The 144179-nt window shown below is 40.2% G+C and overlaps 1 protein-coding gene across 11 annotated transcripts; it reads left to right on the top strand.

Moving 5' to 3' along the window:
- The first annotated feature begins 47416 nt into the window (after nt 1-47416).
- Nucleotides 47417-143493, top strand: DAG1 (dystroglycan 1). Of its 11 annotated transcripts, none has more exons than XM_083356134.1 (4): nt 47804-48233; nt 51249-51416; nt 104036-104431; nt 138708-143493. In XM_083356134.1, exons 3-4 carry the CDS (start codon nt 104153-104155, stop codon nt 141087-141089), a joined length of 2661 nt encoding a protein of 886 aa, XP_083212260.1. In that variant the 5' UTR covers nt 47804-48233; nt 51249-51416; nt 104036-104152; the 3' UTR covers nt 141090-143493. The 11 variants fall into 11 exon arrangements, with proteins under 11 accessions (XP_083212258.1, XP_083212259.1, XP_083212260.1 ...); XM_083356135.1 differs by lacking the exon at nt 47804-48233 and adding an exon at nt 50817-50982; XM_083356132.1 differs by lacking the exons at nt 47804-48233; nt 51249-51416 and adding an exon at nt 47417-47591.
- The last annotated feature ends 686 nt before the right edge of the window (nt 143494-144179 follow it).

Below are 144179 nucleotides of genomic sequence, written 5' to 3'. Positions count from 1 at the left end.
ATTATTACAAAGTCAGCTTAATTGCCCCCAACAATCTGGGTCCTCATTTTACCTACCTCGGAAGGATGGAAGGCTGAGTCAACCTTGAGCCTGGTGGGATGCGAACCTGCACTAATTGCAGGCAGCTGGTGTTACTTAAGGAGGCATTAGCCCACTGCTCCACCAAGGAGCACTCTAGAATTCTACCCTGGGAAACATCCTTGACAGCATAGGAAGAAGCAGGAAGATTTGCTTTATTGTGGAACATGAGATAGCAACGTATGACAATTCTGGGCTAACAATTAGGTAAGCCAGCATCAAGTGAACAAGGGGGATAGTTGGGTTTGTCAGCAAGTTCTGATATCCACCGAAGCTGCAAAAGGAGAAGTGCCAAATGAATCAGGGCACAAATTATATTTTAAAAATGGGGAGAAGTGGAGGTTTGTATGCTAATGTTTGAAGCATCAGTATTGGGGCAAGTGATTTTGGAAGAAACACATAATGGCAATATCAAATGCCTATTCCGATTTACAGTTTATTGAATGCAATAACTCTAGTTTTAAAATCAATGAAAGGGTAAAGTACTCCAAAGGGTGAGGAAAATATTGTTGGGGTAGTCAACTTATTTCCCCCCCCCTGCTTTTTCATCTTTTTATGTTATTTTTGGACCCAAGAGCTGCAGAATATATATCAGGAACCTAACAACATAATTTGTTTTTATCTTTGTAAACCACCCAGAGTCACTGAGAGTGAGTTGGGCAGCCATATAATTTTTCTTAAATTAATAAATAAATGCGAAAGAGGGTGCAGAAATTGTCAACTATTTACTTTTGCTTTCTTGCTATTGCTTTAATGTGGGCTAGACCTTCCTACGTTCAAAAGGAAAATCCCATAGAGCAGACATGTCAAACACAAGGCCCGGGGGCCAGATCCGGCCCGCGAAGTGGTTTCATCTGGCCTGCGAAGCCATCCTGGAAACAGTGAGGGAACGGCCCCCACTGCCTTGGCCCTGGCCCAGAGATTCTCCTCCTGCCAGAGACCCTCAGATCTGTCCCACTCCTGCCCGGGCCCCCATAGGCCCCCTTGATGCGAACGATGTAGAGCTGGCCACGCCCACCCAGTAGGCCATACGCACTCTAGCCACGCCCACCCTGCCCCCCCCGGCCCCCTGAGGGCAACCGCAATGCTAATGCGGCCCTCAATGAAATTGAGTTTGACACCCCTGCCATAGAGGGTTGTAAAGAAAGCTAAGACCTGATTCAGACAGACAGGCAAGTACCAGCCAATCTACCAGATACTGTGGTAGTAGATAAAGGCCAGAAGACAGTGGTGGTGATAGATGTAGCTGTGCCAAGTCACAGGAAGGTGGATGAAAAGCTGGAAAACTCCCAGGGCCTGAAGAAGGAACTGGAGGGGATATGGAAAGTAAAGGCCAAGGGGGTCCCAATGGTGGCAGGAGCCCTGGGGGCTGTGACTCTTAAGCTGGAAGAGAGGCTCCAGAAGATCCCAGGAACAACATCACAGTTCTCTCTGTCCAAAACAGCACAATGCTAGGAACAGCTAAGATACTGTGCAGAGCCCCCAAATTCCCAGGCCTCTGGTAGAGGACCTGAGATTGCTCTGATGTTGCTCTTATGAAATAGAGTCATCAGGGAGGCAGCCAAATTTCAAAGAGAGAGATGCTGGTAATGGTAGTGTGGGAAGAATCCATAGAAAGAAATATTTTGGGAAATATTAAAAAGGCAGAATATATTTCACCAAAGGATTTTAAAGGCAGAAACCAACCCACCCACCCCTCCACAAGTCTCAAACAGAAACCAGGTCTGCAGAAATGCAAATGTGATCATCTTGTCAGAAAGATTGAAGTCAGGAAGCTGGGACTAAGAAAGAAAGATCCCTAGAATCAACAATCCCTGACACCAAAAAAATCCAACAGTCATCAGCCCCAGCCCCAGAGAAGCAGGATATGAACTTTGGGACATCATAGGATTAACCCACCACCGTCAGAATATCAGAAAGGCACACTCAGACTCAGGTCAAAGTTCGTGCCACAGGGACAACTCCAAACAAAAGCCCAAGAAGGTATAAAAACCCACTCCCTACTACATGTGGTTAGTTGTTTTTTCCAGAGCCATCTTTCTGCCTGGCTCTCCTCTTCGATAAACTACAACCTTCTTTCTAAAGCACTCGTCTTGTCATTTATTCCTGGCTTGGACTGGACCCTGATGAAGATTTTTCTTTCAACAGTATTCCCCATCATATACATTCTGATTATACGGACGAGATATTTCTGGATATAATTAATAGTGTTACAGAAGAGGTAATTGGGCTGCCAACAGTAACAGCAAGTAAAGTCATATTCAAATGAATTGCATCTCCTGGTGATTTACATGGACACATCCATGCAGTTTTGTTGGCATGATATGGTTGCCCACTGTTGTCACATATATATTTTTTAAAAAAAAAACTTTCCAGTCTGGCCTACAGGTTTCAAGATTCCAGATTGTCTCCCCTTTCTAGATCAGCCAAAATTAAGTCCTGGCACCCAGGTGATAAACAACTGCAACACACATTGTGCATGGGTGTTTCCTAAGAATCCACTATCTTAAATACAGTAGTGGTTTTCTACAGAGTTGTTTAAAAGATAATCACATCTCTATAAAACAGCATCACAAGGCAAGCAATATTTTAGTAAATGCAAATTTGTAGACAAAGGAATGATACAGAATTTAGCAAAACAGTTACATAACTGGCAGACAGTTGTATATCTCTATGTAAAAGCTTGTATTCTGCAACAGTAAATAAACAGTGGAGGAGCCATTTTTCCTGTTTCCAATCTTTCTTATGAGTGCACTTTGACATTTTGTTGTTTGCACTGCCCTCTTATGGATTTAACTGAAATAGCTGCATTGGAAAAATAAAGATCTTGTGAGCGATAAACTGTGAATAAACCTTTATCCACTAAGTCTGCTTGCTGCAATGTAAAGATGGCCCACTTACCTTGGGGTCTATCCTCACAATGAAGGCTCCATCTCATAGGCAACACATTGCGGTGGCAGGCTGAAGCTGGTCCATGGAGTTCCAGCATGAAAGTACAGGTAGTCCTTGACTTATGAACACAATCGAGACCAAAATTTATGTTGCTAAGCAAGACAGTTGTTAAGTGAGTTTTGTCCCATTTTACGACCTTTCTTGCCACTGTTTTTAAATGAGTCATTGCATTTGGTATGTTAGTCACGGGAAGCCGGATTCACAGTTGTTAAGTGAATCTGGCTTCCCCATTGACTTTGCTTGTCAGAAGGTTGCCAAAGGGGATTATGTGACCCCGGGACACTGCAATGGTCATAAATATGAGCCAGTTGCCAAGCATCTGAATTTTGTTCATGTGACCATGGGAATGCTGCAATGGTCGTAAGTGTGAAAAACTGGTTATAAATAAGTCACTTTTTTCATCGCCGTTGTAACTTTGAATGGTCCCTGTAAGTCAAGGACTGCCTGAGAAAAACACAAGGAAGCATTCCTGGCATCCCTCCTCCCCCTGCCTTTCGGCCCTCTCACCCCACCTGTGCAGCACTTCATGCATTGCCACACAGTCCTTGATTTACTACAACAACCATTCATTTAGTGACCAATTGAAGTTACAACAGTACTGGGGGAAAAATGTGACTGACAACCAGGGCTCGCACTTAGAATTGTTGCGGCATCCCCGTTGGTCATGTGATCAAAACTCAGGCACCTGGCAACTGACATATCTTTACAATGGTTGCAGCATCTTGGGGTCCTGTAATCACCATTAGGAACCCTCCCAAGCAGCGCCCGACAATAAAAGCCTATGAGGAAGGGGAGCCAGATTCCGCTTATCAACTACATGCTTCGCTTAACAGCTGCAATAATTTACTTAACAACTGTGGCAAAAAAAAGTTGTAATATTCATTGTGATTAATTTAGCAATTAGAAACAGCACCACAACACCTATATACCTCTTCATAATGCTTTACAGCCCTCTCTAAGCTGTTTACAGAGTCATCATATTGCCCCAAACAATCTGAGTCCTCAGTTTTACCGACCTCAGAAGGATGGAAGGCTGAGTCAACCTTGAGCCGGTGAGAATTGAACTGATGACAGTCGGCAGAATTAGCCTGCAATTATACTGCATTCTAACCACTGTGCCACCACAGCTCTGCCTTGGTGGCACAAGGCAATTTAACTACCTTGCTTAGCAACAGAAATTCTGGTCACAATTGCAGTCATAGGTCAGGGAGGTACCTGTACTTCGTTAACATCATGTACACTTGCACCATCAATCTTTTTCAATATTTTCACTGCACATATGAATTTCTTTTCATAATTTTCCCCCTAGAACTAATATCTAGGCATTCTTTCATCTGCACTGTTTGATACGATGGAGTTTTTGTTAATTTTAATTGTTTCATTTTCTTCTGCCTTATCTCCCTTTTTTCCAAGGTCTGTTTTTTTAGACCAGGGCTTTGCAACCTTTTCACCCATTGTACCATTTTTAGGATATGGCAACATCTGAGTACCACCAGTCACCTGGCAAGATGTCAAAAACTTGACCAAAAAAAAGGAAAAAAGTGATTAGTACAGGTGGTCCTTGACTTACAACAGTTGGCTTAGTGACTGAAGTTACAATGGCACTGAAAAAAGTGCCCCCCAAGCCACAGCCGAGCAAGACACCTGCCTGCCCACGCATCAGCGCTCTTCCTCCTGTCTGAGGTTTTCATTGTTGTGAGCAATTCTGTTGAGGATTGGCAGCGGGGGTGGGGTGGGGGGGTGTTTGGTTTTTATCCCCCCCCCGGTCTGCTGGGTGGTTGCAGCAGGTTTTGGTCACTTCACATGACCCTGGGACACTGTGACCGTAATAAATATGAATCAGTTGCCAAGCATCTGAATATAAATCAAAAAACCCTTGAGATGCTGCAACATTCCAGCTGATTGGCGCTTCTTCTGGGCTCAGCAGAAGCGCCAGGATCAGCACTGAGCTCCAGCTGGAGCCTGGCACTGATCCTGGCACTTCCGCTGAGGCCTGACAGCCCTGCAGCTCTCGCTCAGGCTTGTGTGGTGCTGCCACTGGTTCAGCTGATGCCTCTCCCCCGCTACCACTTTTCTAGGATGGTGGCGTACCACCTGCCAGATGCCAATGTACCACTGGTTGAAAAGCCCTGTTTTAGACGCTACCAGATATTTGTATGTGCAAATTCAGGATCAAAAGCCAGTTTGGTTTAGTGATTAAAGGGATTAAGTTAGAAACAGGGGGAGTGTGAGTTCTAGTCACACATTAGACACTAAGACAGCTAGGTGGCACTATCTGAGCTACAGGAAGAAGACAATGGCAAACCACTTCCAAAAATCTTGCTAATAAAGTTGCATGAACTTGTCCAAACAGTCACCCTGGGTCAAGATTGATTCAAAAGCAAGTCTCCCTGGACAAAAGAAAAAAGAAAAAAGAATCAGATACTTACAATCACTAATGCCATGAGCACGAGCTTATAAGAACTGAAAGAAGCAGTTACCATTAGTCCTGGCAAAATGATGGGTTTTGGGTCACAAAGAGTTAGAAGCAACTGAACAATTGAAGAGCAAGAATACGTCCACCCAACGAACTGGTGGTCAGCTGCAGGTCTGTGCTAAAAGGGAATTACCTTCCTCATCCGTCCAGTTATCTAGAGGCCAACTCCAACTCTGGAGTTGGAAATATTCAAGTAGAAGAGGAACAGCTGCTTGTCAGGAGAGTTGAAATTTGGATGTGATCTCTGAGCAGGAGGGCGGGTCTCAAGAGTCCCTGCTGGTTTTATAATTCTGTAATTGTCTTTTATCCTTTGCTTCAGTCATCCGCAGACTGTTGTGATTCAGGGTCAGCCTGTGGGTTCGGCAGTTGGGTCGGATGACTCAGAGGAGGAGGGGGGTGTTGAAGACCTTGCTGAGGGGGTTGAAGATCTTGCTGATGAGAGCCCTCAGCCAGGCCCCTCCCACTTGGTCACCACGGAGACCCAGCTGTGTGAGCCTGACAGCGTGGATGAAGATGACCCACAGCTGGCCCTGTTCAAGGACGCCCAACGCAGGAGGCAGTCAATTAGGAGTAAACAGAGGAAGGCAATGGGGCTTCTCGGAAGGAGGCAGAGAGAAGCCACGCCCTGAACTCTATATAAGGGGAATGTGTGGGGAGGGCTGGTTTGCTGAAGGCAACCACTTGGATAGTTGTGTTTCTTAAAGCTCCTGTTTCTTGGTTCGTGTCTTGTTTGTTTTTGTAGTAATAAATTTGGCAGGCATAATTCCAGCCTCTTGCCTTATTGTAAAAGGGGTTGTCCCTGCCTTTTCTGCAGGGCCGGTAGCAGGCTGGTACAGAACACAGACCTGGTCTTACCTGCCGCTTTCTATCCGATTCTAATATATCCAGAGTGTTGCACCACCTGGAATAACCCCTTCCCCAACTATATTGGAGCAGTGTTCATTTAAATGTAGTTTAATTTGCTATTTTATTTAGATGTAGTTGTTTTCTTTTTCTTGCTTTGGTCACCTTTTTTGCTTTTCTGCCTTTCCTTTCCTTGAGATCATGGATCATTTGACTACTTAATCTTTCAAGACATTTTAGAAGGGTTTTTTTTTTCTTTTTGAATGTTCATTTAAAATGCTAACAATATAAATCAAAGAAGCTGCTCACTGGCTATAATTCCTAAGTCTAGAGTGATGCATTAAATAACAAGGATGTAATTCTCACATGAGAATTTCTCAGAGATACCTTGGTAGAGGCAGTGGGTTCATCTGCAATATCCTTTGCTCTAGAAGTCTCCAGGTAGTCCTTGAATTACAGCAGTTCACTTAGTGACTGCTCAAAGTTACCACGGCAGTGGGGGAAAAAATGACTATGACCATTTTTCACACTTATGACAGCATGCCCACGGTCACGTGATTTACATTCGGATGCTTGACAACTGACTTATGTTTCTGACGGTTGCAGTGTCCCGGGGTCATGTGATCCCCTTTTGTGACCTTCTGACAAGCAAAGTCAACGGAGAGGTCAGATTCACTTAACAACCATGTTACTAAATTAACAACTGCAGTGATTCACTTAACAAATGTGGCAAAAAAAGTCATAAAATGGGGCAAAACTCACTTAAGTTTTTCACTTAGCAACATAAATTTTGGGCTCAATTGTGGTCGTAAATTCTGGACTACCTGTACTAGGAATCAATAACATTGCCCAATAAGATTTGTGCATTACCCTAAGTGACCACAGGATGTCGCAAAGGGCCATCTTAGAACTCCCATTTGCCTGAGGAAAATGTTTCTGAATAGGAAAATGCTGTACTGTATGTTTACAATTGAGCTTCAAACTCTCCCCCCTCCCACTTCTTATTTCAAACAAATATATATTTTTAGTGCAACTGAATCTATTTAAGTAGCCATATTATGTAACACACACTCTCTTTTTCTCTCTCTCTTCAAGTTATTTATGAAATCCCATTACTTTTGCTTTAAAATGTATTTTAATCCCCACCTTTTCTATTCTCGCAAATCCCTTTCCAGTGCTAGGGATAGTTTACTGAGCCAAAGATCATAATCTTCATAAGAAATTAATGTAGAGTTGTAAAAGTGTATTTCCAGATACATTTTTCTTTCAGATTTTGTGGCTACTGAGCTTTCAATCTGCCACAAGAGACCTTTCAACGACTAAAACATAGAAGGAGTAGATATTGTATTGAATCATATATCATATCATATCATATCATATCAATTTCTCTTTCATCTTTCTTCAACCAGTAAAGTGAGTCATGTTGCAGAAAAGAAAATAGGCTACCGATGACTGATTAGAAAAGTGATCTTAGCTAGATAGTTCAAGTATGATATCAGCCCAGCATGCAGCCACTGTGAACAAATACTCTGCTAAGGATATTTATGAAAGGGATACAGGTGGTTTTTTTTTCTTCCATTAAATCTTGTTCAATTCTTGGAAACCACCTGGACAAGTCCCTGTAGTTTTCTTGGCAAGGTTTTCCAGAAGTGGTTTGCCATTGCCTCCTTCCTGGGGCTGAGAGAGAGTGACTGGCCCAAGGTCACCCAGCTGGCTTTGTACCTAACATGGAACTAGAACTCACAGTCTCCCAGTTTCTGGCCTGATGCCTTAACCATTACACCAAACCAACTCTCACGGTATTATTAAAATACTAATAAAGTCACCCTCCTTGTCAGTAAATAATATTGCATGAAAAGGTACAACCAAATGAATGGAAAATAACAGCTCTTTTGCAGCCGAACTGACCGAATTCAGATTTTGGAGGTAATTGTGGGGAGGGTGGGGGAGGCTCATAATGGAGTGGTGGGATATGTGAATAACTGGTTTTCTGTGTGGATGCCACTTCCAGAAATCCATTCTGGACTTGGGCAACAAAAAATTAGCTACCGGTTCTGCCAAAGTGGTGCGAACTGGCTGAATCCCACCACTGAGTCATACAGCATTATGAATGAGGTGGGCTGAAATGTTTCCTGGCTCTGCACCAAATGGCCTGGTGAGAGATTCAGACCAGATTAAAGAGGCACCTCTTGCACAGGACCAAAATTAGAGCCCTATTCTTGAGTTGGGACCAGTGGTGGGATTCAGCCAGTTCGCACCACTTTAGCAGAACCAGTAGCTAATTTTTTGGTTGCCCAGGCCCAGAACGGACTCCCGGAAGCGGCATCCACACAGAGAACCGGTTGTTCACCTATTTGAATCCCACCACTGGTCAGGACTGTGTGTGATGCTCATCAGTTCAAATGCTTTTCCAAAGTGTTGGCAGATAGAAAAAGGAAAAAGAGGTAAATGGCTGTGAACCACGATGGGTCTAAAACATTCCCATTTCCGGAAGCAGTTTCTGGGATGCAACATCAGGAACATGCTGCTCTTGCCTTGCATGCAGGTTAGCCCCAGTGATAAACAGAAAGTTGCCCTGCTAGGCTTCTTGGCAGGCCTGGGAAGGCATTCCTTATGGCCCAACTTGGTTGCACTTTGGAAGATGTGACCTGGCTAGGCTGGGGAGGTTTCCATGGTAAGTGCTGTTTAAAAGAACCCAGCCTTTGCAGATGAGGAGAGCTGCTGACTCTTCACTCTTCTCTAGCTCCTACAGCTGCCCAGTGTTTTGCAGTCTGGGAAAGTAACAGTCAAGCATCTATGCCATGACCTGGGACAAGCAAGGCCTGGCTTAGGAGGGCAGAAGGGAAAATTAGGATTGCCAGACCACATTGGCAATGTGGTATATAACTTATCTTTGATGAGCTGATAGCTAGCTAGCAACAAAATAGACTTTGAACTGTGGCATTTTGGAGAGCAAACCTTTCTAGACTATACCCCAATTCCGTTTTTAGTATTTATACTGAACAATAAGGATAGAACAGTACTATACTGTTCTGTCTTTACAAACTGGGTGGCTTTTTTCAAGGGAATAAACCACACCACTGTTTTGTTTTCACATAAAGACAGAGAAGAAATATTCTTTTGCACTAAACATATTTGTGTTTTTGCCATTAGGGTAAACTATTCTACCTACTCTGAGTTGAAAAACAGTTTATATTTGCACGATACAAGCAATTAAAAGCCTAGTAGCCATTCTTGCACAATGTTTAAAACCTGCTTAATTTTAAACTTGGTCTCTCTGTCTCCCTCCCTCCCTCTCCCTCTCTCTTTGTGTGTGTGTGTGTGTGTGTGTGTGTGTTGTGTGTGTGCATGACCAAGAGGGAGAGAGGAAAGAGAGATGTAAACCCAGTCCTTTGTTTGCTTGCATTATAGTGTGGTGTATTGTGAATACTCAGAAAATGGGTTAAACTCAATAACCAGGTTATGCAAATGCAGTCTAAAAATAAACTTGAAGAGGAAGTTACTTCTGTGTTGTTGTTTTTTTAAAAAAAATTAGGCAGGCTGATGGGAAGGCTGTGTTTGGATTAAAAAATCTGCAAGTGGTATTTTAATTATATTGCAAGAATAGTAAGTTTTGTATTAAATTTTATGAACTTATTGCATAAAACTAATTCTATTACCGATTTTTGTGAAGATTAGTGAAATGGAAGGACAATATTATGTGGAACATTATTTACACACATTGACTTTTCTTCAAAGCCTTTGTATACCACAAAAAATTGAGTGAGAAAAAATAGAAATCACAAACAAGGTAAATAATGAGGAGGGGGCTATATTGTTTGTCAGTCCTGATGCACAGGCATTGCCCAATAAATACTTAAGATATACCTGCATGTTCTGTCATGATAATATCTGCAGTAACGTACCAATGGAAACATTGCTGGGAGAAGAATCACAATTTTCCAAATGGAAACAATTCTGACAAAACAATTGCTTTTTAGGACACTGTAGCCCAGAATGGCCTTAATGTGATGGAGAAAATAGAGGTTGATCCTAGAGAAGTAGAGCAAAGAGAATGTTAAAACCTTCCTTTAATAACCTCCTTTAGCAAGATTCCTAACCCTGCCCTCCATTTTATTTTGTTTAGGAAAGAGAGGCAGCTTTGTGAAATCCTGTTTTGGTCATAGTTCCATCCTCAGCAGGTGAGATAAGGAGATAAACCCATGGCTGGAGCCAACACTGGCCTTATCTCCCTTCTGCCTGAGGATACAGATGGTGGACAGGTTTTGTAGCTATCATTCTGAAGCACAAATACTTGTACCCACAAGTTCATGTTGTTGAATGTGTAACAAGCGCATGCTTTCATGCAGAGAGTCATTTGAGGTATACAACATATTCACTTTAACAAGTATAAACCTTTTACTGCGAAGAAGAACATTTGTAAGAAACTGTGAAGCCTGTATCTCTATATTGAGCCCTGGCTACTTCCCAAAAAAGCAAGAAACCATTTAGCAAAACTTTCAGAGTAGAGATAGACATTGTATCTGGGGAAAGTAATGGATGGGATGAGGGCCAACAAGTTAAAGCTCTCTCTTGATCAATTGGGAGGAACAACGGAGGGCATTCATCTGCTCAAAGTAATTGATGTTCATCCTGCTCTAGGTGGGCCTACAGTCCCTAAATAAGGGCTGAAAAAAAACACCCTCCGGTAATCTTCATCTGCCTTCCAGCCTGGTTCTTTTCTTTAACCTGTTCTGGAATTTGTAATAACAGCCTCCTTTGCAAGCAGCCCAGATGAATTGCCAATAAGCATGGTTCAGTCTTTGTGCCTTTTCAACAACTAGATGGCCAATATCTGACAGAATCACCTTTGCAAATAGGTGAGACTGTGTGTTTCGGCTGTCCATACATTCTTCTGTGGGGAAAAGCATTGGGCAGGTGAACCTGCTCTAACATCCAATGGGACACCAAAGAGCATGGGCTTGAGCTCGTATGCTGCTATTCATGCAGGAAAAGGCAGGAAGCTAAGGCTTCTATTGCTGTGCATGGTCATGCAGAGCCAGCTGGCTCCCTGCTTCATCCTGGTGGAGAAATGTAGAGTATTAGGGATGGGTCTTTAATGAAGGGGCAGAGACTTGCCCACCTGACCCCCTTAAGCTCTACCTCTGGATCATCCAACTTGCCCAAGTGGGGAGAAGATGAATCCAGTGTCTAGATTAGACATGGTTATCTGTCCTGCTCTAAATAAAGTATGTCCGTGTGCTCTTGTATCTAGCTAATTTCCAGATTGACGGTGGATTTAAGTATTAGCTTAACTGAAATTGACTTTTTTTTCTTTTATTGTAGATCTCCCTGCTAGTTTCTGTTGAAGTTTATAGTAGCCTATTCAATAATGAAAGCTGACAGAGCATTGGTTTTCAAATCCCCCCCTTCTCTGTCTCAGGTACACACACACAAACACACACACACACACACACACACCTTTTTAGCTGAGTGGTGTGCATCTGTATTATAGAGCAAAAGCTATATCTTCATGTTCCATTAAAATACACTTGAGACCAATGGACTGGAAATTTGAAGCTGAATCTGGAGCCCGGAAGTCTGCAAAATGTAATTCAGATTTTCAAATGTATATAATCAGATATGATACTTATTTGAATGCACACTTGTGAACGTTTGTATACACTTTACTTTTGTTGTGTAAGACCCAGCATTAAAATTTGCTGTCCTCACAAACTGCTTCAGATGACCAAAATGTGATGGGCTTTGATATGGTTGGTTTTTACAGTAGTTGAGGAAAAATAAATTATTTTGCTCTTACCTACATAACTGCAACTTTGTTGGTGCCATATGTCAAAAAAAATTTTTTTTAGAAAGAAAGACATCACCACGTCCCCTTCTGAGCAGGTCTTATTTAGCATGTAGTTTCTGGTACGAGGTCTCCGGCTAAGTCTAAAGAAGCAGGGTTGAAACTTTAGAATATAATTCAAACCTCTAACCTCAATAAAGACCACAACTATTGATAGGCATCTGATTTCTCAGCAAGAAACTTGGGCTTGTTATGTTTCAGAATTCTGCCTTCAGAAAAAGAAAAGCTTATACGTGTGTGTGTGTGTGTGTGAGAGAGAGAGAGAGAGGGGGCAATTGTATGTATGCAACTCTTGGTAAGACACCAGCTCAGATCTGAATTCCTGAATTTGCTCACAGAACACTTCAGCGGTTCTTTGTTCTTACAGCTTTCTCCTCTTCAAGCTATTGGATTCAATACAGGAAGTCCTTGACTTACAACAGTTCAAGGTTACAATAGTATTGAAAAAGGGACTTATGATCATTTTTCACACTTATGACCATTGTAGCATCCCCATGGTCACCTGGTCAAACTTCAGGCGCTTGGCAAATGGTTCATATTTATGACGGCTGCCGTGTCCCAGATCACCTTTTGTGACCTTCTGACCAGCAAAGTCAATGAAGAAGCCTGATTCAGTTAACAGCCATGTTACAAATTTAACAACTGCAGTGGTTCACTAAAACAACTGCAGCAAGGAAGGTTGCAAAATGGGGCAAAATCCACTTAACAAATGTCTTGCTTAGCAACAGAAATTTTGAGCTCAGTTGTGGTCGTAAGTCGAGGACTATCTGTAGCAGCTTTCTCTGTGCAATATTGACCAGGAAAATTACACAGGAGAACCCTGTCAACATGCTGTGCTATTTGCATCATCACCATCTGGCAGCTGTAATTAAATTACAAACAAATCAATGTTCTTATCACAGATCTCCCACTTCCCATATAACTCAAGCCTCAGCCTCACAATCATCTTCTGATGTGCATTAAGTTGAGATTGTGACTTAGCAAGGCCCGCAGTTTGCTTCACAGCTTGAGCTAGTTTAAATATCTCATGTCACTGAAAGTTGAAATCAGAGATACATTACTTTAGATTTGGCCTTGTTTCAGTTCTTAAGTATTAGCCCTTGACTGAAATGGGCGGCCATAGAAATTGAAGAAATAAATTGTAAAATGAAACATAAAATAATAAATGAATTAGCGCCCTCATAAATGAAGGTTTAATTTTCCAATTTACGTGCTAGTAAGAGTCAGAAGAACTGACTCTTCCTCACTCTGGTAAGAAGCCCATCGTGACCTGTGACCAGAATCGGTGAGCCTGATTGTAATGCGGGTGATGGTGGGGTGAAGCTTTTTCGTCTTTTCTCCATTGATTACCCCCCCTTTCATTTCTCTCTGAAGAAATGATCATAAATACTGTAGAAGAAAAGCTTGTCAGTTCAAACCCCAGTGAAACTTCCCCGTGAACCCGTGGATGCTTCAGGAATGGCCTGCTTCATTTTGTGGAACTTCATGGGATGATCAGAGGCCACCTCCTGTTTCTATTATTTACATATTCATTTTTTCGTAAATACAAAAGAACAACCTTCTTTGGTATCGCTAAGAGCCATCAACTAATATTTCTCAGCAGTGGAGATCAGGAAAGGTAATGGTAAAAGGAAATTGAAATGCCCAGAGATTCACAGTCAAGGACAAGAGGAAGGAAATGATTGAACCATTTCATGCCATACCTACTCACAGTGAACAAAACGATGCTTTATGCAGGAGGAAATTAAAATAAAATATAAAAGGCACCCCCAAACCTCATGAGGACAGTGCTACTGAAAAATATAAAAATTATTAGAGGACTAAAATGTTCAGCATGCCGAACAAGGTGTGTGGTGAGAACAGTACAAAAAACAAGAGCAAAATCATCATTTTCCTGGAATTCCAGGCATTTAAAACTGAGGCGTCTGGAAACAGAGGCGGTGCTTTAATAAACTGCAAATAGGGACTGTTTCTGCTACCTTCCAAGCCATTGCCTGGTCCTAATATGAGTAATATGCAAACATGCTCTACCTGGCATTTAGGTCCTTGGGCTTAGGAAGGGAAAGTGGACTTCGTTCAACATTTGCTTGGGTTTAGTGTTAATTCTGCACAAGATGGAAAGGCAGACCCTTAGGCCAGAGAAAAGGTGCTGTAAAACGTGACTCAGTTGTAAGGATTGCTGGGCTGGAATAATACATTCCTGCATTGCTGGGGTTAAAAGACTGAACTATTTGGCCTGGAAGCAAGACTGAGCTGCAGGCAGGTGAGAGGGGATCTGGCCATTAGTTCTCAGCAGGTCCAGGCAAGGTTGGAGAATGTAGTTGCTTATCTTCCCTCACCCATAAACATTCCTGCTGAGCCATTCAGCTGTTCCTTAGATAAAGTCATGCCATTTGAATTCCAGCTGGAATGGACAGGAATAAGAAACTCAGGTGCCTTGCAGGGACTATGAAAAAACAGGGACAAAACTCAGTTGAGGCCATTCTTAAAATCAACAGCTTGACTGACGAAGAACATGCATGATCCTTACGCTCAGGATCCAAAGAAGTGACTGGGCTGTAAATGCCACATAGGCCTTTGTGTGCTAAGACGGTTAAGGTCAAGATGGGTTGTAGCCCTTTGAACAAATACTGTCTCCACTGATGCCCAATGGAGTGGCTAGTCTGTTGCTTCACCCACTACAGGTGACCAAATAGGAATTTCTGCCAGGATGGTGGGTCGTAATTCTTTCTTTTCTTTCTCTTCCCCTTAGGGCAGGGGCCTGCACCCTTGACAACTTTAAAGGCTTGTGGACTTCAGCTCCCAGAATTCCACAAGTTTTAAAGTTGTCAAGGTTGCAGACCCCTGGCTTAGGATGCAGTGGGTGAATAACTATTGCAACAAACAAGCAATCTTTAAACAAGCAAAATCTAAACATGAACAATGAACCACCAAAGAAAGTAACCAAAAGAGAAAGGGGGGGGGGAATAATCACAACAAAAGGCATGCTTTGTTGTGGTTTAGTCATCTAGACTTGCTGACTGTTCATGTCCAGTTGAACTGTTTTTTTTTTGCCAGAACTGCATGGCAGTAATTACTTCTTTTAAAACTGATGTTTGTATCATCAGTGATATATTGGTCATCTTCTGACAACCATTCTTTTTATTTAGTCTTTGATTTTGGGTCTTCCCCAAAGACTGGCTTTCATATTATGTGTCCAAAATATTTAGCTTCACTGTTACTGCTTCCACTGAACTCTCTGATTTTTCTTAATATACTTTGAATGATTTGTTCCTGTTGCGGTCTAAGGTTTTCTCAACAATTTCCTGCGACACCTCAGTTCAAAGGCATCTATTACCCTGTATTCTGCAGAGTTTCCAGAAAAGGAAACACATTTACACTATATGAAGCTTATGTCGGTGACTTCTAACTAGATCACGGTGGAGAGTCATGATGTAAAGGGACTTAGAGGTATCACCAAAGAAAGGAGAAATGTGCAAAGTCAAAAGAATAAAATCCTCCCAGATGCTGCTAAATTATTGGTTCATTCCATGCAACCTAGCGACAAGCACAATAATGAATGCAGGACTACTTCTTCAGATTTTTGGTTTTCTACTGCATTACAATTTGACATTTGTGGTGAATGTCACTTTCAGTCTACTGTTATATTGTTAGCTTGCATTCTTATATTTGGTTATATTTCTTGGCTGGGTTTAGAGAAGACTTCTTCCCCAGCAGCAAGATCTGCTTCAGCCCCAGTTACTAATGCCTGGTTGCTTGGATTTATTACTATTTTTTGTGCTTGAGGGGCAAAATATGAGAGGAGCAGGAAGAAATTAAAATGTACACTGAATAAATCACATCCCTCTCCTTGTTCTACACACTGACAGCTACGTTTGCTATCCATGTTGTCTCTACCATGGAATTTAGCTTGTTCAAGAAAGAAGGGAATGAAGCAAAGAGGAAATTATAAGTTCTTTATCTTGTTCTGAGAAGATGAAACCAAAGTCATGGAGGGATCATCTCTTACGGATTTGTTAGTTACAGTAATTCCCAGAGCGATCTGAGCAGAAATAGATAAGCACATTGCTTATTTGCTTTTAAGACAAAATTCAGAATGATTTTTAATGAAGTGCATTGCATGACACATTCAGCTATGTGACTCATGAATCCATAGTGCCATTTTACCACCAGCACACCAATCATGTAAAGACCAAACAGCTACAAACTGGGGATGCCAAACAGTTACTGACATTAAACCAGATGCCCTACTGAAAAATCAATGTAGTCATTTATGAGGATGGTGGTCATTTCAGAGCCATAGAAAAGCCTGGTTAAAAAGCCAGGTGGGGAGAGCTTGTTACTTGGAGTTTCATAACAGACTGTGCTCTGTGAACAAAGGCACTAGGTTTTTTTTTTGAACTGTCCTGTTCTTCCAAATGACCACAAATCACTCCTATTTCAGTAAACATATTGTATTTTCTTTGACCAAATAAGTGAATTTAGCCATCTCAACAAGTTCCATAATCTTCACTGACCATTCCTCCATTGTGGATAGGGCCAAATCTTTATCTATGCATACAATTATTTTGCTGCAGTTATCATGTAGAAAAACAAGATTGAATGACTTTTTTCCCCCAAAGTTTTGTCCCTCAATCCCAAAAGAAAATTTTCTGGTATTTAATCTTTGAGATCCCCTGAATCAGTGTATGCATCAGGAGCCAACATTTACTTGCTTTTTTTTTATTGAAAAGTTTTATCATACATTTTATCTTTAACAAACCCCCCTACCCCTCCCCTATCCCTCCCTCCTTACCCCTCCCCCCCTCCCCCCCCACTTCCCAGAGCTAAGTACAAGGTATAAAAAACAAAAAAAAAAGAATCATAAACAACCATATGCTAACAACCGTAAACTCTAAAATCTATCACTCTCTAGCTCATATAGGATAACTACAAACACTATTAATATAAAATATATAAAAATATATATTAAAAAAGGGAAAAAAGAAAGGAAGACTTATTCAAATGCTACATGAAACTTCTTAGTCCCGTATTTGTTCTGGATATACTCAATCCATTTTCTCCACTCCATAATATAGCGTTCTTGCGAATGATCTTTCAAATAGGCCGATATCTTTGCCATCTCTGCCAGGTCAGAAACCTTTAAAGTCCATTCTTCTATAGTCGGCAGTTCCTCCTTCTTCCAATACTGACCTATTAAGAGTCTTGCTGCCGTAATTAAATTCAACATCAACTTAGTGTCCACAACTGTAGCATCTGTAATTATTCCCAACAAAAAAAGTTGCGGAGAAAACATTATCCTCTGTTTAAAAATCTTCTGCATGTTCCACCAGACTTTTATCCAAAAAGCCTTAACCTTTTTACAAGTCCACCATATGTGAAAATATGTTGCGTCTTCGTCACCGCACCTCCAACATTTAGGCTGATAATTCGGATACATACTTGCAAGCTTTTTAGGATCTAAATGCCATCTATAAAACATTTTGTAAAAATTCTCTCTTAGATTTTGAGCTTGTGTGAATTTTACGTTCCTCACCCAAATCCTTTCCCACGTATCCATTGTAATAACTTCTTGGATATTTTGGGCCCATTTAATCATACAATCTTTAACAAGCTCTGTTTCTGAGTCAATTTCTATCAATGCAAGATATATCCGTTTGATATGTGCTGGACCCTGATTTCTAATTTGCTTTATCAAATTTTCATCAGTCATTGTAAAACCAATTTTCTGGTCTTCTTTCCACCTGGCCCGTAACTGAATATATTGAAACCAAGTTTGAACAACCTTCTCTTCTCGCAAGAGGCTATATGATTTCAAACACCAGACATTTCTTTCCAAGCTCAGAATCTCCTTGTACGTAGTCACATCATGTTTGAAACCAGCATGTATATTTTCTATTGCGTGTTTTGGAATTGCCCACAGTGGTATCTTGCAATCTAGCTTATGTCTATACTTCTTCCAAACTCTCAACAATGCCTGTCTTAGAATATGCACTCTAAACACATTGTCTACCTTCTTGTCATACAACAAATATGCATGCCAGCCAAACAACAAATCGTGGCCCTCAAGATTTAATAACCTCTCTTGTGTCAAATTAATCCAATCACTTATTCCTACTAATACAGCAGCTTCATAATATAGTTTAAGATTGGGCATTTTAAGACCACCTCTCTCACGAGTATCCTGCATAATCTTAAGTTTAACTCGTGGCCTTTTCCCTGCCCAAACAAATTTATTGATACCTCGCTGCCATTCCTCCAAATTAGAATCTTTCTTAAGAATCGGTATCATTTGAAATAAAAATAAAAATTTAGGCAGGACATTCATTTTCACTGCTGCGATCCGTCCCAACAAAGACAATTGCAATTTTTCCCAACTCTCCAATTCTTTTTGAATTTTCCCCCATAGTTTTTCATAATTATTTTTATATAACTTTGTATTAGAGGGCGACAAAAGCACCCCCAAATATTTAACCCTTTTAACAATCTCAAATCCAGTTAATCCTTCTAAGAGAGCCTTTTGCGAAACTGTCATATTTTTGGCCATAATTTTGGTTTTCTGTATATTAACTTTAAATCCAGAAACCTTCCCGTATTGTGTTATTATCTCCATCAGGTCCACAACAGAGTTCTCTGGCTGGGTCACTGTAACAACCAGATCATCTGCGAATGCTCTCAATCTATAATCCTGATCTCTAATTTGTATACCCTTAATTTTTTCCGAATTCCGTATTTTAACCAATAATATCTCTAATGTTAACACAAATAACAAGGGCGATAACGGACACCCTTGCCTTGTGCCCTTCTCAATATTACATGCTTCTGTCAGGCTATTATTAACTATAATTCGGGCAGTTTGTTTTTGATATAATGCCCTAATCGGTTGTAAAAAATTTTCCCCAAAATCCATTTTGTCTAAAACTTTCATCAAAAATTGCCAGTTCAATTGATCAAAAGCTTTTTCAGCATCTAGAAAGATTAGCGCCGCAGGGATCTGGTTGTTCCTTTCCAAAAACTCTAACACATCAACTATATGCCTCACATTATTTTTCATTTGCCTACCACTAATAAACCCCGTTTGGTCCCCATGAATCACCTGTTGCAGAACCCTCATCAGTCTATTAGCCAACACCTTAGCAAATATCTTGTAATCTGTATTTAAAAGCGATATCGGTCTATAATTTTTAACTTGAGTAGCATCTTGGTCTTCCTTCGGAATCAAGGAAATAAAAGCTGTTCTCCAAGACGGTGGCACCTTTCCCCCCCTCTGGATTGTCTGGAACAGTTCCTTTAACGGTTTTATCATCTCTGATTGTAAATTTTTGTAATAAGCCGCAGACAAACCATCTGTACCTGGTGCTTTATCCACCTTCAATTCCTTAATTGCTGTAAAAATTTCTTCTTCTGTAATTAATTGATTAATCCCCTCTTTTTGTACTTGCGTAAGAACCGGGATGCTAGCATTCTCCAAATATATATCAATGTCTTTTTCATTAATCTTCTCCTTAGCATATAATTTAGAATAAAAATCCACAAAAGCATCCTTGATAAGGTCCTGTTGAAACACAACCCTTCCTTTATGCTCAATTTTGTCTATATTAGAAGCCCTTTGCTTTTTCCTCAATCTATAAGCTAACCATCTACCTGGTTTGTTAGCGTTGCAAAAGGTATTATGCCTGGCAAACTGCAAATTGGTTGCCACTTGGTCAGCCATTAATTTATCAAATTGTCCTCTTAACAGTTTAATAGCCTCCTTAGTCTTCACATCCTCTGAATTCAAAATCAAAGCCTTTTCTTTTTCCTTTATTTCATTCTCCAGTTCTTTCCTCCTAGCTTCCACAGCACGTCTATGTTTATTATTCATATATATCAACACTCCTCTCATATAGGCCTTACTAGCATCCCAAACCATGTCCATAGAGGTGCCCTTATTCATATTAATTTCAAAAAAATCCTTCATCCGCTGTTTGCATTCTTCCACATTTCTCTGATTTCTAAACAAATTGTCATTTACGCGCCACGAGCGCCTATCTCTATTCTCCTTATCAATCTCTAACCAAACTGGGCTATGATCAGAAATAGTTCTTGCACAAATCTTCACCTTCTTAGTCCTTAAAAAAAAATCATTAGTCAACAAAATAAAATCGATCCTGGAAAAAGATTGATGTCTGTCAGAAAAAAAAGTATAATCCTTTTCCTGCAAATGTCTCTCGCGCCAAATATCTCGCAGTTCCAAGTCATCCTTCATTTCAAAAAAGGATTTAGGCAGTCTAGCATGACTTGGGACGCGCTTAAAAGCTCCAGCCTTGTCCATCTGTACATCCAAAACACCATTCCAATCCCCCATAAAAATAAAAGATTTATAATCCAACTGGGTAAGCTTTGTATGAAGTAAACTAAAAAAGTCAGCTTGTTGTTGATTAGGAGCATATAATCCAACTAAAAGCGTCTTTTTACCTTCTAGCAGCAACTCTATCATAACATATCTTCCATGCTTATCTGCTTCAATTAAGTCTGCTGTTAAAGCACTTTTAACATAAACAACCACTCCATTTTTCTTATTCATTGCAGAAGCAACAAATTGCGTACCCAACCTTGAGTTCGATAAATACTTTTGGTCCACAACCCTAATATGCGTTTCTTGCAAACATATAACATCTATCTTGAATTGTTTTAAATATTGAAAAACTTTCTTCCTCTTCTGTGGTGAATTTAGTCCATTAACGTTCCAAGTTAAAAATTTAGTTGCCATGCATATCATCCCAAAGCTCTTGGAGCACTGCTTTGATAGGACTATCTTTTTTAGGCCGTGCCCCTCCCACTGCTTGGCTGTAAGTACATTTTGGAAGTTCCATAGACTTCTGCTGATCTTGTTCTTTTATTTTTTTTGATCGTTTTAAAGCAGCATGCGTCACCCTCTGCTCTCTAGGATCATCCAAAGAGGTTGTAGCTTGGTCTCCTCCAGCACCGTTCTCCTCTGTCTGTCCATCTTCAGCCTCTTGATGTTCTCCTTCTCCAGATCCCTTTGCAGCTTCCAGAAGTGATAATGGGGTTGCTTTTAAAACATTATTGTAAAAATCACGCGCCTGCATCACAGTAACCAGACGGTACCTTTCACCTTCATGCATCACCATCAACCCAACTGGAATCTCCCATCTGAACCTTATATCTCGTTGCTTGAGCTCTTGCACAAGAAATGTAAAATCCTTCCTTCTCCTTAAAATCTTTGGAGGAATTTCTTTTAGAACCAAAACTTCTTGATCAGCAATCACAACTTTAGTATCATAGGCAGCTTGAATAACTTCATCTCTAATTTCCCTCTTTGCAAAATAAACCACCACATCTCTAGGCAGCTTTCTCTGTCTAGCAATCCATGAATTCACACGAAACACTTTATCCATGCCTCCCTTTATTTCAGATGCTGGCTGATTCAATACTACTTCCAGAGCCTCAGAAATAAGCTGCTTTAGATCTTCCTTAATATTCTCTTTTAAGCCTCTGATTCTAACAGCAAACTGCATCTGGTAATATTGAGCAAGACTCAGTTCTCTGTCCATTTTGTCTCTTAAATCTTCATTCTCCAATACTTTTGCTTCTAATATGGCATTCTTTTGAGTCAAATCTTCCACTTTTTCATCCAGATCTTCCACACATTCAGCCACTTTATGCACTGAAGACAAAATGTCTACCTTCATCACACTGAACTTCTGTTCCATCCTCTCTTCCATTCTCTCCTCCAATTTCTCCAATTTCTCCTCCATCTTTGCAAATTTATCACCCATTGATTCCAGAATTACCTGGGCATGTTTTTCAAGAGCATCTTGTAAATCCTTCGGTGTCAATACATCAGGAGGATGCAACGCCTGCAATGATGATTGTTGCACCGGAGAAGTTCCAGCACTCCGAAGAGTTTTTGGGGGAGGTTTAGCCGCCATCTTTACTTTCACTTACTACGCAGTTTCACTTTAAATTTATAAAGTCCATTAAGCTAGAAAGCAGCAATAAAAGTCCTCTTCACCTTTCCCTCCTGTACCGCTCTGCCTGCTCCTTTTATTCCATGGTCTTTCCTTCTGGCAGGGGTGGTCGCAAACGCCTGGCTCCGCTCCAGAAATCACGGAGCAGAGACGCTGAACAGCTGGGAGCAACCCAGGCTACGTGGGAGTTCAATCCTTCAGCCGCCCAAGCTATAAGCTCAGGCGGCCCCGGAGAACTCAACCCCTACCTGAGGCCTCACCCCCTCCTCTTCTCCCGAGGAGGGGGCTTCAAATCCACCCGAACAGCTGATCGGCGCTGTTTCGGGTGAAAATTACTCAGCTGAGCCGCGGGCAGCCCGAAAAGGCTGTCTCCGGCGCCGCGCAGCCACCGGAAGTCCATTTACTTGCTTTTTTACATATCCACCAAATGTGATAAAATGTCTCTTCCTGTTGTTTACATCTCCAGCACATCACTTCTATTTTCAGTACCATATATTAGAAAGCTATATGTTCCACATTAATGTGGAGTCCCTCAACTATTTTAAAAGAAAAAACAGATAAAGCTATGTGTCATCCACACATCAATGACAACTTAATCCATCATCTCCAGATTATGTCCCATAGTGGTTTCATAATTGCAACGATAAAGAAGCAGGAACATTTTTAAAAGATTGTTCATGTATTTTATGTTCAGTCAGCATCAAGATATAAACTGTGGACCAAATGCTTTAATCAGTAATAAATACAACAGATCTCAGACTGCACGAAGCATTTTCAACAAAGAAGCTATGGCTGACATTTTGCAAGTCCCAATAGCTCTGAAAGTATAGTGAGACAGATTGGAGTTTATTGGCAGAAGTGGTTTCATATAGATGCTAAATAGGATAGGAAAGGAAAGGAATCCCATGACTTAGTTGACCCAGAGCAGCTTCATAAAATTTCAGTATCATCCTCTGGAAGCAACCAATCATGTCGTTGCAGAATCTACTATAATGGATAATGCTCTCAACCTCTAGAGCAGGGGTCGGCAACCTCGGCTCTTTTATGACTCGTGGACTTCAACTCCCAGAATTGCTGGCTCAGGAATTCTGGCTCAGGAATTCTGGGAGCTGGCTCAGGAATTCTGGGAGTTGAAGTCCACGAGTCATAAAAGAGCCGAGGTTGCCGACCCCTGCTCTAGACAGTTGATCATGTATTGAAAACTGCTGAGGGCTATGAGAAATACAATGAGCTGTACTCTCCCATCTTTCTCTTAACAGAATCCCACAAGATTGCCAGATCAGTTTCCAGCACTTGTCAACTAGCTTGTTAAAAGATTCAACTGGAACTGGTGATAAAGTGAGCAAAACCCTCTCCATTCCTCACCTGACTTGAAGATTTCACCAAAAATAATGTTTGTTGTATGTTTGTGAGCAGATTATGTGGGACCTCCCGTTTCTTCTTATCCCAGGCAAGAAGTCTGGATGATGATGATGATGATGATGATGATGATATGGGAATAAAATATGGGGGGGGATTTCCTTCCCAAATGGGATGGCTCAGTCCCAGGAGGAGAATAGTTGTGCTTGCAGATGTTCTCTGATCTCACTCATATAAAGAATTTTTGCTGGTAGAACTTTTTATTTGTTACAGGCCTCTGACTTGATGACTCTGAAACCTCCTGCCAATCACAGTGGACAATCCTGGTCTAGATGGACCGATGGGCCAAAGTGCACTACGACTTCATATGTTCATATGCAGCTATCTGCAGCTTAAGATAAGAGAAGCCTATGGTCACCAAGAGAAAAAGAGAGAACACAAATTGACAGGAACCCATAATGGAGTGAGATATGAGTTTGTTTTTTCATCCCTTCAAGCTTGCCTTGTCACACATTTCTCTGCTAAAGGAAGGGCTACCAAGCAGACCTTGTCAACATGTTGAGCAAAAATTGCAAGGTAGATTCTTATACTTTCAATCTCCACTAGATCCGGGAAACTCATACTATAAATATGCATCTGTTGCAAAAACAGAGGCCAGCCAGTGGGTTTCACCTCGGTGACTGGATACAGCAGGTATTCTGTTTGAAACTCTGTTTGAATCATTAGGCTCTTGAGTGTCACACAATTGTTCCATTACTAGAGAGTTTTTATTAACCTTCTGTCCTTTTTTGTAAGGCAGGATGTGGGTGGGTAGTGAGCCAGGCCCGGAGATGTCTCTTAATGACTCAGAACAATGACCTACTGAGTATAAACTGGTTGGGCCAGTCCGTGGCAGGGCTGCTGTAGGAGAGTTCAAAGACCCAATTACATGTTGAAAGGAAATGCAGCCTAGCTACAAAACTGCAGCTCAGCGCCTTCCAGCAATATCAGCGACTTTTAAAAAGCAGGTTAGTTTAACTGTTGGATTCCGCAGACATCAGCCTCCTTAAACAGGGATTTAGGGAGAAAGATTTTGCTTTCAAATGGACAAATTCTCTACATTCTGAAAAGACAATGGCCCTTCTTGAAAGTTGAGAAATGCCGCTCTTGGGAGGCCTTGGGGAGCAGGCATTACTCAGTCATATGGATATGGCAATAGTTGTAGAGATAGAGAGAAAAATTAAGCAGCACACAAACTGTATTTCAGAAACAGAATAACAGAATAACAGATTTGGAAGGGACCTTTGAGATCTTCTAGCCCAACCCCTTGCACAGGCAGAAGACCCTATACCATTTCAGACAAACGGCTCTCCAGTCTCTTCTTAAAGACTTCCAGTGTTGGAGTATTCACAGCTTCTGGAGGCAGGTTGTTTCACTGATTAATTGTTCTCACTATCAGGAAATTTCTCCTTAGTTCCAGGTTGCTTCTCTCCTTGACTAGTTTCCATCCCTTGCTTCTTATCTATCTTTAGGTGCTTTGGAGAATAGGTTGACTCCCTCTTCTTTGCGGCAGCCCCTGAGATATTGGAACAGCCCTCTGCTCTGTCTGTCCAGAACATTCTGCAGACATTGAGAAATGTATCATGCTACCTGGGCATATGTAAAGTGCAAACTTTTGAAGTAAAGTGTGATTCCAAGGGTCGACTAATAAAACCAAATTAAAAAATTGTTTAACAGTCTGGACCAGACATGTCAAACACAAGGCCCGGGGGCCAGATCCGGCCCGCGAAGTGGTTTCATGTGGCCCACGAAGCCATCCTGGAAACAGTGAGGGAACAGCCCCCACTGCCTTGGCCCTGGCCCAGAGACCCTCCTTCTGCCAGAGACCCTCAGATCTGTCCCACTCCTGCCCAGACCCCCATAGGCACCCTCGATGTGAATGATGTAGAGCTGACCACACCCACCCAGTAGGCCATATACACTCTAGCCACACCCACCCAGTAGGCCACGCCCACCCTGGCCATACCCACCTGGCCCCCTGAGGGCAACCGCAATGCTGATGCGGCCCTCAACAGTGGCGTAGCGTGGGTTGTCAGCACCCGGGGCAAGCACCCGGCCGCTGCACTGTCCCTCCCCCAGATAGTCCCTCTCTCTCTCTCCGCACCGCACCGCACGCCTGGCACACCCCCCCACAGTGGGCGGCGACCCGGCGGCTCGGCTCGGATTCGCACAGCCAGCACTGCAGTGAGAGTGAGTGAGCCAGGCACGGGCAGAGAGCTGCGAGTGCGCCCCCCCAGATGTTGCACCCGGTGCGGCCGGCCCCCCCTGCACCCCCCACGCTACGCCACTGGCCCTCAATGAAATTGAGGTTGACACCCCTGGTCTGGACTATCACCCTGAACATATGCAAAAGAAACTGTTGTTAATGTGACACCTATTGAACTAATATGCAGAATATGCAGCAGTAGAATTTTCCTTAAATATACATCTGGAACACTGAACCATCTTGCAGTGAGATATAGAAACAATGCTTGTCCTAAAAAAAAAAACCTGGCCCAGCATATCCAAATTCTTTTCTCTGCCATCAATCTTGACCTCTGGCTTTTACAAGCTAGTTGAAACACAAACACATAGACACACACTAACCCTTGACTCTTCCAACAGTCTCCAACCTCCACTCTCCACCTGTCAGGCACTTCACATCTGCCAAACATTCGGCCTAATCCATTTTTTTCATGCATTCCTCTCTTTCTTCTGCCTCTTAAAAAGTTAAATACAGTAGAGTGTTACAAACTATGACTAAAGACTGCAACCCGCTGATAACAGCCTTCTGCCCAAAGGGATATAAGGAAACACTGGAAATATCCAAGTCTGAAATGGGTAGCTTTAGGGCTTTTAGCCACTGAAATCTATATTTCCGAAGCTCTTGAATTCCATTCTGTCAGTATATTTAAACTCCCCCCTTTTGATTGTTGGGATGGACAAGGGACAAAGGTGAAGGCTCTCACCTACCGTATATCTCTCTATAGTGAGAATTTAGAGATTTTAAGGATAGACACAGTAATAACAGAACAGTTTTCTTAACTGTTGTTAAACAAAAGATTCTTTTAAAGTATACAATTGTAGCAGCTGCTACAATGATGTAATAACATACTGTAGGAAAAAAACAGATATCAGCATTCGATATATTTATTGGTACATTTCATTTCATTAGAACTCCTTGACAGCTGAAATGTCTATTTTATCCTCAGGCACCTGTCTGTGGGGAAAGGGAGAGTCAAAAAAAAAATCAAGATGGCACCATGAAGTTGAAGCCCTGCACACTTTTTATTGCATTGCATGTGCGATCTAGGTAAAAATGGTCAGGCTTCTCATGACCACAGCCAATATCTTGATTATAGAATATAAGCTGGCAGCAAACTCCACTCTTTGCTAGCACTGATGATGTTACCTAGTTTGGGTAATGAAAGCTCTGCAAGAAAACAAGCAAGCTCAGAGAGCGCCAAAGACCCCTCATTTCAACCTACGGCTACAAATATTCTCCTTTATTGGTACCATCTTGATTCTTTTTAATCTCTTCAGCAAACACCCTTGATATCCATTAAATTAAATGCTATATGCAAATGAGGAAATTGCAGATGCTGTACTTCAGACATTGTGCTTCTTAGGCTCAGCATCCTGCACCAGCAAATCCAATCCCCAAAATAAGGACATATCCCATATCAAAACTGCTCACACAAACCCAAATACAGTGAGTCCTACTGCATACTCTTCAGCACACTTCAGACAAAATCACCTAGGCTTCTGGCAAGGCATATTATTCATCATGCACAGATTGCTACTAATGACTTGCTGGCAAAAAGAGATAGGGCCAGTTCAACTATTTGCATCATAATTAGTCTACCAATGTTTCCTGAAAAAAACTCTGATCCATTTTATTCTACCCTCAACAAATCACGAGTCCTCACAGCAAAAGAAAGTTGATGAAGGCAGCAGCAGTTTTTGTTCGGCAGCAAGTACTCTGTAGCCAGCTTAGCTCTGTTTTCATGTAGGAAAGCGTCTCCTCCCTGTGTAATAGCAGCTTGACACATCTGCCAATGCGCGCTAAGGCCACCTAATTATGTATCAATGAAATTATATGTTTACTTTGCACTAGCTTGTCACTGCCAGCTCTCAATTATTGTACAGTCCCAGTCTTTCCTGCACTACTATGAGGCTATGCTTAGAACGGAAGCCTGCTGAATCTGTCACATGCAGTCATTACCTTTCATTTAGCCTCTGATCCCTGTGTGTAGATGGAAAATTTTCACTTCAATCCTTGCTCAATCATAACATTAAATTTTACATTAAACAGCATCACTGTCTCGGCCACTTATCTATAGTATTAGGACGTACTGTGGAAGGTTCTTGTATAAATTAGAAGAGAAAAATTAGAGGGATTAAACATGTGGATGCCCAGGAAGGTCATTATACGAATGTTAATGTTCAACTGGCATTGAGAAGACTCATGTCTAGTCCACCTTCAACCTTACCTTAGAAGCTCATTGCATAATTTGGGGCCAAACACTCACTCTCAGTCCAACCTACCTAACAAGATTTTTGCTTTGAGGGAAAATAGGAGGAGGAAGCACTGCTTTCAATAGGATTTCCAATAGGAGAGCCAGTTTGGCCTAGTGGCGAAGGCTCCAGGCTAGGGAGGAGGAGACCGTGAGTTCAAGTCCTGCCTGAGCCATGAAAAGCCATTGGGCCAGTCCCACTCTCTCTCAGCCCAACCCATGTCACAGGGTTGATCTTGTGGGGAAAATAGGAGGAGGAAAACATGTGGGAAGATGTTTGTCACCTTGAGTTATTTATAGAAATAATAAAAGTAAGATATAAACAAATAAATAATTTTTAAAAAATCATGCCAGAAAAGCATAGAATGGGGGGAAAGAAAGGAAATCTCAGCCCAGTGTTCTCAAACTGGATCGCCCCATGTCCCCAGTGTCCAGAGGACATCAGATGGAAAGCCTATATTGGCTCAATAAAGCTTTCCCTTCCTTGCAGTTGCTATTATACGTAAATTAGAAACAGAAGCAAATAACTTCTTCTAATTTTGTTACTATGAATGCAATTGGAAAAATAATTGGAATTTATATCTATGTAGGCATTATTAAAACATAAAGGTATTGTGAACCTCCCTATGACATTCCCCTCCCAAAATAAGATAAATAATTTAAACGAAGATCTGCTGCCAGAATGGGATCTCTAGTTGTTGTTGTTTTTCATTTGGAGTTGAGGAAGAGGTTGTCCCATCCTATAGATATTTGTGGATGTGTTTGAATCCACAAATCTCAATGATTATGCTCATCCACTGCTCAGAATTATGCAACTGAACTTTACTAAGGTATGCTATGCCTCAAACTGAACTGTAGTTTGTCTGTGCTCACTGAGGAGTAAGAGAAACGCAACTCCTTTGACAGCAGGAGAAGCTACCTCTTCATCTGTCACTGAGTTATCATGGCAGGACAAGTGTTGCTTCTCTTCCACATTCTTGGAGAGTAGTGACTGAGGAAAGTCAGCCTATCAATGTCTCTTTGCTCTCTCATCACAGTAAGGCCTGTGGCTTCTTGTCTTTTAAGGGACTACTCTGCTCCAACAGAACTGTGAGTTGCAAAGTGACCATGGATTGGTCAAGAAAGAAAGGAGAGCTACACTTAATGAGTGTCAAGCTTGGTAACAGAAAGTTCAGAAACTCTTGTCTTCTCTCTATCTAAGCTACACATTTTTACCTAGACATGATTATGGGGCTTGTCAGGTCAGGGAGAGATAACAATAAAAGCAGGAAATGTGCAAACAGATGCAGATGCATGTACAAACAGACACAAACACTTTATTTATTTATTTATTTATTTATTTATTTATTTATTTATTTATTTATTTATTTATTTATTTATTTATTTTTGGGACTTATATGCCGCCCTATCTCCTGAAGGACTCAGGGCGGCTAACAACAATAAAAGCAACAATACAAAAGTTAAAAGAAATTAAATAAACAGCCCCAAAATAAATTAACTAAACAATTAAAAATTAAAACATTTTAAAAACCCGTCATCAGTCCAGGTCAGCCTGATGAAAAAGGAAAGTTTTGAGGTCGCGGCGAAAGGATCGGAGATCTGGGGCCATCCGGAGCTCAAGGGGGAGTTGGTTCCACAGGGCTGGCGCTCCCACAGAGAAGGCCCTCCCCCTGGGGGTCGCCAGCCGACATTGTCTAGCCGACGGCACCCTGAGGAGGCCCTCTCTGTGTGAGCGCACTGGGCGATGGGAAGTCGTCCCCGGCAGCAGGCGGTCCTGCAAATATCCCGGGCCTAGGCCATGTAGAGCTTTAAAGGTAAGTACCAGCACCTTAAATCTCACCCGGAAGACAACCGGTAACCAATGCAGCTCACGCAGGAGGGGTGTAATATGGGAGTATCGGGATGCTCCCATCACTAGCATTCTGCACCAGCTGGAGCCTCTGGGTGGTCTTCAAGGGCAGCCCCATGTAGAGAGCATTGCAGTAATCTATCCGGGAGGTAACAAGTGCATGAGTGACCGTACGTAGGGCATCTCGGTCCAGATAGGGGCGCAACTGGCGCACCAGGCGAACCTGGGCAAATGCCCCCCTGGCCATGTCTCCAATATGATCTTCAAAACTGAGTCGTGAGTCCAGGAGGACACCTAAATTGCATGCCCTATCAACGGGAGGTAACACCTCTCCTCCCATAACCAAAGATGGAACCTCTTGGACAAGTTAAGATGCCGGTACGTAAAGCCACTCAGTCTTGGCCGGGTTGAGCTGGAGCCTGTTCTTCCCCATCCAAATCCATACCGCTTCCAGGCAACGGGACATCACATCAAGGTCATCGCTGGGTTGGTTCGGGGTGGAGATAAAAAGCTGGGTATCATCAGCATATTGATGATACCTCACCCCGAAACCACGGATGTTCTCACCCAGCGGCTTCATATAGATGTTGAACAGGAGGGGCGAGAGTACCGACCCCTGAGGCACCCCACAACTAAGGGGCCTAGGGGTTGACCTCTGCCCTCCTGCCAACACCGTCTGCGAACGGCCCAAGAGGTAGGAGGAGGACCACCGTAAAACAGTGCCTCCCACTCCCAACCCCTCAAGACGTCGCGGCAAGATACCATGGTTGATGGTATCAAAAGCCGCTGAGAGGTCTAAAAGGACCAGGACAGAGGAATAACCCCTGTCTCGGGCCCGCCAGAGATCATCCACCAGCGCGACCAATGCCGTCTCCATGCTGTACCTGGGCCTGAAACCCGATTGGTATGGATCCAGATACTCAGTTTCCTCCAGGACCAAAGGGAGCTGCCGTGCCACCACATGCACACACACACTCACTCACAAACAAACAAACAGATCAATAGCTGCAAATAAACAGCAGCTAGGACACAGTTGGATGGCTTAGGGCCCCTGTCTCTTGCTAAACTGCATCTCCAGCACATTCAGTCAGCACAAACAATTCTGAGGGATATTGGGAATTGTAGTTCATCAACTTTTCTTATCCCTGAGCAAGAGAAACTGACAATAACTGTCAATAATGGCAAAGAGTCTGGTGGTGCCTCAGAGAGGGACATTCTTAATCTTTCAGGATTGCCAAGCATTCAACCAACTTCAAATACTTTTTTTTTGTTTCAAAGCTGATACTTAGAAGAAAGTTCCATTCCGGTCATTACACAAAATTTGACTTCACTGAATTTCATTTGTACAGTGGTAATACAATACTCTGGGTAAATGCACATACAATTAATTAAGCCATCCATGAAATAGAATTATTTTTAAAAAATGTCAATTGATGAGGCTTTTTGTTTTCAAGCCCTCTTTCCAGTTATGAGAAAGCTGACATTTAATACAGGAAAATCAAGACTTTGGGCTCTATGTTGAAGAATGGTGAAAGCTGAATAAGCTTTGCCATTCAAGATTTTTCCCCTTCCGTAAGAAAAGCTTTTTTATTTGGATATCAATAACAATAATACAGTTGGAAGGGACCTTTGAAGTCTTCTAGTCCAGGGCTTTTCAACCTTTTCACCCACTGTACCACTTTTAGGATATGGCAACATACAAGTACCACCAGTCGCCTAGCAAGGTGTCAAAAACGTGATGACCCCCCCCCAAAAAAAGGAAAAAAGTGATGAAGTCCAGGTAGTCCTCGACTTACAACAGTTCGCTTAGTGACTGTTCAAAGTTACAATGGCACTGAAAAAAGTGCCCCCCAAGCCACAGCCGAGCAAGACACCTGCCTGCCCACCCGGCGGCGCTCTTCCTCCTGTCCGAGGTTTTCATTGTTGTGAGCATTTCTGCTGAGGATTGGCAGCGGGGGGTGGGGTCGGGGTGGGAGTGTTTGGTTTTTATTCCCCCCATCTGCTGGGTGGTTGCAGCAGGTTTTGGTCACTTCACATGACCCTGGAACACTGTGACTGTCATAAATATGAATTGCCAAGCATCTGAATGTAAATCACAAGACCCTGGAGATGCTGCAACATTCCAGCTGATCGGTGCTTCTTCTGGGCTCAGAAGTGCCAGGATCAGTCCTGAGCTCCAGCTGGAGCCTGGCACTGAACCTGGTGCTTCCACTAAGCTCTGACAGCCCCAAAGAAGCGCTGATCCTGGTGCCTCCGCTGAGTGCTGACAGCCCTGCAGCTCCAGCCATCTCTCGCTCAGGCTGGTGCGGTGCTGCCACTGGTTCAGTTCATTCCTCTCCCCTGCTACCACTTTTCTAGGATGGTCGCATACCACCTGCCAGGTGCCAATGTACCACAGGTGGTACCCGTACCACTGGTTGAAAAGCCCTGTTCTACTACAACTCTCTGCTCAGGCAGGAAACTACCATTTCAGACAAATGGTTGTCCAGTCTCTTCTTAAAAACTTCCAGTGTTGGAGCATTCATAACTTCTGGAAGCAGGTTGTTCCACTGATCAATTGTTCTAATAGTCAGGAAATTTCTCCTAGGTTGCTTCTCTGCTTGATTAGTTTCCATCTGTTGCTTCTTGTTCTTCATGTGCTTTGGAGAACAGCTTGATTCCCTCTTCTTTGTGGCAACCCCTGAGATAATGGAGCACTTCTGGATTTCGTGCTTTTGATAAAAGAATGAAACTTGAACTCTGGTTTTGCCGATTAGATAGATTTGCTGTTATAGAAATGTGTAAAAGTAAAAAGTTGAGGTTGTAATGTTACCTTATATTGTGCTAAAAGAGTTGGAAGTCAATGCCTTTTTCCTTCTTCCCTTGTACTTAATTTTTTCTTTCCCTCTTTCTTTTCTCTTCCCTTAATTTCCTAGTTTTATTTTTATCTTTTTATACTTTGATAAAACAATAAAAGTTACATAAGAAAAGCGTCTTTTCCTAAGGGCCCTTCCAAATCTATTGGACTATATCTGCACTGAATAATGGAAATGATCATTCAACATATACGGAAAGCATCAGGTTGAGAAATGCTGAACCAAGAGTCCCTAGACAGGAATCTAGAGTCCTCCCAATGAGTAAGGTAGTCAGGCTAAAGCAAGTCTGGTTTCCCTCACTTTTCACATGGTTGAATTCTACTGGCCAAAAAGGAAGGCCTTCATAGATTGATTAAATCCAGAACCAAATATTTGCTACTAGCCCCGCTACTAAGCTGAACAAGAGTTTTACTCAAGAAATCAGACCAACAGGCAATTGCCTAGAGAGTATCTCTCTTTAAAGAGACTTTACAATCACCACTCCTGCGTGACTCAGGACAAAAAAACAACAACCCCTCAGGGCCTCTCCTTTCAAAGAGCAGCTGCAGGGGACAGGGCACTTTTGGAGCTAAGCACTGGTGTTTCCCCCATGGGCACCTTCCCTATCCACAGCGCCCAGCCTCTTCTGCTCTCTTGCCACTGCTGGCAGCCCTGCACATTGCTGTGCTTGGGTCTGGCACGTCTCTCTCACACACAGTGAAAGAGAGCTGTAAGATGAGCTTAGTCCAATTCCAGAGATTGGGAGTTTGGTGCCACTGAGTCAGAGGAGAGGCGTGCGGGAGCTGGGTGGAAGGGAGAGAGAGGCTAAAAATATCACAGAAGAGCAACACACAAGGAGATCGGCTGGCTGGGTGGAAAACACAGCCAGGCAAGGGCAGGTAAAGACACCCAGAAGAGACTTTGCCTCTGTTTAATTCCTGCTAAAGCTGAATATCCAACCAAATGTAAACCCTGATCTGCTGGGACTACCACTCCCAAGGGTCAGGGTGGCCAGTAGCAACAAGCTATGAATTTAGACTAGCTTTTTTACTAGGCAGCAACCCTATCATTCAGTACACATATCAGGAAACACACTGATGTGCCTATTAATTACTGCCCAAACCACACAGTTTCGCACTTGATATCAAGGCATTTGTTACAACATTCTGTTTCAGAACATCCGAACAATGAAAAGTTGTTGTTTTTTAAATAAAGTCTGTATCTAAGAGTTTTGTAGAAGGGAGATTGGGAGTGGAATAGGGGAGTGACTGTACTCAGGACTGCAGCCAGAGGAACAATGATCCGGCATCAGAGACTGCTAAACTTGTTCCTGGAGATTAGGACCAAATTGATCACTCAGTAGAGCAAAGTTCAGTTGGAGAAGTTGGGAGATTCTTTACTTGCAGCAGGAAAAGTCAAGGGGTGCAGAAATCCTGGGAATACAGTCTTTCCCTCTATAAAAATGCCTCATCCTCTTTTCAGATTGAGCACTGAACGCTTGATCTGGAACCTTCTTCAAAGCACCATCTCTCTCTCTCTCTCTCCCTTGCCTTTTTCTTGCTCTCTCAATGGCTCTTTTTGGCTTGTACATTTAGCTCTGGTTGTCTTCAGTTCCCACTCAGGAAGACCACACAGGGAAGGATTCCTGCATCTTTTGGTAATGGGGCAGAGAGTTACACCTGCTGAAGGGCTTGACTTCTGCACAACTGTTAAAACGTCCGCCACACGTCCCACAGCTGCACACCAGCCCAAACTGAGGATTCTACCCCAAGGCCGGTAATGCAGAAGAAATCAATGTTACCTTTGCTCCTGGGGCTTGACAGAAGCTTATTGATAACTTTTTCCCACTCTCCAGGAAGGATGTGTTTGCTCAGCTGCTGGCAGAGGAAAAGACACTGTTTTTGTGGAGAGAGAATGTTGCAGTGTGGGAACAGGTGGCGGTGAGATACAGGGGTGGTTCACGGGGTGACAGCACTGCAGGTCAGGAGGGAATCCTCTTAAACCCAGAAAGAGAGATTGCCTGCTCCCCCCTCCAGAATGACAGGAGCAATTCAAACAATCCTGCAGAGAGTGCGTTTCCCATTGCTGCTGTATTTCATGCTTTGGAAAAACATGTAGACTTTGAAATTCTGACACGATTGTTAAAGGCAGGGAACAACATTTATATTTCGCAAGGGAGATTCTTGGAGGTCAATTTCTTTCTCTTGCAACGCTTTCAACAATGGCTGTTATGACAGCCTTCTTCCTATTTGTGTTGAAGTGAGAAGCGCTGGCAAGGGCTGCTTAGCTGGCAACTCCCCTAGGCAGTCTGTATTCCTCTGAAAAGATCAAGTGATGGTTTCTCTTATTCACGGAAATATTTACCGGGTCCTCTCATTCCTACTGCAATGGGATTAGATTGACCATAGTGACTTTAACACCAGAGTCAGCATTGGAAAAGGGCAGCAGGGAAGGATCCGGCATTCCTTAGACTGTGGGTCTGTGGCAGTAGCAACTGGGCCTGCGCCTGCATGCCTAACCAGACAATGGCAGCATTGAGATGGGGATATTTCAAGAATCTGCTTGAGATCCTCATGCTGCACCCACGGAGATAAACCCTCTCTGAACAGCTCATGGGCTTTATGGCCATCTACCCACTTCCTTTGGGCAACACCCATTCAGTCAGCTTCCTTGCTGTATGTCTCCCCAACTTTTGTGATTTGAGGTCTTCTAGGTCTTTCCTTTTATTTTCTTTTTAGTGATGACATGGCCCTTTCCCTAACTTGTCCTCTAGATATATTGAACTGTCACTCCCAGAATCTAGCAGAAGACACGCTGGTTGTTAACTTAGCAAGTTGGCCAACAATTTGGAGGAGACAATATGGGGAAGGCTGGCTAAAGACTTTTCAGCCTGCATTAAATAAGTTGACAAAGATATGCAACAATGAAAAGGAACTTGGGTCAGTCAGAGTGTAAACTTGGATGTGCCTGTGCCACACCTGTTTTTCCTTCTATCCAAGTGTACATATGCCTTGTCAGGATGTCTCAGCTTGCCTCCGTTGGTTCCATGACTCTCTGTCTCTCTTTCCTGAATGTATGAACACAAAGACCAAAGGAAAGAAAAAAATTAGGAATTCAGCATTACCATCGGGCTTTTAACAGTTGGCACCTATAGGAAGCAAGATCCTGGAAAGAATGAGTTTGGACCAGGAATGTGAAACATGGACATGGAAAGGCTCAACCCAATGAAAGAAGGGACATACAGTACTTTAGACTGGTTGTTATTTCAATCCAGAGTCAGTACAATGCTCATCAAATACTTCAAAGCACTGAGACAAAGCAGAGCTGTTGAAATCTTGCCCAATTTCTACTCCCATTTCTTCAGACCGTTTTTGTTTTTGTTTTCACATTCTTTATAATCTCACAACTGTCATTCTCCCTTTATGCTTTTTAATTGCCACTTGCTACTTATGTTCCTTTCTTCTTCTGGTGGCCATTTTCTTTATTTCCTGAGCCCCATAGGTTGCTGTCTCCAGCCTCTCCTCCTGTCTGGGGCTGGCTCCCAATTGGAGAGGGCTCTCCGCAAAGTGGCTTAGGATGGCCTCCTCCTCTGAACAGGGAAGTGATCACATAGGAGAACCTGATGAGGGTCCATGGGAGAGTAAGAGGGGAGGGAAATGTCCACTTCCTCACAGCTTATGTTTTAAAAAACAGTAAAGCTTTTGCCTTTTGATCAGGGTTTGAGGATTAATAGCGTTTACCCCCTGAAAGAGTTTGAGAATCCCGGTTTAAAGAATGCTGTCGAACCATTGCATTAGAAGATACACCTAGTAGTGGAATACGCCAGTCTGTTACCTCCAGAAGTCTCATGGCATCTTCAAAGCCGTAGATGGCCAACTTGCTCTGTACCAGAGCGGCGCACGTAAATCTGACTGCTTGATTAACATTGTATCACTAATGGTTACATTCCAGAAGTAATTTGAGAAAAGGCTGACATGAAAGCAACCGACCCCAGAGAGTAAACAGCTAGCAATCAGAATCTCAGCAACGTGTTTGAAGATAAAGACTTCAAATAAAATGAAAGTAGGGAGAGTACTCATGTCCTTGGTCTTTTCAGAATGACCACCTGCTGCAATAGTTTCACTGTTTTGAAATACATCTTGTAAGAAAGTCAGTATCAATTTGCACTGCCCAAGCATTAAGGCATTGCTTGTTTTTTTTTTACTTTCCACTGTGGAAAGACAGTGGTTCCTTGGACATCTATCCTTTCTTCTGTAAGTAGATACAGTCATATTGTCTATGTGGTGTGGTATCATGGAGAGAGGAGAAAAGAAAAGAAAAAGGTTTGTGTTCTAAAATAGGATTTGCTCAAAATTTGCTCAAACACCCCTCCCCCCTTCACTTGCTAAATGCTTGTTGTCAGAAACCTATACATACTAACGTCTGGAATCTGAGCACTGGTAAACATGCTCAGCATGCACAGATGCCATGTGTATAGCTTAAGGCAGGGGTGTCAAACTGAATTTCATTGAGGGCCACATCAGCATTACAGTTGCCCCCAGGGGGCTGGGTGGGCGTGGCCTACTGGGTGGGCGTGGCTAGAGTGCGTATGGCCTACTGGGTGGGCGTGGCCAGCTCTACATCGTTCGCATCAAGGGTGCCTATGGGGGCCTGGGCAGGAGTGGGAGAGATCTGAGGGTCTCTGGCAGAAGGAGGGTCTCTGGGCCAGGGCCAAGGCAGTTGGGGCTGTTCCCTCACTGTTTCCAGGGTGGTTTCGTGGGCCACATGAAACCACTTCACGGGCCGGATCTGGCCCCTGGGCCTTGTGTTTGACATGTCTAGCTTAAGGTTTCATGTATGCATCAGAATATTAATAATCAACATGCCCCTTCCCACAGAAGGAGAGGGCAAGTGTATCACAGGCATAATTAACATCCCAATGGCTTGTTCTAAACACTTATGGATGGGATTGAGGACAAGTGAAATGAACTGAGATGATTGTGGCTTAATCTTAAAACTCTTGGGGAAAAAAACAATAATCAAGCACTATGCAGCTCGATGCCCACTAGCTCCCATGGGCCTAACCAACAAAATTTGTATATTATATTTGGAGGGAACCAATGCAGCTATATCTGTTTATCTGCCTGCCTCACATTTCTAGGTCATCAATGATTCTGGTCGGCTTCAACATGCAAAAACAATAAATAATCGAAGTAAAAAACCCAAACACAGTGTGGAGGGGGAAACCACCAACTCCATTAACTCCCCGGCCCAACCCCAAAGATAAAAAGAAACAAAAGGCTCACCTGGGGAAATAGCCAAGTTTTTAACACACTGTTAAAGGCCTCTATGATGGGGTCATGTGAATCTCCAAGAGAATCCTGTTCCAGAGGGCAGATATAATAAAGAGGGCTCAGCTCCCGGGTCTTAGTAGAGGACACTGCTTAACTGATGGGCAGCCGACTCTGCCAGATCTTCCAGGTGGACAGAAACCATGGGAAGCAGACAGTCGCTGAAATAGTCAGGCCTTATACTCTATCCCCTTCATGGATTACTGCCTTGTCGTGGCGAAGGGGCTTGCGTAATTCAATGAAGCTATGAGCTATGCCGTGCAGGGCCACCCAAGACGGACAGGTCATAGCAGAGAGTTCTGACAAAACGTGATCCACTGGGGAAGGAAATGGCAACCCACTCCAGTATCTTTGCCATGAAAACCCTATGGACAGTACCAAAAGGCAAAACGATATGACGCTGGAAGATGAGCCCCTCAGGTCGGAAGGCGTCCAATATGCTACTGGGGAAGAGCAGAGGGCTAGTACTAGTAGCGCCAGAAAGAATGAAGCGACTGGGCCAAAGCCGAAAGGACGCTCAGCTGTGGATGTGTCTGGTGGTGAAAGGAAAGTCCGATGCTGTAAAGATTTTTTCTCCATAGGAACCTGGAATGTAAGATCCATGAATCAAGGCAAGCTGGACGTGGTCAAACAAGAGATGTCAAGACTGAACATCGACATCTTAGGTATCAGCGAACTAAAATGGACAGGAATGGGTGAATTTAATTCAGATGACCATCAGGTATACTACTGCGGGCAAGAATCCCTCAGAAGAAATGGAGTAGCCTTCATAGTCAATAAAAGAGTAGGAAAATCAATACTGGGATACAATCCTCAAAATGACAGAATGATCTCAGTTCGAATCCAAGGGAAACCATTCAATATCACAGTAGTCCAAGTCTATGCCCCAACCACCGGTGCTGAAGAGGATGAAATTGACCGGTTCTATGAAGCCCTACAGCACCTTATAGAACTAACACCAAAAAATGATGTCCTTATCATCATGGGGGATTGGAATGCTAAAGTAGGAAGCCAAAAGATAACCGGAATAACAGGCAAGTTTGGCCTTGGAGTACAAAATGAAGCAGGGCACAGGCTGATAGAATTTTGTCAAGAGAATACAATGGTCATAGCAAACACTCTTTTCCAACAACCCAAGAGACGGCTCTACACATGGACATCACCAGACGGTCAACACAGAAATCAGATTGACTATATGCTCTGCAGCCAAAGATGGAGAAGCTCTATACAGTCGGTAAAAACAAGACCAGGAGCTGACTGTGGCTCAGACCATGAGCTTCTCCTTGCAAAGTTTAGGCTTAAACTGAAGAAAGTAGGGAAAAGCACTAGGCCACTCAGGTATGAATTAAATCATATCCCTGTTGAATATACAGTAGAGGTGACAAATAGATTTAAGGAATTAGATCTGATAGACAGAGTGCCTGAAGAACTATGGACAGAGGTTCGCGACATTGTACAACAGGTAGCAACCAAAACCATCCCAAAGAAAAAGAAATGCAAGAAAGCAAAATGGCTGTCTGAGGAAGCTTTGCAAATAGCTGAGGAAAGGAGGAAAGCGAAAGGCAAGGGAGAAAAACATAGATATGCCCAATTGAATGCAGAATTCCAGAGAATAGCTAGAAGAGATAAGAATGCCTTCTTAAATGAACAGTGCAAAGAAATAGAAGAAAACAATAGAATAGGGAGGACCAGAGATCTTTTCAAGAAAATTGGAGAGATGAAGGGAACATTCCATGCAAAAATGGGCATGATAAAGGACCAAAATGGCAGGGACCTAACAGAGGCAGAAGAGATTAAGAAGAGGTGGCAAAATTACACAGAAGAACTATACAAGAATGAGCTTAACGTCCCTGATAACCACGATGAGGTGGTCACTGACCTCGAGCCAGACATCCTAGAATGTGAAGTGAAGTGGGCCTTAGAAAAGCTGAGCAACAACAAAGCTAGTGGATGTGACAGTATTCCAGCTGAGCTATTCAAAATCTTAAAAGACAGTGCAGTAAAAGTGCTACACTCAATTTTCCAGCAAATTTGGAAAACTCAACAGTGGCCACAGGATTGGAAAAGATCAGTTTACATTCCAATTCCAAAGAAAGGCAGTGCCAAAGAATGTTCAAACTATCACACCATTGCACTCATTTCACATGCTAGTAAAGTTATGCTTAAAATCCTACAAGCTAGACTCCAGCAGTATGTGGATCGAGAACTACCAGAAGTACAGGCAGGATTTCGAAGAGGCAGAGGAACTAGAGATCAAATTGCCAACATACGCTGGATCATGGAGAAAGCTAGGGAGTTCCAGAAAAACATCTACTTCTGCTTCATTGACTATGCTAAAGCCTTTGATTGTGTGGATCATAACAAACTCTGGCAAGTCCTTAAAGAGATGGGAGTACCAGACCATCTTATTTGTCTCTTGAGAAACCTATATGCGGGTCAAGAAGCAACAGTGAGAACTGGACACGGAACCACTGATTGGTTCAAAATTGGGAAAGGAGTCCGGCAAGGCTGTATACTGTTGCCCTGCCTATTTAACTTATAGGCAGAGCACATCATGAGAAAGGCAGGGCTAGATGAATCAAAAGTTGGAATTAAGATTGCTGGAAGAAATATCAACAACCTAAGATACGCAGATGATACCACTCTAATGGCAGATAGTGAAGAAGAACTAAAGAGCCTCTTGTTGCGGGTGAAGAAGGAGAGTGCAAAAGTTGGGTTGAAACTTAACATTAAGAAAACCAAGATCATGGCATCTGGCCCTCTCAATTCCTGGCAAATAGATGGGGAAGAAATGGAGGTAGTGACAGATTTTGTTTTCCTGGGCTCCAAGATCACTGCAGATGGGGACTGTAGCCAAGAAATTAAAAGACGCTTGCTCCTGGGAAGGAAAGCCATGGCAAATCTAGACAGCACACTAAAAAGCAGAGACATCACCCTGTCGACAAAAGTGCGTATAGTCAAGGCTATGGTCTTCCCAGTTGCAATGTATGGCAGTGAAAGTTGGACCATAAGAAAGGCTGAGCGCCAAAGAATTGAGGCCTTTGAACTGTGGTGCTGGAGAAGACTCCTGCGAGTCCCTTGGACTGCAAGGCGATCAAACCAGTCAGTCCTAGAGGAGATCAATCCTGACTGCTCTTTAGAAGGCCAGATCTTGAAGCTAAAACTCAAATACTTTGGCCACCTAATGAGAAAGAAGGACTCACTGGAGAAGAGCCTAATGCTGGGAAAGATCGAGGGCAATAGAAGAAGGGGACGACAGAGAATGAGGTGGCTGGATGGAGTCACTGAAGCAGTAGGCGTGAGCTTAAATGGTCTCCAGAAGATGGTGGAAGACAGGAAGGCCTGGAGGAACGTTGTCCATAGGGTCGCAATGAGTCGGACACGACTTCGCAGCTAACAACAACAACAACAACAATACTCTATATGGGATCTTAAAAATAACAGCCGGCTCCTTGAATTGCATCCAGCAGCCAACAGGAAACCTGCACGGTTCGTGAAGCATGGGTGTTACATGGCTGTGGCCTGTCCTGCAGATCACTGTTTGTATCGTCCTGTTTTATATCAGCTGTTGGAGAAGAGTCATCGCAGCTGGTTCCATAATCCTTTCTCTACTTGATAGATAAATGTACAGCTATCTTTGTTTCAAGCATATCTCCCTGCACCTTTTACAGTACCGTGACCTTCCAACATTTGCAAGAGACAATATTTTCTCTCTTTGGCATGTGGTGAAAAACTTTTTCTGCTAATCCCTGCATACTGCTACAAAAGGACAAGCTAGATGTTTTCCCTGCCCTCCTATATGACAGCAGCCATAGAGAAAGTTGACTTCTGGGGATTCTGTGTATTTATTGTTAAACTGGTCCCCAGACTTCCCAGTCATCCAGGCAGCTTTCAGCACCCTGCCTGAAATGGAGCTGACTGCGATGAACTCAGTAAACCAGCAATATATTATTACTACTGCTCATACATAACAGTTCATTATATTCATGCTCTGTCCTTTGCTCATCTGTTCAAAATAGCACCAAGCTTCGTTTAAAAAACCACCCACCTGTTTCTTTGGGCATTTTCAAATTTGACTTTGAGCAATTCTGGCAAAAGCAGAAAAAAGTCAGTTACGATAAGTGGATCAAAATAACAGAAACGCAGTACTGAAGTGGTAGAACGATCACATACCAATTGATAGGATAACTTTCTATTCTTTTTCTGAGGACAGTTAATGAGGTTATGCAAGAAGACAATGAACTGTTGCAGAAACCTCTTAAACAATAGTAATAATAAACTTGAAGCAGGGAGATCCCTTGATTTAAGAAACTAATGGGTGAGCGCATGAATCTCTTTCACTATAATACTGGTCACTGGGGTAGGACTACCAGATCAGAACTGGACGATCATTAGATGGCATCAAAGAAATATCGAATCATTTTCTGCATCTATTTATTGACACCTAATAACATCAGGATTACAGCCTGGAGCTGGTAGCGTTGTGCAGGAATAAGAAACTTGGGAGCCCATTTCTTATCAGCTCCAGGCAACATGACTAATGATCAGTCATGATGAGAACTGGAGTCTAACGAGAGTTGGAAGATGGAGCTTTAATGTGCACTGTGTCAGTTTATTGATAATTTCACAAGATATACAAATCATATTATTTTATAGATATCAATTGTTTATTTTTAAAATATCTGGTTTGTCTTTTTATTTTTACTGGGAATAATCTAGTTAGGTAGAAAATTGTGGAACAGTTGTACAAATGCCTATATATGTTTTATAGAACTTAATGGGTTTTTTTAGGTTTCTGAAAGGGTTCCTTCACCATCATAGGGACACTTATAATTCCTCCTGTCTACCTTCCCCTGCTTGGATATCAAAGGTTTTATGAGTATTTCCACAAATATTCCTACATACTTTTTATACTTTTAGAAATAGCTAAAATTCCAGACTTTCAATGCACCAAATTATCTCTCTGAGAATTCTGTACTTTACCTTTTTTTAGCCTTTCCCTTTATATGTAAAGCCCTGGGCGGTTTTCCAGCAAATGAATGTTCTGAAGCAAAAAAAATGAGGATCCTGCTCTATTGTATTCCTATGAATACAACTCTAATTCTAAAGAGGTGAAACACCTGGGCAAAGTAATTTAAAACTTACTTTTAAGAGACAATCCTTTTATTCATTAACATGCTACAACCGACCAGTTATTAGAGACTTCGTAGTAAACGAAACATTATCACATTGTTAGGAAACAGAAGAATGATTATTATGAACAAGAAAGCTTTTTTTCATCTTTCCAAAATTTAGCAATATTTATAACTTAACAGCTTACATAAGGCTCACTGATCAATGAGTAATTTTGTGCTTTTGGAATTCTGATATAAAAAAGAGAGGTACATACACAAATACCGTAAATCACCTTCATGTACACTTGTACTGGAGATTCTCAGTCATCCAAGTTATGGTTGTCCCAAAGGTGCTTTTTCAAGAGACAACTGGACTTTCTTGCTTTTCTTTGAAGACATTTTGCTTCTCATCCAAGAAGCTTCTTCAGCTCTGACTGGATGGTGGGGAATGGAAGGATTTATATTCCTTGCAGACAGCTGGTCATTTGCATTCTTTTAGACAATTGTGGAGGCCATTTGGAGGTTTATCTGTGTCCTCAGGGTTACCTGCAGCCAGGAAAACGTCCTGCAGCCAAGAAGTCTCCACACTCAGGTGACCCTAAGGACACAGATAAACCTCCAAATGGCTCAATGACTCTCTAAAAGAATGCAAATGACCAGCTGTCTGCAAGGAATATAAATCCTTCCATTCCACACCATCCAGTCATTGCTGAAGAAGCTTCTTGGATGAGAAGCAAAATGTCTTCAAAGAAAAAGAAGAAAGTCCAATTGCCTCCTGAAAAAGCACCTTTGGGACTTGTACATTCAGATGAAATGAACATATATGGCTGAAAGAAAAGTAACCTTCTATTTATGTGGACAATATATCCTAGTTTTCTTTGTTATTCTTTTAAAGGTAGGCTTTATGAAGGCTTGGTTCAGTTTTTTGTATCTTATTGGTTTTTTTATTATTATTGTATTGTAAGTTAATAGACTGGAGATTGTAGATAGATTGTAGATAGATTGTAGTAAGCACCCACTTGTTGTCTACAACATGTAGACAACAAGTGGGTGCTGCCTTATAATTATAAGCAGAATGTAGAAAATATCATGTAAAAGAAGTTTTGCATCTGTGTCCTAGTCTATTGATTGATTGACTGATTTTATCTATTGAATTTATATTTGCCCATATGATCCTGGGCAGCATACAGCAAAAACTATAAAAATAAAAATGTCAAAAGCAATCAAATTAAGAAGTTAAAAAAGCATAATACACAAGATATTAGATCAGCAAGGGAGCCACCTCAATATTTCACTGGTCCCCTGAGATTCTCAGGCCAGATGACATAGCCAGGTCTTGAAGAACTTCCATCAAGTAAGCAGGGATGGGGACGGCCTCACTTTGGGGGCAGGAGGGGGAACAATGTTCCATAAGCAAACACTCATCAAGGATACTTCATTGACAGATGGGATGTCTCTCTTGCTGGATCTGATGAGATGGGCAGATGTAATCCAGAAGAGGTGATCCCACAAATAACCCAGCCCCATGCCACGAAGTGTTTTGAAGGTCAAAACCAGCACCTTGAAGTGGACCTGGAAACAGACTGGCAACCAGTGCAGCTTACAGAGCAGAGAAGTAACATGAGGTGTTCCAGAAGTACACATAACTGCTTGTGCCACTGCATTTTATACCAGCTGAAGCTGCCAGATACTCTTCAAGGGCAGCCCCATATATAGTGCATTACAGTAATCCAATTAGGAGGTGACTTAGGTAATGAGTGTTCGTGAGCAGAACCGCCTGGTCCAGGAACAGGTACAACTGGTGCACAAAATGAAGCTATGAAAAGGCCCTGTTAGCCACAATTCTTTGACTAGGAGTCACGAATCCAGGAGGAGCCCTGGGCTGCGCACTGGGTCTCTCTGGGGCTGTACAATCCACCCAGCAGCAAAGATGCCATAGTCCCGGAACTGGCAGGACCCAAAACCCAGAGCCACTCAGTCTTGTCAAGGTTCAACTGAAGCCTGATGTTCTTCAGATCCTCCCAGCCTCCAGACACCTCCAGACTCTTTGAAAATAAGTGCCACGAAATTGAACAGTGCTCCTTTCCAGGTAAATTTGTATGGTATGCTACAAAGTTCATCTAAAGTGATTCTCAAAATTATTTCTCAGATTCTATATTGATAGCATCTTCGTAGGTCATATTGTGTATTTTGTATCTGTTACTTGATTATTGCAAGATAATGTGTTTATGACATTGCATTGCAGAACCTAAAAGAATTATGGCCACAATTCATTTCTATCCATCTGTGCCCTCTTAAAAATCATATTTATTTAGTAATAAGGTCCACAAATCCATCTTGAACTGGCATTATGTTGCCCAGAGACATAATGCTCTGTAAACAATCAGCCACATTTGTACACGAGGAAAGACATGTTGTGCAATGCCTGTAAGAAATTTGGGATTTAAAGATGTCCCAAATATGATTGTGTCCTCTTTTTGCTTAAGGTCATAACACTTGTAAATAGTCAGTGTGTTCCCTCTCCTCAGTTGAATGAACACGCTGCTAGATGATATATTCTACTCCAAATTTATTTTCCTTTTAGGAAGTGAACACAGAAATATTAAAGCCACCTCTTCCTTACATAAACAATCCCGTCTCATCCCTGTTGCTAAGATTGCAAACCAATCTATAGACAAAAATGGCCAGATTAAAAGCAAGACTAATATGATAGCTCCATATGGAACGGCTTATGAACATTGTTGGGAAGGTTCAGCTGTTGCAAAACGTACAGGCCTGTCATATAAGAAATGTGTCACTATAAGCAATTAATGCCAGTGTTTTGACATCTGCCTCTGCTCTTCTGGATCCGATTCAGTGGGGTAGCTGCAATCCAGGAAAACCTACCTTAGTCCCAGCACAAAAGCAAGAGCAGTTCCTCAGCTACTGTATAGCAATCTGCAGGGCACATGTAGGAAGAGGAATTCAGCTGCATAAGCTGCTGATCTATAGAACCCTTCACTCTGGATTATTTTTATTTTTATTTATTTTAATTCCATTTATATCCCGCCCTTCTCCGAAGACTCAGGGCGGCTTACAAGCTTAGCAGTAGCCTTCATTCTATGTATATGCCTGCTTATTAGGGCTTTCACACACACCCCATCGGCATTATTACAAAGTCAGCTTAATTGCCCCCAACAATCTGGGTCCTCATTTTACCTACCTCGGAAGGATGGAAGGCTGAGTCAACCTTGAGCCTGGTGGGATGCGAACCTGCACTAATTGCAGGCAGCTGGTGTTACTTAAGGAGGCATTAGCCCACTGCTCCACCAAGGAATCAAACTGAACTGTCTTCTTGCTCTTTTTTCACCCTGAGATTTGCGCTCCACAGGCTCACCAACTTGGTGCTCTCCAGTAGGTTGGGCCAAGCTCCAAAAATCCAGCCAGAAGCTACACTCCAATCCAACACGTGCACTCAAACGGTCGAGCTCAATGAAGTTGAGGATCCTTAAAACGATCTTGGTGGAACTTAATATTTTTTCCGGAAATAATAACGCGTAGCATTTATTGACCCCCTTCTCTATAGCAGTTTCACCGCGCCTTGCAGTTTATCCGTGGGGATATAGAATATCTTCCTCCCTGAGCAACCGCGCCGGTTGCCTTACAAAACCAGGATATTTAATTAAGGGTTTCCGAAAAGATTTCAGCCTTGGCCTCGCTTCTATAATGTGTAGCCTATGAGCCTGGGCCGCAGGGAAGCACTTCCATCCCCCTCCTGGGTTTGGACCCTGGGAAGAAAGGAGAAGCCCGGGCGGACTTTTCAGGTGGGGCGATGCAAAGTGCCGGATTTCTTTCACCTCCCGCAAGAATGTTAAGGAATCCCCCCCCCCCCCAGTCCCACTCCTTTTGCCCAATAAGAAATAAAAGGAGGGGCGGCATTTCGATCCTGGGATGGAGGGAGGGAGGGGGCACAATAAGCAGATCCCAGAAGGTGTAGCCCAGGGGTCGGCAACCTCGGCTCTTTTATGACTCGTGGACTTCAACTCCCAGAATTCCTGAGCCAGCATAGCTGGCTCAGGAATTCTGGGAGTTGAAGTCCACGAGTCATAAAAGAGCCGAGGTTGCCGACCCCTGGCACTGTAGCCCGAGGAACGCGCCCGAGAAGAAGAGGCGCGGCTTTGCCTTGGAGAGGAGGCGTGTCCTTGCGGTCGGCTAAGGGGGAGTCCTTGCGCGTGAGGCGGAGTCCGACGAGTTGGGTTAGGTTGGGCCGGGCTGCCGCTCGGCCAAACAAGCAGACGCTGCCGAACGGCGATGCGCGCGTTTGCAGAGCGAGAGCTCGGGCTCGGGCAGGCTCCGTGATTGGCTGCGGCGCGCTCGTGCCGGCGGTTGCTAGGCTCCTTCTGCGCCGCCCCTCCCCCAGGTACGTGTCGCGCGCCGTCGCGCTTGCTCTGTCGCCTTGCTCTCTCGGGTCGCTGTGCCGGTGGCGGGTCCCGGGGAGGGAGCGGCCTCCTCGCGGGCCGTACTTCGGAAAGGGCCGGCGGCGGCGGCGGCGGCGGGGCGGGGGGGGAGGGAGAAAGGAGCGCGCGAGCCCCGTGGTAAGTGAGCCCGAGGCGCCGGAGAAGCTTCGTAACGGGGGACGTTTTGGGGGTGCCGGGACTCCGGGAAGTCCTGAGGCCTCCCGGCGGCCCGGATTAAGTTGCAGCGCTTGGCGCTTTTGGGGCGTGCTCTGGCGCCTCCTTTCTCTCCCAGACGCGTCCATGAGGGGCTTCCCTCTGGTGCTCTTCCTGGGTCTCTCACCTTGGGCCTGGGCCGCTGCCCTCCTTTTACCGAAGGGGCGTGTGGCCGTGAGGTAGCCCGGGGAGCGGGGAGCCTGGAATGCAACCCAGACCGAGCTCAGCAGGTGCAAGGTGGCTTTTTGGGCGCTGGGGTGTGCGCGCTGAGGGCGCCTCGGAGCAGGTTGGTGAGACTCGGTTGTCGTTGACCGGGGAAAAACGGCGGAAAAGAAGAACTGAACGTGAAACTAGGCTAGGAAACCGAGCGGTCTTGTCCTTTACAGCCCAAGGTAGCCGTTGTTTCTTTGCCGTTTTTAGCGAGCCTTGCAGGCCTTTCGCGGAAACGCTGCGGTTGTTTCTCTTGGGGAGGAATAAGATGCTTTCTATATATGGCACTACTGAACACGCAAGGTTCTTTCGCTCTTGGCCAAAAGTTCCCGAGGTATCCAAGCTCTCTGCCAGGCTGAGAATTTTAACTGGGGTTTTATTTTCAGGGATAATTTAATCTTTCAATTCTCTTTTAACTTTGTATTTTATATTGATAGGATTTTAAAATGCCCTGTAAACCGCCCTGAGTCCTTCGGGAAAGGGCGGTATATAAATCTAATAAAATCCAAAATCCAAGTTAGAGACTCAAAAAGGGGTTGGAAAAACGTTCAAAGGTTCCACTGTATACGACGTGCCGAATAGAATAGAATAGTACAGTATAACAAACATTCATTCACAATTTCCAGAATTCACATCTACTGTTATTTGGTTTAAATAAAAGTATTCAGCGTTATGTCTCTGTGGGCCTTCCAACGATCTTGTAAGATAGGAAACTTCAGAAATATAATCCTTTGCTGTCAGTAAAGTATGTACTGGTTGGCTTGCAGCTGTGTAGCTAATTTTTACAGTTGGAAGTACTAGGGGCTTTTTAAGTGCTAGGCGGGAGAGATACTGTTTTCCTGTTGGCACATGCTTATATATTAAAGTCATCTTCATGTTTCTGGCCCGGAGAGTTAGGCCTGCAGGAATCATTGACAAGTTAAATGTAAGTTTGTTTAAAAAGATCGATGTATTCACCAGAGGTTCTATTGATCTGTAAAGTAATGTCTTGGAATCATTATTCTTGTAGGTAATGCTGTCATGATACCAGTAAGTGCTGGTATCCACCATATGGAGAATGAACTTTGCATTTCAAAAGCTGAATTTAGTTCCAGCATTCAGCTAAATTTATAAATCATCTGTCTATTTAGAAGCGATACATAAGGGCATGTTCAAATAGTGACTTTCTTAGCTGATGTTGTAGTGGACATTTTCCCTATATTGCACTGTTTCCACAATTATTTGTTCTGGACATATGAATGTGTACAGCACTTATTTACACTGATTGTAGGAATTAGACACTATTGCTTTTAGATAGTTGATCTTTTTAAAGAGTTCCAAAATAGTTGACCCTTAAGTATATATTGTGGACTTGGTTTCTGGGGAAATAACTCCTAGTATAAATGTTATTATATTTGAAATATTGCATACAGTGTTCAAAGTTATGTTTCCTGGAAATATTACTGAAAAGCCTTGTTTATCATGCATGTAGCATAAATACAGCAGAAGAAATACAATTCTTTAAATATATGTGTTGATAATTTGAACTTCGTTAACGTGAAGGCCAGGGCAACAGAGATCTACTAGAGAAAATTTTACAGTACATTCTAAGCTGTGCCAGTATCTTAATAAAGCTATGGAGAACTTCAAACCATGATTGCAGCAAAAGTTTAAAAATCAAATACAAAGTTTTTAATTTCTAACATGAATGCAGAGTTAATTAAGAGAAGGGATAACTACAGTTTGCTTTTTTCCATGGAAAGGCAGCTGCTTTTTTTGAAAATCTGGAATGACTTCAGGGTTTATTTTTTATTGTTGTGCTGGAGTTCTAAAACTAGACCTTGATCTTTGGAGAGAGTAAGCAGAATGATTTTCTCTGTTGTGTTCTTTTTCTCCATTAATATTTCACAGAGAAAAGTTACTATGTAAACAGCTTCCACCTCAGTTCATACATCATTTGCTGATTTTTAGATTGAAAATATTACAGTACATGAATTCCTAAGATGTTTTCTATCTTGAAATTATGTGAGGCCTTTATAAATTATGGGCTAATTTTTATGTTACTTTTCAAACAATTATTATGTTCTGAACTTATGTCAATTTAAGAGAGAGCCTGGCTCTGGTAGCAATTTGCAAACTAAAAAGATATTCCAAGAAGGCAAGCGAAAAGAACATTTCAGGAGGCATATGCTAAATTTAGAGTTAATAATAAACTAAAGCAGTTATTTATTTTCGGTAGAGTCAGTCTCTCTTTGCTGTTATTTTTGCTTAAATATTTGAAGGATAGATGAGACCAAAATGTTTTTTCAACTTTTCATTTCTAGTATAATTATTCATAGAAGGGGAATGTTTTGTCCCTATCAGAGAATGGTGTACTAATTTTATTCCAGCTGTTCTTTCTTTCTCTGTGATATGAGGTTGTATTGTTTTCCCCTTGTGAAGGTGTTCTTCTTGTGATGCAGGGTTATAATTTCTAGGTCTCTCTTGGGCTCCTAGATATGAAATCAGAATATGCTGGCATTCAGCTGTCTAGCTTAAGGCACTTAATAACTTTTTGTGTGATTAATATTAATTACAATTTTCTTGGGACATCAGTGGAGCTATTGGTTAAGTGGCAAGTCAAAGGTGGTAAAATTATGCAATATTTATATTGACCTGCTTTGATAAGAAAGTTGTATAGCTTTTACTGCCTAAAAGATTAGTGGGTTTATTATACAATATACTAACCTTTTGTATTAAGTGAATAAAAAATGTTTTATGGTCAACTTTTCGTTCAGCATAAGGGCTTCCCTTACTTGTGCTGAGAGTCCTAATAATTTAGGGGGGGGGAAAATCATCTATAGAAAGATACTTCCTTAGTTTTGGGACAGGGAAAGTTCTTCAATGTACAAAAAGATTCATTTTCTGAGTACCAATGCAAGATGTTTTATGGATCGCCATTTTTACTAAGAGGTAACTATTTTAAATGTGTTCCTAAGCCACATTCTTTTCTCAAATGCACAGAGAATGAGGAAAAGTTCCTTTTAATAAAGATGTATGGTGGTATGTTGGCTGTAACCTGCATACCAATTATGTTTGTTTATTAATTCCCAAATGGTGTATCAGTTGTGCTGGATACTTGCTATGCTAAATTAGTTAAATAAAGAGTACTGTGCATACTTAGTATGCACACAAACTATAGGCTGATGCTGCATATGCTCTTATCTCTCTCCAATCAGACTTCGCTGGAGGTATGCAGTTCTGTGTAGTCTCTGCATTCATTATAATTTCAGCATGCAGTCACTTCCAATTCTTGACATGCAGCAGGATTCTTGCCTTCAAAGGAAGCTGCCCATTGTATTCAGCCAGATGGCATGCCATGAACACTGATGTATGCAAAAATGGAGGTATTCCTTTGAATGAGCATATTTCTATGCACTCCAAAATAAATCCTTTTAAGTCTAATGTTTAGAATAACTCTAGTAAGCAAATGTACATTTTTCAGACATTTGGGAAGCATTGCACCAATTTAATTGAGTTGATAATGATTAATGTAATGCTATTACATTAATGTAATGTAATACATAATGTAATGGGACCCGGTGGCTCAGTGGGTTAGGACGCTGAGCTTGTCGATCAGAAGGTCGGCAGTTTGGCGGGTTGAATCCCGAGTGCCGCGTAACAGAGTGAGCGCCTGTTACTCGTCCCAGCTTCTGCCAACCTAGCAGTTCGAAAGCACGTAAAAATGCAAGTAGAAAAATAGGGACCACTGCGGTGGGAAGGTAACAGTGTTCCGTGCGCCTTTGGCGTCTAGTGATGCCGGCCACATGACCACGGAGACGTCCTCGGACAAGCGCTGGCTCTTCGGCTTTGAAACGGAGATGAGCACCGGCCCCTAGAGTCGGAAACGACTAGCACGCATGTGCGGGGGAACCTTTACCTTTACCTTTAATGTAATGCTTGTTTGTATATGATTTGGGCTTCTTAGTTACCTTATTTGAAATAATTCAAAATAACATGGCTCTTAGAATCAGTCCAGAGCATTGAAGAGTAACAGCATACAGGTACATTTCTGTTGTCATAATTTGGGTAAAGACAAAAGAGTTCCATACACATTTTGCTTCTATTTTAGCTACCTTGTATTTGATTATAATTCTTCCTTGGCTAAAGTATGATGCATATAAAATCAAAAATGCATTCGTAGTGTAAATATTTTGGCCTGTTTCAGTAAATACTTTAAATGGGAGAGAAGCTGTAGTTTTTTATTGTGAATTTGATAAATTGTTGAGTTCCATTGTTAAACATCAACACATGTGAAGTGCTTTTTTTGTTTCTCTTGGAAGAGACTGGTATATTTCATATATCATTCCTTTTTTTAACTTCCCATACATAATTACTTGGTTCTGTACAAGATTTAACTAGCAAATTGCTACCATAAGACTTAACTCATAATAGAAGCCCTTCCAAAATAATATGCAAAGGCAATAATCATTGATTGCAAGTATATGCAAAGGCAATAATCATTGATTGTAAGTAGCTTTAGAAATCACCACAAAAATATGATAGGATTATTGCAGAACTGTTATTGTAAGAATAGTCTTAGAACATATAGAGCTTTTATATACTTGATATAGCAGTGATAAAATGGACTGCTTACCGTAGTTGTTGCAAAATATTTATATAGTTATCTTGGGATGTATCATCAACATTCTTAATTACTAAAAGAAGAAAGAAAAAAGGTGCAGAGTATAGGTTTTCATAACTACTATTTCTTTGTGAATTGAATTTTAAATTCTAATCATGAGAGACATTAAATACATCATGACATTTCACTAGCCACAGCAAGTGAATATGTGTCAGCACATATTCATTGTCTTACATGGCATTGCCAGAAAGTCATTGTACCAATACATAAATTATGTAGTTTTTAACGACATCAGGTGCTGGTGACAAAGGATGAATACATCATTTTTGGATTTTCTGTTAATTTCTTCAAGATTCTTAAATAAATTGCCACCTGTTTGTGATTTTTTTCTACTGTTATCATATAATCTTTGTGGTTAATATAAAGAAAATCAGTTTAAATTTAAAGCCTTTATGGAATGAGGAGACAATGTTTCATGTAGAAGACAGTGAAAAAATAGAGTATTGAATGTATTATCAATATATTAAAAATTAGGCAGCAAAATCTCCTGGGATCTGTAGTGGGAATTAGAAATATTTATGTCAATCTAATGCTCTTTAGAAGGCTAGATCCTGAAGTTGAAACTCAAATACTTTGGCCACCTAATGAGAAGGAAGAACTCGCTGGAGAAGAACCTAATGCTGAGAAAGATTGAGGGCAAGAGAAGAATGAGGTGGCTGGATGGAATCACTGAAGCAGTAGGTGTGAGCTTAAATGGACTCCAGAAGATGGTAGAGGACAGGAAAGCCTGGAGGAACGTTGTCCATAGGGTCGTGATGGGTTGGACACAACTTCGCAACTAACAACAATGTATAGAACTGGTTATTATTATTAGTAAACTAACATTTTTCAACTGTAGAACAGTGGCTACCTAATATAATTAACAATTTTAGTGATGATAACACTGAACTCTATGAAAATTTCATCTTCACCAGTGATCAAATTCTTTTTTTCTCAGACAAAATAATTGGAACAAAACAATATATTTTTAAGGATAGGCATTTTAACTCAGTATTGCAAACATGGAGAGATCCAACATGATTAATAAGGGGCCATTTTGGTTACCAGTGTGTAGATCTACAAAGCAAGTAGTCAATGGACTTCCTGAAGACATTTAGCTTCCTACTATAGGAATATTGTTGAATTAAATGGATCCCTGGATAGATCCAGCATTACTTTTCTGTTTTAATTTGTAAACGTCTTTTTACAGAAAATTGTATCTACAGTGTCAAAATAATATAATTTCAAGTTCAAAAGATCTCAGTTTTTACCTAGTTCAATACTTGTCAGTGCAGAGTTGTGGTGTTACAATTCCCTTATTTATTTTTTATGTTGTTTAATAGAATTAAATCAGCCATTCCTACTAAAATTTCATTTGCAGTTATTGAATCAATTTTGCCTTTTGTTTTAAAAATGAATTAATAAATTCTGGATCAGTGGTGGTAACTTATTCTTTACAATTCTTTAACGTCTTCAAAAGTAAATATGAAATTAAATAAACTGTCAATTACATAAACTTCCTTAAGAATGAATATACTTTATGGAGAAAATATAAAACTTCCTCTCTAAAAGTAGATTACTACTATCCTTGATAGCTCCCACACAGATATTATCAGTTTGACAAAGAATAAATAATTTATTCTAGAAGGAATAGATGGCTGGCTTTACATTTATTAGGTTGGGGATTGGAAAAGAGGAAAGTCTCTAGCCACTGTGTATTGTGCAGTGGAGTGAAAAGGTGTAATTAATCAGTCAGAATTTTGTGTAAGCAATTACAGAGATTACTTGTAACTTTTCATTACTGTTCAGTAATGGAATGTCATAACAAAAGTATGTGAAACCAGTAATGTTAATTATAGGTGGAGCTGATAAGATGTGCTTAACTCAGAAGTAAGGTTGACTAACTTGTAGATTTGAATTGTTCACAATAAACCTTGTTCACATTAAATTAACTTCTGGTTTGTTCAAATTTTGTACATCAAGAGATTAAAGAAAACTGTATAAAAGCCCCAAGCTGCTGTCAACAAACTCACTTTCAAAGCTGTTACATTTTCCTAGCAAAATTTGTTGCTTAGTTTGTAGTCAAGTGGGTTGGAACTATTAAGTCATGAAGAACTTAATATATGATACCTAATAAAGTCCTGAAAAATATTTTTAACTTATGGATATTTACCATAAATAGCTGGTTAATACAATTATGATATTTTGTTCTCAGGTTAATATTATGCATGCACACAAATTTGAATGTGTAATTTTTATTATGTCATATAGTAAAACATTTAATTTATTCTTATTGCAACACTTTGAGTGTTTTAAGTTCTAGTGTCATAGAACAGGCATTCTTATAAGCTGCCTAGAGTCACCTTGTAGGGAACATGGGTAACATAAAAATTTAATAAATAAAAATAAATAAATTCTGAAATTTATTTTGGTCATTTAAATCAAGAGAAACATTGAGTACTAATTTTTAATTAGGGGCTGAAGTGATATTATAAAGTAAAAAAAAAGTCAAGAAATGTAATTAAGCAGCTCAGCAGTACTCCGGTGTTTGACTTGAGAATTGTCCTAAATTGAAAATCCATGAAAAATTGGCTTTTTAATTCAGCATTGGGGAAATTGAAATGAACGATGATTTTCATGAGGCCGAGAATATGAATAATGGTTAATTCTGGGGAATGGGGAAAAAGAATTAGAGAGAAGTTCAGTCTGATTACGATCAAGTATCTGAGATTTGTTTCCTGCTTGACGGCCATTGAATTCCAGATTTTCCAGCCTGTTAATTAGCAGAGAATGAGAAAATGAGAGGATGTGAATGTAGATTGTGGTGTTTAAAGCAAAGCTGTAGTCCCTGATAATTTTGTTAGCCAAGTGCTATCCCTTTTCTTATGAAATTTAATTTGTGCCTTGCTTTCCTTTGCTTATGTCACCTTGGCTAAGTATCTCTAAACATCCTACTCTATAAATAGAAAACAATTACAATTAAAGAGCTCCCTATCCTGTTCCTGTAGTTTGGTAATTTTGGAAATATAAATAAATAAAAATCCATGCTACGTGGATTCCTTGTAATCTTAATTGTGTTTTCACAACACTTGTCTGAGACAGTTGAAGAACTATTAGCTGCATTAGCACAATATGTTAAACTTGGCTAACTTTTCACTTTAGGAGAGGGAGGGGGTTGGCTTGTGAATGTAACCCATTTGGTTTGTTATTTCTCAGTTGGATTTTTTGAGAACCCAGAAAACAGATTAATGGAGTAACCAAGTTAGGTATGTTGTGCAAACATACTACATGTCCTGTGTTACTTAGTGGAATCAATTATGATATTCTTTTGCTTTAATGTTGTGTTAATTCAGTAAGTTTTCTTTGCATTCCCAATCTGTGTGCTACTGCTTAATTTAGAGTGCACTGCAGACATTTATACTAGTCCAGCCATGCTGATTTGCTCACTTTTAATATTACCACAGTAGTATCCTAAATATAGGTTAGCATGCCAGTTTGGAACATCCTGTTAAGAAGTTAAAATATCTCGAATGCTAATAGGTTTTTGGAGAGTTACAAGTCCTTACTCTATAGACTTCAGTGGATGTATTTTAGTATGTAAATATAACAACATATAACAACATATTAGAATTGAAGGGGGAGCAGCTGTACTGTCGCCAGTAATAAGGATCTGTCTAGCTATGCTGAAGCTTTAAGTTTGTTGTTTAAAGACATACTTGTATTGAGTTTATAAGTTTATAAATATGCGTAAGTTACAGTTCTAGTCTGATGGTAGAAATGTCTCTTGGGCCATTTTCATATTTTATGAGCATATAATTTCCATTTATAATATATAGTTGAAGCTAATAGTAAGGGAGTGTGTGTTGCAGTGAAAACAAAGAATCTTGTGGACAAACATTATTCAAATTGTTATGGTATATCTTTTATCAGAAACATGGAGTATTAATTTGAATGTTAAGAATAGTTTCTTCTACCAAGTATTAAATCCTTATGCTGAGAAAGGATGAAACTGGTAAATTGGGACAGTACAGTAGTTGAACATATTTGTTCTTGGCATGAAATATTTTAACTACTAAAACATAGCTTAGATTGTGTCAAGCAAAGTTATTCTTTCTCCTGAGAATTTTTACTGTGATTTCAGTATGCAATCAAATTAAAAGATTTGTTTAGAAGTTTGGGTGGAAAATAGACATCCTAAAATTGATCAGAATTAATTAAATTAATTTCTAGAGTTCTGATATGGACAACTGATTTCCCTCTTCCCTATTTAAAATTTTCTTTCTTGGTAATTCAAGTCAGTGCTTTATATATCTAGTATTCTCTGTGGAGAGTTTAAAAGTTTTCTTCTGTCGAGCAGGACGCGGGCGGTCTTGTCGATATCACCTGGGAGGAGTTTGATTCTGTGACTCCGGAGGAAGTGGACAGGATCATGGGGAGGCTGAGCACCACCACATGTTTATTGGACCCGTGCCCTTCCTGGCTGGTCTATGCAGCCCGGGAGAGGACACGCAGCTGGTTCCAGGCAGTTATATCGGCTTCTTTAAACGAGGGTAGCTTCCCTGCCGTCTTGAAAGAGGCGGTGGTGAGGCCTCTCCTCAAGAAGCCTGCCTTGGACCCAGCTGTATTGAACAACTTTCGTCCTGTCTCCAACCTTCGCTTTCTTGCGAAGGTTGTTGAGAGTGTGGTGGCACATCAGCTCCCTCTGGTCCTGGATGAAGCGGATTATCTAGACCCGTACCAATCGGGTTTCAGGCCCGGGCACAGCACGGAGACGGCATTGGTCGCGCTGGTGAATGATCTCTGGAGTTCTCGGGACAGGGGACATTCCTCTGTTCTAGTCCTATTAGACCTCTCAGCGGCTTTCGATACCATCGACCATGGTATCTTGCTGCGGCGTCTCAGGGGATTGGGAGTGGGAGGCACGGTCTTACAGTGGTTCTCCTCCTATCTCCAGGGACGTTCGCAGTCGGTGTTGGCAGGAGGGCAGAGGTCGACTGCGAGGTCTCTCGTTTGTGGAGTTCCTCAGGGGTCGGTCCTCTCGCCTCTCCTGTTCAACATCTATATGAAACCGCTGGGTGAGATCATTCGTGGTTTTGGAGTTGGGTATCATCAGTATGCTGATGATACCTAGCTTTTCCTTTCGACCCCAAACCACCCCAGTGATGCCCTCAACGTGATGTCCCGTTGCCTGGAGGCGGTTCGGGTCTGGATGGGGAGGAACAGACTTCAACTCAACCCCGACAAGACTGAGTGGCTTTGCATACCTTGATCCCGGGCTTATTCGGACATTCCACGTCTTGCTATGGGGGGTGAACTATTACCCCCCGTAGATAGGGCTCGCAACTTGGGAGTCCTCCTAGATTCACGGCTCACCTTGGAAGACCACATAGGAGCTGTGACTAGGGGGGCTTTCGCCCAGGTTCGCCTGGTGCGCCAGTTGCGGCCCTATCTAAGCCGGGATGATCTATGCACGGTCACTCACGCGCTCATGACCTCTCGACTAGACTACTGCAACGCTCTCTACATGGGGCTGCCCTTGAGGACCACCCGGAAGCTCCAACTGGTACAGAATGCAGCCGCGAGAGTTGTGTTGGGAGTCTCCCGATACTCCCACGTTACACCTTTGCTCCGTGAGCTGCATTGGTTGCCAGTTGCCTTCCGGGTGAGATTCAAGGTACTAGTAATGGTGTTCAAAGCCCTACATGGCAGGGGGCCGGAGTACCTTAGGGAACACCTGCTGCTGGCATCGACTTCCCTCCGCCCTGTGCGTTCCCACAGAGAGGGCCTCCTCAGGGTGCCACTGGTCAGAGAATGTCGACTGGTGGCCCCCAGGGGGAGATCCTTCTCTGTGGGCGCCCCGGAACTATGGAATCAGCTACCGGTTGAGCTCCAGACGGCGCCCGATCTTCGCTCCTTTCGCCGCGAGCTAAAAACATACTTTTTTGAACAAGCTGGCCTGGCCTGATGAGGGGATTGGGGGGGTGGTTTGTTATTGTTATTTTATTGGGTTTTTAAGATGTATTTTAGTATATGGGCATTTATTTAATCTTGTTTTAACTTTTGTAATCCTGTATTTTTATTCTTGCCCTGTACACCGCCCTGAGTCCTTCGGGAGAAGGGCGGTATAGAAATATTATTAAATATATCTAGTATTCTCTGTGGAGAGTTTAAAAGTTTTCTTCCTTTTTTAAAATGAAGCTATGGTGAAATGTATTGCTTCCTAGTAGTTATCTTGGGATTGGATGCTATTTGACACATTACAGGGGGATTTGTAGGATTAAAAAAGCCCCCCCCCCCCGCAAATCCAGGGAAAGAACCCTCATATCAAATCTCATGCCAATGTCTGTCCAATATTTACTTGAAAATCTTTACTACCCGCGTTTCCCTGAAAATAGGATTGGGTCTTTTTTTTTTTTTTTTGGCCTCCAAAAGAGGCACCAGGTCTTATTTTCGGGGGGTGTCTTTTATACTGACGTCCAGCACTGACAGCCTCGCCCAGCAGGTCCACTTCTTCTGGGGCTGAAGGAGCAGCTTCATTCTGCAACTGCATTCCGGCCTGCATTTCGCAGTCAGGCCACTGCAGCCAATTCAGTCCATAGCTCGGTTCTCGGCTGCAGAGGCCTTCCGCAAAGGCCTGTGACTGAGAAATGGAGGCCTGGCTGCAGAAGATGCCACAGAAAAAGTGGGCTGGCGAGGCCTGGCTGCAAGGTAAGTAGGTGGAGGGCACGTGGGGCAGATCCCCCCACCCCCACCCTAGCTTGATTTTGGTGTGTGCTTCGCCCCCAAACTAGGGCTTATTTTTGGGGTAGGGCTTATATTAGGTCCAGCCCCCAAAACCAAGCTGGGGCTTATTTTCAGGGTAGGTCTTTCGGAGAAACAGGGTAATAGAGCACTCAGGACACTACAAGGTAGGATGTTCCATTGCTCAATAGTTCTCACAGTTAAGAAATTTCTCCTTATTTTAAGCTTGGATCTCCCTCTGTAAATCTTTTCATCCATTAGTTTTCATCTACCCTTGGGTGCTGTGGAGAATAATCCACACTCTCTTCCCTGTGACAGCCCTTCAAGTATTGGAAGATTGCTATCATGTAGCTTTAGGCTAAAAACATTACTTCAATAGCTCTTCATATGATTTAGTCTCCAAGCCTCTCGGTATCTTTGTAAGTCTTTCCTGCATTCTTTCCAGTTCCTAGGCATCCTTCCTGTATTTTTTTTTAATCCCATTTATATCCCACCCTTCTCCGAAGACTCAGGGCGGCTTACAATCTAAAGCACAAATCAATGTGCTTAGCAATAGCCTTCATTCTATGTATATGCCTGCTTATTAGGGCTTTCGCCCCCCCCCCCAAGCGGTATTATTACAAAGTCAGCTTCAACAATCTGGGTCCTCATTTTACCTACCTTGGAAGGATGGAAGGCTGAGTCAACCTTGAGCCTGGTGGGATGCGAACCTGCACTAATTGCAGGCAGCTGGTGTTACTTAAGGAGGCATTAGCCCACTGCTCCACCAAGGCTATTGCACAATGTTTATGAAAATATTGAAGAGGACAGGACTGAGCCTACTCAGGTATCCTATTACGTCTCTCCATGTAGACCTAGATCTATTAAGAACCACATGTACTGAGTATGGTGATTCAGTTAATTGTGAATGCATCGGACAGTGGTACCTCCATCCTACATTGTTCTGCTTTATCAAGAAGGAAACTCTGGTCACCTTTATTAACAGCTTTATTAACTCTAAACATACCCCTTATACAGGTTTCCTTTGGTCTACTAATTAGTCACTTTATAAAAAAGAAGTAATGATTTGTATGGGACAATATATTTTTAACGAACTCATGTCCAACTGAAATACTGTGCATTTGATCAGTGACCAGCAAAATTTGGAAATATACAACACAATAGTAAAATCAAATGAGTGAGCTAAAGTACTAGCATAACAATAACAAAGCAAAAGACATAGCATGTAACTACTATACTGGTGTGTTAATTACCTGTGCAAGTGTAAGTCTAAAATATTACAATCTATGAGATAAAAATACATATCACTTAAGATCGCTAATACATAATGTAAATTGTGTAATGTATAAAAAATGTAACATATAGTAAAAAGTGATGAATAAAAACTGGTTATTTCTGTAAACAAATTATGCCTTATTTTCGTCACGGCAATCAGAATTTGGCTATTGCAGAAGTGATAAATATTATAGTTGGAGGTTCTGAAGTAAAAGATTTTTTTTACAGCTTTTTAAAATTTAGTTTGTATATCCACAATTACTATTCTCTTAAAGACGTTTTTGGTTAGGCCAAATATTTTTGAGCTTTGATAGAGATGTGCTATAGGTTTTAATTCTGACATAGATTCCATCAGGTAATAAAGCAACTCTGATGCCTTTAAGGTCACCAAATTGCCTAGTCCAGATTATTTCATTAGAACTTGCTTAAACTGAAGATACCAACATGTGACAAATTGGGAAGACCAGAGTGAACTTGAAGATGGGCAAAATCCCATTTAAAGGCATGATTCCAACTTCTGCCTGAGCTCTCCAATAGTAGATTCCCCCCAAAAATATTAGATATTTATGAGTCTCAATAACAACAACAACAACAATAATAAAGTTGGAAGGGAGGTTAGACTAGACTAGACATCTAGTCTAACCTCCTGCTCAGGCAGGAAACTGTACCATTCCAGACAAATGGCTGTCCAGTCTCTTCTTAAAAACATCCAGCGTTGGAGCATTCACAAATTCTGGAGGCAGGTGGTTCCACTGGCTAATTGTTCTAACTGTCAGGAAGTTTCTCCTTAGTTCTAGGTTGCTTCTCTCCTTGATTAGTTTCCATCCGTTGCCTCAGGCGCTTTGGAGAATAGCTTGACTCCTTCTTTGTGGCAGCCCCTGAGATATTGGAACACTGCTATCATGTCACCCCTCGCCCTTTTCTTCATTGAACTACACATACCCAATTCCAGCAACCGTTCCTTATATGTTTTAGCCTCCAGTCCCCTAATCATCTTTGTTGCTCTTCTCTGTACTCTTTCTAGAGTCTCAACATCTTTTTTACATTGTGGTGACCAAAACGGGATGCAGTATTCCAAATGTGGCCTTACCAAGGCATTGTAAAGTATCAATATTTCACGTGATCTTAATTCTATCCCTCTGTTAATGCAGCCTAGCACTGTGTTGGCTTTTTTGGCAGCTGCAGCACACTGCTGGCTCATATTGTCCACTAGGACTCCAAGATCCCTTTCACAGTCACTACTATTGAGTAAGGTACCACCTATACTATACCTGTGCATTTGGTTTTTCCTGCCTAAATGTAGAACCTTACTTTTTTCACCATTGAATTTCATTTTGTTAGATAGCGCCCAGTGTTCCGGTCTGTCCAGATCCTCATTATTAGTTTACATTCCAATATGGCCCAAGTTAATTCACTCCTTGTACTCTTGGAAATAAAAGGCCTTTTCTGCTATGTGTTGTTCTGAGTATTTGCCATGACTGCAAAGGAAATAGGTAAATTTGCAACTTAGCCTTGAGATCAGATTCATAAGTTTCTTTAGCACCCACATTTCTATATCTTTGCTTCAAGCATAGTATAGTTGAACCATGAAAGTTATCTTTTCATGTAATTGAATAGAGTTTTTTTTAGATATACTAATCTGATTATACTAATTAATATACTAATTAATCTGATAAAACACTTTGATCTTTCTGCATCAACAAAAAGATGCAGTACTGAAAAAGAAAAGTAAATGGAGAAATTGTCTCTGATACTAATATTCAACTTCATAAAATTATTTGGATCAGACAATTCTAGCTTAGGTTTTTTTTGAAACAATTTTTATGTGCAGAACTATTGAAAAGTGTTCTCTCCACTTGCATTCTGAAGTAAGAGTCTTCAGAAAGGCAAAACGGATTGTTGTGGATTGAAGTATCCAAGACAGTGATTGGGCTAGTTGTTGCAGACTGGATAAAAACGTAACTTGGCACAACAATATGGTTTGTGCAAAAAGTGAAAAACCTTTAGGTACAGAATTCAAACACTTTTTCTATAGAATACTAGCTTTTTTTTAGATTTTTCTTTCTTGCACAGCTTTATCAGATCCAATGCTTAGTAGTGGTTTTTATTCAAGATATATGAATAAGGATTAAAATATGGGGTGAAATATAGCACTTGATTTTAAAGAATTCATTAACATTCCAAACTATTTCAAAACCTTTGTCCCCAGGACAAAAGATGATAATATAGGACTGCGCATTTCTGACAGTTAAAACCCCACTTCTTATATGATTACATTTTTTGACAGATATCCTCAACTTAGAGATTGTAGATTTGATTTTAATCTAAATATTTCACTAAAATATCTATTTTAGTGAAATATTTAGATTAAAATCAAATCTACAATCTGTTGCCTAAGACAATTGAGACACTGTTACCTTAGACAATTAACATTCTTGCCACTGTCTCTTTTGGTGTTTGTTGAAATACTTCCTTCAGAACATGAGTAACAAAGTGTCTCATTAAACAGCTTGCTTTTATTTGTTTTAGGAACATTTGACCAATGTCCAAATACTTTATTTACCATCTCTGCTGCTTAGTTATGTGGATTCAGTAGCAAAATTTACTATATTTTTTTCCTTTTTAACTCATGCAAAACTTCATATCCAAGATACATGACCATATCACAAGAACATTGTTTATTGTTTACAAAGCATATGACTCTACTAATTTCTGTCTTGAGTTGATAAATAGAATGCCAGTGTGGAAAAACAGTGGCTTCACTAATAGATCAAATAAATAACTTTTGGATGTTTGAAAGAGCTATGGTGGTACAGGGGGTAGAATGCAGTATTGCAGGCTAACTCTGTTCACTGCCAGGAGTTCGATCCTCACCGGCTCAAGGTTGACTCAGCCTCATCCTTCTGAGGTCAATAAAATGAAGATCCAGATTGTTGGGGCAACATGCTGACTGTAAACTGCTTAGGGCTGAAAAGCACTATGAAGCAGTATAGAAGTCTAAGTGCTATTACTATCGAAGCACCTAACCTTGATAAAGAATAGTCTTTTGCATTCTGTGCTGAATATGGATGTTACTTGATTAGAAGAAATAACTTTAATGGAACTTTAAGCAAAACCTAAAACTGGCTTTTCAACATTCAACATTTTTTTAAATTCTTTATGTTTCTTCACAGAAATAGTTAGGTGTTGTTTTCTTTATAGTTAGATGTTGTTTTTGTTTTGTACTTGGAATATCTAGGTTCAAATGTAAGTTCAAACTACAAACAACACTGCAGATGAGGTACAAGCTCTTAGGCTATTTTTTTCTTGGTTTATATCTTTATATCAGTATAGCACTCAGGTAAATCAGCAGGCAAAAAGAAAAGGAAAAAAAAACAGCTAAAATTCATTTAAAACAACTGTTAAAACCACCCAGTTTAATGTCACCCTGGTTTTAAGAAAGATACAGCATGAAACGAGTGGGTATTACCAATCTTTAACAAAGTGCATTCCTTAGCTTGAAAGGAACGCAAGATTGAGCTGAACATTTTTCAGGCATCAGAATTTTCCACTCTAGGCAAATTTGGCAGTTTCAAAGTTATATGCAATTTTCTTTTCTGACAGTTGCTCTAAATGAGAATCTAAAGCTACAGTACAACTGCATATTATAGGTATGCTTAATGACTGCCATGTTTAGCCACCATTCAAAGTTGACAATGCTGAAAAGATAAAGTAATTTTACAATCAGTCCTTACATAACTATTGCACTGCCCCGAAGTCATGTGGTCACTATTTGCATGCTTCACAGAGTTAATGCATAAGCCAGCATAAAATTGTGAGTCTCACTTAATGACTGCATCACCTAGTGGTGGAGTTGCTAGTCCAAGTTGTGCTTGCTAAATGTGGACTATCTGTATTTTTTAGCCAGTTGCTTGACATTTTTTCCATCAACATTTCAATAAATATTTTTCTTCTCCCATCTTAAGTATTTTGTTCCTTTGACAGTACAATTCCCCCCAAAAATCCACATTTCCAAGTGCAAGTTATTTTTTACATCTTAATTCTATTATCAGTGGCTTATGAATTATGTGGAGGATAAAGTGGAATAATCCAGAATATGTTATTTGGAAGCTGTTAGGTAAAAGAGTTTTGTGTAACTTACAAATTCGTATCAGAAGTATTTGTCCTCTTGTAGATTTTCTGAATTTTTGCATATTTTATAACTCTGTAGACTATCAGAGCAACATGTGGATCCTAATGATATAAGGGAGTGTGAATAAAAACCCTTAAAAATGCTTGCTTGTACCAATGTGAAGAATTAATTACTCCTTTTTGTTCTGTCACATTTACTGGCAGTAAATGTAAACCACACCTCTTGTAATTAATGATCACCCTTTTACAACTTCAAGTGGGAATTTTGGGCTATTCATTCTACTTGCAACATCTAACATGGATTGTTCATTTAAGATCCTGTCATATTTCAGTGGATGTTTAGAGCTGGATTTTAACCTTGAAAACATTGAATTTGCTCTTTATCTTGTAATTTGCTATTCAGATTTGCTTATATGTGGAATTACTGTGCTCTGAATGTTGGACAAATGGCATAATATATTCCTATAGAACTAAACAAAATTCATAATTTCTTCAGTGAAGGTAGGTTGTCTAGGTCTTGCAGCAAAATAATATCCAAATTGGAATACTGCTATCTTTATGGTTGATGGGCAGCATGAGACTTTTTTCATGAAATTCAGTGTTTCTGCCACATGATAGCCATGTAGTCTGATAAAATAAACTTTTGGCTCTTCTGTCTAGAGGACATTCCACCAGAAATTTGCAGGATACTTCAGTTCTTTTTTGGCAAAGTTGAGATGAACATTAAAGCTTTTCTTGGTCAACAGTGGCTTTCACCTTGATCTTTCCTTGAAAAATAAGTAGTTTGGAGTAATCATAAAACTTTTATTGTGCCGATGGTCCTCAACTTATGATCACAATTGAGCCCAAAATTTTTGTTGATAAGTGGAACAGTTGTTAAGTTAATTTTGACCCATTTTATGACCTTTCTTGCTGTAGTTGTTAAGTGAATCACTGCAGTTGTTAAAGTTAGTAACATGGTTGTTAAGTGAATCTGGTATTTACATTGACTTTGCTTGTCAGAAGATAGCAAAAGGTGATCACATGACCCTGGGACACTGCAACTGTCATAAACATGAGTCAGTTTCCAAGCATCTGAATTCTTTGTCATAAGTGTGAAAAATGGTAATCAGTCACTTTTTCAGTGTTGTAACTTTGAATGGTCACTAAATGAACTTTTCTAAGTTGAAGACTGTCTGCCTTTTGAATTAGTGGAGTGATTCTTGGAGTCTGAGCCCAACATTTTAAGGCATACGAATGCATATTAGAAACTTTTCAGTGTTTCATATCTTATTAGACCATACAGAAAGTCCTCAATACTTGTCAGGGATCATTATAAAATCTTTATTTGGAGGAACAAGTTGTAACTGAGGTGATGGAAAATGATGATGAGGCTAAGGACCAAAGTTTATACAATTAGGCTTCTCTCTTATAGCTTTGAAGCAATGTAAAATACACTTGCAAAGTACATTCACAGTCAAACAATTGTTCCATTTACAAGCCCTCTCCCCCCATCACCCACTCACTGAAAAGGAATTAGCTTTATTACCATGACTGGAAAGTTACTGTATTTGTTAGACTGAAACTTTTTGGAGACTCACTATGAGTTTGTAGACATTTTTGCAAAAGTTATTCGTGTCAGGTACTTCTCTTGCTCAGGGAATTACTGAATCCACTGGCTGTTCGATTAACATTTTTGAATAATTTTTTAGTTGAGGGGGGAAATGAAAAAAAAAGTTGTTCTGTTCTCTTGAGAAAGACTAGTAGTGTAAACTGTATGGAGGGCTTGTTTGATGTTTCCTGGCACTTTGATACCTTCTCGGTAATATAGTGCAATCTATAAAATTTATATGTTTTTGAATGTATTTTATCTTAAAGCAGGGTTCGTAGCATAGCCCTGTATCTAACATAAATAGGCATTAAGAGACAAATTCTCCAGAATTTGGTTGTTATGCATCATTATTCAGCCCTTTGGCAATTAATGACCAATTTCCTCATGTTCCAAGAGGAAATTTTACTTAGGGTTACTTCTGTATAAACATCCTATAAGATTAATCAGGCTCTTGGCTCTAGAGCCCTTTTGCCAACTTTTTATTGACTTGGACAAGATGTTTTTAGACTTTTTAATCCTGCCTTTGCTATTTTTATAAATAACTGAAGCAGGCATAGATAAACTCTTTCCTTCTCTTGTTGTCCCCATAACAACAAATCTGTGAGGAGCATCGGGCTGAGAGTGATTGAACCAAAGTGATTCAGTGTTCACAGCCTCCCTGTTTTCAGTCTTGTGCCTTAACCATTACATCAGTGTTTCCTTGCAGACATACATTTAAACGGCATCTTAACACTTGTAAATAGTCTAAAATGCTTTTAGAGTGTTGCAGCTCCAGAGGGTCCTGGATGAAACAGATTATCTGGATTCCTATTACAATGGATACTTGGGAAAAGATCTGGGTGAGAAATGTAAAATTTACACAGGCCCAAAATTTAAGAGAGAACTTTTATAAAATGTTTTATAGGTGGCACTTAGATCCTAAAAAATTAGCAAGTATGTATCCGAACTGCCAGCCCAAATGTTGGAGGTGTGGTTGTGAGGATGCAACGTATTTTCATATATGGTAGACTTGTAAAAGGGTTAAAGCTTTTTGGATTAAAATTTGGTGGAATATGCAAAAGATATTCAAGAAAAGGATAAAGTTTTGTCCGCAGTTGTTCTTATTGGGTATTATTATAGATACTACTGTTGTGGACACTAAGCTGATGCTGAATTTAATTACGGCAGCGAGACTTAGTAGTGCAATATTGGAAGAAGGAAGAACTGCCGACTATAGAAGAATGGACTTTAAAAGTTTCCACTTTGGCGGAAATGGCAAAGATTTCAGCCTACTTGAAAGACCAATCGCAACAGAGATATACTGTGGAGTGGAGAAGAATAAATATGGGACTAAAAAGTTTCACTTAGCATTTGAATAAGTAGTGGATTTATATGATATATAAATTGCTTGTAGTTATTTTATTAAGAGTTAAAGTGCGATAGAATTTAATATTTCATTGTCGTTTGCATATTGTAGATTATGTTTGTTTGTATTTTTATACCCTGTATTTAGCTCTGGGAAGTCGGGGAGGGGGGGGAGGGGAGGGGAGAGTTGGGGAGTTTTGGGGAGAGGGGAGGGGGTTGGGAGGGGTTTTGTTTTTAAAAATGTACTGTAAAACCTTTCAATAAAAAAAGATTATCTGGATTCCTTCCAGTTGGGTTTCAGGCCCAGTTTGGGACAGAAATATAATTGGTGCTTGTGCTCTCCTTGACCTCTTGGTGACTTTTGATACAATTGGTGATTGTATCCTTTTGTGCTGACTGCAGCACTTGGGGCTGGAAGGCACAGTTTTGGTATTGAGGTTCAGCCCATGGTCTCTCCTTTGTGAGGTGCCATAACCTTGGTGTCCTCTCTGCTTCTTTTTAATAATCATCCAATACCACACAGTGAGGTATTTTCAGTATGCTGATGATTCTCAGCTATGTATTTCTGTTCTGAGTGACCCAAGAAAAGCTGTGGTTTTTCTTCTTGCATTTCCTGGAGGCTGTGAGTATCTGGAGGGGTGGAGGGGGGGAAGCAGGTTTCAGGTGAACCCTAGTATGATGGAGTTGGCTGTGGGTGTACAGAGTCTCAGCATTAGGGAGTTTATCATTTTTTATTCGGATGAAGTAACACTATCACAGACAGACCCAGCGCTCAACTTGGGGCATTCTCCTAGACTTGTGATTTGTACTAAAAGAGCAAGTGGCGTTATGATAGGAGGACCTTTGCACCTTTGGAGCTTTGTTGTGTGTCACTTGTGCCCTTTCCTGGATTGTGAGACCTTGTGCTCAGTCACTTATGCCCTGGTCATCTCCTGTTTCAATTACTGCAATGTGCTTTACATGGGGCTACCCTTGAAGAGTATTCAGAAGTTGCAGCTTGTACACAGTGCAGTAGCACATAGTCTTAGTACTCCTTAGGATGGTGCACATAGCACTGCAGTTATACATGCTGTGTTGGTTGCTGATTTCCTTCCAAGTTCAATTCAAAGTGTTGCTTATTACCTTTAAAAAGCCCTTTATGGCATGGGAACCGTCTCATCCCAATGGTATCGGCCTACCTCATTCAGTCCAGCAGATCTCTGAGATTTGGCTGGCAGGTTCTAGAAAAGTGACTTTTCTGCTGGTCCTTGATCCTTGAAATGAGGTCTACTCCCACCCTTTTTGCATTTGGGAAAAATGCTAAAACTTGGTTCTGCCTTAGCCTGGAGTAGATCAGGCTGAGAACCAGATGCTTTATGTTGGAAGAGGCTGATGGGTAACAGAGAAGATAATGTCACTGTATTGATCTTGCCTTTTACTTCTCTGTTTACTTAATGTTTTTAATATATTTATATTTATGATTTTAATTGTTAGCTTCCCAGACTCACTTTGCAGAGTGAGATAGGAGGCATATAAATTTAAATAAATAACTTGCTTCAAGCATCAGAAGAGATGTCAGTATTGTTCAGAGTTATTCCAAGGCAAGAAACAGTTTAAATAGTAAAGAAGTACATTTCAGATGACTGCCAGGAAAATATTTCTAAATGTAAGAATTGTTCAGTAATAGAACTCTTACTTCACTGAAAGTGTTTAAATAGCACTTAGTAGACATTTGCTTGGATGTGTAGTAATGGATTTCTGCATGGGCAGGATTTATCTTAAGTAATCTTCAACATGCCTTCCAGGCATTTCATTTTATAATGTATAGAGCAGATCTGGGCATTTAATGGCCCATGGGCCACATCCAACCTGTGGGTGGTCCCAGTCTGGCCTGTGTTATCAGCAGGGGACAGGGCATTTGCATTGGCAGAGGTAGTAGCAGTGTGGCATCAGCAAAGGGCAGGGTGCCTGTGCAGCATCAGGTGGAGTGGCAATAGCATCAGGCAGAGCCGTGGGGGGGGGGGACAGTCCTCCACAACAGTCCCAACTTCTTGTCCCTTCAAATTGTTTTGATTCCTCCTGATCCATGTGGTCATAGTCATTATCATATTTTGCTTGACCAAGTTAATTTATGGAAGAGGAGAAACATACATACTTACTGAGTACTGACCCCAAAATGTATGTTTGTTTAATGTGGATGTTTTCTTAGAATATGCAGTGTTTTGCCAAATCTAGGAAACAGAGCAGATAAATTCTTTAACCATTTTCTTTTATTCAGAGCAATTATTTTGATTATTTCTTACTGAGTTCCTGGTTTGTCAAAAAGTCTTCGTAGTTGAGACACTACAAGCTTTTATTTTTGTTTACTACTGAAAACCTTTTGGTTTGTCAATACCTCTTCAGCTTATCACCAGAACCTAGGAGGATAAAAACTCTTTAGTTTTGTGGCATCATTTCTCTTACTGCTGACCTAAGTGGTTGGTTTTTTTCCAAATGTGTAATTGCTACAGCACAGCACTCTGAAAGTTATGCTACTATTTTTTAAAAACATTTTTCATTCCCTAATTATCTTATTTTTATTTCAGCTATTTGCATTTCTTGTTGTCTGTTTTGTTCCTCAGTTCCAAAGATGCTGACTAGTTTGGCTTTATGAGAATTCTTTTTAATAAAATGTCCAGTTTTTCCTATATCCTGCAGATGCGTTAAAACAAAACAATTAAAAAGATGAAAACTGATACACACAAATAAAAGAATAAAAAGAAAAATAGAAAGTGCAAAAAAGATAAAGAAAACAATAGAAAAATACAAAAGAAAGAAAAATAGTAAAGAAAAATACATAAGGAAATGACTTCCCCTTCATCAGAAGAAGTATAAACAATTTTAATAACTTATACCCTTATAAAATGCAACAAATGATTTCTTTTGTTGTTGTTGTTACTTGCGAAGTCGTGTCCGGTCGACCCATCGCGACCCTATGGACAATGTTCCTCCAGGCCTTCCTGTCCTCTACCATCTTCTGGAGTCCATTTAAGCTCACACCTACTGCTTCAGTGACTCCATCCAGCCACCTCATTCTCTGTCGTCCCCTTCTTCTATTGCCCTCAATCTTTCCCAGCATTAGGCTCTTCTCCAGTGAGTCCTTCCTCCTCATTAGGTGGCCAAAGTATTTGAGTTTTAGCTTCAGGATCTGGCCTTCTAAAGAGCAGTCAGGGTTGATCTCCTCTAGGACTGACCGGTTTGATCGCCTTGCAGTCCAAGGGACTCGCAGGAGTCTTCTCCAGCACCACAGTTCAAAGGCCTCAATTCTTTTGCGCTCAGCCTTTCTTATGGTCCAACTTTCACTGCCATACATTGCAACTGGGAAGACCATAGCCTTGACTATACGCACTTTTGTTGACAAGGTGATGTCTCTGCTTTTTAGTGTGCTGTCTAGATTTGCCATGGCTTTCCTCCCGAGGAGCAAGCGTCTTTTAATTTCTTGACTACAGTCCCCATCTGCAGTGATCTTGGAGCCCAGGAAAATAAAATCTGTCACTACCTCCATTTCTTCCCCATCTATTTGCCAGGAATTGAGAGGGCTGGATGCCATGATCTTGGTTTTCTTAATGTTTAGTTTCAACCCAACTTTTGCACTCTCCTTCTTCACTCGCAACAAGAGACTCTTCAGTTCCTCTTCAGTTTCTGCCATTAGAGTGGTATCATCTGCATATCTTAGGTTGTTGATATTTCTTCCAGCAATCTTAATTCCAACTTTTGACTCCTCTAGCCCTGCCTTTCTCATGATGTGCTCTGCATATAAGTTAAATAGGCAAGGCGACAGTATACAGCCTTGCCGGACACCTTTCCCAATTTGGAACCAATCAGTGGTTCCGTGTCCAGTTCTCACTGTTGCTTCTTGGCCCGCATATAGGTTTCTCAAGAGACAAATAAGATGTTCTGGTACTCCCATCTCTTTAAGAACTTGCCACAGTTTGTTATGATCCACACAATCAAAGGCTTTAGCATAGTCAATGAAGCAGAAGTAGATGTTTTTCTGGAACTCTCTAGCTTTCTCCATGATCCAGCGTATGTTGGCTATTTGATCTCTAGTTCCTCTGCCTCTTCGAAATCCTGCCTGTACTTCTGGTAGTTCTCGATCCACATACTGCTGGAGTCTAGCTTGTAGGATTTTAAGCATAACTTTACTAGCATGAGAAATGAGTGCAATGGTGCGATAGTTTGAACATTCTTTGGCACTGCCTTTCTTTGGAATTGGAATGTAAACTGATCTTTTCCAATCCTGTGGCCACTGTTGAGTTTTCCAAATTTGCTGGCAAATTGAGTGTAGCACTTTTACTGCATCGTCTTTTAAGATTTTGAATAGCTCAGCTGGAATACTGTCACCTCCACTAGCTTTGATGTTGCTCAGCTTTTCTAAGGCCCACTTCACTTCACATTCTAGGATGTCTGGCTCAAGGTCAGTGACCACCTCATTGTGATTATCAGGGACGTTAAGCTCATTCTTGTATACTTCTTCTGTGTAATTTTGCCATCTCTTCTTAATCTCTTCTGCCTCTGTTAGGTCCCTGCCATTTTGGTCCTTTATCATGCCCATTTTTGCATTGAACGTTCCCTTCATCTCTCCAATTTTCTTGAAAAGATCTCTGGTCCTCCCTATTCTATTGTTTTCTTCTATTTCTTTGCACTGTTCATTTAAGAAGGCATTCTTATCTCTTCTAGCTATTCTCTGAAATTCTGCATTCAATTGGGCGTATCTTTCTTTTTCTCCCTTGCCTTTTGCTTCCCTCCTTTCCTCAGCTATTTGCAAAGCTTCCTCAGACAGCCATTTTGCTTTCTTGCATTTCTTTTTCTTTGGGATGGTTTTGGTTGCTACCTCTTGTACAATGTTGCGAACCTCTGTCCATAGTTCTTCAGGCACCCTGTCTATCAGATCTAATTCCTTAAATCTATTTGTCACCTCTACTGTATATTCAACGGGGATATGATTTAATTCATACCTGACTGGCCTGGTGCTTTTCCCTACTTTCTTCAGTTTAAGCCTAAACTTTGCAACAAGAAGCTCATGGTCTGAGCCACAGTCAGCTCCTGGTCTTGTTTTTACTGACTGTATAGAGCTTCTCCATCTTTGGCTGCAGAGCATATAGTCAATCTGATTTCTGTGTTGACCGTCTGGTGATGTCCATGTGTAGAGCCGTCTCTTGGGTTGTTGGAAAAGAGTGTTTGCTATGACCATCCTATTCTCTTGACAAAATTCTATCAGCCTGTGCCCTGCTTCATTTTGTACTCCAAGGCCAAACTTGCCTGTTATTCCGGTTATCTTTTGGCTTCCTACTTTAGCATTCCAATCCCCCATGATGATAAGGACATCATTTTTTGGTGTTAGTTCTATAAGGTGCTGTAGGGCTTCATAGAACCGGTCAATTTCATCCTCTTCAGCACCAGTGGTTGGGTCATAGACTTGGACTACTGTGATATTGAATGGTTTGCCTTGGATTCGAACTGAGATCATTCTGTCATTTTGAGGATTGTATCCCAGTATTGCTTTTCCTACTCTTTTATTGACTATGAAGGCTACTCCATTTCTTCTGAGGGATTCTTGCCCGCAGTAGTATACCTGATGGTCATCTGAATTAAATTCACCCATTCCTGTCCATTTTAGTTCGCTGATACCTAAGATGTCGATGTTCAGTCTTGTCATCTCTTGTTTGACCACGTCCAGCTTGCCTTGATTCATGGATCTTACATTCCAGGTTCCTATGGAGAAAAAATCTTTACAGCATCGGACTTTCCTTTCACCACCAGACATATCCACAGCTGAGCGTCCTTTCGGCTTTGGCCCAGTCGCTTCATTCTTTCTGGCGCTACTAGTACTAGCCCTCTGCTCTTCCCCAGTAGCATATTGGACGCCTTCCGACCTGAGGGGCTCATCTTCCAGCGTCATATCGTTTTGCCTTTTGGTACTGTCCATAGGGTTTTCATGGCAAAGATACTGGAGTGGGTTGCCATTTCCTTCTCCAGTGGATCACGTTTTGTCAGAACTCTCTGCTATGACCTGTCCGACTTGGGTGGCCCTGCACGGCATAGCTCATAGCTTCATTGAATTACGCAAGCCCCTTCGCCACGACAAGGCAGTAATCCATGAAGGGGAATGATTTCTTCCTATATCTCATCTCTTATCTGTAAACACAAAGCTTTGTTATTTAGTCCTGATAGCAAAAGTCCATTAAGAGTTACCTTAATCAAGTAAACCAACTTTATTCTTTCCTTTTACTTTTAACAATCGTGATCTTTAAACCCTTCAAACAATGTGCTAGACATTGATTTCTTTTTAATTTTTTCTTTGTACCGTCTCACAAAATTCTTCAAAGCTTTAAGATATCTTTTGTAAATCCAGTATAGGAAAGTATCCTGGATCATTCTTTTGGTTTGTTATTTGTATGTCCCCTTTTTATTAATTATTTATTTATTTATTAGATTTTATATGCACTAATTAATTTGTATAAGTAATTCAAGGTGGTGAACATACCTAACACTGCCTTTTCCTCCTATTTTCCTTACAATAACAACCTTCTTGGGGGTGGAGGATTGAGAGGGAGTAACTGGTCCATGGTCAGCCAACTTGTTCTCATGCCTAAGGCAAGACTAGAACAGTCTCTTGGATTCTAGGCCAACACCTTAACCACTACACCAAACTGGCCCTTTAATTTGTATATCCAGTGTATCATCTTTTTCCATACCATTCTTGTAGTCTGTCATTTTTAAATCCATTTTATTGTCTAGTAAAACATGTTCCTATTCCATAACATATTTCAAACACATTCTGTCTATAACGGCAGAAACTTTTAAAGTTAGCTTCTGAGTCCATTGTTCACAAATATCCTTTAGTACACTCAATGTTAATGTATTTTGCTGTCTTGTGGTCTCCTTGCAAGAAACTGTTGTCTGGAGTATTTGAGGGCAATTCCAAGACTTTGTCTAGAGAGGAATTACAAAGATCTGGTCTATTTGCTGGCTCTTCATTCTGTTGGCGGTTGTTGGCTCTGATTCCGGTGCAGCTGCTTTCAGTTTGCCATTTCTTCCTCAGATGTCGTCTCTGTATAAACTGTAGCCCTTTGCAATCCAGCCAAAGAACCATCAAGACAACTTCCACCAACACTGAAAGCCACTAGACTATAAAACGAGAGCAAATCTCATTCCCTAATACCACGATGATGTTACCTAGTTCAAGTAATGAAATGTCTGCAAGAAAAAAACCAAGCTCGGAGAGTACCAAGGACCTCCTCTCCTTTCAACCCTGAGCTACAAATATTTTCCTTAGCCACTACACCAAACTGGCTGTTGTTGCTCACTCCAAATTACTGTGACCTCACTTAGTGGTATTAGGTATATTAACAAAGGAAGTGGATCAGAACTGTGTGTGCCACCATAAATCAATCTTCTTCAAGTTGTGCTTCAGGTCTTCCTAAAGCACTGTCTAGGAATTCTGAGAATTGCTCAGCCAGTATAACTGGGAGACATCTGGGGCAGGCTGCCAAAACCCAGTTAGTAGTGGTACTAGAAAATAGTACCAGCTGCAGCTTCCAGATTCTTTTCAAGGTTAACCTATGTTGAGGACATTGCAACAATCCACTCAGGAAATGACTTAAGCCATGAGTGACCATGAGCAAATCCTTTAGAAGGGGTACAACTGGTGTACAAAATGAAAATGCAAAAAATTCCGCAGCTGCCAATGTCTTCTTGAACAGGAGCTCTGGATCTGGGAGGGCCTCCAAGTTTTGTCTTGTTTGTGGTAGTACAGTCCCATCCAGAACAATTGTGGGCTAGAATTTTCCCTTCCCCAACACCAACTAGAAAGGATTTTGGAAGAAAAGGGAATGTTGTCGTAATGCTGTGCCCTGCAGAAGGACATCATGTTGGATGGTATTGAAAGCTGCTGAGAGGTCAGGGAGACCAAAGATGAACCTGGGAGACCCATTTTCATTCCCTTTGAACTATGGAGCTTGCTAGATTATTTTGTGCCAGTCATTTTCTCAGCTCAGCCTACAAACCTACTGAGTTGCTGTGGAAATAAAAGGATGTTTCCCCAGACCAAACTCTCAAAAGAAAAGATGGGATGTAATGGCAGTAATAAATAAAATAAATAAATATCCAGGAAAGCTAATAAGCTGTGTTCCTGACATCCAGTTCTCAGCATAGCTCATGTTATAGTTTTCAAAATACTCTGTTTATTTTTCTTCAGAAGCCTAGTTGAAATGGGCCTAGTTGATCAATATATATTTTTTAATGGTTCTGGAATTGTGAAATTGTGGATCACCACTGTGGGATCCTTGCTTAGTTGAAAAATTATAAATTATAATTGCCAAATTGTCACAAGACTTTTTTTTAGTTATGGGGATGCATATCTCCATCTCTGTCTCATCTCTCTAGCTCTAGCTCTATTCCTTTATCTAAAAATGTCTGTTCTATCTATCTTAGTTATGGCATCATCTTGATTTTAATCCATGTCATTATTTTAGAAGGAAAAAAGAATAAATACATGAACTTCCCTTCTATTAATAGGTTGCAGTACTTGGCTCCTTTTTGTGTGAGTTCAGAAGATAAGCACATTTGACCGTAGTAACTAGTATGTACTATTGCTGTAGGCCTTGAGAAACCTCAGAATCTTTGAGAAACTGAAAAACACACACAATAAGGCAGTGACAAACTGCTTCATAACACTGCAAGATAACTGATTGGCTTGTTTATGTTTATTGTTGGCTTGAAGGGTTAAGCTCAACTCAAGGGCATCCTTATTTTTATTTTTAATCTGTGGATTCCTTGTATGTATTCAGCTCAGCAGCTGATGATTCTGGAACACCCCTTCACAATGCATAGCTCAATTTCCCTATGTTGGATGCCCGCCAAATATGTTGATCAACTCCCAGAATTCTTGATAATGATCACCAGACAATAATGAAGTCCTCAGGTTCTAATAAAGAAATCTGAAAATCTCCATTGGCTGGGATCAGAATTTGGTTCTTGTCCAGGATTCCCAGTGTTCTAAGAAAAATCCTTATGTGAGCTGAAATTCTTTCCAGTGACAATATCCCCTTACTCCATAAGACATGTCTTTTTATTGGAGAATATATAGCAGACATGTCAAACACAAGGCCCGGGGGCCGGATCCGGCCCGCGAAGTGGTTTCATGCGGCCCGCGAAGCCATCCTGGAAATAGTGAGGGAACGGCCCCCACTGCCTTGGCCCTGGCCCAGAGACCCTCCTTCTGCCAGAGACCCTCAGATCTCTCCCACTCCTGCCCGGGTCCCCATAGGCACCCTTGATGCGAACGATGTAGAGCTGGCCACGCCCACCCAGTAGGCCATACGCGCACTAGCCACGCCCATCCAGTAGGCCATATGCACTCTAGCCACGCCCATCCAGTAGGCCACACCCACCCGGCCCCTTGAGGGCAACCGCAATGCTGATGTGGCCCTCAATGAAATTGAGTTTGACACCCCTGATATACAGTATCTGTGAGATAATGTGGGGGTTTTCTTTTTCCGTATTTCATAATTTTTCCATATACTCAATTTTAAACCCAAGAATCAAATTAAATGCTGAAAAGGAATCACCTGTATTTAAGTGGAATGGTAGTACTTTTTGAATTAATTTTGTTTATTACCAATTTATTTTTAAAATCCTTCTAGTTGTATCACATTGCATCACTCAGTGCATTGTTAAAGATTAAAAATTGATGTAGCCTTCAGTCTTAACAAATTTATTTTTGATTGATGGTTTATATAGTTAATGCAGTTAATTTCAAAATGCCAGAAGAGGTTTGTTTGTTCATAAACCATGTTCTACTGTTAAGTATACATCTTTGTGTGCCCCCAGAAATATGTATGGCTCCCGTTTTAGATGTCACTTTGTTCCCAGGCCTGGGAATTAGTATGTTAGTACTAACACCTGGTGTGATAGAGCTGAAGAAGCTTCTTGGATGAGAAGTGAAGCATCTTCAATGAAAAAACAAGAAAGTCCAGTTGCCTCATGAAAAAGGACCTTTGGGATAACTGTGACCTGGGTGACTGAGAATCTGCGTAGACAGTTAGCTTCATCATTTTCTATTATTTTGTCTATTTTGTGGTTCCACCAGCCTGCGAGTCCCTTGGACTGCAATGCAATCAAACCGGTCAGTCCTAGAGGAGATCAACCCCGACTGCTCTTTAGAAGGCCAGATCCTGAAGTTGAAGCTCAAATACTTTGGCCACCTAATGAGAAGGAAGGACTCACTGGAGAAGAGCCTAATGCTGGGAAAGATTGAGGGCAAGAGAAGAAGGGGATGACAGAGAATGAGGTGGCTGGATGGAGTCACTGAAGCTGAAGGCGTGAGCTTAAATGGACTCCAGAAAATGGTAGAGGACAGGAAGGCCTGGAGGAACATTGTCCATGGGGTCGCGATGGGTCGGACACGACTTCACAGCTAACAACAACAACAAGGCTAAGGGCATATTCTTCACTGTCCTTCAGATAACCAAACTTTCAGTGCCTCTTTTTTCTTCTTCAACTGGCTGGTGGGCAAAATCCCATGCCCAGTTGTGCTCCTTAATAAATAGTGTCTGTCAACCTTGCTGCAAGTTGGGTATACATCAGCCCTATTTTTCTTCTTGCATCTGTCCATCATTCTGCTGCTACTGCTCAAATTACAGACAACCAGCCTTTCAGAAGCAGCATTCATTATGAAAGTTCCGAAAGCCACATGCGGCTCCCAGTCCTCTGCCATGTGCAGTCCCCCAAAAAAAGTGGGACTAAAAAAGTTCAACCAATCAATTCAAATATGCAGGTTAGGTGCATATCTCGCCTTGGCTCCACTCTTCAGTCAAACCTTGTTCTGCGCATGCGTGCATGTACGCACATGCACACACATTTTTTGCGGCTCCCATTTTTTCCTTTTGTGAGGGAACCAGTTCCGAGTGGCTCTTTCACTGTTTCAGGTTGCTGACCCCTGCCCTAATTTATTATCTTGAAATATTCCTTTTCTAATACCGTACCTCTATCACTTGTAAAAGTAGGCATGAATAGAATTTGATGCTTTCAGACCTAAGGATCTTCTTAGAGCAGGGGTCGGCAACCTGAAAAAGCAAAAGAGCCACTGGGAACCGGTTCCATCACACATAAAAAAAAGTGGGAGCCGCGTGCGTGCTTATGTGCGTGCGCAGTTGCCACTTTATGTGTGATGGAACTGGTTGCGTGGCGGCGACGGCCCATTTGCAGAGTCGACATTAATCTGGCACCCAGTCAAACGGTCACCTCCTTATTGTGATGCCATCTTTCAACCACCCGCATAAAATTTTCTGGCAAAGCTTCCGTAATCTTAGAAATACAGGGAGAAAGAAAAGCAACACAGAGCGTGAGCCTTTTGTTTTTTCTTTATGAGAAAAGATCCTGTTGTTAAAGTGCTCTTTTCCCCACGACATAAAAGCCCAAACCTTACAAACTGGCAGCCCTCCTCCATTGCATCAGCTCTCCAAACAGCCTAGTATTGTGCTGATTTAATTTAAAAAGTCCCGGAGAGTTCCGAGGAACTTGCTCCCCAACTTCGACGTTTTCCCATTTCGACAAAATGGCAAAACCCCACCCCTCTTCTTGGTGCCATTCGATGCTTTAATAACTACGAGAAAGGCAGAAATTTAGCACGATCAACCCTCAGGCAGCGCTGGCTGCCCCAGTATTTCTGCCTCCCACGCAGCAGAAAGAGCACAAGGGGTGAGACTGGGTGGAGGGGGGGTGGCAGAGATACGACAAACCCTTGAAAGAAGCCCGATTCCCCTTTCCTTACCTGCCGCGATCGCGGCCTCGGTCACCGAAGCCTCGCATTCTCCCAAGCAGAAAAAGGGGACCTCTGTGCGCGACTACGTGAATGGTAGCGCTGAGAGGCCCAACCGCGCCTACTCTGAACTTTCCTGCTGCTTTGTGGCTATAAAAAGAACTCCCGGGACTTAATTTTCCCAGCTAAACAGCCGACGGGTTTGGTTTTTCTGGAGCCTCTGAGAGCCAAGTCGCGTCAGGAACTGCTTGGCGCTTGTTAAAAAGCAAACCAGCCTTTCCTCTCTGGCCTCTTAAATGCAATGAAATACGGAAGTGCAAGTCCATAGCATTTCCGTTGCCATCGCTTAGTTCAGCGCCACATTTTGAGTGGAAAAATTGCCCAGTTTCCTTAGAAACTGGCAAGTTATGTGTGCTCTGCAATATGTAGAGTTTAGTAACGAGCCGTGGCAACTTTCCATTCGGAGAGCTGCGCATGCAGCTCTCCAAAGGTTTGGAGAGCTGCGCGCGCACCTCCACCCATTCGGAGAGGTGTGCTTACGGCGCCACCCGTTTACAGACCTGCTGCCGTGGCCCGTTTGCAGAGCTACCGCCTTCCTCTGAAGGCGGCAGCTCTGCAAACGGGCCGTGGCAGCTTTCCCAACTAGCGGCGCCACTGCCCGTTCGAAGAGGTGCAGTGGCGCCATCCGTTGGGAAAGCTGCTGCAGCCCGTTTACAGGCTGCCGCCTTCCTCTGAAGGTGGCAGCTCTGCAAACGGGCCGTGGCAGCTTTCCCAACTAGCGGCGCGACTGCCCGTTCGAAGAGGTGCGTGCGCACCACCACCTGTTCGAAGAGGTGCGCGTGCACCGGTTGACTGGGAGCCGCAGGAGACGGCTCAAAGAGCCGCATGCGGCTCTGGAGCCGCGGGTTGCCGACCTGTGTCTTAGAGTACGAATTCCATCATATCAAATGTATCCTCTTTATGGACTGTAAAATATTGCATTTGTTTTTATTTGTGTCTTTATTAACTGAAATAAAGTTTTCAGCTTAGGAATGTCAGAAATGCTAGAGTCAGGTATAAGAAGAAATATCAAATAACTATTCACGTTATTGTATGAAACAGGGGTACATAGTGGGAAAAATACACCTATGATGGTCTAGCTCACAGGTGTCAAAGTCGCCACATCACATGATGTATTGCAACAAGCTTGTAAGCCGCCCTGAGTCTTCAGAGAAGGGCGGGATATAAAATGGAATTAAAAAATAAATTAAAATAAAAAAGTATTGCCGGCCCATGGGCTGGTAGTTTGACATCCCTGGTCTAGCTGATAGTTTTTGAAGTCTTCAAATATAAGTATGTGACTGAAACTAAATGGTAAGTATCTTAAAAGAATGCTATTTTTATTGCATGGGTTAATTTACAGCTAAATTCTTAGAATTCTATTTGGGGCATACATTATTTGATAGTTTTTAATGGAAAATTTAGATTACTTCTGTCATATTAAAGCAAACTTTTTGTTTACTTTTCAAATCACAAGAGGAGTTAATGCGCAAAAGGAAAAAACAAACACAAGAATAAAAGCACCTGGGTGTATCTTATATTAAAATATATTTTAAATTATCAGGGCAACTGATTAAATTAAATAATTTACAAGGTTGCCTGGAGGAAATAATTTTTAGGGGTTTCAATTTGCTACCCTTTTTTTCAGTTGAAATAAAATGTTAGACTTAAAATATATGTCACATGTAATTGTTTCTTGCAGTGTTAAGCCTTGAATGGAAGGAGAAGAGGAGTTTAGGATACGTGATAGAATAGTATAGTATAGTATAGTTATTATTTTTCTTGTGTTATTTTTCTGGCTTATCTTTGGCTTTTTTGTCTCTTATTTTTGGAAATGAAGAGTCTTCAAAGCCCCATAGTTCTAGAAAGATTAGCATAATACTGGAATCAGTGGAAGTCATGCATTGAGTCCTTCGGGAGAAGGGCGGTATAGAAATTAAATATTATTATTATTATTATTATTATTATTATTATTATTATTATTATTATTATTATTATTATTATTATTGTAGCATTTTATTACAATATGTTAGTTTAATATTTGTTTTGAATATATTGTTGATATGTAGTAGTTTAACTGGAATAAGCAGGCAGTAGGTTTAACTGGAATAAGCATGCATTGGATTGTACAACCAGTTCCGGGGGTTACAAAAGGCTAGAAAACGCTAGGGTAGCATTTATTAAATAGATTGCATATTAGAGTACATAAGCTTGTATGGCTGAGTAAAATTAATTGGTAAACTCAAAACATATTGTTTATTACAGATTATGTTACCCTACTTTGTTTTTGATTTAAGTTTCGCAACCTACCCTTTCATTTCATTTTTAAGTTTCTATCAAGTTTCACATTCTTCTTTGAAACCTTATTGTTGTAGATCATTCTACATGGTAAATAAATTTGTATTCCATAATACGTGACTTGAAATTGATAAGCTGTTTACTCAAATATACATGCAAAGAAAGCTATATAGGCACTATCCAAATTCTGGAAATACTAATTTCCAACATAATCATTGTATTCAGAAAGTCATATCTGCTAAATTCATGAGATATATTTTTCACATTGTATATTATATTAGGATCAGTATGCTAAGAAGGATATCATTGGTAATGAGCCATGTGTGCCTTTTCCACCTCACCCCTGTATGCGTAATATAATTTTGCATTTTTATACGTGGTGTGGTCCATTTTTGTTTGTAATTAAGAATGTTCTTACTCTAAAGCCAGGAAGTACAGTTTTTACTTGAATCTTAAATTGCTTCTCCAAATAATGTACCTTAAGAGTCAAAATAATAGTAATAATAATAATAATAATAATAATAATAATAATAATAATAATAATAATAATAATAATAATAATAGAAGGAGAAGAAGTAGTAGTAGTAGTTGGAAGGGACCTTGGAGGTCATCTAGTCCAACCCTCTGCTCAGGCAGGAAACCCTATACCATTTCAGACAAATGGCTGTCCAGTCTCTTCTTAAAAACTTCCAGTGTTGGAGCACTCACAGCTTCTGGAGGCAGGTTGTTCCACTGGTTAATTGTTCTAACTGTCAGGAAGTTTCTCCTTAGTTCTAGGTTGCTTCTGTCCTTGGTTAGTTTCCCTCTTCTTTGTGGCAGCACCTGAGATATTGGAACACTGCTATCATGTACCCCCTCGCCCTTCTCTTCATTAAACTAGAGTCTAGACATACCCAATTCCAGCAACCGTTCCTTATATGTTTTAGCCTCCAGACCTTTGTTGCTCTTCTCTGTTGCTCTTCTCATCTTTGATTCACTTTCAGTACAGTAAACTAGATTATTTTTTTCACATTGTACCTCCTGGAGAAAGGATTGTCTTCACATAAATATTGTAGGTCTATTCATAGTATCTGAATTAGCTGTTCTTCCTAATGGAGAGCATATTCTTCCAAAAAAGGAAAACTACTTGATGCTAGAAGTACACTATCATGTGAGAATTTATTCAGAGCTTATCAAAATATAGCCATATAACTAGCTAGCTAATATACATAGTGAAAAGTTTAGCATATGCATATGTTTGTTTGAGATGATTCTTCAAATACTGGTGTAATTAAGAGTTTACTTAGAGGGATACTATCTCACATGCATTATTAAAGCAGAGACTTGACGTGAATGAAATGGTTGCTTGTAATTCAGAGCATATATGAGCTTGCTGCCGTATGAGAACATTCCTGTTCAAACTTCCAAAGTATATTTCTTCCAAGGCCTATATGAAAACTGTAGCTAATCCCATGCATAAATCAGGCAGGTGATCTGTGTACATTTGAATGCCTAGGAAAGAAGTTCAGAGAAAGAGCAAGAACGATTGCAGAGAAGACAGTAACAGTAATAGAGTTGGAAGGGACCTTGGAGGTCATCTAATCCAACCCCCTGCTCTCTCAGGAGACCTATACTATTTATGATAGATGGCTGTCCAGTCTCTTCTTAAAAGCCTCCAGTGCTGGCACACCACAATTTCCAAAGCCAAGACTAACAAAGATGATAAGGGATCAGGAGACTAACCTGTATGATGAACAGCTAAGGGAATTAGGTATGTTTAGCCTAAGGAAGAGAAGGTTTAAGGGTGACATGACAGCTGTCTTCCAATCCAATACACGTAAAGAGTTGTCATAGACAACAGGGGATTGATTTGTTCTCCAAAGCTCCTGAGGACAGGCCAAGAAGCAGTGAGTGGAAACTCAGCAGAAGGAGATCCAAACTGAAATTATGGAGAAATTTGCTTCGCAGGGTTGTGGGTGCTCCATCTCTGGAGGTATTTAAGAAAAGATTGGACAGCCATTTATCTGGGACTCTCCTGCCTTGGCAGGGGATAGGACTAGAAGACCTCCAAGGTCCCTTCCAGCTCTGATTCTCTGATTCTAAGATGGAGAAAGAAGATACACAACACTAGAGAGGCTGGTTGGATGCTAGGTGGCAGCAGTGAGGAAAGACGTACAAGGAAAGTGGGGAAAGAGGAGTGGAATGTGCTGTAAAGATCAGCCAGTAGGCTAGTATACAACTGTGGAGGGTTGTGAAGGGATGAGATGCGCCAGCTTTGCCTCATTTGTTCTTCTCTTGATTTTCTTTGGTTAAAACATGCTGCTTCAGTTGGGCCATTGCCTGTCCAGAATAAAGTGCATTCTTCATTTTATGAATACTCCTACATCAGGTGTTATGGCTGTAAATGTTTCACTAAAAATGATGGGACTTGATATAGCATATCTATCAAATGTTAAAATTTAGAGAATTTGGGATTTCTGTAGAAATAAAGCAAGACTATTCATGCTTCTGCAACATGTAGTGAAAATCTTGTGCTTTCATTTTCTTTATTTATATAACTGCCCATCTCACAAAATGTGACTGGGTGGTATGCAAATATAATAACATTTTAAAAACCATAAAGCACATAAACATAAGTTAACAAGTGATATTGCTGAATAAAGTAAAAATTCAGTATTGTTGAATGCTTTCTATAGTTAAATCCATTGTGAACAACATTTTAAAACCTTTCTCCGAAACATCTGGAGAGTACGTCTGGCTTTTTAGCAACTATTCCTCTCTGTAAAAGGTAGTAAGGATTAATGTGTACTTGTGGTCCCATAAACATGTTATATATTGTCTCTAACCTGATAAAAAATTAAAACACACTTTATATAGCACATTCAAACTTCAAGGAGCAAACTTCAAATCATTTAATATGCATTAATTTTTATAGGAATCCAGTAAAGTAGTGTTGAAAAATCCTGTGACTCTCCAAGGTTACATACTGGATTCTGTACCAGTTACAGCAGGGGTCTTCAAACTTGGCCCTTTTATGACTTGTGGACTTCAACTCCCAGAATTCCTCAACCAGCATGCCTGGCTGAGGAACTCTGGGAACTGAAGTCCACAAGTCATAAAAGGGCCAGGTTTGAAGACCCTTGAGTTACAGTGTTGTCTGAGGTAAATAGAAAACCACAGCTTTGATGTGGGAAATTAGTGTGATCCTTCATATTTGATGCAGGAAGAGAGCAGTTTGCTCATGGCAGAAATAAGATTTGGGCCAGGGACTTCCCAGTACATAGCATGGTGTAGCCACTGTGCTATATTAGTTCTAGCCTTGTAAAAATATGTTTTCATATAAAACAGTTTATAACAGTTTATAAACAGTCATTTTTGTTAGGAGTTTTTCCTCTGAGGGGGAAAAAAAGACTCCTTATCAAGGATCACAGGAGAGGTTTCTGGGGTATGCATGGAATGTAAGCACCAGGTGGGGACAGGCAGATGTGCTTATCAGTCGCAACACATTTAATAGAGGTTTATTTCTTTGAATCTCTCCTATAACTTGTGCCACAGCTTTATGTATCTGTTTTCACTGACACAGATTCTGATATGGTAACTTTATTACACAGTTCATCGCAGGTAGATTTTGTTCCTGATTCAGCTTTCAAGGTCCAGTTGTTCACTACCTTATTATAACCTAAATGTGCTCTTGAAGTGATTACTACTGATTAAAGAATACTCAAGGAAAATAAGGAGATAGAAGAACATTACAGAATCTTTCATGTTCTATACCCAGTAGACATCTTAATTTGCATCTAGATGGTCTCATCAGTATGTTTACTGAAAAGCAAAAAGTAGCTGATAGTGGAAGTAGGTTATGGGAAAGGTTCTTTTAGGGAGTGGAAGAGTAATGGAATTTAGCAGTGAAGCAAGTTTTCAATACATCGAAAATACTGTGCAATGTTCATTCTGTGCTTTTAATGTTTTGCCAAGTTATCAATGTGTTAAGCTAGTTTCTTCTGCAAAATATTAGATGCAAAATATTAGATGTTTATAGACCAAAGCTGTGAAATAGATTTTTCAGGGAGAAGCGTATACTTTTAGAGCACCAAAATGATAATATTCAAAGGAGACAAAAATAATCAGTGTAATGGAAGACTGAGGAATATTAATATAAATTTTCAGTTTGGGTGCTAAATCAAAGAACAGATTCTTTTCTATTGCTAATTAGTGGACTTTGTATAACAGATACTAGGGCAGACAGTATAATCATTACATTTCTTTGTCAGCTTCAAGAAGATTTAGGATATATGCTATTAAAATCTGAATGATTATCGTGATGAAAATTGTTTTGATCCAGCAAAGTAATTAGAAGCTACAGATGTGACACTCAGCAGAATCCAAGTATTTTAAAATACTTGAATATAAAACAACTTAAAAGTTATTCTTCAGGGGTATTGCAGTTCTAGCAATTCTTAAAGATAGGCCATGTAATTGCTCAAGGTTATCAATTGATAGTTTCCTGTAAGTGAAGAAGCCTTTTGATACTCTCATTGTGTGTCCTGTGTTGACCCCATACTGAGATAAATAATGTAATAGCTCTCATTCCATCACCTCAGAGTAGCATAGTGCATTTAAGAATCTATCATAAAAGTCTTCTACAATTATTATCACTCTGCTGTCGGAATTGTTTCCATGCCAGTGTCCATTCCCTTTGCTTTGCCACAGGGATTCTCCTAAGTAGTATGAAATGTGGATTAACAGATTGTGAGATAGTGGAATGTGGGGGAAAATTACAATCTTATGTCTGAATAGACCACATTTAGTAGACATTGCCTAATGCGGCACTGTATACAGTTAAAAAGAAAGATGCAACAATCTGAAAATAAATCTTGTTGCCTAAAATAGTGTAGATACGATATTTAAGCTCATTACAGACTAGGGAAGGATAACTAAAACTATTCTCAAGGCATGGTGGGGGGGAGGGGAGAGATCTAGTTCCCGTTTTCAGTCTAACATCAATACCTGGGAAGATCCTGAAAAAGATAATCAAAAAATAGATCTGTGAACAACTAGAAGCAAGCAAAATTATAGCTAGCAGCCAGAACAGGTTTGTTAAAAACAGATCATGACAAACCAATCTTATTTCATTCTTTGATAAAGTGACTAAATTAGTAGACCCGTGAAATGCTGTGCACGTAGTATACTTAGATTTCAGTAACACATTTGACAAAGTAGACCACAACCTACTTCTTGGTAAGCTAGAAAAAGGTGGAATAGACATCACACCAGATGGATTTGTAGCTGGCTAACAAACTGTACTCAACATGTAGTCCTCAGTGGTACTGCATCTACATGGAGAGAAGTAAGCAGTGGGGTACCACAAGGCTCCGTCGTGGGCCCAGCACTCTTCAATATCTTCATAAATGACTTAGATGAGAAAATAGAAGGGGAACCCATCAAATTTGCAGATGACACTAAACTGGCAGGAATAGCTGACACCCCAGAAGACAAGCTCAAGATACAAAAAGATATTGACAAACTTGAACAATGGGCCCTATCCAACAAAGTGAATTTTAATGTGGAAAAAAGCAAAGTTTTACATTTAGGCAAGAAAAATCAAAGGTATAAATACAGATTAAGCGAGACCTGTCTCAAAAACAGTAACTGTGAGAGGGACCTTGGAGTCCTAGTGGACAATCACTTGACGATGAGCCAGCAGTGTGCAGCAGCAGCCAAAAAAGCTAACCCAAGCCTGGGTTGCATAAACAGAGGTATAGAATCAAGTTCACACGAAGTATTAATACCACTTTATAAAACCCTAGTAAGGCTACACCTGGAATACTGCAACCAGTTTTGGTCACCACACTACAAAAAAGATGTTGAGACTTTGGAAAAAATTCAGAGAAGAGCAATTAAAATGATCAAAGACCTGGACACTAAAACATACGAAGAACGGCTGCAGGACTTGGGTTTGGCTAGTTTAATGAAGAGAAAGACTAGGGTTGACATGATTCCAGTAAATTTGAGGGGCTGCCACAAAGAAGATGAGGTCAAATTATTTTCCAAAGCACCAGAGGGCAGGACAAAAAACAATGGTTGGAAACTGATCAGAGACAGAAGTAACCTGGAATTAAGGAGAAACTTCCTTAACAGTAAGGACAATTAATCAGTGGAGCAGCTTGCCTTCAGAAATCAGGGCGCTCCATCATTGGAGGTTTTTAAGAAGAGACTGGACTGTTACTTATGTGAAATGGTATAGGTTCTCTTGCTTGAGAGGGGACTGGACTAGAAGACCTCCAAGTCCCTTTCAGCTCTATTCTAATCTAGTGCAGATGAAAAATGAAATAAATGTAATCAAGAGCTATATCTAAAATGTTAGATCAGAAAGATTAAGAAAACACCATTAATCAGTTTTGTACATCAACTTATGTCTTCATTTATATGTTACTTTCTTACATTTACTATTTAAGGATATACTATAAGGTGTTGGGATATCTATTAGCAGCTAATAAAAAAATGTGCAAGATTGAAGCCTATGGGGAAAGAGTGTTTGAGAATGAGAATCTTTCCTCAAGAGGTTAGTTGAGATGGAGGATTAATACATGGAGAAGGAGGAACAGCTTCCAATTGTCAATTCTTTTTGTACTGTGGGAAGTCAGCCCCCCAGAGAAGGAAATATTAAAAGGGCAGAAAAAAAATTTATTTCCTCAAAACCATCTTAAAGAGGCAGGAAAGCATGCCCAGTTTTTCTTGATAGCCCCAGGTCTACCTCCCCCAAGCAGAAACCAGTTCTGTACAAATGCAGATGTAAATCCAGGAAGGTTGCAGGCCCCCAGCTTGGAGATTAAGAAGACAAAGACACCTAAAATCTACATACCCCAGCCCCAGGGCAGCAGGACATGACCTTTGGACATAATAGGAGTAACCCATCACCATCAGAATACCAGAAGGGCAAACCCAGGCTCAGCTCAGAATACATGACACAGGAAATAGTCTCAAACAGGAACAGGAAATCACTCCAAACAAAAGGCTCAAGAGGGTATAAAAACCCACTCCCTACATGTGCTTTGCCCTTTTCCTTTTTCTGCCAGACATCTTCCTGTCTGGTTCTCCTCTCCAATAAACTACAGCCTTCTTCCCAAAGCAGTTGCCATGTTTATTCCCAGCTTGGATGAACCATGATGAAGACCTTTCTTTCAGCAGTACTTTCCAAAGTATTTGAAAGCCTGTTATGAAGTTTAAATGTTAAAAATGTATATCCATTTCCATTAAATTCCATTTATCTGGAAGACTAGCATGCCTGTTTCAGACTTCCAAGGAAATTAAATTTCAAAAAAGGATTCTAGTGATTCTGGGTGGTTTAATATAGAACATAGGAAATGTAAATAATTTGAAGAGTTAAAATGCCCATTTGGTTTAATATAGTGGAACTCTCTAAAACTCTCTGCTGAATTTCAAATAATGTGCAACCATATATGAGGTTTAGTTGGAAGACAGTATTCCATGATGAAGCTGCTAGTTTGCTATGGCGTGTGTGTGTGTGTGTGTGTGTGTGTGTGTGTGTGTGTGTGTGCTGTTTTGGTGTAAGGGTTTTTTGGTAATTCTATCCTTGCTATTATGCTGCATGGGAAAAATTAAGTGTACAGGGAGTGCAGAATTATTAGGCAAATGAGTATTTTGACCACATCATCCTCTTTATGCATGTTGTCTTACTCCAAGCTGTATAGGCTCGAAAGCCTACTACCAATTAAGCATATTAGGTGATGTGCATCTCTGTAATGAGAAGGGGTGTGGTCTAATGACATCAACACCCTGTATCAGGTGTGCATAATTATTAGGCAACTTCCTTTCCTTTGGCAAAATGGGTCAAAAGAAGGACTTGACAGGCTCAGAAAAGTCAAAAATAGTGAGATATCTTGCAGAGGGATGCAGCATTCTTAAAATTGCAAAGCTTCTGAAGCGTGATCATCGAACAATCAAGCGTTTCATTCAAAATAGTCAACAGGGTCGCAAGAAGCGTGTGGAGAAACCAAGGCGCAAAATAACTGCCCATGAACTGAGAAAAGTCAAGCGTGCAGCTGCCAAGATGCCACTTGCCACCAGTTTGGCCATATTTCAGAGCTGCAACATCACTGGAGTGCCCAAAAGCACAAGGTGTGCAATACTCAGAGACATGGCCAAGGTAAGAAAGGCTGAAAGACGACCACCACTGAACAAGACACACAAGCTGAAACGTCAAGACTGGGCCAAGAAACATCTCAAGACTGATTTTTCTAAGGTTTTATGGACTGATGAAATGAGAGTGAGTCTTGATGGGCCAGATGGATGGGCCCGTGGCTGGATTGGTAAAGGGCAGAGAGCTCCAGTCCGACTCAGACGCCAGCAAGGTGGAGGTGGAGTACTGGTTTGGGCTGGTATCATCAAAGATGAGCTTGTGGGGCCTTTTCGGGTTGAGAATGGAGTCAAGCTCAACTCCCAGTCCTACTGCCAGTTTCTGGAAGACACCTTCTTCAAGCAGTGGTACAGGAAGAAGTCTGCATCCTTCAAGAAAAACATGATTTTCATGCAGGACAATGCTCCATCACACGCGTCCAAGTACTCCACAGCGTGGCTGGCAAGAAAGGGTATAAAAGAAGGAAATCTAATGATATGGCCTCCTTGTTCACCTGATCTGAACCCCATTGAGAACCTGTGGTCCATCATCAAATGTGAGATTTACAAGGAGGGAAAACAGTACACCTCTCTGAACAGTGTCTGGGAGGCTGTGGTTGCTGCTGCACGCAATGTTGATGGTGAACAGATCAAAACACTGACAGAATCCATGGATGGCAGGCTTTTGAGTGTCCTTGCAAAGAAAGGTGGCTATATTGGTCACTGATTTGTTTTTGTTATGTTTTTGAATGTCAGAAATGTATATTTGTGAATGTTGAGATGTTATATTGGTTTCACTGGTAAAAATAAATAATTGAAATGGGTATATATTTGTTTTTTGTTAAGTTGCCTAATAATTATGCACAGTAATAGTCACCTGCACACACAGATATCCCCCTAAAATAGCTATAACTAAAAACAAACTAAAAACTACTTCCAAAAATATTCAGCTTTGATATTAATGAGTTTTTTGGGTTCATTGAGAACATGGTTGTTGTTCAATAATAAAATTAATCCTCAAAAATACAACTTGCCTAATAATTCTGCACTCCCTGTATCAGCTACACAGAACTTACAGAATTTACAATCTATTCTTCAAGTATGTCAGTGAACAATTTTATGCAAACAAAATGCCTGCCTCATGATTCATTGTAGATAATACAGATACACAATATGTGCTAAGTGCATGAATGCCTCCAAAATTAGTTGAGTTACTTTTGAGATTTAGGCTATTTAATGTCTACATTAATCTAAAATATAAAGTTGGTACTGGCAACATTTTCCCTCAGAAATATTGCACAAGTAGACTTTCCCCTTTAAATTTCAATGATAAGAGAAGCCTCTGCCCCCTGAAAGAGCTTTAAGCAGCATTTAACTTTGTGTTTATATGTACTAAGACTTCCCAAGGCCACCCAGTGAGGTTTCTGCTAAGCAAAGTGTTTGGGGTTTTTGTATGAAATACAATCTCTGTAACTATGTACTAGCTCTAATTAACCTGAACTACTGGTGTTACTAGATGTAGGCATGTCCCTTATAAAAGAAATAAAGTTGAGGGATGGTTCAGTTTTTATTCTCAACCTTTGATCTATCATGCATCATTGCATTATGATTTCCCTTTTCAGTTGTGGCATAGAAATGTAAGTATTTATCCTTCCTCCCTGTGTGCCTAGACTAGGGAGTGGACAGTAACTAGATCTCCTACACTGTAGGCTTAGGCTTTTTCATCTACAGAGACATCAAAGTATCTAAAGTAATTTTGTTGTAGAAATTTGCATCACACTTACCCAGAGAGCATCCCTCCCGACACTTCCCCCCCTTTATTGATTATAGGAAACTGTATGCATCTGCATTTTAAAAGATTTTTTCTCTTTCTCTTTCTCCTTCAGCTTTTTCTTTAACTCTTCACATTTGAACAAAGCCTTTGATGAAGTAATGGTGCCTGCACAGCTACAAATTGGGGATCAACAGAATGTGCTGGGGAACCTTTACCTTTTTATCACAATACATAGCTCAATTTCTCCATAATACCATGATTAAAATAAGTTATTCATGTTCTGAAATAATGCCTAGATACAGTGATGGGATAGATGAGGGCCAATAAACTCAGATTGAATCCTGACAAGGCTTCATTGTTGAATGTTAAGCAAATATGAGAACTGGGAGTCTGCTTGTTCTCAGCAATGATGCATTCTCAGAAGGAACAAGCATGGAATTTGGTGGAGCGTCCCTCAACACACATACTGGATGTTTAAATTATTTTGTGACCAGCGGAGCTCCTTATAAGCAGCCTAGGTTTAGATTATTTTGTGACCAGGGGAACCCCTTATAACCAGACTGGGTTTGATTGTTCATATACTGGTCACCTTATATTTAGTGCTTATGACTGGTCATTTAATGACCATCTGAAGTTACGATTGGTCTCAGAAAGGGTAAAACACTTCCAGCCACATGCTGGACCCCAGTCACATAATCACAGTCTGGGTGCTTGGCAACCTGTTCACATATGACTGGTTGCCAAGCACCCCACAATCATGCATTCTCCATTTGCAATTTTCCCTGCCAATTTCTCCAGAAAGTCAATGGGGAAGCCAGTAGGGAAGGTTGCAAGCTGCTGATGCCTACTGAGAGGGTTCTCTCTGGGAGTTGGTTGAAGGAGCTTCTTACTCGGGATATGAACTCCTCCAGTGGAATGGAAAAATGGAGCTCAGATCCCAAAAATCTGAGTTCTGTCCCTGTAGCCCGCTGGAGCAGTTCCATTCTGGACAGAGAGGTGAGCCAAACCTTTTTGACAGGGTAGAGAAACTGAACTCATATCCTGAAAATCTATTTTTGAAGCCCACCAGAACATTTTCCTTCCATGCACAGAGAAGAGCAGAACTTTGCAGGCAGTTCTTTTGCCCCATCTGCTTAATAACCTGGGAGTTGATGATGATGATGATGATGATGATGATGATAGAGTTGTTCTACTGATTAATTGTTCTGTCATGAAATTCCTCCTTAGTTCTTGACAGCTGCAACCAGGAATGCCAGAATTATGATCATTGAACAAAGCAATCATGTGGGCACCTCACTTAACTACCATTTTGCTAACAACCAAGATTCTAGTCCCAATTGTGGTCCTAAGTTGAGGACTATATGTATTGCATTGTGCTCTTTGAGGCTACTTTATTCTAGTTCCAAAAGCTTCAACTAGTGTAAAATGCTGCAGCTATTTTTCTAATATATTTACTACATCTCTATTGAAATATCTACACTGGTGACAGATTGTTACTGAAGAGGGTTCAAGGTTTGGCATATGATATATAAAGCCCTGAACAATTTAGGACTAGGATAGTTGATTGATTGTCTTTTCTGTTAAAGATAGTTGCTGAGATCAGGATCACCAGGGGAAGTCTATTGCATGTGTCTAGCACTGCAGTGCAATCTTCTGCACCTTTTCTATACATTTTCTAAACATTTTCCTCTAAAATCGAAAAAGGAATCTTACCATTATATCCTTTAGGTGCTGGCTGCAGACCTGTCTCTTCATCAGGACATTCATTCTATGGACAATAGAGAAATATTTTTTTTCCAAACTTGCCTTCTTCTCATTTTTACACTGTCTCTGTACATGTATAATACAGTACAGCATTTTATATTGCTATAGTGAATGTGAAGAAATCCTATCTTAAGGGATTCAGGCAGGAAAGAGTTATAAAAAACCTTAAATTTCATACAATATGTTAATCCTATCAGTCTATATAGAGCAGAGATCATCAAGGCCCAGAAAAATGGAAATCTAATCAGCAGATTTTCAGATTCCCCCCCCCCCTTATTAAATGGACTTTTAAAAAGAAAATGAGCCAGATCCATTTTGCCTTTGTTACGTGCTTTTCTCTCACAGGAAGACAAAGTATCATCACTTCATGGCTGATTCCAAGCTAGGTAAGGAACACTTCAATTTTCACAGGAGTCTGGGATTGAGGTGCAACAACTATAGAGCAATCTATGAACTAGCTAGCTGAAGCTAGATGTGAGCAGAAATCTTAATATAAGCAGTGTTGTTAGAAATCTGGTCCTTCAGGTTTTTTTGCAATATTTATTTGGTAGATTTATAGCACCGTCTACCTCAACTACATAAGTCTGAGAGGATAACAATATTGAAAATAATAAACATACAAAAAAACCTATTGAGAGTAAAGAACAGGCAAAGACTATGGGCAATAGAGAGAAATCATGGAATAGTAGAAATTGCATAATAAAGTTAAAATTCATTGGATGTAACCATAGTGTTTAAATCTGTCTACCATGAAATTGCATCCCAATGATAGTTAAGGAAAATATTAATTCTTCCAAAACAGTGTGCAAAGCATGGTTTGGACTGAATAGAAAATATATTCTCTTGCCCTGAAAGGTAATAGGATTTTCATGCAATAAAAGCTGGAGTGAGGGCAAATAGTAAAATTTGTTAAGTAATTTTATTTTAATTTCCCTAACACTAAATTATTAAGAATATATAGAACTGGAATATATAGAACCAGTGGTAAAAAGTTTAGAATTGTTAATTAAGACTGAGGTGAAATATTAAGTGACTTTGAATTCTGGGTTCTTGTGGGGAGAAATCATTATCTTCTTCTCTTTTGCTTAGTTACATACGTGAAAATAAGATTAGTTAAACTAATATTTGCATCATACCTTAATCCCGAAACATTCCAGGGAATCACTATGAACAGCTTCCAATTTACAGAACTTTGGTATGAAGATTTTGATTTTTTTCTTCTTAATGAGTATTGAGGGAAAATAATTTAGACTAAAGAGAAATTTGGAATAAAAATAGTGATCTGTACAAAAAGCTTACAGCACAATAAGCTTTTATAATATAGTTGCCATTACTGAAACATGGTGAGATGAAACTCATGACTGGAATGCACTGATGGAAGAATACAAGCTATTCAAAAGAAAAAGACCTGACAAAAGAGGAGGCTGAGTTGCATTATATATAAAAGATTACTATATCAATGATGGAGAATATTTGTAGCTCAGGGTTAGAATGAGATGTCCTTGGTGTTCTCTGAGCTTGCTTGTTGATGATGTTACCTAGTTAGGAAAAAAAGACAAGCAAGCTCCAAAAGCACCAAGGACCCCTTGGATCACTATATCTCTACATAAATCCACAAAACCAAGGATGAAAACCTAGAATCCAAATGGGTCATTATAACAGGAAAAAAGAATGACATTGCTATGTACTACAGACCACACAACCAAGCAGAAGAAATAGATGAACTTTTTGCTAAACAAGTAATGAATGTATGTATACTACAGTGGTAATGGGAGCCTTTAACTACCCTGATATCAACTGGGAGACAAACTCTGCAGCAAGTGGGGAGATCAAACAGATTCCTAACCAACCTAGCTAATGTGGAGAAAAGAAAGGTTTTACACTTAGACAAGAAAAACCAAAGGTACAGGTACAGATTAGGCAAAATCTGGCTTAAAAACAGCAACTGTGAGAGGGACCCTGGAGTCCTAGGGCAGGGCTTTTCAACCAGTGGTACACGTACCACCTGTGGTACTTTGCCACGTGGCAAATGGTATGCGACTGCTAGCCAAGTGTAGCAGGGGATGGGAATGAGACGAAGGGAGCCAAGCCTGAGGGAGAGGCAGCTGCAGCTGCAGGACTGTCTGGGCTCAGCAGAAGCCCCAGGAGCCAGCAGAGCTCCAGCTGATTGGCTGCAGCTGATTGGTGCTTCAGGAAGCAATGGGGAGCTGGAGGTGAACTGAAGAAAAGGGGGGAGCAGAGGAGAGGCTATAAAAGGAGGTGGTTTGGGCAGGAAAGGGAAAAAAGAACAGGGAAAGAGAAGGAGAAGTCAGCTGGCAGGGAAGAAATAGGGACAGAGAAGCAACAACTGTTGTTGGAAGAAAAGGTCCCCTGGTTCGTTTACTCCAGCTAGGAGAATGCAAACAGCGCTGATGAAATGAAAAGCCGGCATGTCGGAAAGGAGGAGGGTTTATTTAGTTCTGGATCAGCTGGCAGCTTGATTGGGTTACCATAAGGATTTTTGTACAGATTTTACAGCGTTTTGTAATTCAGAGACTCTTTTGTGTGCTTTGGTTATTGGAATATTTTAGTCTGTATTTTAGGCTAGCAGTATGAGCCAGCAGTGTGCTGCAGCTGCCAAAAAAGCCAACGCAGTGCTAGGCTGCATTAACAGAGGGATAGAATCAAGATCACGTGAAGTGTTAATACCACTTTACAATGCATTGGTAAGGCAACACTTGCAATACTGCATCCAGTTTTGGTCACCACGATGTAAAAAAGATGTTGAGACTCTAGAAAGAACACAGAGAAGAGCAACAAAGATGATTAGGGGACTGGAGGCTAAAACTTAAAAGGAACGGTTGCTGGAATTGGGTATGTCTAGTTTAATGAAGAGAAGGATGAGGGGAAGGACATGAGAGCAGTGTTCCAATATCTCGGGCTGCCACAAAGAAGAGGGAGTCAAGCTATTCTCCAAAGCGCCTGAAGGCAGGACAAGAAGTAATGGAAACTAATCAAGGAGAGAAGCAACCTAGAACTAAGGAGAAACTTCCTCACAGAACAGTTAACCAGTGGAACAACTTGCCTCCAGAAGTGGTGAATGCTCCAACACTGGAAGTTTTTAAGAAGAGACTGGACAGCTATCTGTCTGAAATGGTATAGGGTTTCCTGCCTGAGCGGGGGGTTGACGTCCAAGTCCCTTCCAAATTTGTTGTTATTATCATTATTATTATTCCAAAGTGTTGACTTCCGTAGGTCTAATCCCTTTAAACAAATGTAATTAGTTTTGCCCCCTTGAGTCTGTCTATGGTTTTTAGAAAGTTTTCTTTGAAGGTAAACAGATTTAATTTTAAAGCTAAAGCTTCTCGCAATTTGGTGGAGCCTTTCAGTCTTGGATTGCAACATTGTGACATGTGACACCCCTGAGGCAGCTGAAAGAACAACCCCCCCCCCACACACACACGGAGTTTATGTGTTTTTTGTGAGCCTTTCTTGCTTTGCACTTGATTCCTGTGTCTTTAAGGGTACAGGGAAGGGATTGGAGAGGGGTGCATTCTTATTACACTGTGGAAGGAGAGCTAAGAAGGGCTGACCAGCTAACTCAGGGGTCTACAAACTTAGCAACTTTAAGATTTGTGGACTTCAACTCCTAGAATTCCTCATCCAGCCATGATGGCTGAGGAATTCTGGGAGTTGAAGTCCAGAAGTCTTAAAAGTGCCAAGTTTGAAGACTCCTGAGCTAGCTGGTAGTGGTGCATATTAATAAACATGGATAAATTCATCATACATTTGTCAGTGCAAAGGGAAAGTGATTCAGCAAAGGAACAGCCACCAAAGAAATTAAAACTGGTAATTTTTTACTTTTTTCCTACAGTTTGTAATATTACTGTAGAATAAAATACAAAAATACAAAAGCAAATAGTAGGACACAGTAGCGAGGAAAAAGATAGGGAAAGTGAGGGGGAGAAGAGAAAAAGAACAGATTTCCTCTGTTGCAGTAGAAGGAAGCATTAACATTGAAACTCAACTTTTTACTTTTCCATAATATAAACTAGCCATTTCTATAACAACAAATAAATCTAAGCAGTAAAACCCCAAATCCCCCCCTTATTTTTTAGTCATCAAGTTTTTGACACCTTGTTAAGCATTGGTGGTACTCAAATATTGTCATGTCCTAAAAGTGGTACAATCTGTGATAAGGTTGAAAAGACCTAGTGAACTACCACTTAAATATAAAACAGCAGTGTGTGGCAGCAGCCAAAAAAGTTAATAGAATTCTTGATTGTATAAACAGAGGCATAGAATCAAGTTCACACAAAGTATTATACCGCTTTATAAAACCCTAGTAAGACCACACCTGGAATACCGCAACCAATTTTGGTCACCACACTACAAAAAAGAAGTTGAGACTTTAGAAAAAAAATCAGAGAGGAGCAACTAAAATGATCAAAGGCCTAGACCAGACGTGTCAAACACAAGGCCCGGGGGCCGGATCCGTCCCGCAAAGTGGTTTCATGTGGCCCCCGAAGCCATCCTGGAAACACTGCCTTGACCAGAGACCCTCCTTCTGCCAGAGACCCTCAGATCTGTCCCACTCCTGCCCAGGTCCCCATAGGCACCCTTGATGCGAACGTTGTAGAGCTGGCCATGCCCACCCAGTAGGCCATACGCACTCTAGCCACGCCCACCCAGTAGGCCACACCCACCCTGGCCATACCCACCCGGCCCCTTGAGGGCAACCACAATGCTGATGCGGCCCTCAATGAAATTGAGTTTGACACCCCTGGCCTAGACACTAAAACATACGAAGAACGGCTGCAGGACTTGGGTTTGGCTAGTTTAATGAAGAGGAAGACTAGGGTTGACATGATAGCAGTATTCCAGTAAATTTGAGGGGCTGCCCACAAAGAAGATGGGGTCAAATTATTCTCCAAAGCACCAGAGGGCAGGACAAAAAAACAATGGTTGGAAACTGATCAGAGACAGAAGTAACCTGGAATTAAGGAGAAACTTCCTAACAGTAAGGACAATTAACCAGTGGAACAGCTTGCCTTCAGAAATCAGGGCGCTCCGTCACTGGAGGTTTTTAAGAAGAGACTGGACAATCACTTGTCAGAAATGGTCTAGGGTTTCCTGCTTGAGCAGGGGGCTGGACTAGAAGACCTCCAAGTCCCTTCCAGCTCTATTCTGATCTCAATGTTCTGTATACTTTCTCTAATTTGTTTTCCAATATTTTTCTGTCTTTATTGAAAAGTTTTATCATACATTTTATCTTTAACAGTCCCCCCTGCCCCTCCCCTATCCCTCCCTCCCTACCCCTCCCCCCCTCCCCTCCCCCCCCCCCCGACTTCCCAGAGCTAAGTACAAGGTATAAAAAACAAAAAAAAACAATCATAAACATCCATATGCTAACAACCATAAACTCTAAAATCTATCACTCTCTAGCTCATATAGGATAACTACAAACACTATTAATATTAAGTATATAAAAAGGGGAAAAAAGAAAAAAGAAAGGAAGACTTATTCAAATGCTACATGAAACTTCTTAGTCCCATATTTGTTCTGGATATACTCAATCCATTTTCTCCACTCCATAACATAACGTTCTTGCGAGTGATCTTTCAAAAAAGCCGAAATCTTTGCCATCTCTGCCAGTATATTTTTCTGTCTTTAATATGGTGAGCTGTGAATTATCTTGATCAAAGCGCGTGTTGAAGGGCAGTGAAAATAGATGGGAACTTGTCAGATACATAGATTTTGTTCTCTATAGTATAGCATTGTTTCAGTACATTTTAATTTTAAAAAGTGCCTCTTTTTAAAACCTTGCTTAATAAGCTATCCATACATTTCTGTATAGTGTTTTTATACTTTTTTAGTTAACTCGCTTTCTCTTTTCCTGATCTGTTATGTCTTGTCACAATTTTGATTCCTTCTTGGTTGGATGACTTCAATACTTTCACATCTCGTATTGCAGACATGTCAAACACAAGGCCCGGGGGCCGGATTTGGCCCGCGAAGTGGTTTCATGCGGCCCGCGAAGCCATCCTGGAAACAGTGAGGGAACGGCCCCCATTGCCTTGGCCCTGGCCCAGAGACCCTCCTTCTGCCAGAGACCCTCAGATCTGTCCCACTCCTGCCCAGGCCCCCATAGGCACCCTTGATGTGAACGATGTAGAGCTGGCCATGCCCACCCAGTAGGCCATACAGACACTAGCCACGCCCACCCAGTAGGCCAAGCCCACCCAGGCCACACCCACCCGGCCCCCTGAGGGCAACCGCAATGCTGATGCGGCCCTCAATGAAATAGAGTTTGACACCCCTGTCGTATTGTTTTTAGCATATAAGGAGAAAAATCCTCTTTCTTGAACTTCTTGGAAGTTTATCGCCATGATCAAACTTTCTGACTCCCAGTTTGTCCTTTCCAAATACAGCAGTTTTTTTCCACCAATCGGTCCACTTTGCAGATCTTTTTTTTTTTAAATCCTGCTTGCTTCTTCTGGGCTTTAGTTGCAGTGTCTTCCCCCAACTGTATCTGAATTCACAGTGACTAGCGGAAATGCCAAATGCAAAAAAATGATACTTCACTGAACTTTGCAGACAGCTTGCAAAATGATAGAAATATGCTTTGTACATGTATATTACAGTAGTAGTCAAACAAATGCATTTTTATTATTGTTTAGTTACAGTGGGACAAAAAAGTATTTAGTCAGCCACCAATTGTGCAAGTTCTCCCACTTAAAATGATGAGAGAGGCCTGTAATTTTCATCATAGGTACACCTCAACTATGAGAGACAAAATGGGGGGAAAGAATCCAGGAAATCACATTGTAGGATTTCTAACGAATTTATTTGCAAATTATGGTGGAAAATAAATATTTGGTCAATAACAAAAGTTCATCTCAATACTTTGTTATATACCCTTTGTTGGCAATGACAGAGGTCAAACGTTTTCTGTAAGTCTTCACAAGGTTTGCACACACTGTTGCTGGTATTTTGGCCCATTCCTCCATGCAGATCTCTAGAGCAGTGATGTTTTGGGGCTGTCGCTGGGCACACCGCTGAGCAACACGGACTTTCAACTCCCTCCAAAGGTTTTCTATGGGGTTGAGATCTGGAGACTGCCTAGGCCACTCCAGGACCTTGAAATGCTTCTTATGAAGCCACTCCTTCGTTGCCCAGGCGGTGTGTTTGGGATCATTGTCATGCTGAAAGACCCAGCCACGTTTCATCTTCAATGCCCTTGCTGATGAAAGGAGGTTTTCACTCAAAATCTCACGATACATGGCCCCATTCATTCTTTCCTTTACACGGATCACTCGTCCTGGTCCCTTTGCAGAAAAACAGCCCCAAAGCATGATGTTTCCACCCCCATGCTTCACAGTAGGTATGGTGTTCCTTGGATGCAACTCAGCATTCCTTCTCCTCCAAACACGACGAGTTGAGTTTTTACCAAAAAGTTCTACTTGGTTTCATCTGACCATATGACATTCTCCCAATCCTGTTCTGGATCATCCAAATGCTCTCTAGCAAACTTCAGACGGGCCCAGACATGTACTGGCTTAAGCAGGGGAACACGTCTGGCACTGCAGGATTTGAGTCCCTGGCGGCGTAGTGTGTTACTGATGGTAGCCTTTGTTACTTTGGTCCCAGCTCTCTGCAGGTCATTCACTAGGTCCCTCCGTGTGGTTCTGGGATTTTTGCTCACTGTTCTTGTGATCATTTTGACCCCACAGGGTGAGATCTTGAGTGGAGCCCCAGAACAAGGGAGGTTATCAGTGGTCTTGTATGTCTTCCATTTTCTAATAATTGCTCCCACAGTTGATTTCTTCACACCAAGCTGCTTGCCTATTGCAAATTCAGTCTTCCCAGCATGGTGCAGGTCTACAATTTTGTTTCTGGTGTCCTTCAACAGCTCTTTTGTCTTGGCCATAGTGGAGTTTGGAGTGTGACTGAGGTTGTGGACTGGTGTCTTTTATACTGATAACAAGTTCAACTAGGTGCCATTCATACAGGACAGAGGAGCCTCTTAAAGAAGAAGTTACAGGTCTGTGAGAGCCAGAAATCTTGCTTGTTTGTAGGTGACCAAATACTTATTTTACCGAGGAATGTACGAATTAATTCATTAGAAATCCTACAATGTGATTTCCTGGATTCTTCCCCCCCATTTTGTCTCTCATAGTTGAGGTATACCTATGATGAAAATTACAGGCCTCTCTCATCTTTTTAAGTGGGAGAACTTGCACAATTGGTGGCTGACTAAATACTTTTTTGTCCCACTGTATACACTATACTGAAGAGAATCCATTGCTGAGTTCAGATCAGTGGCTCTTGATGTAGACAGCCTACACAGTAAAATGTATATAAGTAATCCTCTGTAGGTAATCAGAGTACTTCTGAGTGCAGCTAATCCCTATAAATACTCTATGACAAGTTGTTTAACTAGTAGCTAAGTGTGAGCTAGATGGCATGTATTTAAGTGAATATCACAGCTAGCTCAGAAATCACACTCCAGGGTTGCTTATTAGTGGTTCCTGAAATTGGGAAGTATCAAGTTGAGTATCATTTCTGGTGTAATGGTATGTGAGAATAGCCTTGAAAGACAGGAGGGAGAGTTGTAGACTGAAAAACTGGCATGTAAAAATTATCTTGGCCCATAGAAGGAAGAGGCATAGGAAGACACCCTCCCTATTTTTCTGGAGAACAAAATGAAAGGAAGGGAGAAGTATTTTCAGTTTTGCAAGACCTGTTAATCTAGATAGAACTGGCACTCCATGTTGTGCCTCTTGTCTAGACTATCTTGAAGGGCTAACACCTGGATCTATTGTTCTTCAATATTTTCAGTAATGACTTGGGTGAAGAAGGAGGGGGAATTCTTATCATATCTGCAGATGACCAGTTGCTTGTGGATATGGACGTTGGTGATATCTGAATTAGTGGTAGCTCTGTTAAACATATTATAGGAGTACGGCCCAAAGTACACATCAGTTGTTCCTTTCCTTGTTTATTGATAGAGGTGTCACAAGGTTTAGGATGACTTCAGTGAGGCAGCAGAAAGAATAGTTGTGAAGTCTGCAGATAAATACAACATTAGATTAGATAGCTAATTGTCTGAAAGATAAGAATAACATTTAATTGGGCTGAAAAAACAGAATGAAATTTAACAGGCAAGTGTAAAGACAAAACAAGGAATGAGGAAAGGTGAATCAAATGCACAAGTATTGGATGGAGATACCTCACCTGATAATGTTATGAAAAAGACCTTGGAATAAAGGTTAATTGAAAACTAATTACGAGCCAAAAACATCAAGAAATATATTGTTTATTGTTGTTGAAAATTTGGGGTTTAATGACTCATCAGTTCAAACAATAGTCTAATTTATAATTTACATATGTAAATTGTTCTGAACATTATATTTTACACAAGTTTTTAAAAATTGATTAAACATAACCACAGATAGTATACCAAATACTGCACAGCTGTGTATTATCGCTGTGTTACACTCTGCATTTCTGTCTATAATGATATATAGCTATTTACTAACTCTTATTTATCCTGTACATTTTAAAAACCCATACTTATCTGGAGTTACTGCAGTAACAAGAGGAAAGTGGGAGGATAGCCAGTTTTAGAACACTTCCCTGCCAGAGGTTACTTAATAGTGATTTATGGTTTTGTAGTTTATGACTGTGGTAGTGCAGAGTAAGAAATTGAGGGCTGTGTTTCAGAAGGACTATTGCTATCACTCCCTGTGTGGGAAGTTTATTATGTGTGGATGTAGATTTTCAGAGGGATCTTCCTGTATATATATTTGTCAAAATAAACATATGCATTTCTGAAATATGACATAGTGGATTAAGGATTACAGAATGTCTTAGATAGAACTTTGTCCCTAAAGGAAAAAAAGGTCATATAGAAAGGCTCTCCAGCTGTCAAAGTTGTGATTTGATGGTTTGAAAGTATAGTGTGGAAAAAGCTCAAAATAGTGGGAATAATTCTATCATTCACTACAAATGATCTTTTAGTCTGATAACTAAAATTTAAAATTCTTGCACGAGTGCACTTTTGTTTTCTTGAAAGGTCATCTGGTTCCATTATAACTCCTCAATTCCTTTTTTCTTTTATTTAGATTATTGGGATTGATTAAAGTTACTCATGGAGAGAGGAAACAGTAAATATCCCAGGAACCTCTAATACTGAAATTGCTAAAACTAAGGTGGCATGAGCCTGATTACAAATGTAAATAAAAACCTTGGATAGCTCCATTAAGAGCAGGATAATAGTTGAATAAGAAAGTGCAGATGGTAAAAATCTGTTCGGTCCTACACTGGGCGGCATCCATCTGTGCTGAAGCACACCTATAAAATTTGAAAAGCAAGGTCCTAAGGCAGGCTGCTTAATTTCAATTCTTGAAAGATTGCATGTACTAATTAGCTAATAAAATGAATCAAAGAACACTTCAACGAATTTCCTTCACTTTCTCATTAACGTTGTGTATGTTCTTCTTTCAGGCATCAAGACTGACAACAATGAATCTGATGTGAAGACCTTTTGATTACGCAACTTTATATAGATTGTTGGCTCTGAGCCTTATTTTGTGGCTAGTATCGTTGGTGCGTATCGTTAAAATGAATCCTGGATTTGTACAACTACCCCCAGTATTGGGGAGGACTTTGCTGGTTCTGACACTGATTACTTCCGCTAAGTGCCACTGGCCCAGTGAAGCTTCGGAAGTTGTACGGGACTGGGAACATCAGTTAGAAGCCTCCATGCATTTGGTGCTTTCGGACCTCCGTGAGAGTGCACCAGCAGTGGTGGGGATTCCCGACAGCTCTGCTGTGGTAGGCCGCACCTTCAGAGTCACCATCCCTACAGAACTTATAGCTTCCAATGGAGAGATTATCCAGGTGAGAATTTTAAGTCGATTGGTTTGGTTTGATTTATTTATAACCTGTATATAGCCTCCCATCTCCCACAATTTGCATAATTAAAAACAAGCAAACCCACCAAACATATATGCCTCCTCGCCTCACTCCCAAGAATAAACTATTAACAGAAGCAGAGCTCACTTCCACCTCTGAACTAAATATCTAGGAAAACACCCAGGTCTTCAATGCCTTATGAAAGGCTAATTAGGGTCGGGGTCATCTTAATCACCATGAATGTCTGTGTATCTGTGTAATGGGCAGGAGGAATAACTGAGGAGCAGGAGGAACAGCCCCAATCAAGGCAGAGGTCAGATAAAATGTATCTAGGCCAGAATTGTAGCCTAAAAAATGATCTTAGACTTTTCCTAGTTCTCACAAAAATAAAAGGAGGAAGGGGGAAAGTGCAGTGAGACATGCAAAATTGAAGTCAGCCCTTCAAGGTAGATGAACTTCGGCAACCAAAATCACGCATTCAAATACTAGTGTTTCTATAAGGCTATAATAACAGAACCTTGAAAGTCAAAATGTGCTTCCCCTCTCCCTCCCTTTATCTTCCTCTTCCTAAAGATTATTCCTTCTGTTCATTTTGGAGAGATGCTATGCCTCACGGCAGGTGCTGCCACTGAGAAGGCATCACTCTAGGATCCAACATATTAACATTGTTTAATAGGAGAGACCTGGTACATGCTCTCTATGGGCAGAAGCAATAAGAGAAAGATGATCCTGCAAGTAGTCTGGCCCCATGCCATAGAAGCTTTATCGGTAATAACCAGCACCTTGAACTGTACCCAGAAGCCTACTAGGAATCAGTGCAGCTCACGAAGCAGCAGTGTTACATGGACGTAATGAGAAATACCAAAAACTGCCTGCACTGCAACATTCTGCATCATCTGCAGCTTCCAAGTGCAGCCCCCAATGCAGCCCCATGCAGAGCTCATTACAGTAGTCTAATCGGGGGATGGATAGGGCATGAGTCACTAGAGCAAAGCCTCCTAGTTCAGGCAGGGGCACAGTTGGTGCATAAGACGGACCTGTGCAACTCAGCCACAGCTAGCACGTGCTTATTGAGCAAGAACTGAGAGGACCCCCAAATTGCACACCAATTTCTGAAAGCGTACTCCCATGTAGAGTTAAAGATGTAAAATCCCCTGAACTAGGGGCCTTAAAACTCCATCTTACCGGGGTTGAGCCAAAGCTTTTTCTCCCTCATCACAGCCTCCAGTCACTGGGAAAGGTCCCTGACATCATCACTTGGTCAGTCCAAGGAGGAGATGCGCAACTGGATATCATCAGCATACTGATGATTCTGCATCCCATACCTAAAGATGACTCCCCCCCTCCCCACCCAGCAGTTTCATATACTTAAAAGTTTGCAAGCCCTTTTGAATTTTAAATATTCTGTATAAACATGATCTAAAATGTGATCAGAGTGAGTGCCTGTTACTCGTCCCAGCTTCTGCCCACCTAGCAGTTCGAAAGCACGTAAAAAGGCAAGTAGAAAAATAGGGACCACTCCGGTGGGAAGGTAACAATGTTCCGTGCGCCTTTGGCGACTAGTCATGCCGGCCACATGACCACGGAGAAGTCCTCGGACAAGCGCTGGCTCTTCGGCTTTGAAAGGGAGATGAGCACCGGCCCCTAGAGTCGGAAACGACTAGCACGCATGTGCGGGGGAACCTTTACCTTTACCTTTTTATTCTCTTTAGGATCTAGTCCTAAAAGTAGATAAAGAGAAGCCAATTAAGCAAATTGGCCCAACACATACATTCATTAAATTATTGTGGAAAACAATATAAAATTACATATTTGTGCGAGGTAGCTTGTCAGGCACAACTTTATTGTATAATTCTCCAGTGAGAGAAGTTGCTGTGGTGGCGATTGACTTTTCTTCTATTGGGAAAAGGTGCTGCCATCACTGACCTACCTGGGTACCTCTTATTTTCTTTCTGGACTTTTAGACAAAAAGTTAATTTGCACCTATAATTGAAAGGTCACCGTTATACTGTAGAAAGATAAAGTTGGAATGTTTATGAGATACAGGTGGCTTCCCAGACCATAAATAACACTCATTTCGTCTCTTGTTCTTTCTCTTCTTTCGTTGTTTTCCCCTCCTCCCCAACAAAGAACTGCTCATTATTCTGGCAACAAAAAGTAAGAGTCCTTTTTAGAGTGACAGCTTGCATTAGGATTGTGAGGCTTATACACAAAACATGAATTGGTCAACTTGAAAATTTACTAAAAATATAAAACTTATCTGGCTACACAATTAGTAAGCTGAGCAAATTCAGAAGTGATTGTTATTTTATTGTATAAATGCTTCTTGGCACCCTAGTCAACTGTCTTATTATGCCTCGACAAAAACTGTTAGCAGGAGATTTCATTCACTCAATTTTCCTTCTGAATACAATCTGAAATACAACTACTGGAACTTGATTTTCAATTTGTGTGCCAAAGTTATTTCATTTCCTTTTATTTGGCCAGCAATTTTGATGTTATATACATATGTTGATGGCAGCAAGAATACTTTATGCCAAAATTGGAAGGATACTTTGATTCCCACAATGGGCGAATGGTTGCAAAATTTGATGGAGTTAGCAGAGAGGGCTAAATTTCGTCGCGATCTCAAGACGTTTTTGTTTGTACAAGCCGGCCTAGCCTGATGGGGGATTGGTGGGGTTTTTTATTCCTGTATTCTTAATACAATTTTTTGGGGTTTTATAATTGTAATATATCAATTGTTTTATAATCGGGCAATTATTTAATTTTCTTTTAATATTTGTAACTTTGTATTTTATTCTTGCCCTGTGAACCGCCCTGAGTCCTCAGGGAGAAGGGCGGTATAGAAATATTATTAAATTAAATTAAATTAAATTAAATTGACTGCTTTGATTAAAGAAAAGAACACAATTTTATTTTACTTAGAAACCTCTTTTAGACTTTGTGCTTGAGGTGTTAAAAATGAAACTTTGATTTTGGGTTTTGCTGATTAGATAAGTTTGTTATTATAGAAATGGCTAGTATATATTATCATATAAAAGTAAGAAGTTGAGGGTTTGTCTTGGACCAAAAGGAGTGAGAAGTCAATGCTTTTTCTTTTTCCCCTTTCCCCTACACTTTTTTTCTCTTCCCCATTTCCTCCATTATTTTCCCATTATTTTTGTTTTTCTTTGTATTTCTGTACTTTACATTTTAAGGGACGCGGTGGCTCAGTGGGTTAGGACGCTGAGCTTGTCGATCAGAAGGTCGGCAGTTTGGCGGGTCAAATCCCGAGTGCCGCGTAACAGAGTGAGCGCCTGTTACTCGTCCCAGCTTCTGCCAACCTAGCAGTTCGAAAGCACCTAAAAATGCAAGTAGAAAAATAGGGACCGCTACGGTGGGAAGGTAACAGCGTTCCGTGCGCCTTTGGCGTCTAGTCATGCCGGCCACATGACCACGGAGACGTCCTCGGACAAGCGCTGGCTCTTCGGCTTTGAAACGGAGATGAGCACCGGCCCCTAGAGTCAGAAATGACTAGCACGCATGTGCGGGGGAACCTTTACCTTTTTACTTTACATTTTGATAAACTAATAAAAATATTTGCACCCTTTTATTTGGTGAGCAATATTGTCCATGCTATTCATAGAAAAGCCAGACAGGTGTTACCTTACAGCTTAAAGCTTTTAGTTACAGGTACTACTGAACATTGTCATTAGCAGGCAAGAATATGTTTGCAATTTGTCAAGTGATTTCCAAGACGTAAAGAAATGATTTTCCTCTTTCCCTTTTAAACTGCTTACATTTATGCTCTAAGAATCTCAGTAGTTTTTGGATGGAATAGGCAAGTGGGAGAGGTTTTAATTTTGAATCACTTCAGAGGCTTCATTGTAGAATTGACTGAATTTCAATGTAAGATGAGAGCAACTTGTAAGAAAAGATATCATCCTGACTTCTAGGTGACCCACTTCTCAAAAGGAATAAAATCTCCTGTTCAAATTTGCTGTCTTACATTTTATTCAGCTTGTCTTATGCCACAGTCATGGAATTTTAAAACAGGAAGACCTCTGAGATCAAACAGTTAGGATCCATAAACTGCATAATAGATAGATTATGAAGTGACAGGTCTGCTTTGATTAAATGATTCAGGCCATGAAAGCACCCCGATTCATTTCAGTGAAATAATGTGATCTTGTGATTTTATTTATTTATTTATTTAGCATATTTGTATGGCTGCCATTTCACAAGAAATTACTCTGGGGAACATGCAATACTTAATTTAAAAACAAAGTGATTATCATTGAAGTAGGTAGTGTGAGGAGAGAAGACGCTTCCCAGCCTTCTCCCTTGTTGTTCCCTGAAAAACATCTGCCCAGCCTAGGAAAAAGCTTGGCAGGAAAAAAACTTAGTCATCTGTAGCATGAGTTCTGTAGCTTTGCTTCATTATACTAAAGTTTCAAACAAAAGTTCTTATTCAAAGTTTTGCACAAGAGTACAGCTTAATAGAGGCAAGGTGAAAGAATACATTTATTACTCATCAAACATTGTATAGAATTGAATTCCTTTTTAATGCTAAAAGGAACAAAATGGTCTTTTGAAGCAGACTTTACTTCTAAGTTCCAAGGAGTAACCTTTCCACTTTGTTTGGTTAATTTTGATTAGTCTAATTTTTGGCATCCATATCAACCTTTGTTGGATTAGCTTTTATCGGCTGCTTTGAACTCCTTAATGTCTTTAAGCTTGTAATACCGTGATATTTTAAACATTCTATTAATTCCCGTTTGCAAGCAAGAAAATAAAAATTAGTAGCTCAGTAATTTCTGCACATCAGTTTGTGAGTTAGCCTCTATTAAATCCCATATTCTGAGGGGAATTTGTTATTTAGTTATGAGGTAGCATCTTCTTGAAAAACCTGCAAACATTTGTGAATTATTTGACATTTTGGTCACTCTCAAAATGTAGATGCTATATGTGTTGTTATTCTATAATTGAACTGGAGAAAGTTCAAGTGGAGTCAACTTTGATTGGCAGGGTTACTTTCTGTTTATCTCAGAACCATGAGGTGCTGTACTCTGTTTTTCTGTAAAATTGTTTAATTTATCCATAAAGTTGCAGGATACGGTGAGACAGAAGTGAGGTGACAAGAGAATTGGAGAAAACTAGTAATGACAACGAATGTTGATTTTTTTTAAAGGATTCTTTTACTTGTATATACTGAATAATACAAAAGTGTAAGTGTCCATTACAAATCCATCAGGATGTTTTTGTTTAAGAGACCATAGAAAATCATTGCAATGTTTGGGAGTTATCTCCAACTGAAAATGCTTACTGATTATGGACTGTTTTGTTTCTTTTGAATCCATTCAAAAATCAAAACACTTTCTTAGACAAAAATTATTGACCCAACAAATGGAACTTAAATCTACCTAACACCCACACTAGTGATTTGGTTGTTGTTAGTTGCGAAGTTGTGTCCGACCCATTGCGACCCTATGGACAACATTCCTCCATGCCTTCCTGTCCTCTACCATCTTCTGGAGTCCATTTAAGCTCACACCTACTGCTTCAGTGACTCCATCCAGCCACCTCATTCTCTGTCGTCCTCTTCTTCTCTTGCCCTCAATCTTTCCCAGCATTAGGCTCTTCTCCAGTGAGTCCTTCCTTCTCATTAGGTGGCCAAAGTATTTTGAGTTTCAGCTTCAGGATCTGGCCTTCTAAAGAGCAGTCAGGGTTCATCTCCTCTAGGACTGACCGGTTTGATCGCATTGCAGTCCAAGGAACTTGCAGGAGTCTTCTCCAGCACCATGGTTCAAAGGCCTCAATTCTTTGGCGCTCAGCCTTTCTTATGGTCCAACTTTCACTGCTATACATTGCAGCTGGGAAGACCATAGCCTTGACTATATGCACTTTTGTTGACAGGATGATGTCTCTGCTTTTTAGTGTGCTGTCTAGATTTGCCATGGCTTTCCTCCCCAGGAGCAAGCGTCTTTTAATTTCTTGGCTGCAGTCCCCGTCTGCGGTGATCTTGGAGCCCAGGTAAATAAAATCTGTCACTACCTCCATTTCTTCCCCATCTATTTGCCAGGAATTGAGAGGGCCGTATGCCATGATCTTGTTTTTCTTAATGTTAAGTTTCAACCCAACTTTTGCACTCTCCTTCTTCACCCGCAACGAGAGGCTCTTTAGTTCCTCTTCACTTTCTGCCATTAGAGTGGTATCATCTTTCTCCCGGCAATCTTAATTCCAACTTTTGATTCATCTAGCCCTGCCTTTCTCATGATGTGCTCTGCATATAAGTTAAACAGGCAGGGTGACAGTATACAGCCTTGCCAGACTCCTTTCCCAATTTTGAACCAAACAGTGGTTCTGTGTCCAGTTCTCACTGTTGCTTCTTGACCCGCATATAGGTTTCTCAAGAGACAAATAAGATGGTCTGGTTGTGATCCACACAATCAAATGCTTTAGCATAGTCAGTGAAACAGAAGTAGATGTTTTTCTGGAACTCCCTAGCTTTCTCCATGATCCAGCGTATGTTGGCAATTTGATCTCTAGTTCCTTTGCCTCTTTGAAATCCTGCCTGTACTTCTGGTAGTTCTCGATCCAAATACTGCTGGAGTCTAGCTTGTAGGATTTTGAGCATAACTTTACTAGCATGTGAAATGAGTGCAATGGTGTGATAGTTTGAACATTCTTTGGCACTGCCTTTCTTTGGAATTGAAATGTAAACTGATCTTTTCCAATCCTGTGGCCACTGTTGAGTTTTCCAAATTTGCTGGCAAATTGAGTGTAGCAGTTTTACTGCATCGTCTTTTAAGATTTTGAATAGCTCAGCTGGAATACTGTCACCTCCACTAGCTTTGTTGTTGCTCAGGTTTTCTAAGGCCCACTTCACTTCATATTCTAGGATGTCTGGCTCGGGGTCAGTGACCACCTCATCGTGGTTATCAGGGACGTTAAGCTCATTCTTGTATAGTTCTTCTGTGTAATTTTGCCACCTCTTCTTAATCTCTTCTGCCTCTGTTAGGTCCCTGCCATTTTGGTCCTTTATAATTCATTCATTCATTCATTTATTTTTGGGACTTGTATGCCGCCCTATCTCCCGAAGGACTCAGGGCGGCTAACAACAATAAAATACAACGATACAAAAGTTAAAAAGAATTAAATTAACAGCCCCAGTAAAATAAATTACAACTGAAGTTAAAAATTAAAAAACATCATGCCCATTTTTGCATGAAACGTTCCCTTCATCTCTCCAATTTTCTTAAAGAGATCTCTGGTCCTCCCTATTCTATCGTTTTCTTCTATTTCTTTGCACTGTTCATTTAAGAAGGCATTCTTATCTCTTCTCTGGAATTCTGCATTCAGTTGGGTGTATCTTTTTCTCCCTTGCCTTTCGCTTCCCTCCTTTCCTCAGCTATTTGCAAAGCTTCTTCAGACACCCATTTTGCTTTCTTGCATTTCTTTTTCTTTGGGATGGCTTTAGTTGCTACCTCTTGTACAATGTTGCGAACTTCCGTCTATAGTTCTTCAGGCACTCTGTCTATCAGATCTAATTCCTTAAATCTATTTGTCACCTCTACTGTGTATTTATCAGGGATATGATTTAGTTCATACCTGACTGGCCTAGTGCTTTTCCCTACTTTCTTCAGTTTAAGCCTAAATTTTGCAACGAGAAGCTCATGGTCTGAGCCACAGTCAGCTCCTGGTCTTGTTTTTACTGACTGTATAGAGCTTCTCCATCTTTGGCTGCAGAGCACATAGTCAATCACATAGTGATTTGGTAACTGTGTGCATTTCTTATCAAAAGTTACCTTTGCAGTATCTGCAGTTTCATCAATATTGCATCAACTTCCCATCATCCCGTGCGCTCCCACAGGGAAGGCCACCTCAGGGTCCTGCCAGTCAAGGAGTGCCGGCGGGTGATTCCCAGGGGGAGAGCGTTCTCAGTGGGTGCGCCTGCCCTATGGAATCAGCTGCCGGTGGAACTCCGGATCGCCCCCGACCTTCGTTCGTTTTGCCAGGACCTAAAAACCTGGCTATTTGAGCTGGCCAGCCTGGACTGAGGGGTTTTTAAGGTTTTAAATCCAATTTTAATGTATTGGGGCTATTAATTTAATCGTATTTTAATCTGTATATTGTATTTTTTTATTTGCCCTGTACACCGCCCTGAGTCCTTCGGGAAAAGGGCGGTATATAAATCGAATAAAATAAAATAAATAAATAAATAAATAAATATATCCAAAATAGGAAATACCAATAAATATTTTTAAACAATGCCGGCTTTTAGAAAGACTCTGCACAAAACTTATCAATCTTTCTGTCTGAAATTGTATAGGATTTGAAGGCCAATAATCCACGCACCTATAGTATCCAGCAGTTGCATTCCCAAGAAACAGTGTTACACGTGCCCTTCTTGCAGAATATGAAGAACTCTATCTCCTACATCTGTTTCTTTGACATTGAGAAATGCTCATCTCCCACAGTCTACATATCTCCCTGTGTAAAAACAAATTTTTATTTTAGTCAAATGGAGATATGCAAGCCTGAGGTGTAACCCTTGATGCAAGCCTGAGGTGTAACCCTTGAGCTTGAGTTCAAGATGAAGTGATCTCTGTCAGAGTCAAATCCTGTGGTCAGTGTATGCCCTTATTAGTTTGCATTACATCCCTGGAAAGACAGAAGAAAAATGCCTCTTATCTATCTGCTTTAGCAAAATCGCCCCTCTGATCTCTTTATTGCCGGTAGCTGGATAAATGGTATTTTCAATTCTGCATTGTTTTGGCCCCAGGCTCATAGACCATTGTAAAATGGTCCCTTTTTCCCCTGCTAGTAAAAGGCTGCATTGCTTTTCAGCCAAAAGTGCAGAGCAGGAAAACAATCTAACAAATAAACTTTCTTCCTAGTCTTTTTATCATAACTCAATGATTCTGCAAAACAAAATGTAACAGAAAATACCACTATAAACTGCCAGATTTAGTCTTGAAGTATCAAACAGTAGACTAAGTTTCTAATAAATAAAAAACTATTACGGTTGGTAGTAGTGACTATAATAGAACAGTATTTAAAAAAAAACATGTGTAAGAGGCTTTTCAGATTTTTGTGTGTGTGTTGTATTAAAGAATAAAACAACCATTGGTGCAGTTACTGTGTTCCTTATAAGAGAGGATTGTAGGTTAGATGAATCTGAATATGTGCTGGATATAGATTCATTGTGTGATTCTGTGTGCTGTAATGAACCGGAAGTGTAGATATTTTATTTCCTTCATTTTATTTTATTTCCTTCATTTTATTTCCTTCCCACAGTTTGAGCATGTTTTCCATACATATACTGTAATAAATGTACAGATATCATTTTGACTTGTCCAAAGTGAAGCCACATTCTCTCCACTGAATAAGGTCATTCACCAAATAACTATATAAATGGTGGTTTTTGTGAGTAATGAACCATTTCACAATAAATCTGAACATTGTGGCTTAGTGAGCTCAAACAGAACCTTTTTTTTCCCCCAGAGACTGATAACAGTCATAATTTACTGGGAACATGTTTTAACAGGTTTACTCTTAAAAAGATTTCATCTTGTAAATAAGATCTGAGGACTTTTCTTAAAAGAAGCCAAACAAGGTTGTTATCAGTTCAGCCTGTCCCAAATAACACAATAATACAATAACTATACCAAGAGGGGGGATTCTTCTGGAGCATTGGCATGTGCCGAATAATTAATATTTATGTTTTTTCTTCTGGCCTCTTATGGTGAAAATTGACATATTGTATAGACTTTTAACTGAGCATGAACTCGACTAAGAAATAAATGATACAAGAAGCATTTCTCTTGCAGATTTGTGCTAGTAAAGTGGTTATGGTTCAGCAGAATGTCTGCTAAATAATGGGCTTGGTATTGTGCACATCTGAATCTGGATTTCTGGGAGAAGGACATCTGATCACATCTCCCATATTAAGGAATTCTGACTAGTGTCTCACTTGTGAATTCTTCTGTGTCTTCTGGTGTAAGGGATTTGATCCTTCTTATAGTTTTCAGGCTTGGAAAGTACACCTCTGTTTAATTATAAACTGATTTCCCAGGCTAAATAATTTCTTGTCTCAACATTATGTTCAAATAGGTTTGATAGCCTTTACAAAATAGTATGCATTTATGTATGGTCTGGAGAAAGGTCACTGAATCTGTTCCCAGTGTAGACATCAGAATATCTGCTGACTATAGGAAATAGTAGCAAGTACAAAACCTAAAGCATCAATAAGCATCTGGTGCAAATATTGTCTAAGTCCGAGATTGTTTATTCCTTTTGCCTTTTTGCTTGTAGAAAGGTCATGGATATTGAAGTATTCTCTTTTAAAATATGATATCTTGCCCTTGGTTTTTGTCAATAAAATAGGAACAGTCTTAGTCACAGTCCAAGTGCTTATATCACTCACAAGGAATAGACAATTGAATTGTTTTTAGATTTGCAGCATTTCCTTATGAAAGAACCACTTCATTCAGTAAGTCAGTGTTTTGCTGTGAGTACCCAGTGAAATTACTGGCATGCTCTGTAATACAAGAGGGGAAATCTTTGAATAGTTGCTTTATAATAAACATGGGCACATCTGGAAATGAAGGCGTTATAGTGGGAGTGATAGAATGGAATTAGCTGGAACATCTGTTTATATCTTTGTGAACTGAACAATACTGTCTCACAGAGACGTTGTTATGGACAGGAACAATGAATGTTTTCTCAGTATAAATAATTTCTATATATTTCTCTGTTACTTAAATTTGACCAAATATTTTATATGTATGGTAGAAATTTTGTTCATTGTTTCCATTCTCAGAAGATTCTAGTTTCATTATACTGAATATATTGAATGTGTTTATTTGAAACAAAACAATCATACTACCATAAAGATAATTCTTGGAATTGGTGTGATACTATATTGTGTCAACATTCAGGCAAACATGTTCCATTTTTTAAAAATATAATTATAATACACTTCATAATATCTGCTACATAAATGCCAATTAAGTTGTGAATATCTTAACTCCCTCTAGTGGCTAAATAGATCTTTCCGTGACTAGAAGTCATACCTGACATTTATCTGCTTAACATTTTCAACGTCTATACCAGGGGTAGGCAACCTCGGCTCTTTTATGACTCATGGACTTCAACTCCCAGAATTCCTGAGCCAGCTTGGCTGGCTCAGGAATTCTGGGAGTTGAAGTCCATGAGTCATAAAAGAGCCGAGGTTGCCTACCCCTGGTCTATACAAACCCTCTAGCATCTCTGCATATATTTGTTTTCTATTATGATTTTGTTCCATTAAAGTCCATCATCAATTATCCCTACTCTGATCAGTGGTTTGAAATAGCTTTGAAATGTATTGGCTTTAGGTCTGGATATCATCAGGAAAATTCTCCTTCAAATACAATGAATGTAATTCATTGTTAGGTATATGGTGATGGCAGTTATTGTTATTAATGTAGGTTTATTTCAAATAAGAATAAAATAATGATGGTGGTGGAAAATAACTTTCTCAATTAATATTAAATGTTGCATATTCTGTACTAGTTAATAGTAATTCCATCCTGCTAAATTATACTTAATTACATCTTTCACTTTTTGTGAGTGGTGTATTGAAGACTTTATGGACTTTTGATCTTATCCAGCCAAACAGGTGCAATGCTTCATAGGACATAATTATTATGTCCATTGTGGTGCAGTGGTTAGAATGCAGTACTGCAGGCTAATTCTGCTGACTGCAGCAGTTCGACAGTTCGATTCTTACTGGCTCAAGATTGACTCAGCCTTCCATCCTTCCGAGATCGGTAAAATGAGGACCCAGATTGGTGGGGGCAATAAGCTGACTCTGTAAACTGCTTAGAGAGGGCGTAAAGCCCTGTGAAGCAGTACATAAGTCTAAGTGCTATTGCTAAATGCTATTGCTATTATGGTCTTTTACATTTCCCATCCATGATTTTACCAAACCAAATTCGAGGAGGTAAACTTATTTTGTGTTCATGAGGCTCAGCCAGAAAGATTGTTCTATAACATTGGAAAAAATCAGTCACTGATTAAGGCCCATCGACACCCAAAGCCTTACATATCCAAGAATCCCACTTCAGTTTTTGGTAGTAAATGCTGTCATATTCTGCAAAGATTATGTCCTAGTTTATTCCAGTAAAAATAAAGAACTTGTGACACTTTAAGAACTAGCAAATTTATTACTATGTAAGCTTTTATAGATTGCAATCCACAAAACCTAATCTCACAATAAATATTAGTATTTAAGGCTCCACAAATCTCAGTATTTTTGTTATATTCCAGAGCTTTATGTGTGCTTAAGTTAAAGAAAGGTAACAGTTTAGGTTAATGGATTATTTTCAGTAGATTGTGGATAGTCTTATGAAAGAATTGCAATGGCAGCTATCAGCAGTCGTAAAACACAAAAAAAAATTTTATGACAAACTGACAGGATTTATCCCCCAGGAAGTTATCTATCACCTTATCTACCTTCTTCTTGGCATGTGAGCACATTTCCACATAAAGCGCACCTGCCATTTTAATTTTATTTACAGGTAGTCCTCGACCTATACAGCACAGAAAAAAGTGACTTACAACTATTTTTCACACTTATGACCATTATGACATTGCCATGGTCATGTGATTTACATTCGGATGTTTGACAACTGACTCACATTTATGACAATCGCAGTGTCCCAGACTCATGTAATCCCTTTTTGCAACCTTTGGACAAGAAAAGCCAATGGGAAAACTAGATTCACTTAACAACCACGTTACTAACTTAACAACTGCAGTGATTCACTAACAAATGTGGCAAGAAAAGTTGTAAAATGGGGCAAAACAAATATCTCACTTAGCAATATTAATTTTGGCTCAATTCTAGTCGTAGGTTGAGGACTACCTGTATTTATGCACATTTACTTATTGTTATAATTTATATGCTGCTCAACTCTCAAAATAATCTTTGTGTAAATGTACTCCATAGATTTTTAAGGAAAATGACCAGAGCTAAAGATATTCTTTTAAACCAGATGATGATAGAGGCAGGTGCTTTGCTGGACAATAGTTTTTCATTTAATATTTTTAAATCATTTTTTTAAAATTAAGAGAGGTTTTTTTAAAAAACAAATAAAGACAATGGGATCATAGAAAACTTGAGAGGTGCCATAAAAACGTCCAGAAATATCAGATTCCTGCTGTCTCAATTACATTGGTGATATATTAAAATCTAAGAAAAGTTAGTGAAGCAGCACAGATTGCATTTCGTGCTCACCACATTCAACCATGAGTGTAAACTGTAGCTTATTAACACATGCCTAAGTAGCAGAGAAGCTTGGATTCTTGTAATTCTTAAAAACACTAGAGCACAAGAACACAAGAAAGATGATTGGGAAATTTTGTTTTGTTTCTTTGTTCTCTTTGATCTCTAAACCGATTGATCTTCATTTTGAATTGCTTGAAGCAAGATTACATTCATAACCCATAATTAAGTTTGAGGTTGACCCAGGTTCTTCCTTTTTTAATCAAGCTGAGTTTAGTACACATATTATATAATGATTATGGCATAGAAGGATAATATATTCAAACTGTTTTCTTCTGGCTCAGTAGGAATATTAAGTTTTCATTCTTGTCCTGTTCAAAGTGAAATTTTTGCCAGCAATTTGTATGTTCTGCAGTTTTTTAAAAAATCTATTTATTATGACATTCTGCAACTACATTTTATTATTTGTCTCACTGTTGTTCATGTTCACAAGAAAGTTCATATCTGTTTGCAATTTCTCAGGAATTTTTAAATATTATTTATTTATTTATTTTATTTTAATTCCATGTATATCCCGCCCTTCTCCGAAGACTCAGGGCGGCTTACAAGCTTAGCAGTAGCCTTCATTCTATGTATATGCCTGCTTATTAGGGCTTTCACACAAAGGCAGAAAGTATTTTAGATAGAATTTAAAAAATGCATTTTGGCATTAACCTTGGTCATAATTACTTTCTACCTTTGTCCTTAATTCTGTGAAGTTTTTCTCTGTATTCTTAAAACATAACTATTTGCTTAGAACTCAGTATAGAGTTTAAAAGAAAAAGTGAAAAAGGTTATCTTTGAACAGAATAGAGATTATATTAAGAACATCAAAAAAAAAGTTCTTATGTTTTCCAGAATCTTATTCAGTGTGTATTGGGACAACTTTAGTGAAACATTTTGGGCTCTTCTTCCTTTTTTTGTTCAACACTGATGTCAAACTCTTTTGTCTCAAAGGTTTTTGCCACTGAATGTAATTAATTGATGTAGTATCCTTCTAATTATGCTGTGGTTATATACATTTGCAGAGGTAACTGCCAACCATAGATCAATAACTCTAACCCATTTGGTGGGAGAAAAGGTTAGACAGCCAAAATAAGTGGACATAATTAATTGCTGCACAAGATTCATTGACAGGCAGTTTTGGTAAGCAAAAAAAAAGTAATTGTAGTAATTGAGTACTAAGTAATTAGTAATCATAATTCATAGGCTAAAACTGATTTTATTTTTACCCTAAGAATATTTCTAAGAAAAATTGGGTGGAATCCAGATTAAGAATACAAGGGCTCTTAGCATACTATGGGAAATGTTTAGAAACAGTTATTTTCTGTTAAAATAGATGTAACAAATTGCTGTCTGGAAGAGTGGCCAAATTCCTGCGTCTGCCATATTCATTTTTTTCTTACTTTGAATGCATAGATAGTGTGCATTTAAATTTGCAGAAAGATTTAGGGATTAATTGAAACATACAATTTGATCAGGAGTGCTTACATTTTTATACGTACTGTGGCTGTGTTTACAGGTACCTGTAAATAGATTTACTTTACTAAATATTGGGGGCTCCAGTCTTCATATATGTGAATAATTGTAGATTTAATGTTTAATGCACTAACTAAATGCTTGACTTCTAAAAGCCATTGCGTGTAGTGCTTGTCTTACAGAATCCATCTATATATAAATTTGAATAAATTGCAAAATAAAGAATAAATGCAGAGTTGATTGTATTTTCTAATATTAGAAGTAAATTAGAGATCTAGCTTGCATAAAAGAACTGAGGTATGCTTGGGATAAAGTTGATTCTTGGTTGCATTTGTCCAGTCATGGTCACTGCTTTGTGGGGTGCTGCAATGCTCAGTATTCTCTCTGCTCCTTTTTAACCTCTATTGTGTTAAGCTATGAGTGAGATCATCCAACACCATGGGATGAGGTTTCACCAATATGCCAAGGCTACTAAACTTTACATCTCCATTCCTGGTTGATCCAAGTGATGCTGTAGCTGCCCTCTTGCAGTGCCTGGAAACTGTGGGTGTCTGGATGGGGAGGCCACAGGCTGAAGCCTGGTAAGATAGAGTGATTGTAGATTCAGGGGGCCTCTGGATCTGGGGCTTTATCATCTTTAGTTCTGAATGGGGTTGTGTTACCTCAGAAATATCACCTGTGCAATCTGGGGATTCTCCTAGATTCATGGCTCCTGCTTGAAGAGCAGATGAGGTTTGTGGCTAGAAGAGCTTTTGTGCGTTTTGTGCCATCTGTGACCTTTCCTGGATTGTGAGGCCCTGCGTGCAGCCACTCATACCTTGGTCATCTCCCAGTTGGATTACTGTAACATGCTCTACAGGAGACTACTCTTGAACAGTATTTGGAAGCTACAATAGGAATAGAATGCATCAGGGTCTAGGCAAAGAGCCTTTTCTGCTTTTAGTCCTTTCCCTTTGGAATATTCTGCCATCGCAGGTGAGCTCTGCACTCACACTCCTGGCCTTCCAGAAGGGCTTAAAAAACCTGGCTCTGCTGGCTGGCCTGGAGCCCATTTAGGGGTGCTGTATGCTGGTGGTCGCTGATAGACAGAAAATCCCACCTCCTTATCACATGTCGTCTTGGTTTTTTAGTCTTTATTTAATCTTTCTTCATTTTTAATTGCTTTTATATTATCTTTTTTTATTACACTGTAAACTGTCCAGAGTCATTGAAACAGTATGATGGTGACATATCGATTTAGTAAATAATAAATTTAATAAATAAATAAATTGCTGGCCAAAATGTGCCAGAACTGTCCTCTTTGTTAGCAGGGAATGCTGTGTGGAGCACAATTATAGCTATGGCTGTTGTTCTAATCTACATGTTTGTGAATAAAAAAAACATTATATGAAAGTTTTAGTTGAACAAAGCCATAATGGGTGTTAGAGACAAATATCTGGTCTAATCTTGCGGAGTTGAGATGTATATACAGAGAAGTGAAGATAATGAAAGTGGGGGGGAAAGTATGGTTTGGTAACATCTAGGCCTATATAAATGTAAGAATCTATAAGTTGATGATTATACTATAATTGCATATTACTTTTCATTGAATGATATTAATGAAAGAATTGGACTTGAACTTTGTGAAAAATTTACACAACATTCTTAAGAGAAGTGAATTCCAGGATAAGAAATTATTCTGGATAAAATGAATTGATGGGGGGAATGACTCAAGAAAGTAGAGAACAAGAGTTTGAGCCATTTGTAAATCCAAGAATGAAAGAGAACGGTGGTGGTCTGAAGAGTAACTATTCATTAGATCAATCATTAAAAACTGTTTTAATCATTAGGCTGCTCATACATACTCATGGAAAGGACATCTATAATAAATCTGGAAGCATAGCTAATTTGAATATGATAAAAGGCTGGGAGAATTAGTGAAGTATAAGAGGATAATTTTTTATAGGGGAAAATGGACATAGAAAAAAAAGTTAAAGAAACTATAGAAAGACTGCAGGATAAGAAAGTATAAATCTTGTATAGTTTAAAAGATAGATTAATCACCCAACAGTATGAATGGAGAGTGGAAGTAAGGAAGTACAAATGGAAGCTACTTGGACAGAGTAAAAAAAAAATTATGCTAGAGTGTCACAAAAATGTGTGCTGATAGGAAGTATGAGAAAGGATCCCCGGTAGAATGATAGAGAGCTTCTGGATGAGAGAAAATGTGCATGAGAGAAAGATTGCTATAAAAATAAGCATGAAGGAAAGTTTGTATATAGGGAAAAAAGAATTTCAAAAAAATAAAATGAAAGGGGTGAATGTCAATAGTTAGAATAAAGGTAGAAAAACCACAGAGCAATTTTGATAGAAATCAGTAGTTTTGAAAATTAGAGAAAAGGGCTAAATTATGAGCCCGAGCAGAATAAAGGAATTAAAATAAAATGAGGAAATTATTTGAGATGAAAATGAAATTCCATTTCTATGGAATGATGTATATTGAAGAGTAGAATTGAAGCAAACATGCTATAAATGTTAGCATGCTGGTAAAAATTACGATCCAGAAATCTTGAATGCCGTGAGAATATAAAACTGCAAGTGTAGATGGTGTAGCCGGTGTAAAACATAGGCATGTTTGTTTCTATGTCTTGTTTAATGTGTGTTTGTATCTGACAATTTGAAAATGCTGTTATTGTTCCATGCGCAAAGGGGAAAGGTAGCAAGAGTGAATGCAATTACTACAGGAGAATTATTTGTTTGGCAGAATTTTATTGAAAGTAGTGTAGAGTAGACATGGTAGAAACTAGAATGATTTGTAATTGTTAGGGAAATGTGTATGGTAAAAAGATGGCAGAAGAAAGATGATTGAGAATGAATGGGTGCTCATTGAATAGGAACTGGCAATAAAAGTGAGTTGACACTTGGCTTAGTCATATGAAGAAAATGAATGAGAATACAATTGAAAAACAAAGGAAAGAGGAAGAGAAAAAACAAGAAAGATGTGAATGAATGGATGGAATCGATGAGGTCCTCAAAAAGAGATGGGTGAAAAGTTTAAACAACAAAAGTCAATGTATAAACATTGAAATTTAGAACAGAATAGAGAGGTATAGTGAATTATATAGGAATCAACTATATCCTTTTTTATCCATAGCTTTAATTTCCTTTGTTTACTATTCTTACTGTTTTTCTGCACTTTGCATAGTGTTGCTTATTTCAAAAGTAAATAGCACTATAAACATGTACTTACGGAAATTCTCAGTCATCCAGGGCATAGTTGTCCCAAAAGTGCTTTTTCAAAAGGCAATTAGACTGTTTTTTGGAGGAAGATGTTTCGCTTCTCATCCATGATGAAGCTTCTTAGATGAGAAAAGAAACCTCTTTTTCCTCAAAAATCAGTCCAGTTGCCTTTTGGAAAAGCATCTTTGAGAGGACTATAAACATGTATATAGTAACTATATTAAGCCTGTTTTAAGGTTTACATTACGATTATTGTGTTTTCCACTGAAAATAGTGGGAAAGATGTGAAATGAATGGAAGGCAGGCTCCTTAAAAAATTCAGGGGCCACATATATAAATCCACATGATTTGAAATTCAATCAGTTCAAGTTATCGTAGTTATTATAATTATATTATGAATTCTAATAACTTTTCCTGGTTATAACTCTAATAACTTTTCCTGGCACGATTTATGGAATCATCAACTTTTGTAGAACAGAGCCTTGGTGGAGCAGTGGGCTAATGCCTCCTTAAGTAACACCAGCTGCCTGCAATTAGTGCAGGTTCGCATCCCACCAGGCTCCAGGTTGACTCAGCCTTCCATCCTTCCGAGGTAGGTAAAATGAAGACCCAGATTGTTGGGGGCAATTAAGCTGACTTTGTAATAATGCCACTTGGGGTGTGTGTGAAAGCCCTAATAAGCAGGCATATACATAGAATGAAGGCTACTGCTAAGCTTGTAAGCCGCCCTGAGTCTTCGGAGAAGGGCGGGATATAAATGGAATAAAAATAAAAATAAATAAATAAATCTTAAAATATACTTATTTTTAATTATACGCAAATAATTCAAAATAAAAACAGGCTTTTTTCCATTTGAGGAGAGGAAATATTACCTGCAATGGCAGAGTTCAGAGATTTGTTTTTGCTAAATTCAGTGCTGCTTGCCTAGTAACTATTTCTTAGATCAGTGATGGCGAACCTTTTAGAGACTGAGTGCCCAAACTGCAACCCAAAACCCACTTATTTATTGCTGGGTGCCAGGTGGGTGTGGCCTACTGGGTGGGTGTGGCTGTGGTGGAAGATTGGGTGGGTGTGGCCAAGGTGGAAGTGGTCACCTCAATGTCGCTCGTGGGGAGAGACACCTGTGGGGGGCAGCTGGTTGAAGAGGGACAGTTGCCACCGAGGCATGGCGCGGGTGCTCACAAGGAGGGCTCTGAGTGTCACCTCTGGCACCCGTGTCATAGGTTCACCACCACTGTCTTAGATTGTTCAGGGCTTTGCATTTCAAAGTACATCCTTATGGTGATAACTGGTACTGCAGTGACTATACAGTGATATTACTGCTTTATGTAATACTTTATTAGTTTGTCATTGTTTAAACTTTTGCAGTCTCTCACATTTGTGGTGACCTTTATTAGGAAGCCACCTCCCTGAAACTCTGCTGTCTCTTGCACCAGCATATTTGAAATTAGTTGGAAATTTGATAATAGTAAGGCACCTCTGTTCTTCCAGATCAAATTTGCAAACTGCATCAACAGCAAAGCTAGCTTGCAAAATTTACAATAAACAGGCTTAACTGTTTTAGCTTTTGTCTAGAACAGAGGTCTCCAACCTTTTTGATTTGGAGGCCTGGAAAGGGAGGAAGGCACCGCTATGTGAGCACGTGCAAATGGCCCGTGCATGTGCGTGCGCAAAAATGAGCTCTGTGCACACACGCACAGATGGGCTGCATATGAGCACACGCCAGCACATGCCACATGCCAGCACATGCACACACAAATGGCCACACATGAGCACATGTGCACACACAAATGGCCACATTTGGGTGCATGCGCACCTGCAAACAGGGCTGTGTGGGCATGAGTGTAGCAAATGGGTTGGCGCTAGCGCTGCCGGGACGTTAGGGCAGCACTGGTACCGTTGGGACACGGGTAGGGCGCCAGTGGGATACTTGAAGTGGCACTAGCGCTGGTGGGATGCCCGGGGGCAGGGTAGCGCTAATGTCAGCGGGATGCTTGGGGCAGCGCTAGCACTGGTGGGATGCTCGGGGGCAGGGTGGCACTAATGCTGGCAGGATGCTCAGGACAGTGCTAGTGCCAGTGGGACGCTTGGGGCGGGGTGGTGCTAGCACCGATGGAATGCTTGGGACGGAGCTAGCGCAAGTGGGGGTGAAAACATATGCGTGTGTGCTGGCCATCTCTTCATGCAGCCCGATAGCTAAACAGCCGCGACCCACAGGTTGGGGACCCCAGTCTAGAAAACTTAAGGACCATCATAAACTGATGAACTGTCATTAAAAGGGACTATTCAATATTAATCCCCATGCTTTGTACTTCAGTATACCATTTGAGACTCAGCTTTTAAAAGAACAAGTAGCTATATGCTTGTAATTTAAAATAGCTTACAGGCAGAATGTCATCCTTACAATTATTCCCCCCCCCTTTCATATTTTCTGCTAGACTCATGAAGTATTGGGCATTTGCCTATAAGGAGAAATCTCTTAACCTCACACAGGCTTTTCCTGGTGTACCAGCCATGTAATGATGGAACTGGTAGGGGACATGTGGATGAGTCTCAGTTTTTTATGGAAACAAAACCCCAATAACATTCAGTCTGCATACACTAAATAAAGTACTCAGTAATTATTGGTTTGTGATATTACACTTTCAGTATTTTCAAACCTTGCCTTGGTGGAGCAGTGGTCTAATGCCTCCTTAAGTAACACCAGCTGCCTGCAATTAGTGCAGGTTCGCGTCCCACCAGGCTCAAGGTTGACTCAGCCTTCCATCCTTCCGAGTTAGGTAAAATGAGGACCCAGATTGTTGGGGGCAATTAAGCTGACTTTGTAATAATGCCGCTTGGGGTGTGTGAAAGCCCTAATAAGCAGGCATATACATAGAATGAAGGCTACTGCTAAGCTTGTAAGCCGCCCTGAGTCTTCGGAGAAGGGCGGGATATAAATGGAATTAAAATAAAAAAATAAAAAAAAATAAAATCAGCTCTTCGGCAGGTAGGATTCAGTGTTTCTATATAATCAATGCCAGTCTAAATCAGTCAATAGCACTCATTAAATATTAAACATAAGATTAAACAATCAAATTGGCAAAGAAAAGAAGATGCATGTTCTGTTTGCTCAGGCTTTTTAAAGTTTGCCCCTGACGCCAAAGCCAGAGGGCAGAACTGGGTATATTTTGGGGAAAAAAGGAGTCTTACAAATGGGGTGTAACAGTCTAAAAGTTACCGGGTGTCTTTCTGTAATTGGCAAGAAATGTGATCTGTGATTGAGGCTGATAGCAGCTTTCGTGCAAGAGATAGCAGTGCTTCAGATAATTTCTCTGAATTGTTCTCAGAAATGGGAGCAAAATCCTTGTAAAGTCAAAAAGGTGAACACTTCAGCATCTTCCTTCCTTTTATGGGAAGGAAGATGCAGCCCTAATGACTGGTGATTGAGTAAGCCAAAATATTTATCCTGATTCTCTTCCAGGATGAGCAGTGTCAATGCTTTCCTTCATTTTTTAAAAAAAAATAGCTTCAAAATATCTAAAGACTTAGGAGAGTTCAAAACTTCTAATGCTCAAATTTTTAAAAAGGTGCTGGAACTCTCATCTTGGCAGGCGGGGGGGGGAGCGGTGCTGCTGCAGTCATGGACATGAGTGGTGTTGGCGTCGGGCTGTCCTCCGGGGCTGGAGCTGGCGCGACTAGTGCAGTGGGAGCACCGGGGCCCGCTCTATATGGCGGTGCTGCACGGTGCGGGTGGTGGAGGTGGTGCGGGCCAGGTGATGCAGGGCGGCCAGTTAGGCGCGCAGGGCAAGGCGACGGTGGCGCAGGTCCAGCACCGGGTTAGGCCACCAGCCTGGCTGACACGGGTGAGCACAAGGAAGGAGTGCACATGGACTCCGCAGAACCCACTTCCCACTCCTTGTCCTCTCTTACTTACCTAGTTGAGATGGTGTAGTTGGGCAGCAGGGAGGGATGCAAACTTCCTGCCAACTCACCTTCACTGCAGACAACTTGCCGGTGCAACATTTGCTGGCCGGGTCTTTTGGCGTTCTCAGCAGCAATTCCTATTGGCTTTTGAGTAGCATAGCTTGTGGGAGGGGGGGAGTAACATAGCTTGTGCAAAAGCTTTTTTTTTTGTGCAAAAAAAGGTGCCGGAATGCCATTCAGAGCGTTCAATGAGAAAAAAGCCCAGCTTTTATGTTTTAATCTTATGATTTTAAAAATATATTTTTTCTATTGTAAGTTGCCCCAAACCTCGCCATGTAGATTGCATACAAATATTATATAATCGGTAAATAAATGTAGAAAATATGTTAAATATACATCAAATGATAATATGCTTCCCTACAAAGTCAATTCTTGCTCAATGACAGACCAAGGAGTTAACTCGGAAAGGCAAGAGGAAAATCTAGAAGATGTCTGTGCAACTTGTAGAAGGGAAAGGCCCACACTGATAAATTAAAAATCTTTGTGGTCTGCAAGGGAATGCTGGTGGGCTAATCAATGATTTAGTGACTAGAGGAGCATCTACAGTCTTGGAGCTCGTGGTCATGGTAAGCCATGGAGACACTAGGCAACATGACTTTTAGGGCAGTGGTGGTGATTTTATTACTTTTTTTAAAAAAAAAAGTCTGTGCTCTGTCCAAGGGTGCTTGGCAGGCTGCATGTACAGGCCTGGTCTAGAATTTATTTTGGAGCATTCAACTATCTAGAGCAGGCATGTCAAACTCATTTTGTTTGAGGCAACTTCTTATAAAAGAATTGCCATTAATTTGTTTTAATAAAATAATGTAAATCAATTTTTCACTTGATTTCAAATTAAATGAATTATATTGGTTGACAATGAGATTTTTTTTAGTACAATTGCCAAATGCAATAAACTGGTTTTAGGTATATGTTACTGGAAGGAAGAAGCAATCCCTGCTGCCTTACTGATCCCAGAGAATCATTTGCATGTATGCAGGTATCCTTAGGGTGCCATAGTTATGGATGAGAAATATTGGTTGCAAAGTTGGCATTTCTGAATGTAATACAGATATTTTCGACTTATTTTTGTTTCTCTGCATGTTTGATATTTTTAAACAGGCATATACTACTGACTAGTTTTCAATAGTACAAAATAGTACAAAAGATACTTTTTTTCTAGCATCAGCTAAATTAGACATATTACATTGAGAAAAATGTTTCTCATTTCTTTCCTGTTACCTTTATGAAATCATCATTGCAGAGATGTTAACATAGGAAATAGATTATTTTGTTATCTAATTTTACCTTCCAAAAGACAGAAACAGATGAAAAATCTGAGGTTCTTTCCTGTTGGCTTTTTTGAATTAGCTGCTTTAGATTCTAAAAGTTTAGTTCCTAAAGAAGTAACCCTGTAAATAATTTTAATGTCCTCCTCTAGTGCAGGGGTAGGCAACCTTGGCTCTTTTATGACTCATGGACTTCAACTCCCATAATTCCTGAGCAAGCATGGCTCAGCTTGGAAACCTCTCCCTTTCCCCTCAGCATGGCTGGCTCAGGATTTCTGGGAGTTGAAGTCCACGAGTCATAAAAAAGAGCCAAGATTGCCTAGCCCTGCAATAGGCTTAGGAAAGCCAATAGAGGGAGCTTCTTCTTTTTTTTCTTTTTTCTTTTTTTGCAAAAAAAGGTGCCGGAACGCCATTCTGAGCGTTCAATGAGAAAAAAAGCCCTGAATATGTATATATCCCTTATATATCCCTTCTAACGAACATATTGAGTCCGGTAATAAGAGAGAAGTTGTAGCATAATAGTATACATATAGTTTGGGAAGGTTCCTCAGTATTATATAGTAATATTTAAGAATTTTACACGTTGCCTGGTTTTAGTGTTCTCCCATTTTTTGGCTTCTTTTTCTGCCCGTTTTTAGCTCTCTTAGTCAGCATCAGCTTTTACAATCACATAGAACTTTTTAATCTTAATACTAGAGAGGCCAACATCAAAGTATAAATACACCCTTCAATTAGATGGTTAGTTTGCTGTGGAAGTTAAAGTGAAGTTTGAATCTTGGAACTTCTTTCAGATCCTGGTACTGTACATTTAATTGCCACATACATACTGTATATCTGGAAATAATCTGTTTTTTTTTCTTCTAAAGAATGTACTAGATTTAATACATAGGTGTCTGGATGAGAGGCAAGTGATAAGAGGTACATCAGATTCTTTCCCTTACTAACTTGCATCATGCCATCATGAAGCATGTTTGTCACTTAGCATCATCTGGGTTAAGAACAAAAACCTATGGATTTAGAGCTTATATATGAAATAGTTATTAACTGTGTATGAGGCATCATAATACAGACTGACTTCTGAGTCAAAAGTGTCTTTGGCCTCTTTCTTTGCAAAATTTGACTACATGTAAAAATTTGCAAAATTGTAAAGGAATATAAAGCATCTTGTAAAATTTTACATCTGAGATTTAACTTTGTTCATAATTGCTCTTCTACTCAGAGAAAGGACTGGAAAGCCACATTGCTGTTGGCACAGATTGTTGCATATATGCGTACTTGATAGCTAACATTCTTAGAGTAAGGCTGTACTATGCAAATCATCTTGAAAAGAACGCCATGATATACAATATGCTTGACTTTTGGTATGCCTTGTGGAGCTCTGTCACTGGTATCAGATGGAGGAGCAGTGATTAATTTCTGCCTTAAATCTTTAGAGAAATGCGGATATCTAAGTTAATTTACACAGCATAACAGAGGGAAGCTTGTTACATGGCAAGTTCCAGTACTTTAATCTAGGTTCACTGCTCTAAGTTTCTCACATTCTACCTTCCAGGGCAATTTCCTCCCATTTCCTTCTGTGTGGAAAATAGAATTGAACAATTGAAGGGCACAAAGGAAAGCAGAGTAAATAGCAGGTAAAGTAGCAGATAGAGGACGTTTCTGTAGTAAGGCCGAATGGAATGGAATGCCTACATTCCACATAGAGCCCCCCAGTGCCACGGTACAGCGGTATGTAAGGATTGTAGAGTAGTGGTAAAAAGAAATGAGGGAGAAGAATTTGTCTCCCAGAAACCTTGTCGCTTTTACTGTTGTTAAAATGCTTTGGCTGTAATTTTTCCTACATTACAGGCAATGCCAATAAGAGCAGGTTTAAACATCTTGTAGTTTCAATCATCAGTACTGAGACAGAAAGAAAAATCATAGATCAGGAAGCGTGCACTCTCAAGACTAGCTTTGATTAGTGAACCATGGTTTACAGAGACCCAGTACCTGTATGCTTTGTTCAAAAATTGTTGAAACAAGACATAAGGGAAGGGGTTTTAATTAAGACATAAGGGGTTTTAATTAAGCTCAGGGATTAATTTAATCTTAGTTTTAATCATTTTTAATTGTATGTGATGTATTTTAACTTTTAATTTTCCCTGTAAACCACCCTGAGTCCTATGGGAATAGGGCGGTATATAAATTTAAATATAAATAAATAAATAAAAAGATAGGGCTACATCTTCCTTTCTACACTACCTAAATTGGAATTGTAAATTTGTAGCACAGTACAGGTAGTCATCAACTTATGACCACAACTGAGCCCAACTTTTCTATTGCTAATCAAGACAATTGTTAAGTGAGTTTTGCCCATTTTACGACCTTTCTTGCCACAATTGTTAAATGAACTACAGCAGTTGTTAAGTTAGTAACATAGCTGTTAAGTGAATCTGGCTTCCCCATTGACTGCTTGCAAAAGGTGATCACATGACTCGGGGACCTTGCAACCGTCATAAATATGAGCCAGTTGCCAAGTGTCTGAATTTTGATCGTGTGACTGTGGGGATGCCACAACAATCATATGTGTGAAAACAGTCAAAAGTCACTTTTTCGGTACTGTGATAAGTCAAGGACGTATGACTTTTCCTGATCTTGTTGAGATACATAATACGAACTGATCCCAACTTTTCTTTCTACATTCTTTTTAAAATTCCTGAAGAGAGGGTTAGAGTTGCATCTTTTCTGAGTACAGGGTGAAATCTATTTTTGGAAATGAGCATCACATTTGCTTTAACTTTTACTCTACAGCAGGAATGTCTAACTCGCAACGTCATGTGATGTCGCGCAACATATCAGGACTTTTTCCCCATTGCCGGCAATGGGGTGGACACGGTTTCAGCCTGATGCATCCAGCCCACAGGCCAGCAGTTTGACATGCCTGCTCTACTCTATGATCTTAAAGAAGCTGCTATCTTTTTGATGAAAGCTTTAAACAGTATACAAATAGCATCCCTGAACTTTTTTATAGGGCTATTGTAAAGATTTTTGGAATAATATTACGGAGGGGGTTTTTTTAACTTTAAAGTCTATGTCTGTCTGCCTGCCCACCTGTCTCTATCAGCAGCAAATGCTTAGTATTTTGGGAAATATAATACAGTATTACACAATTTTTCAGTGTAGGAACTAATGTCCTCTCAAATACTGTAGCATAGCTGAAGTATTTTTAAGTTGGCAGAATGTGTACTCTTCACACTTCATCTTTCCCTTTCCCAAGCTGCTGCCGAGTTTCAACTACTTCACTGAGCAAGAAATAAAAGGGCATGGTTGAAGCGTTTCTATGATTACACAAACACATGCGTGCACACACACACACACACACACACACTCACTCACCAGTATTTGGAATAAACTATTTTTTGATAAGTATGCTCTCTACATGGGGCTGCCCTTGAGGACCACTCGGAGGCTTCAGCTGGTGCAGAATGCAGCCGCGCGAGTTGTTATGGGAGTTTCCCGATACTCCCATGTAACACCTCTTCTCCGTGAGCTGCATTGGCTTCCAGTTGCCCTCCAGGTGAGATTCAAGGTGCTGGTAATGACCTATGAAGCTCTAAATGGCTTGGGTCCGGATTATCTAAGGGAACACCTGCTGCCGGCATCAACTTCACATCGTCCTGTGCGCTCCCACAGGGAGGGCCTTCTTAGGGTACCGCCGGTTAAGGAATGCCGGCGGGTTATCCCCAGGGGAAGGGCGTTCTCTGTGGGCGCGCCGGCCCTTTGGAACCAGCTTCCCACGGAGCTTAGGACCGCCCCTGACCTTCGCTCATTTCGTAGGGACTTGAAAACTTGGTTTTTTGAGTTGTCTGGCCCAGACTGAGGGGTTTTAATTTTTAATCAATGGGGTTCTAGTTAAGTTCAGGGATTAATTTAATCTTAGTTTTAATCACTTTTAATTGTATATGATGTATTTTAACTTTTAATTTTCCCTGTAAACCGCCCTGAGTCCTACGGGAATAGGGTGGTATATAAATTTAAATAAATAGATAGATAGATCGATCGATAGATAGATAGATAGATAGATAGATAGATAGATAGATAGATAGATAGATAGATAGATAGATAGATAGTATTGGTTTTGAATTAATATTTTATATAGAATTGTAAGAGTTTAACAACAACAACTGGAACAGCTTCCATGCACAGAACTCTGGAAGATAGTATCTACCTGGCCCATGAGCTTACAGTGACTTTTCAGGAATATCAGGAGTGGTGGGAAGACAGAGAAAAGGGGTAGTGTACAAACATACCTCTATTGAATTTCAGACATTTTTAAAAAGTTCTTAAATACCTTCTTCCTTAAACTTTTATTTCTTTAAAACAGAACTAAATTTTAGAGAACACAAATTTATTAAAATGTATGTTTAAAAATCATGCAGTACAGTTATTTAAGGGCCAGTTATTGAAGTATCTGAGAACTATTTGGGAAGAGGGCTGCTGAGATATCTGACTTCAGATGTGAAAAATTATAAAAGCCAACCATTATAGTGTTTATTATTGAAAGATTCTGAACTCCAGGATGTGCTGGCATGTATTCCCCAGGGTTGTCCATTGAACCCAGATGGTTCATCTTTTATTTCTGTCTCGTGAGCTACCTCTGACCAGTCAGCAGTGTTTTTAATTCTCTAATTAGACATCTTTTATTTTGCTTGCTAAACTGCATGGGCAATTACTTTATTGGAGAAAAAAAATATACTATCTGGTAGCTAGTATGCCTTGCTTCTGGAAAATTCCAGATTGTTATTTCAGACTCGGCCTTTGAACGTAGAAATGAATCCTGCACTAAAATTTGTTTTCGAATACCCATACATAAAATTGTAGTCTTACCGTTCAAATAATTTGCATGTATAAAGAAAGAACTAAATAAAAATTTGGCACTTGCAAAGTGTGGAAAATATGTAGCTATGTAGCCAAAGTGTTTGAATTATGCTCTGTCTTATATTTAAGGGTTCTACTAAAGTCAGATTGGTTACAGATCAGTTTGAACAAAACCAAACACTTAGGTGATATTTGTATTCAGTACATTCCTTTTCAGCACACCCAAAGCTATATTCTTCTGCTACTCTTAGATACAGTCGTCATGTTTGGAGAATATAGCAAGAATTAACTTGTTCTAGAATAGCAAGCATTAGATTGTTCTGAATTTTTGCCATGCTGTTAAGTAGCAAAATAAAGATAGGTTTCATATTGTTAAATATGAACCTTCACTACAGAACACTAAAGATCTAAACGTGTTAAACTATTTTTAGAAGGATGGCGTTTTTATACAAAATTGAGGAATTTTCTTATTTTCTATGAAAGCATTCACCTTAAAGGCACAGTTTTCCCAGACATAGGAATATGGATATTATACAAGTGTCTGTTTGCTATGAAACAGTACCATATATGTTTGGGGATCCCTTCATATTTTTCTTATTTAACTTTTCATGGTATGGTGGAACTTCCAGGATGATGTATTTGGGGAAAACTAAGTTGGCAATTCAGTGTGAAAACACTGGATCTGTGGGCATATTTGGATTTTTTTTTTGCTGCATTTTCTGGTATAATTAAAATGCACTTATTTTTACATAGAACACTAATAAATTAGCAGCATATTCAGTACTATCATAAAACACATGACTTTAGCCAAACCAAAATCTGTAAGAATGTTTTGTACGCAGACTTTAATATCCATATTTCCAACATTTACTGTGTCTCAAAGGATATTCATTTATTAACTATTTTTAACCTTAACCTTACTACTATTAAATAAAAGATGAACCTTTCATATGAGCTGAATTCTAACTAGATATAAGATTATGTATTATCAGGAATTGGATTTTTCCCCCCAAAGCAACACACTTTAAATTTCTACATTACAAATGATCATTGGCATGATAGAGGAGAAATTTTGTTTAGTAAACTCTTTTATGACATTCATTAAACAGTCCATATGGTGCACAATGAGTTTCTTCACAGACTACTAGAATTAGTAGCTTTCTTCTTGAATTAAGAATTTGGGGTCCATTTTAGTTACATGACATGATATATTGCAAACAATTTGTATCACTCTGCTTTAATGTTAATAGTGAGGTAATGAGATGCCAAATAGTCTAATTGCTAAATATCACATTTTTCCAATTTGCAGATATGAGGGTGTTTTTTAAAAAATAAATAAATAAATTGAACTCAACTTTTGGACATTTGAATGAAAAGTAATGCCTCCTATGTTGTAACTCCCCAACAGATGGCAGTACTGATATTCTTTAGCATCTGTTCCTTCAGTTCATAGGAAGTTGCTATGAGAAAAGGTTGTGTTGTTCTTCATGAAATGGAACCTGCAATAATATCGCTGAGCTTTAAGCAATCCAGTATAGTGTATATTATACAGCTCTAGAATTGCCTGAAGACTTCCATTTAAGAATTCATCTTTAGATTCACCAACATGAAAATCTGGTTAGTAGAGGCAGTTGCCATAACAATGGGAGTTGGGACCTGAATTTCTGTTGCGAAGTGGTTGTAAAGTGTGCCATATGACCACATCACTTAGTGACAGCAGTCCTGGCAGTCCCCATTGGCATCATAGGATTGTGACTTGGAATTTCCTGTTGACATTCAACAAGCAAAGTCAGTAGGAATCCATTAGGAAGTTGCAGGTCTAGGCAGTTCAGCAGGTCGGCAGGCCAGTGAGCGTTGTACAATGTGGCGTGGTCAGGCAGAGGTGCTTCGGAGGTATAAGAGAGAGTGCGGGTGGCTGTGGCTGTCATGTTGGGCGTGCTGCAGTCTGGTGCACGCATGTGTGCTACCAAGTGTGGACAGATGGGTGCGGCAGGTGTGTGCCTGCTACAGAGTGAGATTGCTGGAAGATGACTATGGGAAATTTGGCAGCTCTGTCTGTTGGTAACACTGACAGTATATCTAGCAAGAAGATAAACAGTAGCCAGTTAAATACACTGTATATATTGAAGGTAACTATGTATTAGTGAAGAATTGATTATAGAATTATGACAAGATTTCAGAGGAAAGCTATTCCTCCAGTCTTTCAATTATACAGTAATTCATTTCATTGTGGAGTGTTTCTAAAGAATCTTAAACTTCTAAAGGGCAACCCAGAGACATGTCTAGTGAAATCAGTGGAACAATAAGCTGAATCCATTATGCTAATCATACATTTACGCACATCTTATTTTACTACAGTTTATAAATGTTTATAAAAATAGCTGTTTTGTTTATAATGCTCTGAACAATTAAATAAAAGTTAATCAAATTACCTGCAGAATAAATGAGGCTGCCAGACATTTTCTCTTTCTACAAAGAAATAATATATATAAACATAATTTTATTTTCCTCCTTGAATTGTGCATTTGAAGGTTTTTTAAAATAATCTTATGCAGTCCAATATTTCAGGGATTCTAATTCTCAATAGCATGAGTTAAACTTTTCATTTAGAGTTATAAGAGTTGGAAAGAGCCATTTAAGCCATTTCTGTTTGGAGAAAATGGAAAAGTGAAATTGAAGAGAAAAAAAAAACTAGGTGAAGTGAACTCTCATTAGAGTCTTCTGAATATTGAAGTGCTATTTTTGCTTATGTTATGCTCTTTCATTCCTAAATTAAGCTGGAGGATATTGGGTAGGCAATCATTTTAGTCCTGGTACTCTTAGAATTAATCCATTTCATATTCACTTGATAAAATTACTTCTAGGAAAGGCTAGGAAAAAATATGCAGACCTTAAATGTAAATGATGGTGACTGCAGTACTTTAAAATTTGTGTAGCTATTTTGGTTAAGCTCTCCAAAGAAAGAAAATAAAGTGTCTGTATTATTTAAAAAAAGAATACATAACAAGTGCTTAAAATATAAATGAAAAAATACAACAGAAAAAAAATATAGAATATGTAGTAACATATTCTTTTTTTTAAAAAAAGGTTGCTATATTTTGTATAAATGAGCCCCATATTTCATTATACTTATCCATACAAAACCTACATTATAGGCAATCCGCTCATAAGTAGCAAGTGTCATCAAGTCTTTAATCCATTGAGTAAATAGGCCATACATTCATCTTTCCAATTAGCTATAGTAAAGCAGACATGTCAAACACAAGGCCCGGGGGCCAGATCCGGCCCGCGAAGTGGTTTTATGTGGCCCGCGAAGCCATCCTGGAAACAGTGAGGGAACGGCCCCCACTGCCTTGGCCCTGGCCCAGAGACCCTCCTTCTGCCAGAGACCCCCAGATCTGTCCCACTCCTGCCCAGGGTCCCATAGGCACCCTTGATGCGAACGATGTAGAGCTGGCTATGCCCACCCAGTAGGCCATACGCACTCTAGCCATGCCCACCCAGTAGGCCACGCCTACCCAGGTTATACCCACTCGGCCCCCTGAGGGAAACTGCAATACTGATGCGGCCCTCAATGAAATTGAGTTTGACACCCCTGTAGTAAAGGGATAGAGAATCCCTTAGTAGTTCACTACTTTCTCTTAGTAAGTATAGGACATTGTAAAAGCATACGTTTTAAAGAAGCATTGTCTTTATTACATCTCCAACAAAATGGTGTCCTGGACAATCCATTTTTATACCAAAGTAATGGAGTCCAATAAATTCTAAATATTATCCTTTGTTGTATATTTCATAACTGAAGATCCAATGATATTCTTGCTATAGAACGTAAGCCACTCATTGTCTAGGCAATATAGGAACCTCTAATTCTTTATTCCACTCAGCCCTTAACATCTGCACATCATAGATAACAAATAGCAGTAAAAAACTATTATAGATACTCCTCGGCTTATGACTGATCACTCCTTAAAAGAACAATGTGTATTTTTCTGTTTTGTTTCTTTTGTTTTTTTTTTGGTTTTCTGTTGTTATTTTAAAAGCAACAAAGTCTGAATTATTTCTTCTGGAATTATAAAATTTGTCTACCACTAATTTGGATCAGCAAAATTACTGATATTTTAAAATAGACCCAACTCTGTTTTATCCCTTCAAATGCGTGATTCAGGCATTCCTTTATAATACATAGCACACACATAATACATTTCTTTTGTGCTGGAATTTTGTGTTTCCTATTCAGGTTGCCCTGGAGAAAATGGCTGGATATGCTAGATGGTGGCAGTGCCAAAAATGTATGTGTGTATTTTTATACATATATTACAATGTATATAGCTACCCATCTCATTCACAATTTCTCAGGCAGCAAACAAGAGTTAAAGCCAAAGCAAAATCACAACAGCCAAAGACAAATAAAACACAAAAATTCTATGATCTAAAAGTATTCCACTTCTAATCATAGGATTAGGATTAAATAAACCCAACAATTAACCTCCCAGCCCTAAAGCCTGAGGGAACATAGATATCTACAAGAAAAGTTAAAACATTCCTTGAAAAGGCCCATTTGGTCCCTTTAGTAGTTGAGCAGTTTCAATGCTTTAGTTGTACTGCCATTTTTAAAATTGTTTTTGTCTCCTTGACAAAGACAGCAGAGGCTTTTGTATATTATTATTGCTGCAAAACTGGGTAATTTTAAAAAGCTGAAAAAAATCACTTGGATTGTGGTGGGATAGAAATGGAATAAAAAATCACTTGAAATATGAATGTTTTGGTGCTTTTGAACACATGTGTAGATGGTGTTAAGGAATGAACCAATAAATAAACTGTCCTTCAGTTCTGTACAAGTTCTCAACCTTCTATGCCACACAGTCGTTGCTTAGGTCCTGTTCTATTACCACTTGTGGGTCCACATATTTTCAGTCAGTACAGATGAAAGGAAGGAAAGGAGTTCCCTGTGGATTTTACTCTGCTAGTTGTTGCTGACTATAGGGGGTAGCGCCCATCTCCAATTCAAGACTGTGAGCCTGTGCCGTCCGAAGATGTTGGGGTGGTCATGATGTCATGGAGCGCTGTTTCTTCCCCACCGAAGTGGTACCTATTTATCTACTCACATTTGCATATTTTTGAACTGCTAGGTGGTCAAGAGCTAGGCAAAGACATACGCTTACTCGAGTCTGCACCTACAAGCCCAGCATCTTAACTGTAGGACCATTGCACTGCCAGCCCAGATTCTTTCATTATTTATTACTTTTACAAGAGGACTCTTGCTGCAGAGTTAGAGCACTTTATTTTAAGAAACTGCCAAATCAAAAAGAATCTTATCCTTCAAGACGTAGCTTAATTATGTGGGATAGGAATGTATTAAACTCTATCGTTAACCCAGTCTCCCAAATAAGCCTATGAAAGCTTAAGACTAAGCATTTATATGATTTCTCCTAATCCTTTATGAAAGAAAACATTCCTTTTACTCTCAATTCATTTATTTCCAACTATACAAAAATTAATCCTTGGTAGAGGAATTTTACTCAATAAGCAATAAGCAGATACTTGTTTATAAGGAACAGTTTCTAACAGTTTTCAGTTATTTTGTGTATTCTTGGTTTGCTATAAAAAGTTGCATTCTTACAACTCAGCCATTCCCACTCAAATGGTAATAATTTTATTCATTCATTCATTCATTCAATCAATTTCTAAAGCCACCATCTCAGTCAATGACTCTAGGCTACTTACAGTTCAAAAAATATTACCAGTAAAAATACTAAAAAACCTATTAAAACAGTAAAATATGCTGAATAAACCACAAAAACATACAGTGGTCTGTTTACTAAGATGGATGAAGCCAGGAGATTCCCTGCTGAAAAACCAGAGTCAGAAGGCTTCATGTTTGGCAAAAAGAAACCAGAGATCCCAGCTCACAGATTAACAAACTAAAGAAGAATCTTCTATGTTTGGTTAGCCTTTTTTTTGGGGGGGGGGAAGAAAAATTAATTGACAGTAAGCCAGAAAATTTCATAGTTTTGGCACATGGGGAGAAACAAAATTTCAGTTTCCTGTAGCTTCTCAACAGCGTCCATATTTTGCTTGAGTACCTGCCTGTTAGGAGAATTTGTAAAATGTGTTTTGCGTTTTGTGTGTTGTTGCTTTCTAAAGAATAATGTAGCTGTCCTTTTTTCCCCCGCTTTAATAGATTGCTGAAGCTGGAAAAGAATCCTTACCTTCTTGGTTGCACTGGGAAGCTGAGAGCAGAACCTTAGAAGGCCTCCCACTTGAAACAGATAAAGGCATTCATTATATCTCAGTGACTGCAGTGCATCTGGTATCTAATGGAAGCTATGTGCCCCAAACCACCAATGTCTTTTCAATCGAAGTTCATCCTGAAGATCATAATGAACCTCAGTCGGTACGGGTGGCTTTACAAGATGTAAACGAAGCATCACCATTTGTGTGTAGTGCTGAGGAACCAGTCACCATCTTGACTGTAATTTTGGATGCTGACTTAACAAAAATGACACCAAAGCAGAGGATTGAACTTTTGAATAGAATGAAAACCTTCTCAGAAGTGGAACTGTATAACATGAAATTAGTTCCTGTTGTAAATAATAGACTCTTTGATATGTCAGCTTTTATGGCTGGACCAGGGAATGCTAAGAAGGTGGTGGAAAATGGAGCCTTGCTATCATGGAAACTGGGTTGTTCTCTGAGCCAAAACAGTGTTCCCAACATAAGTAATGTTGAATCTCCAGCTAAGGAAGGAACAATGTCTGCTCATCTTGGTTACCCTGTAGTTGGTTGGCACATTGCAAACAAGAAACCTAATCTTCCAAAGAGAATAAGACGGCAGATTAATGCTACACCAACACCTGTGACTGCTGTTGGACCTCCAACAACTGCCCCCCAAGAACCTCCAAGTAGAATTGTTCCAACACCAACTTCCCCAGCCATTGCACCTCCTACTGAAACAACAGCTCCTCCAGTAAGACAGCCTGTACCATTGCCTAAAAAACCCACAGTTACTATTAGAACAAGAGGTGCTATTATTCAGACACCCACCCTTACCCCAGCTCAGCCAACCAGAACAGTAGAAGTACCTACTATTACTTCTGGCCAGATTCGACCAACACTGCCTGGCCAGGCAGAAGCTACTGCTGTTGTTACGCCTCCCACAACAAAGAAACCCAAAGGAACAACTCCAAGAGTATCAACACCCTCAACAACTGATACAGGAACAACACGAAGACCAAGGCCTTCAAAAACTCCTCGACCTCCAAAGCCTCCTCGGACTACGAAACCAAGCATGGTTGAAAAAACAGTTTCATCACCAACCCGTGTTCGCACTACTGCAGTTGGAATTCCCCGTGTGCCCAATGATCCACCAGAGTTGAAAAACCATATTGACAGGGTAGATGCGTGGGTTGGCACATACTTTGAGCTCAAAATACCTTCCGACACTTTCTACGACAAAGAAGATACTACCACTGATAAACTACAACTGACTATGAAACTTGAAAATGAGAAAGCATTGGAGGAAAACTCCTGGGTGCAGTTCAATAGCACTAGTCAATTAATGTACGGATTACCTAATCACACCCACGAAGGCATACATGAGTTTTTTATGCATGCTACAGACAAAGGTGGCCTTTCAGCTGTGGATGCTTTTGAAATATTTGTCCACACTCTTGAAGATGATGAGATACCTCCGGTTAAATTTAAGGCCAGATTTCATGGAGACCATAATATAGTAGCCAATGACATTCATAAAAAAATTATGTTGGTAAAGAAGTTGGCATTTGCTCTTGGTGATAGAAACAGTAGTACTATTACCATAGAGAATATTGGCAAAGGTTCTATTTTAGTTGAATGGACAAATAATACTCTGCCTTTGGATCCCTGCCCCAAAGAAAAGATTGTCGTCATGAGTAGAAAAATTTCTGATGATTCTGGAGTTCCAAGCACAGTTTTTTCAAATACCCTAGAACCAGAATTTAAGCCCATCAATATTTCTGTGGTTGGTGCTGGTAGCTGCAAACACATTCAGTTTATTCCTGTGTCTAAAGATGGGTTCCCTACAACAGTACGTCCCACGGAAGTTGTCCCACGAGATCCGGAAAAGACGAGTGAAGATGATGTTTATCTGCACACCGTAATTCCTGCAGTAGTGGTGGCAGCCATTTTGCTTATAGCTGGCATTATTGCTATGATTTGTTACCGCAAAAAGAGAAAAGGCAAACTCACTATAGAAGACCAGGCCACCTTTATCAAGAAAGGAGTACCAATAATCTTTGCAGATGAGCTGGATGACTCCAAGCCTCCCCCTTCCTCTAGCATGCCATTGATTCTGCAGGAAGAAAAAGCTCCTCTCCCTCCCCCTGAGTATCCAAATCAAAATATGCCAGAAACCACTCCGCTGAACCAAGATGTCATAGGAGAGTATACACCCTTGCGGGATGAAGACCCTAATGCGCCTCCCTATCAGCCTCCCCCTCCTTTCACAACACCCATGGAGGGTAAAGGTTCCCGCCCAAAGAACATGACCCCCTACAGGTCTCCACCTCCCTATGTCCCTCCTTAATGAACCAGAGACACCTTCGGAGATGGAGCCTTTAGTTCCACACCGGTGTTATCTCTAGGGATCAGTGGCCTGCAAATCTGTTGCCAATTAGAAAACCAACATTCAGAATCTCAAACATTGCCTGATCCCAGCAGGCCCTCTCCGAGTGCATTTGCAAAACCAGAGTGCTTGTGGAACTTTTGGGACACTGATTTTATTTTTGCCTAACAGCTTATGTTTTGTTTATTCATAGAAAGAAAGAAAAAAACCTTCTCGGCTCAAAATATTTCTGTCAGCAGACGTCTCAAAGCATTTTGTGCAAAGGGAGACTGGACATGCAGGCAGCACTAGGGGTGGCACACTGGGTTGGTCTCTGCTGTTTGCCTTTAAAACTAACTGTACTGTCTTTTCTATTCACATGTGTCTAGCTGCAGGGCATAACATGAAACATAGCCTAAGAGTTAAATTCAGAGGACTTTATGAAATCAATATTAAGTTTTTACACTTAATTACTGTTACCGAAACGTATCTGCATAGATTTGGGAAAGGAGGGAAGTGCTTTCCTATAAGCTCAAAGGGTGTTTCCAATGCCAGTCAGGCTGAGGAATCATCTTTTTTTATCAAAGGAATCCTATTTTTTCACATATTATACAATTCAGTCATCACCTGGGGTCCTTTCTGCAAACTGTAGCGCTCTCGTTTCTCTAGCCTGCTGTTGCTTGACAGATGGCACAAATATTTTTAACAATGGAGTTTGAAGTATCTTTGCCATTATCAAAAAGCAGAATTATGGAGCAATGTTGCTGCCTTTTGGAAAGTGGAGGCCCAACAGTGGTATCTGTAGACTGCAAAGGGTCATGGTGCTGCACTGACATTTTTCCATCTGGAAGGTATACTTTGGCTTTTGAAACACTCTTGAGGTATTTTGGTGAAGATGCAATATTTTTACAGAGTGTAATGAGGTTTCCTTATATGAGCTCCTTCTGGGCCCACAGTATTGGAAGAGCCCCTCGTCCCCTCCACCGTTCTGGTTGTCTCAATTCACTCCCTCGCTGTTTTCTATTGCATACAGATGCAGTAGAACCAGTCTGACGTATGGCAAAAGTAACAACAGATGCCAGAAGCAGTTCTTAGTGAACATCAATGAACTCTCAGCTCTTAATTTTTTTACTAAATTTTTGATACAGCGTCAAATTTTATTAATTATAAAAAAAATAATAGTGGTAATGCTGCCAGCAGTTTGTATGAGCTTAGCTTCTTAGTATCAATTCACTGGGTCTGATGCTATGCTCATGTTGCTTTTTTTCTCCTTTTTTTTTTTTTTTAGTCTTTCATAGTAATTGTTTTAAATATTAGAGCCACGTCTCGGTTTCTTTGCCTTTTTAAAAAAAGAACCGAACTTCCTTCTGGGAAGTTGGAGCTACTCTCAGAGTGGTTCCCAGCTTTTTTTTTTTTAGACAAAATCATTTTACGCATGGATTTTTTTTTCTTGTCCTTTGAGACTATTTTGGGTACACTAGAGGGAGGAGAAACCTTTTGCAATAATGAGTCCATCCCCTGGCTGGGGGTTGGGCAGCCTCCGGCTGACTTTGCACACAAAGCAAACACTTCTAAGCCATATTGACTGTTTTGCAAAGTATTTTTGTGTGCTGACATGGCCAGTTAACATGCTAGTGGATAAATGGCTAAGATGACCTTCACCCCTGAACTTGTTCCAGTGGCATTTTTCATCAAACCACTTTTAAAATAGGCGAACAGAATTTAAAACCAGAAAACAAATGTTAATTTTGCTCTTCCCCCATAGACCTGTGCCCCCACTCTGAGAGGGCTAGAAGGATATGTGTTGAAGTGAGGGCGACAGTACAGATTTGCCCTAGAAAGTCTCTTTATGCCCCCCAATCCCTGATACTTGAATATTGTCCTGTGACTGCTGTAAAGACAGGCTCGGGGACACTTCTCACTCAAAAGAGGTCAAGGAAGATCGTTAAGTGGCATCAGGTAAGGCACAGTGCTTTTGGACAGATGCACTTTGGAAGTAAAGTTAATAAGCTACTCCTCTCCCTTCTTTGAGTTACCACTTTGTTGCCAACAGCCCTACTGGCTGGCCCACATTTCAAGATGTCCCCCACTTTATCAACACACACAGCCTCCTAAGCCTAAATGCTGCAAGCTTGAAGGGCCTTCCAAACAGTGCCGTTGTCCCTAGCAACTGATACCACTTTATTACTGGTCATGCGCACACGCAAACAATTTCAGGCCTGGGCCTACCTGTCACCATAGAAACTGGAGGCAAAGGGGCAGTGAACAGAATAATAACAATGGCATTCTCATCAGCTGGTTTCCCCTAAGCACCAGTGCTGTTTGTTTATGCCACTAGACACTGTAATGGTGGGAGAAAATCTTGTATTAAAAAGTGTTCACCAATCACTGATGTGTTTTTATGTCCTTATATAATTATTTTAAAATGTGTTTTCTGCATTATGTAAAGAAACATATCAACTAAATAAAACCAGTGTACTTTACTATAAACTCAGAAGTTATAAAGCTCTTCCATTGGATCCACAGGGTTCTCAGCACACAATAGTTTCATAACTTGAAAAACATCTGATAGAGGTGTTGCATAAAATTCAGCAGAATGATCCCAGGTTGTTTGAGCACTGTGTTACACAGTGATGGCTGTGAGAAAATGTATTTATTCTTCAAGGAATTCCAGGTATTCTTAGTGTTGATTTCAAAAGCCTTCCCAAAGGTGAGCTTCAGCCAACACACCTAGTTGCCATAGATAGATAACCTTTATTGTCATTTTTTACTGTGGGCACAATGGCACACATTAAAAATGAAATTTAGTTGTTTGCTCTCAAAGTGTACACATACATAACACAACACATATTTAAACATACTATATATATATATATATATATATATATATATATATATATATATATATATATATATATATATATATATATATATGCATGCAGCTGCATTAAATCTTCACCAGTGAGTGGAGGAAATTTAAGGATCAAAAGTGATAAGCAGAACACAATAACATTCAAATTATATTAAGGAAAGGACTTCAGACACAATTGTAAAGCATATAGAATCAAACGG

Source organism: Vipera ursinii (assembly GCF_947247035.1).
Source record: "Vipera ursinii genome assembly, chromosome: 2".
NCBI classification, from domain to species: Eukaryota; Metazoa; Chordata; class Lepidosauria; order Squamata; family Viperidae; genus Vipera; species Vipera ursinii.
The sequence above is the reverse complement of the archived record's forward strand: the minus strand, read 5'-3'. Positions and strand labels throughout refer to the sequence as shown.

What these genes read in the sequence shown, in the direction of transcription:
- DAG1 (XM_083356132.1), top strand. Translation starts at nt 104,153, where the DNA reads ATGAATCCTGGATTTGTACAACTACCCCCAGTATTGGGGAGGACTTTG. An exon ending in CCAATGGAGAGATTATCCAG is followed by an intron (nt 104,432 to 138,707) that starts GTGAGAATTTTA and finishes CCGCTTTAATAG; the next exon opens with ATTGCTGAAGCTGGAAAAGA.